This window comes from Lepidochelys kempii, chromosome 25, assembly GCF_965140285.1.
Source record: "Lepidochelys kempii isolate rLepKem1 chromosome 25, rLepKem1.hap1, whole genome shotgun sequence".
Lineage (NCBI taxonomy): Eukaryota > Metazoa > Chordata > Testudines > Cheloniidae > Lepidochelys > Lepidochelys kempii.
Genome location: NC_136404.1, coordinates 7,908,560 through 8,030,157, shown reverse-complemented (window position 1 = coordinate 8,030,157; position 121,598 = coordinate 7,908,560). Strand labels below are relative to the sequence as shown.

Sequence of the window (121,598 nt, the reverse complement as noted above, 5' to 3'; positions counted from 1 at the left end):
ACATTTCCCTGCTGAGGTGTGAAGCGGATGAGACTCCATTGTGCTCTTCTGCAGCTGCATCAGCTCCTCCGGGCTGATGGAGGAGCAAAGTCCTCAAACCTGGGCTGCTCTTCAGCCTCTCTCGTAAGACCAGGACAAGCAGGTGTCCCACGGAACTGGAAGGCAGCAGATTCAAAAACCATCAATAGTCTGGTGCACAACAGGTGTTTAACCTTTGGAACTCCCCACCCCTGGCTCTCAGTGAGACAAGGAGCCTAGCAGGATAGGTGAGAACACTGATTAAGTAGATGAACCTTCCTGCTACCAGGCACAAACTACTACCAGCTACTAACTGGTGGGGTGAGGAAGAAACTTCCCACAGGGGAGGATTATTTCATAATTGCCCATTAGGATTGCTCTGTACTGTCCTCTGTGCCATGAATTACTTGAATTACTTGGCCCCCGGGTCCGATCTGATTTAGCATCTCCCACAAGCCTGACCCTGCCTGCACTCCTGGCAGTCAACGGGAGCCGCAGCAGGCCCTGAGTTGCTAGATGCTAGGTGCCCGTTAGCACCCTTGGGAGCGAAGGGTGTAACTGTGAACCTCATGGGGCTGGGCCCTTTGTAATTGTGTTGAGCAGACTGGACTGGACTCATATGCACACCCCCCCCCCGTCCCCCATCTGTATTCATGTTCCAGCAATATGGCTGCAGTCGCTATGGGGGTGCACTCAGCCTGCACTGGACAGGACAGAGTTAACTCCTCATGGTGGGCTGAGGAAGCCACGCCCCCACATCCCTACTGGGCATGCCCCACGTGAAGTGCTAGTATAAAAGGGAGCAACCCTGGAAAATCCAGGCTGATTGCTGGAGAGGGCGGATGCATGTTGCAAGCTCCACTCTGAAAGCAACTACAGCCCCCAACTGTGGAAGCCAGAGGTGCTGAGATTCTGGCAGATGCCCAGATAGCTGCTGATGCCCCAGGGGATTCATGGCTACTGAGAACAGCACGGGCTGGTGACCGTGAAGACACCCCGACCATGACTGCAGGAGTCATGGTAGGAAGTAGCCCAGGGGAGGGATTAGCCATAGTCCTGAGTGTAGTTGGCATGTTGTGGCTGGATCCCTGCGGACTCAGTGGTGAACTTGCTGCTGTCAGGGCCCTGGTCTGGGACCAGGGAGAGCTGGGACCCCCTACCCTGGCTGCCACCCATCCCTGGATGGTGGCCTGCCACCCCGTTGCCTCTGGCCACTGGGCCTTGTGGCCCTGAGGTAGAGGGCAGCTCGAAGGATGGGGTGCACTCACCCTGCACTGGATGGGGCCCCACACCCTGTCACACTGTCCCCCCCCCCCAGAAGGGTGGGTTGACTCCTGGGTAGGAGATTCCCAGGGAGCTGGGGATCCTGCTCCTCTCCATTCCTAATATTGTGCAGAGATTTATTGTTTGTGAGGCCAGAAGGGAGCCTTTAGCTCAATCCAGTCTGACCACTGCACAATACAGGCGATTAGATTGCACCTCATCGCTCCCTGGAGGGAGGCCAGTAACTGGGGCTGGGCTAAAGCAGCTTCTAGAGAGGCAGCCGGACTGGATCTGAAGACACCAAGAACTGGCAAATCCGCCACGTTCCAGGCATTGATCACCCCCATGCTCCAAACCTGGGGCTGTATTTCTCCTTGGCAGTGGCCTGGCTGGAGCGCCCAGCCCTGGGCTCGTGTTCTGCTGTTCGGTTTGATTATCTGGGTTACTGCAGAGCGGAGGGGTCCAGCCAAGGATCGGGGCCCTTATACGAGCATGCACTGAAAAGGCTGCCCTTACCACAGAGAGCTGGCAACCCCAGTCTGAGATGAGACCGGGAAGGGAGTCCACGGTGCCAGCCGGACGGTCCCGGTCAGCGTGATGAGCAATGCTTTGTGCTCCCAAGCTGTCCTAGCCATAGGGAGTGCCTTGCAGGCCCTGAGCCCGGAAGGAGCTGGGAGGACAGGGCCGTGTCCTGTGAAGTTTACTTGGATTCTTTCTATGCACCAGGGGCAGCATGGGAGAAAGCTCCCAGGTGCTTGCGGGGTAAACTGACAGCTTGGCCAAGGGGCGCGGGGGGCGGTCAGCATCTCACACGCAGGTGATGGGGAGGCTGACCTTCGAGTGGAAAGCTGGTCCAGTGGTTAGAGCACTAGCCCCCCACTTAGGGGGCCGAGGTCCAATTCCCTGCTCTGCTACTGACTTCCAGTGTGACCTCGGATAGTCACATGGCCTCTCTGTGCCTCCGATCCCCCCTTGGTGGCACGGGGATGATAACCCGTCCCAGCTCATGGGGGAGTGTGGGGATAAATACCCTGGGGGGCCAGGTCAGCGTGGGGCACAGAACGAGGGCTGGGAAGTGTTTCACTGACGGCCCCATCTCTCACTTTTGACAGCAATTGGAAGCTCTTTGGGGCAGGGCTGGGCCTAGGGGGCTCCCGACCTGTGACGACCTTGCGGTTCGTTAAATAACAAACCAGTGACGGAGAGGAATGAAGCAAAGCGCAGAGCTTCCGTAGGGTGCTGCTGCACCCCGCCATGGGTGTTCCCACCCCCAGGGCACATCTCCAAATTCCCCCTCTCTCAACACTGTCCCATAGGAGGGAGCGTCTCCAAAGCACGATCTTTCGTAAGCGATGCTCCTGGGCGTTGGGCGAGTAACAGTCGGTTTGATGAGATGGGGAAGGGGGAGGGGACGCGTCGCAGGCTACAAGCGACTTGGGTGATCTGGGCAGCGGTGTCAGGTGTGGGTGGAAGGGAGGGTCCCAGCCCTTGGCATGAACCCCCCCTCCCCTCCCCCCGCCCCAGTCCACGAATGAAGTCGGTGGGAAGGGCTGGCGAAGGAGGCTTCTCTAGCCCTTCTCAGGGGGGGTCTCTTGCTCTGCAGGCCCTTGGTGGAGCAGCCTGGGGAAACCCCCTCCCTGGGCTCTTCCCAAGCCCCGGGAATCCAGCCACGTGGGTGCTTGTCACCGGCAACCCCCCCTGTGTCGTGCGTCTCCCCCACAGGGCCGTGTCGGGGGTGGCAGGCTCCCTCTGCGGGGGGCAGGGGGGGAATATAAAGGAGCCACTGTCAATAGTGTGAGCCCGGAGCTGGGTTCGCTGTTGCCCCCTCGTGGTGAGGATCAGCAGTGCAGCGAGTCCAGGCTAAACAACAGTTTGGACACTCACTGCGGGGCGCACAGGCCCTTATCTCCGTGACCTCCGTCTCTAACGGCGGATTAATGAAGCGGCTGATCGTGTTTTACATATGGCCACAAAGGGCTCATAGAATCATAGACTGTCGGGGTTGGAAGGGACCTCAGGAGGTCACCTAGTCCAACCCCCTGCTCAAAGCAGGCCCAATCCCCAACTAAATCATCTCAGCCAGGGCTTTGTCAAGCCGGGCCGTAAAAACCTCTAAGGAAGGAGATTCCACCACCTCCCTAGGGAATCCGCATTTGAAAATGGAAATGTGTTTTGTGTTTACCAAACAAAACGTATGTCACAGCCTGCCTAACATCACTGGCAAACTGGCTCACCGCTTTGCATGGCACTCGGTGTTTATGAGGCTCTTCGATTTTCTTTCCCCCCTCCCCCATTGTGGCCCATCCTGTCATCAATGAGGTGATGGGGAGGCTGGGCTTGGAGTGGAAGGCTGCTCCAGTGGTCAGAGCACTAGCCCTGCACTTAAGGGCCAAGGTTTAATTCCCTGCTCTGCTACTGACTTCCAGTGTGACATTGAACAGTCCCTTGGCCTCTCTGTGCCTCTAAGGGCAGCTTTTACCTAGCTGATTCCATTATGGTTCTCCCCCCCGCCAGCTAGCGCCATCCACACTAATGGGGGGGAAGCTGTGTTCTTTGTCTTGCAATTCCTGAGGTTCCACTCAAATTAAATGGAGGGTTTGATTTTACCAGTGGGCAAAAGGAGCGGAAAGGGTGTATGTGTGTGTTTCTCACACACACACAAACACCTACACAACACCCTTATCTTCAAAATCCCGCTTAGCTGGCACCCTAGAAACACCTAACATGGAAACTTTTTATTCAGGTCAGTTTACGGTACTTGTGCTCGTTCTGTAGGCAGAGCCCTGTGCATAGCTTGGTGTATAAACGGCACCCTGGGAGAAGCAACTCAGCGACCCCCCTTTTAGTGGCAACATCTTCCATGCCTCCATTTTGCACCAGGGCAGGAGGGGCTAATAATCAAGTGCTGGCTGATACCTGCAGGTAATTGACATTGTGTGCCCGGGCCAGGGAGTACAGAGCAGTGACCCCCTCCCCCTGCCCATCCTACCCCTACCTGGAGCAGTCTCTTTAACCAGTTGTGTGGACCAGCCGGTAAGGCGGGAGACAGCGACACGCTCCCCTGGGGTGGTTTCATCTACAGTCACATTAGCTTCATTTTCCAGGCAATGGCTTTTGGTTCACTGCAAACTGCTCAGCAAACGAACAGCCGGGCTCGGGCTGCCCCCAGCCAATGAGCCTTGGGCGTGGTGTTGAATAGCATTTTGGAACCTGTATGCAGGGAAACGGGCGTGCCCTTGTGTGAGACTTAAACCGTGTTCTTTGGGACACAACCAGGAACACGCAGCATGGTAGACAGGGTACATTCAACCAAAGCTTCCTTCCCATCCAACCTCATTTCATCTCTTGGCTTTGCAGAGCTGAGCTCGAAACAACAGGAGAACCTTGCCGGTCAGATTGCACCCCCAATACCCATCCTGTATCCACAATCCATATCCTGAGTCTGCTGCTTCTCGGCAGGGGTCTGATGAGGCAACAGACGTCCCCCAAGTTAAAAACAGTGGAAGGAGATAAAGTAAATCTGGCTCAGTTTGAGTGTTTGGATCTAAACCCAAGTTCCTGATTCAAACAACCCCAAACTCCGAGTTCTTCCAAACCTAGATCCTGTGGTCTAGTTGCCAGGTCACTCTGTGACTGGGGTCCAGGGACTTAGAGACACGCAGCGTATTGTGACCCTCGAAAGCCCAGGTTATGGTACTAAAACTGGGAGCTAGAAAGCACCACAGGGTCTGTGTCCAACAACCACAATAGATCCCCTTTGGATTGGCAATGCCGCTGGAAGGGTCACGGGCAGGGATTGAACCTGCAACCTCTGAATTGCCCTCTAGTACCTGAGCAAAAAGATCAAGCCTATGGGAATATGCACAGCTGCAAACTCCAAAATCTCTTTACCTGCGCTAACCACTAGAAGGGGCAAAGAGCCATCCTGGGTTAGTCTGGATTACATCCAACAGCTCCATGGGGGCAAAGGTTAAATTCTGCAGCTCCTCATTTGGGGGGAAGAGGGGAGCTGGGTGTGAGAGCTGGGCTGCAATGGGGCTGCGCCTTTGGGGGAGCGAGGTAAAAATCCAGGCAAATTTGACTCCTTGTACTTAAAGAAAGCAAAATGCCCCTGGGCTGGGGTTTAAAGTGTTATTTTTACTGCCCCTTCCATGCCAATGGGAAGGCTGTGGGATCTCACAAGGGGCAGCGAAGGCTCGGACATTTCTAAGCCGCACAGGGAGGGATAGCTCAGTGGTTTGAGCATTGGCCTGCTAAATCCAGGGCTGTGAGTTCAGCCCTTGAGGGGGCCATTTAGGGATCTGGGGCAAAAATAAGGGACGGTAGTTGGTCCTGCTGTGAAGGCAGGGGACTGGACTCGATGACCTTTCAAGGTCCCTTCCAGTTCTATGAGATAGGATAGGTATATCTCCATATTAAAGGAACTTCCAGAGGTGGAAGAAGAACTATTCAAACATAAACAAGAGCTTTGGAAGGGAGATAAACCCAGATGCTTCAGGGCCTCAGCTGCCCTCTCTTACTTGAGCCAGAAGGGATTTTCTCTCGGGAGCACGTTAGCCCACCGCTGCTTCGGCAGGGTGTCTTCCTGGACCTGGCAGCTATGGGGGAAAGGCTCCTGGACTAGATGGATTCTTATGGCCCACAGGGATTTTTTTAAGGGTGGGACATCCGTCTCCCAAATGGAAGGGACTGAAATAAATAGCCCAGGATAGGGTGAGGGAGGCTGGAATAACGCAAGATTTGCCTCTCGTTGAGATCTAAGGAATTCTGAAGCCTCAGTTGCATTTCTGAGGTCAGCGATCAGCGGGCACCAGCCAGACATCAATTGGTTTACAGGCCACAAAGGCAAATTTGTGTCCACAATAAGAGGAGCACTTACCAGAAGAGTGTGTGTGTGTGTGTATTTTAACTGCCCCAGCATTAAGCATCGCCCCCCGTCCCGGGCCACGCTTCTGTTAGATCTTCCAAACCAAGCTGCGTTGGTCCGGAATGGCGTTTGAAGGGGAGATCTGCCCGCTGGCCGAGGGGGTGGCACCTGTCCCTCTGAGTCAGCTGGAGCACAGAGGAAGGTGCCACTGTTTGTATGTCCTCGCTTGTGCTAATTAAAGACCCACCCCATCCCGGTGTTCTCTTTGACTGATGAGTAGCCCTGTCTCTTCAAACCCACTGCTGCTGCTTTCTGGTTTAGGGTGACCAGATGTCCTGATTTTATAGGGACAGTCCCGATATTTGGGTCTTTTTCTTGTATAGGCTCCTATTACCCCCACCCCCACCCCCACCCCAACCTCCTGTCCCGATTTTTCACATTTGCTGTCTGGTCCCCCTATTCTGGTTTGATTTTTTTCTCGTTTCAGCTTCTGGCTATTGGAAAGCCAAAAGCCTGAGCCCATAAATGTTCGTTTAAAACAATTGGACAAACCTGATAAAATGTTTTCACTCGCTTGTTAAATACAATTCCCTGTAAACATCCCCCTACATCTGGAAATTTGGAGCACGGACCAGATTTGCAAGATATTTAAGACCCAGTTCCTCAAAGTATTTAGGGGCATAATGTCTATTGAATCAATGAGATTTAGGTGCCTAACCTACTTCAGCACCTTTGAAAACCCCTCAAGGCGCCTAAATATCTTTGAACCTCTGGCCCCAAATCAAGGCATAAATTGCCCCCTTACTCCCCTTGTGGTTCCCCCCATGGGAAACTGACTAGAATCAAAAGTGAAATGGACTCATCTGGTTTCACCACCCAAGAGAAATGAATAATCCCCTGTTTTTCACTGCATAGGGAAGACTATTTTGAGATAGGGCTTTGTGTGTGGTGAAAAATACCTGGATTATTCCTTCCATTTGGATCCTGTGTGTGTGTGTGTGCGGGGGGAGGGCGGGGATTGTCTGGCTGAGACAAAAGGACAAGGAGTCCTTATGGCACCTTAGAGACTAACAAATTTATTTTAGCTGAGTCAGTTTCATTTCTGATTCTAGTCAGTTTCTCTTTCATCTTGGAGGGAGGGATAGCTCAGTGGTTTGAGCATTGACCTGCTAAACCCAGGGTTGTGAGTTCAATCCTTGCAGGGGCCATTTAGGGATTGGGGCAAAAAATAATAATCAGGGATTGGTCCTGCTTTGAGCAGGGGGTTGGACTAGATGACCTCCTGAGGTCCCTTCCAACCCTGATATTCTATGATTCCCATGCACATGGACCAAGACCTTCCCTTTATCACAGCATGCCATGGCAACAGGGACCAAATCAGGTCCTCCCAGTCCCAAGCATGTGACCAAAGAAAGGGGGCTCTCTGTCAGGACTACGGAATTTCGGATACACGGATTAGTGGCTCTGACTCCATCCAGCGGAGGGGGTAGTGGTGACACAGGCAGATTCTCAGGAAACCATAAAAGTCTATGGCATCTAGTCAGGTTACAGCACCTGAGGATCTGGCCCATGAGTTTTAAAAGACTCCTTTTTTAACCAGACAGAGGAAAATTAAATCGTACACAAGACCGCACAGCGCCCTCCAAAGGCCGAGTAAAGCCGTGTCGTTGTCTGACATACATGCTCCGGGGTGAATGACTAGAAAATAATTTATTGAAGAAACAGAAAGCTGCAGAAACTTACAACACAGTCATGAACAGCAGAAGATGAACAAATAGAGATTTTTTTTTTCCCTTTTAAAATCTGCTAACAGGCTGGAGTTAAGAATACCCAGTAACCTCCCTCTGCATGACTCACCCAAGGAGCCCAGCCCCGCAACTCCAGATGACACCGCACAGTTTGGATAAAGTGCCTAACACGTACGACTCTTTTTATTTTTATTTTTTTAACCTTTGTAAATAGCTTAAACAAACATAATTGCAAGACACAGAGGAGTACCAATTGCATTTCGCTGTAGAATAGACCCGATCCCATGAGATTATCAGTGACACAGTAGCAAAGTAAATCAATTCAATTAACTGAAAAAGCCATTTAAAAATGAAAGAGATGCAATCCCCCCCACCCACCCCCCAAAAAAGTTCATGCAGTACCAGGGTGAGCGTCACCTATTGCTGTAGAAAAAAGACAAGTGATTGTTTTTCAAGATGTTTGGGATAGTCCATTTTGGTTGTTCTTGGGATGATTTCTGGCTGACTTGGTCTTTTTTTGTTTTTAAATTTCAGGAAAAAAGGAACATTTAAAAAATTTTTTTTATTGATTTAAAAAACAAAACAAAACCCAAGGAAGAAAGACAGAGGTAAGAGGAATTGGATTCCACACAGGGCTGTGTGGATCCAGAACTGACCCTGGCTCTCAGAGCCTTCTTGGGGTAATTGTCCCCTGAGACAAGGGAAATGAGTCCTAGATTCATAGATCCCAAAGCCAGAAGGCATAGAAAACAGGATCTGATTCTCTTGTCACTCACTTCTACAACTAGAATGTGTAAAAACTGATTGAATTAACCAGTGTGAACCTCTGCGTGGCCAAACAGTCTGGCTGGGCCTATACATTTTCCAAAGCAAACCAAACCAAGTGTCAACCAGTTTAAGGGGGTTCACACAGCGGTTTGCATCGGTTTCACTAAACCGATTTAAAATCACTCTGGCAGCTTTGCAGGCAGATGAGACGTTACATAAGAGTAAATCTAGAGTATGTGTGGGGAGGATGATCCAAAGCCCATTAAAGCCAATGGGAATATGTCCATTGACTTCAACAGGTTTCGACCAGGCCTTCCCTGAAATCAATGGAGTTACACAGGTTTTAAACCGCGGGGGAATCAGGCCTGTAACTGCTAAACATTTTGCGTTGCTTTCCTGAGATGCAGTTGGGAGTCTGAACCTGCCCTCCTTATCCAGACTGGCTTAGGGGCATCAGGAACAGGCCTGTGATTGACGACTAGAAGTTTCTTGATCGCTGGAAATGGACAGAGCTGGAGATATTCTCCCACTGGCCCCTGCACAGAAGACACATTCAGGCCTCCTCTGCTATAGCCCGCCCCTCAGCTCTACAGACCAGGGGTGGTCACCCAAGTCGAACCACTGGAGGCGTATTAGCAGTCAAGCCATGGGGGCAGGGTACCCTGGGGAGTTCTCCTTGGCTGCTAGGTTTTCTAAGCAGTGCTCAACGGAAGCAGGACCATCTATAAGCTCATGGGGCAATGACAATTGGAACTGCCCTCCTACAGCACCTTCCACAGGAGGCTCTCAGAGGCCCAGCCCCTCGATGTGGATCTGAGCCAAAGTGCTTTAGAAACACGGATGAATTTAGCCTCACTCTCACCATAGGGCAGAGGAATGATCACTATCCCCATTTTATAGGTGGGGGAAACTGAGGCACGACATGGTGAAGCCGTGCCTGAGAATGAATTCCAAAAAGAGAGTCCATGCTCCCCCCCCGCACCCCCCTCCCCACGTCCAGTGGCAGTTCTCCCTGCTTTTGCTGGCTCTGAAGTGAAAATGATTCCTGGTTTTCATTTCCTGCCTGGGTTCCCTGCTCCGCACCCTCTGCCAAGGGCCTGAATCCCGTGGCTTGAGAAGTGCTGCTCTGGAAGTTACCCTGAGAATTAGACTCAGGGCATCTGCCATTCCAATGGGGTGCCAGCATCGGCCGGTACTGCCCAAGACCTACCGAGAGCAAACAGCTACATGGGTGAGTGTGTAGGCCAAGCCCCTCACAACAACTATCAGCCAAAAGCCAGACCCCCAACGCTTTTGAGTTGCACCCCCCTCAGCGACATGGGTGCCAGGCCCGGGAACAAGCAGCAAAGCAACAGACACGAGGGCTGGGGAGCATTGCGTCATCTGGGAAGGCACGGGGGCTTTTTTGTTGGATCGCTGGGGAGAGTCAAACATGCTCAGCAAGTGCCAGGACTCCCTGCTCTGCTGGAGGCACGCGTTTGACGCTCTGCTAGAATCAGGGGTCTTTGGAAGTGTCTTTGACTCATTCCCCCACTTCCTGCGGCCCTACAAAGGCTCAGAGCTCCTCTCTGTGGGCCAGATCCCAGTGACTAGACTGGACGCAAATGCTTTGCTGAATCAGGGCTTGGGGTGCCAGGTGCGGTCACGCTTTTTGGTCCCGCTTCAGCAAGATGCTTAACTTGAAGGACATTAGTAGTCCCATTTACTCAGGTGCTTGAAGTTAGGCACCCGGTCCAGGACCCTGCTGGCTCAAGGACCCCTCAAGTACCCCTGCCTTTCTGCTGGGGAGTTTCTTCTCATGGGGAACTGGACTGAGAACTAGCAAACTCATGGTCACAAAAGAGCTGTTCGGGCATGACCTGGGTAGAACTGAATCGGATGACCTAGGGGAACTTGCACTCTGATTTTTACAGTCGGCACAGCAGGATCCGTGCTGGCCACGTCGTTAAACGAACCTTTTCAAAAGAAAACAGGGTTTAATTTCTTTTACAGGGTTCAGTTTTTCATTTTAAACAGAGCAACATTTTTTGTTTCCTTTTAAAAAATTTCATTTCAAATTTTTGCATTCCCCTCCCCAACCTTCCATGCCTCCCACCCCCCCGTGTTACAGAGGAGAGAAGGGGGAAATAACTAAGAAAATGGGATTTTTTCCCTCACCCTTTTGAAATGAACAATTTTGAAAATTAAAAAAGAAATTGACTTTCAAAATGTTTCAGTTCATGTCACAAACGATATTCCCCCCCCACACACACACATACAAAAAGTTTCTGACAAACCCCCATTTTTCTACTAAAAACCTTTTCACTGCAGAAATTTGGCCCAAATCGAAGCAGACTAGAAACTCTTACGTGGACGCCTGTCTTGGGCAGATTGGACCAGAAAAGGACAAACCTTGCAATTTTGGAAGCTAGGGATTAGCTGATCAAAAGCAAGCCCCACTCGATTCCCGCTGTGGAAAGAGTGCTTCAGCCAGCAGCCACTGAATCAGAGAGCTGCATAGGGTAAAATCCTGTCCCCCTTCCCCATTGCAATCAGTGGCTTGAGTTTCAGCGGAGCCAGGATTTCACCCCTAGAATTCCACACTCCGCCCATCCTCCAATGGTATATGGCGAGTATGGTATATGCTAGCGTGTTGCACCAGCTGTTTGCTCTCTGAGGGTCTGGATGGGGATCCCAGACCCAGGAATGCCAACACTCGGCTCTCCCCCCGTTGAGCACTTTTCATCCCTAGATCTCAAAGCACTGCACACAGTATCATTAGCCCCAATTTACAGTGGAGAACAGGGGAGTGGAACAGGGAAATGACTTGCCCAGAGGTCAGTGGGGAGAGCCGGGAATAGACCTCACGTCTCCTGGCTCCCAACCCAGTACCAGTGGCAGGTTTAGAAATCACTAGCGCCCTTTGCTGCGTGGCACCCTCGGCTTGTAATCCTGGATACAACTAGCTTGGAAGGAGGGATGGTGTTTGATCAACAGGGAGCCACAGGTCTCTCAGCAGCAGAATTCCACCGCAAGGAACGATATAACGCTAGTCACCGCCCATTGCACTTCCCTGGGCTGCTGCTGGGCTGCCCCACAGGGTCCAGCACTTGCGCCTGCTTCCCGCAGCATGGAAATGTTCTTCAGGGACACCCCTGGTTGAGAGAATTGTCGTTAGGACACAGCTAGGATTGTCGTTACCTGTACGGAAGAGTCTTTGGTATCAGGAAAGGTTGTTCCTCAAGCCATTTTGGTGACTGTCTGGGCAGCGGGCAGCGCCAAGGGGAACCCTGTGGGAGACAGCAGGGCACTGGTGCCGGGTTTCATTAACCTTCTGTGGCTCAGCCTGGGCAAACAGGACAAGAGCCTCTCCTCCCCCAGGCAAAGCCGGGAACACCGGCTGCAATAGGGGAGAGAGTCGGCGGCTAGACTTGCCGGCGTGCTCGGCGTTGGCCTCCCCTGGCGCCCACCCGAGTCAAGCGGAATAAAGGCAGTGCTTCTGAGCACATCTGCAAAATCCCCCCTTGGGCCCGTCACTCTGCTTTGTTGGGGCCACTTGCTTGATGCCGGGCTGTGGGAACCAGCTGAGCTGTCGAATGTGGGAGGCCCATTAACCCCATGGAAGCAATGGGGGCTTGGACTAAGATGCCAAAGGGACCCCAGTTTAGGCAATGCCAGGGAGGCTCCCCTGCTCCAGGAAGGATGGATGGGCCGTGAGTGTCCCAAGCAACTCTGGACACAAGATTCCTGCCCAGCAGCTGGCATCTCAGTGACCTCGGAGACGACTCCTTGTCTGTGCTGCGGGTGAGGACGGCTTGCGGATGGAAACATGGACTGAAGTGGTAATGAGATCTTGTGGGGGAAAGTCCTATGCATGGAGAAGGTGCTTGTGGGGATGGGGAGGAATCTGGGGATATCAGGGGATGAAAGGAGGGAAGGAGGGGCAGAGCGGTGATGCCGACAATCCCATTTATTTGCAAGGTGAGGGTGGGGCTGCCGGAAGGAAAATATTTTGAGTGCCCCTCCCCTTAAAGAGCCCAAGAGCTGGGGGGGCCGGGCCAGTCTCTCCAGTAATGAGCATCAGGGCCAGCTCTCTGGGTGGTGCTAGGCAAATCGCCGGAAAGGCAAACCCAGGAGGCACCGATCCTGAATCCTCTAGGCTGCATCAAGGCCAGAGGAGCTTCGCTTGATGGGCTGGGGTTGTTAAAGGAATCCCTGTTAGAAGGAATTCAGCCAGCCTAATGAACCCCGTGTGGGCCAGTGACTGCTATCTCGGTGCAGACCATGCTATCTTGCACAGCCAGAGGGACTGGGCGGGAGATGTGTTCTGTGTGACTGGGGATAGCAAACCCCTCTCCTGCCAGAAGAGCTGCTAACAAGTAAAGAAATAAAGTGAGGCCAAGGTGCCAGGAAGGCCGCTTCTGCCACTACGGGGAGCAGTGGTAGGAATCGCTGGTGGGCTGCAAATGGAAGGCAAAGCTTTCCCCTTTGCCCTGAGAATGGTTTGCCACTCGCCCTTCTGGCCAATAGTCCCAGACCATGTGGGCACCCAGGGAAGCTTCTGATCTCCTTTGCACTGGCATAAATCCAGAGCAACCCCACCGCAGCAAACGGAGAGTTACTCCAGTGAGCGGGGCTGCTGGAAGGGAAAACAATTGGCATTGAAAAGACTGGGGAGCAAGAACGAGAATCCATTGGCAGCCACAACAGAGGCCAGCGCGACCCCTAGAAGTTGGGACTGCGGCGTTCTGCACAAGCCACTGGGCCTTGTACGGCACAGGAGACGTGACAAGGCAGCAGGGTCCCGGAGCCTGTGGGTGGCGGAGATGCTGTCTCATGCTGCCTATAGGGGGCACTGTTAAGAACTGTCTGCAAATAAGCTCCCGTCTGGGGAGAAGCTGTCCGTTGCCCGCCACAGTGGAATGCAGAGAAGCTGAGACCTAGTTCAGAAGAGCTCAGGGCAGAGGGACCGTCTTCCGGGCTGGGGGTGAAGAGGGGCCTGCAGAGGGTGGGGAATAGTCATTTAAGGCATTGTCTCTTGTAGCGTTTGAGAAGCAGAAAGAGGTAGTTTATACTCTTTCCCCCCCCTCCAGGTGTGGCTATTTCCTCATCTTTTCATGCTCCCCTGGATATTCCTACCCTCCACCCCCATCTCTGGACAGGTGGGGCTGGGTGAGCAGACCAGGATGGGGAAGGCAGGCAAAGCAGGCTGCACTGCACACATTTCGGGGACAGCGAGCTGGTTATATTTTGCCCCATGGGATAGGAAGTGAGTTCTCCCCAAGCCTTTTAAAACCTTCCCCTGGCCAGCGGGACTGTGCAAGCTGACTATTTCCCTCAGCTCCCACTGCAGTGGGTGGGGCCCCATCATGGCTCACTCCACTGTCAAGTGTTGTCAGACCCGATGCAGCGAAGCAGGTATTCAGCTGTAACTTTGATGCAATGACCCACCTGCTTAACGTCAAGCACGTGCTTACGCGCTGTGCTGAACCAGAACAGGAGTGTTTGAAAGGGTTTAAAAAATACCAGCTAAAGCAGATTAGAACATTCCCGGGGGGTGTGGTCACCCAAAGAGAACAGCAGTGGCAGGGTCTAATGCAAGGGAACACAAAGGAAATTGACTAGAAACTGACCAGGGTTATGCACTGAATTCCTCCCAGGGAGTTAAGTATTATCTGGGTCATATGCTGGCACCGGGGTGTGAATTTCACCCTGAGTTAAGGACAAAAATGAGCAATCAGTTTAAACAGTGACAATTATAATTAGATTTAACCAAAACAAAGAGACAACCACCCAGCTTTCACGGTTATAATTCCTGGTGTGAATGAGTAATGAAGAGACAGCTATGTAAGAATGATTGTACGCACACCCCAGCGTAACAGGCCTGGTATAGGAACATCAGGAGAATACAGATGGGTAGCGAGGGAGAAGTTTGTGAAACTACAGCTTAGTGGACCCAGGTTCAGGGCTTTCCTGTGTGACTTTGGGCAAGTCTCTGTGTCTTAGGTTCCCCATCTACCCCTGCCTATCACAGGGATAGCGTGAAGATAAATGCATTAAAGCTTGTGAGGTGCTCTGATAGTGTGCTACATGGGGCCACAGAAGTACTGAACCTGTTGAAATAGAATAAAACTGGCTCTTTAGTCCATCCTGGAGCATGAAAGCGGAACTGCGCATTGCAACACATCGAAATGCTTTCCAAGCCCGCTGAACTGGGAGAGCCTCTTTCTCCCTTTGTTTCTAAAGCTGCCAAGGGATTTGGAATTAATGGGATCTGAGCATCCAGATCACTTAGGTTGCTTTGAAACATCTCAGCCCAATTGTCTTCTTGGCCTGGTTAGATCCTGGCATCGGAGCCTAAGTGGCTAAAACAAAGGGGATGCCGTTGCTGCTGTGTTCATTGATTTGGGCCCAGGCTGGGCTGTTTCCCTTGTCTCAGTGAGCGCAGGGGTCTTGCTGATCAAGCTCCAGGAGTCAATGTAACTGATTGTCTCTCTCTCTCTCTTCTGCACAAAGACACTTGTGATTTGCTACTAAGTGAGCAAACCGATCTGGTTAAAACAAAACAAGGTGACTCAAGATTACAAGGAAAAAACTTTGACAATGTGGGTTTTTTTCAGAGTTGTTGGTTTGTTTGTTTTTTTTGGAGGGGTGGGGAGTCAGATGGGTTGGACTGCCATGATGGTCACTCATGGATGCTCTAGGCCTTGTGCCCCAGACACTCTTACCCTGTTTGTTGGACACTAGGATCCGCCATGTGACTCAGTCCAAACCCCATCCTCGATCAGTATTTCCCCCCGACCCCTCACTGTGGGGGAGGGGCTTCTTCTAAACTCCCTGGTGTTGTTACAACACAATTATATACAAAGGAAAGGAAGAGAAGAAGAAAACTAAAGAAATAATTGTCTCCCATGAGCGCATGATTTTGAAAAACATGATCCATGCAGAGAAGTCCTAGTCAAATAAAACCTGGTGGACAAAACGCACATTGTACCCCCCCTCCCCCCCACGAATAATTATTACATTACTTCAAGAAAGAGTATATTTTTCATGCATAAATCAAATTTTCATCTTGTCTTTTTTTTTGTCTTTTTTTCTTCTTAAATTACATTAGAACACAGAACACATATAATAAATACTCTCGTAAGACATGACTCAGAGAAAAGTAACACATCCCAACGCAAAGGTATCGTCCTCATCATTATTCATTTTTCTTTTTTTTAAAAGGACTTGTTTAAATATGAAATCTGTAAACTCCACGGGTCCTTTTTTAAAATCTTTCTCTCTCTCTCTCTCTCTCTCTCTTTTTATATCGTGAAACTAACCAGCTTTCGTTTCCTTAACATTCAATATGTCTCCCATTGAACGCATCAAAGAAATAAGAACATGCCGTCTTCTGCAAAATTATAGTTTAACAGTATAAAGCTTCAAGTCACAAATTCCAAAAACTAGCTAAGTAATTTTTTTTTATCACATAAACTATACATTAAATATTTTGAGGTATTTCAGAGAACATTGTCAAAAGCTTGTAAGGTCTGTGCTGGGCCTAAAAAGGGCTTTCCCGTGCATGGAAAAATGTCTTTGGTATCAAAAGCCATGTGGGTATTGGGCAGAAGGCTGGTGGGAAGAGGTCTGGGATGGGTAGGGCCAGGGGAAGGATTTGTAGGGAGGGGGTGGGGTTGGGGAAGTATCGGGTGTGGGTGGCTTAACAAGGCTGATCAGTCAACCTGCCTATTTTGAGGGCTTCCTATTGCATTTTCCCTTGGGAGGGTCAAGGGGAAAATTAGCTTTGGACTGTGTTTTTCCAAAGCTGCCATTACTGTCAATGGGAACAGGCATCTAAATCTGTTAGCCTGCTTTGATAATATCTCAGCCTCGGTCTTTGCCTCTCCTTCCCTGGGCTAAGAACTGAGGGTTGGAAACCCGGACCCAGCTGAACCATACAGGGTTAGCAGGACCATGTTTAAAAACCACCTTCTCGATCCCTGTTGAGGTTTCGCTTCTGATCTAGTTTGGCCTCACGCAAATTGTAACCGTGTCTTTCTAGCACCATGCTGGAACTCAGTTTAATGCTCTGGTTCAGGAGGGTGCCGCTGTTCAGGACAGGATATAAGCCCGTGATTGACTTTGACTTGAAGTCAGTGGATTTGAGCACCTGCTGCATTTTTCTCCTGAACTGAAGCCGACATTTCCACCCCGCTGGGGATGGAACTTTGGGAGTCACAGACCTGTAACATCCTAACTGTGCGTGCAACTGACCTGAGACATTCAACCAGCGAGGGCCTCGTCGCAAGTGACCTGGGATAGCATGAGCGTTTGTGCTGCAGATTTTGATAGCGCCAAGGGGGGAAATAACACATTATTTCTCACTCACTGGTCAAAGCAGAGTGAGGGGTGGGGAGTGATCCTCAGAGGCCAATGAAATTAATGGCACCAAGTCTCCAGGGGTATTTACACAATGAAAAATGTGGGTGAAAGGGGGTAATTTAATGAGGGGACCACCCTGAAAGGGACTTGCCAGGGAATATTGAACTTGTGCAAATGCTCATTGTTTGCCCTGGCAGATGCACCCTCTGGAACTGATTCTACTCCCACGTACACCAGTGTCTGCGGCAGAGTTGCGCCTGATTTCCACCGGTGTGCCTGGGAACAAAATCAGGCCCCACATGCCTTTATGCCCCATCTAGTACATGGGTAATATTAGTACATTGAGTAATACCTCAAATGAAATCTAAGAGCCGGCTTCTGATCTTGCTGACCCTGGTGTAAACCCCCTGAAGTGAGTGGAGAATTATTCTGATTTATGCTGGTGTCATTAGTTGACTCCTAGAGTAGTAGCCCAGAAGGGACCATTATCTAGTCTGATCTCTTGCATAACACACCAGGGATCAGGGTCTGGCCCTATCATCTCCCCAGAAAGTATAACGTACCCAAATGACTGACGCCCCTTTGCAAATCTGGGCTGTGATTTTTTTTTTTTTTGGGTCTGGTGGCGCTGCTGCTTTAAGAGGCAGGGGGTAAGGCCAGGATAGGGTGTTCCTGCTGTGGTTCTTTTACGGAGCTAAGAAATATTAGGGTAAAATTCTCCTCCTCGCTTAGTGCTTGCCTATAGAGTGCTCACCGTTTTGTACACTTGGAGCTTCCTGTGAGGTCACAAGTAAGTATCTCTGTCCCCCTCTAGTGGTGGCTGGGGTTGATGAACCGGGTCGTTTAGACCCGGAGGGCTTCTGTTTGAGACCAGTTGGAGACCAGCCCGGGGGCACTGTTCCCTCTAAGTTGTGCGTGTGCGCACACACAGATCCTAAACCCTGCGCACACGGCGAAACACTGCACTCAAAAAAATTTGCACAGAAGCACAACAATTTGCGGAGAAGAAATTTTTTGTGCACATGGCCTGTCAAAAATTAGAGGGAACGTTGCCCGGGGGCATGGCATTATATGAGGAACAAGGGCAGGATGGCGAGGGGGTGGAATTGCCTTGCCCAGCCCGCATGCAACGGTGGGCTCATTTTCAAATTTCCTTCCACTCCTCCCAGGTTTGGCGCCATCTTGCTTCGATTGTTAACGGTTCCTATCAGAAACGGGGAGCCATGGAAAGGAGGATACCCTGGGTGGGATCTCCTGACCCACATACTATGGTTCAGGATCTGAATTTCGTGGCTCCAGCCCATGTACTAATAGAGAGGTTCAGAGAAAGCTAAAGGCACAAGGCTAAGCATCCTGCTAGAAGGATGTTCTTGTGTCCCGTATAGCATCCTCTGCAATGGTATGGAGGCTCCCAGTGAAAACATGGATGGGATGGATCTGAGCAGAGAACTTCCCACCCCCCCATTCCTTTCTTTCTGTCTTTAACTTTGGTATTTGGGAGCCTCATCCTGCCAAGTTCTGTAACGGCTACTCCTTGGGCTCTGACCGGGGAGGGTCAAGGAATGCACCACCCTGTCCCACACAGGAGGAGGAGGAAGGGAATTTTTAACAGTGAAACACATTTATGTTTCTTTGGCATCTGCCAGGCTACTAGAGAGCCTCAAACATACCTAGCTCCCATTTCATCCCTTGACGTCACGTTAAGGCCTGCACAAGGGGTGGTGATCATGGCCTGAGATAAGTGAGGGGGAGTTGATGGCGGAGGGAGTTTGGGTTGGGCAAGGGAGAAGTTCAGGGAGAAGGGGAGGTAAGGGGGGGTTTCTGCCCATGAGGAGCAGAAACAGGGGGTGGGGTATTGTTCTGTCCCAACACCCAAAGGCTGCAAGAATTGCCAGAATCCATCTGCTTAGAGAGCTGAGGTAATAGTGAGTCTCTCGGACAAAAGCAAAGAAGCAAAAAAAAAAAAAAAAAAATGGCCACACACCTTTGGTACAAGAAAAAGGCACTCGTCTACCATGCTACCATCCAGTTCGCTCTCTCTTTCTCGCTAGGGGCTGGGAAGGGTTGCACGGGAGGGCTCAGAAAAGGAGCAGAAGGCTGTGGTGGGGATGGAGGGAAAGGGGGGGAAGGTTTTCCTCGTATACCTGTCGCAAAGATAGCAGGGAAAGTGGCATTTCCAGCGCAGACCAGACAAGGGGAACAAAATCTTTGGTATCAGACGTGATTTTCAAATCACAGAAATTGAAAACTCAAGTGAGGTAGCCTTTATTCTCGGGTTCTCACTAGAAATGTCTTTGCATCTTTGGGGCCTGCTTTACTCAATTTTTTGTCGCTTCCCAAACCAAGGCCCCTTCTTGGCTTCTCAGCCCTTGAATACTACTAGATGGGGTTCAGGAATCCATCACCATCACCGCTTCACGACAAGACAAGAAGAAACAACGTTAGGGGAGTCTCGGTGGCAGGGGAGGGAGGGAAACGACGTTGGCTTTTCCATGACTTTTGGTTGGCAGAACGTGATGTGGTGCCTGGCCTTTGCCTTCCGTCCCTCCCGCTCTCGCGCTTGCTCACTCTTTTCTCGTAGTAAATTGTTACATATGATTTGGTCATAACCATATCAATCTGAGCCTCCCCTCCCCCCCGCGTTTGGTTTGTCCCAACCTCACCTTTTCCAATGATTGCTTTGGTGTGACTGTCACAAGGCATCCCGATAGCCTATGGGGACCATTCTAATACCAATAGGTTATTTATTTATTTGTAGGTTTCTTTCTTTCTTTCTTTCTTTCTTTCTTTCTTTCTTTCTTTCTTTCTTTCTTTCTTTCTTTCTTTCTTTCTTTCTTTCTTTCTTTCTTTCTTTCTTTCTTTCTTTCTTTCTTTCTTTCTACCATTTTTGTGTCTAGAGCTGTCTCTCTAGTGATAGCTAGATATTTTCCCCATCTTTCATTCTTTCCAACAAGGTGCCTCGCTGTTGCACAACAGATCATGTTTCAAAGTAAAGTGAATAGAAGAAACCGTAACGCTAGATCAAAGATGGTACTGTTTTACCCGCATCAATTCAATATTGTCCCTTTAAAAAATTTTTTTTTCCCAGTGTGGGGAGCAGCCTCCCCTTTCTCCCCACCCCGTCTTGTTCCCTCCCACGCCTCCTCCTCTCCCCAAGGAGGCACTGGAGTTTTTCATGGAGGCATATGCGAGGGAGGGTTAGTTGCTTCATAGCAGATCTTAATCGTCTTCCCTTGTGATTGCTTTGTATATGGCACAAGTCACCATCGAGAGCTCAGAGGAAACAATAATTTTGAAGCTAGTACCATCTCTCTAGGATTTCGCTTTTAAGGCAGGTTGTTAATTGGCACACAAAAAAATCTGTCGTCTTTCGCAAGTTGCCGGGGGGTTTTTAGGTGAGCTTTTTTCTTTCTTTTTTTTTTTTTGGTTTTAATTCCTATTTGGTTTATTTTTCTTTTTTCAGTTTCTCCCCCGCTATATATAAATATATATACACACACACACACAAACATATGAAACGTGTGTGTATATATAGAGATATATTGCAAACGGATCCATATCTTTTTGGTTTTCCACTGTGCACCAGTGTCAATTCCGTGATGATTTTGATTTTCCTTCTTTGGTAACAGAGACGAGGAAAGGGGCGGGGAGGGAGGGGGCGGAGGATACAGTGCATGTGTTGGGGATGGGGAGAAGAGACACAAAGCAGTCAAAACAGTGCTTTGTTTGGGTTTGCTTATAAACCAAAACTGAACTAAAGGTGAAGATCATGGCTGAGCCAGGCTGGCCTCACCGATCCAGTCCCCAGGAAAGAGCAGATCCTTCAGGCGAAGTCTTTCCTCTTGGGTTTTTCCAAGGATTATTTTTATACCCGATTTATGTCGCTAAAATGTGCTTCTTGACCTGCTTGATCTCTAGGTGACACAGTGCAATTCAATGTAGCAGCCTCCTGTGCTGGCTCCCGAGTCCCCTGCTTTAGGAGCAAGGTGAGCAGGGGTTGGGGGAGTGTTGTGACATTAGCATCTCCACGGTTTCCGTTGGGCGTGGAATATCTTTGGAAGGAATCCTAGGAGAAAAGGATCTCCTCTTGGGAGTTTTCTTTCTTTGTGGTTTTTTTGGGGTTTTTTGGACCTCTTTTGTGCACTTGGCTTCATGACCGGTGGCCGCAACGGATGCTCTTGGACACTCCGCAGAAGATCAAATAATCTTCCCTATGTAGGGTCTCTTGGCTGCAAGGTGGGGCTGGATGGAGTGAATGGGGGTGGGAGAGGTGATCTCTTCCTCACAGCCTACAGGTCTCATCCTCATGTACCCGGCCCCCCCAGGGAGAGATACCGCTTGCGCTGGGCTAGCTCGTGTGCTACCAGTGCTTTGCTCTCCACTCACGCTGGCCATTTCGGGGTCTTGAAAGCTCTTGACACAAACATTCACCCTTAAGCCTCCTGTCCCCGAGGAAGCATTTGCACACCAGGTGTTGGAGGTGAACGGAGAGCTTGGGGACTCTCCCAAGGGCCCTACATCAAGGCAGCGGGAGAGCTGGGATTAGAACCCTGGAGTCCTATTGCCCGTTTGTCGTGCTCTCACTGCTAGGTAACACTGCCCTGCTCTCCCTGTGAGCAATAACACTTTAAAGGGAGCAGAGCACCTACCCTCTCCCCAGCCTTGGTGCTCAGTTACCTTTAATGTGTACCCTCTCTCCAGGTGCCTTGGCACCTGCCTCCTGGGGTCGAGGGGCCAGATTTTTAAATGTATGTAGGTGCCTACAGCTGCAGAGAAGTGCCTCGTGGGGTTTTGGGAAGGGCCTCGGATCCGAACTCCCGATGAAATCAGTCACTGAGATCAATGGGAATCAGGCACCTCAGTGCTACATGCCTTCGACAGGCTGGGCCTGAATGCCTTGAATCTCCCCCCCGACATGCTTAGGGATTGAATGTGGAGAGCGTGGGGCTGAAACTTGCCCCTCAAATCTTGTATCTTACAGGGGGAGGGGAAAGGCCAATAACGTGTGATGGAAAGATGAGCCTGGCAAACGCGGCAGCGCGTGGGGGGCAGGGGTGGGGCACAGTCTCCTCCGCTGCAAAAAGCAGGAGCCCCCATTCCCCCCAATGGCCTGGGGGTCACTCACTCCATTGGGGGAGATTCCTCAGAGCTCTGAAGGGAAGGAAACTGCCCTGTTCCGAATGGTTCCCCTTTGAAGCGAGCTTCTTCCAAGGCTCGTGTGTGGCAGCGAGACATGGGACTAAGCCAAGGTCCAGAGGGCAAATCACAGCATCTCCACACGATGGGTTTGGTGAGGTGGTCTCCCTGCAGCACCCAAAAGCACCCACCTGGATGGCCAATGTTGGCGTGGCTTGTCGTGGGATGTGGGCGGGGGACGGATGTGGTTGGCTTTGTCGTGAGGAGGGAGTGGTTGGGGATCGGGGAGGGACAGAAGAGGGGCGTCATGCTTTGGAGAAAGTGCTTGTAGAAGATGAGGGAACCCCAGGGTTGGCGCCTGCATCCTCCTGCCAGCGGTTCATGCACCGCCGGCGGGCATTCATGAAGAAGTTGCTGACGGTGTTGAGCTCCAGGCCCAGCTGCTGCGAGATGGTCATCTGCATCTCCTTGGAGGGACGCTTGTTTTCCTTGAAGATCGCAATCAGGGTGCGGCGCTGCAGGTCCGTGAAGACCAGCCGCTGCTTCTTGGGCTGCAGGTTCCTGTCTTTCTGCTGCTCCTGTTCTTTGCGTTTGCAGGCTAGACGTTCAAAAGAAAGAACATGGCCATTAATTGGGTGCTGGCCCATGGTGCCCAGCGCTCCTCTCTCACTACTTCCGCCCTCACTTTCGGCCCATCCCTCTCTGCCACCTCTCCACCTCTCTCTTCCTCTCTATTGCCTCTGTCTCTTGAGATGGGACCAAAGGTGTCTCCTTCTCCTTCCTCTCGATTGCCTCCATCTCTTGAGATGGGGCCACCTGCCTAAGACATGCAATGCAAGTGACCACGTGGAAGGCCCTTGGAGACTTGCAACTCATGGGTCACTCCAATATCTCCTTCTGGCAGCCAGGCTGGAACTGGAGGAAACTCATGCCTTGATTTTGCCCTCCTCACCCTCTGGCAATTTGGGACCTCCTAATTCCTAAATCCTGAGTGGGGCTAATACAGGGATGCATGCAATCCTCTGCCAAGCTTGCAGCCCTATACCAGAGGTTCCAGTAGGCCCCACTGGAAACCTTCTGTTGCTCTCCATTGGCTTTTGCTGATCTCTGCTGACCTCAGTTGGACAACCAACAAGCCCGTGAACCAGTGGATCCTCAGACCCGTGGCTCTGCCCCTAAGCCCAGATGCCAACTTAAACCAGCAGGAAACAGCTGAAATTTTCTACATGGACTTTCTGTGACGTCTGCTTACATTTCCTGGCCTGCACCAGTAGTTCTCAAGGCAAAATGAGGCAACCATCATTCAGCTCCCAGAATAGATTGTCATGGGGCTTGCCCTCATTTCCCCTCTGTCTGTGAAATGGACTGTGTGACAGTCCAGGAAATCTATGCTTCCCCAACTGCCTTCGCTACTCTCTTCGCTCCCTCTCCTGCTGGATTCAAGCCCATTCTCAACATGTCACTGGTTCATTTCAGTCCAACAGAACCAGGTTCCATAGTTAAAAATCCTCCCACAGCCCAGTCTCCGCATTGAGCAATAGGTCACGCCAGGAGGTGCGTTCCCCTGCAGGTGGCACATGGAAGTTGTGGGCAGGGGATGAGCAGATTGCGAGCTCCTTGGACAGGGACCGTCTTCTCGCTTTTTGTGTTTGTGTGGTGCCTGGCATGGGCAGGGGGTTGGGACATGACTGGAGCTCCCAGGTGGTCCCACCATAATAAAATAAATAATAATAATAAATAAAACCCCATTAAATTTTCCACACTCTGCACGGGGGCTGAGGCAGTGACTAAATATATGGATTTTAATTGGCACAAATGGCCAGATTTTGCTCTTTTGGGGAAAGCTTTCTCCAGGGCCAGCTCCAGGCACCAGCTTTCCAAGCAGGTGCTTGGGGCGGCCTTCAGAAAGGGGCGGCCGGCCGTGTCCCGCGGCGGCCATTCGGCGGCAGCTCCGTCACTGTTGCACGAGCAGCAATTCGGCGGCGACTGCTTGGGGCGGCAAAATTGGTAGAGCCGCCCCTGGCTTTTGCCATTGGTTTGTTTTTTTTAAGAGAAAAAAAAAAAAACCCTTGTTGAAGCAGAATACGTGGCTTTGGTCGCCATTTTTCTGCGGTATATGTTAACATTACCTGGGAGTTTCAAAAGCGCTTAAGTGATTTAGGAGTCTTAGGGTGCGTCTACACTTCAGACGCTACAGCGGCATAGCCAGGGCACTGCCATGTGGACACTCATTACAGCAACAGGAGGGGCTAGGGTGATCAGACAGCAAATGTGAAAAATCGGGACAGGGGGTGGGGGGTAATAGGAGCCTACATAAGAAAAAGACCCCAAAATTGGGACTGTCCCTATAAAACCGGGACATCTGGTCACCTAGGAGGGGTTCACCCATCGCTGGGGTAATGCACCTCCCCGAGAAGCAGTAGCTAGGTCGACAGATGAATTCTTCCATCACCCTAGCCCTGTCTACACTGGGGGTTAGGTCGGCAAAGCTGCATCTCTCAGGAGAGTGGATTTTTCATGTCCCTGAGAGAGGTACCTATGCTGATACTCTTTGTAGGTGCAGACCTGCCCTAAGTGCCTTTTTCTAAAATGTCCCTTTGGGTGGGATTCACAAAGGGGACTTATGGTGTGTCTACACTGCAAACGAAACCCCGTGGCAGCGAGTTGCAGAGCCTGGGACTCTGGCTCGGGCTATGGCACTGAAAATAGCCATGCAGAGGTTCCCGCTTGGGCTTTGAGATCCATCCCCTTGGCCAGGTCTCAGAGCCCGAGTGGGAACGTCTACACGGCTGGTTTCGGTGCTGTAGCATGAGCCTTGCGAGACCGAGTCTGTAGACTCAGGCTCTGAGACTCGCTGCCACGAGTCTTTTTTGGAAGTGTAGACATACCCGGAGATTCAGCATTGCAGTGTCCTGTTGCCAGCTGGGATACCCAGCCTGGAGCCAGGCACCCGGGCTCCCTGTACAATGCATGGGTAGAGCAAGGTGCCTAAAAAAGGCCTTCATGGAAGCCAGCACACGGCGCGGGGACCCTCCTTAGCTAGCTCATCGGAAATGCCGAAGACAGGGCAGGGGCTCAAAGGAGTGGGGTGAGTCGGAGCTGGCGGGGGCGCACCTCGCTCCACACGAGAGCCAGAACTTGGGTAAGACGTAAGTCAATGGCGCTGTGACCAATTCCTGCTGCTGCTGATCTGGCCCCAGGTCACTACCAAATGGCGAGCTCTCTTTCTGTAGCTGTACCAGGCCCTTTGTGGATCAGCCCTGTGAGTGCGATATCACACACACTCAACACCTTCTCAGCTGGAGGATCTCCCTGATGGGATATTTGTGCTCAGCTAATGTGCATACTCTCTGCTCATGCCTTAAGCTCCTAGGCAAACAGAGCTCAGATGCCATCAGCCCCTGTGCCAGCCTCACATCAAAAATATCTGGGTGTCGCTGGCATCATCAGGAGTGGTTTGTTCACAGACTTTGGCCAGCTGGAGCAGAAGGACAGGATACACCTGGTTCCACTTGCAAGGATCCGAGCTGGTCTGCGGGGGAGGGGGGGAAAGTTCTGTGGTCTGCAATGTGCAGGAGGTCAGACTAGATGATCAGGATGGTCTTAAAGTCTATGAGTCAAAAACTCTGTGGGAGCTGGACTGCCTAAGAGGACAGATAGGCCCATGAGAATGCACAGCCCACTGTGTCCTACGGCTGTTGTGAAATGGAAACCGCTTAAAAACCAACCCCAAATAAGGAGGAACAGAGGATACCAATTAGACTGGTGCGTTTCATTGGGTTTCATGGGTATGACTTCCCCTACAGCTCATCAAGAAGCTCCATTTTTGTGTCCAGGATTCCAAGGCCATTTCAGATTCGTTTATCATGGGTCCTGCAAGGCTGGTCTGGTACTTTCACCTCTTTGCCCTGCCCACCTGCCATTTAACACTCTTAAATAGTATCCTCTCCTTTTCCCGATGATTCACAATGAGGAGCCCAATCCGTCTTTATTTCCAATGACACAAGGTAAAGGTTAAAGCGTTCCTTGCCTGTTATTTAAGAGTTTTATGGGGTCAGTTCAGGAGCGCTATTATGTCAGCAGAATGGCACCTTCTGAGGACACTGGGAATTGGTCTCAATACTTTGGCGAGGATCTTATGTCAGGGAACGCTACTAGAGTTTGTCTACACTGGAATTTCTAGTCATGTTTTCCCACGTGCTAACTAACATGATTGTAAACTCTAGTGTGGACATGACACACATTTGTTCCTAGTTGTGTTTAGCCCTAAGTTGCACATTCTGAGCTTGATTTGCCATTCTTCTGTACCTTGAATGGTTATTTACACCCATGCATAGTGGGTGTAAAACAAACCCATTTTGATTTTAGCGCCACGTGGCACTGGTGTAAAAGACTGTACAAGGTACAGGGCAATGGAGAATCTGGTCCAAACTGTCCTGTCTACCCCTGAATTCACAATTGTGTTCTTTAACATGTGGTAAAACATGACTAAAAACATGATTAAATATTTAAGTGTAGGAGTTACTCTAGAATTACTCTAGAATTGCAGCCATGTAAATGAATGCAACATCTGATTTCTAGAGTTCCAGCGTCCTCCAGAAATGTAGTCATGATGCTATTCTAAAAACTACCCGCTAGCTTGTGGCATTTATGGAGCCATCATCCAAAATCCAGGTCAGAGGGAGTCATGAGCACCAGAACCCTGAATATATTCTGTTTTTCGGGAGCTTCTAACAAACAAGCAGGATTATCGTGTGAGAAGGGCAACACATTTCAGTACCAGCTCTCTAATTCCCAAGGTATCGCATCATAACAGACATGTGGCTCTGCATTTTGGCATCTCTACTTAATGATGCACATCACCTTTGTCCTAGCAGTGAGCTCTCTGGGAGCTGAATTCTGAGGGTCCTTACTCATGCTTTACTCATTGCAACAAAGCTACCATTAACTTCGGTAGTAGTTTGGCCCGAGCAAGTACAAAAACTGAATCAATAAAGTCCTGAGGATTTGGCTCTTTGGTAGGTGACCTGGATTTTAAAAAAAGTTGTGTGTGTGTGTGTGGGAGGGGGGACCTGTGAAGATTTTTTTTAAGTTTTGCCTGTTTTTATTTCAAAATTCATTTCCAAAAATTTCAAATAAAATTTCAAAACGGCTTTGATCACCTCTGTACTTGGTCAGAAAACAGGGGAAACATAAAAAAAAAAAAGGCCTCACAAATTTCCCCAATATATATATATATATGTATACATATATTAATGTCAAATAGAAATGTTATCAGACCTCAACAGCTTTGCTGTGCAAATGGGGAGATATTTAGTGGGAAGGAAAGGGAGGGTCTCATTTTATACGGTCAGTCCCAATGTAAAGGCATCACTCTGAAGCCATCTGCCCCCTGCCCTAATCTACCGGTCCCAAGCACTCCCTTGTGTCAGGCTTCGTGACGTAAAGGGATCCAGAGTGCAGGAAAAAGGTCAGAGGTGTGAAGCTGATATTTCACTGCAATACACCTTGTGTGTGGTCACGTACACCCATACAAAGTGAGTGTCAAATGCCACGGGATCAGTAGAGGAGTGTTCTACACCAACAAAGATCAGAGCGATAGAAAATCACAATGGGATTTTACTCTGTATTAAGGCCGACTTAAAGGTGAACTGAAATTATCTGAGACCAGGTCTACACTGCAGACTTATATCGGTATAATTGCGGTGCTCAGGGGTGTGAAAAGTCTCTCCCGTCGGCGTAGGAGTGTCTTCACTTACATGCTACAGCGGTGCTGATGCAGCGTTTTAAGAGTAGACCTGCCCTCAGATCCCAGCTCACCTTCCAAAGATTTGTAGAGGCTTAGGGACTGATTTTGGAAAAGAGCCTTTCATTTTGCAGGTGAGATCACTTGCATTTAGACATCTAACTACCTGACTGGGTAAAAATTTTAAATGTGCCTAAGGCTATGTCTCCATTGCAAAAAATAAGCTGTGTTTTCACATCAAGCCAACTAGCCACCTTGCAACGCGATCTCAATATAAAACACGCACTGTCATTTTTAACCTTGTGGTGGCTACTGGAGAACAACCCTAGGTGGGGGTATATGTAAAAATTAGAGTCATTTATAGGGGAGACCAGGTTAGGGGTTTGTTACAAGAGCGGTTGGGTGAGATTCCATGGCCTGCGTTGTGCAGGAGGTCAGACTAGACGATCGTAATGGTCCCTTCTGACCTTAAAGTCTATGATTCTATGACTCTAGTGGACAGAGCTCTGGATGGGGACTCAGGAGCCCTGAATCTATTCCAGACTCTGCCACTGGCCTGCTGGGTCACATCAGGCAAGTCCCTTCTCCTCTCTGAGCCTCAGTTTCCCCATCTGTAAAATGGGGATTGTAATACTGGCAGACCAGGTGCCAGCTCATGCCAAGGCTTTTAGGCCTCACTGAACAATGAATAGGTGGACACCCTTCTGTCTCACCTGTGCGTTAGTATCATTAAGCTAGGCATTGGACTTATATAGTGTATCCTGTTTAGACTTCACGAAATGCTTGTAAATCACTGCATGCATTAATCTCACGCATAAACTTGATTTCCCATGCTATAAGGTAATACTCACGTGCTTGTTCTGTTACTGTAAAATGTTTGTTCTGAAATTACATAACTCACCAAACAGGGAAACTCACCTAGTGCTGGATGCCTGCAGGAGGCGTTATCTCCTGCCCATCAGGAAGGACTAGTGAATGCAAAGGCGCCATTGTGGAACAGACACTTTGCTGATTGCTTCCCACCCAGCCCGGAAGAGGGTACATGCCCAAGCCATCCCATCACAGCATGAACGCTGGGGGAAGGGAATTAAAATGCCTGTCAGAGAGAACTTATTATTCCTTTGCTGCTGCTGGAACTCTGAGAGGCGGGGATGTCTAAGCACATGCAGGGAGCCCCCCACCTGTTTTGCCTGGGTTAGCCCTAAGGGATATTCAGAGTCTGCTTACTAGAGACGTTACTATTAACTTTTCACACCTGACTGCAACTCGTTTGTGTGTGTTTGCTTCCTGGCTTTAACCTTGTAAATAATGCTCATTTCTTTTTCCTAGTTAACGAATCCTTAGTTAGTTGACTATAGGCAGGGCTACAAGCATTGTCTTTGGTGTGAGATCTAAGATGTAAATGGACCTAGGGTAAGTGACTGGTCCTTTGGGACTGGAAGTAAGCTGACCTTTTTGAGATCTTTGGTGTAACGTGCCTGTCTATCACAGAATCAAGCTTGCCAGGGTGGCAAGATAGGCTGCGGACTGTCTGGGACTCCATGGCAAGGCTGTATAGTGGCGGAGGAGTTTACACTTGTTATGTGACTGGTGAAATCTAAGTATAGATCTTGCAACCAGTTTGGGGTTTGTGCCCTGCTCGCCAACAGTCCCTTAGCTGCTTTTGAAAACGTTACTGTGTGTATCAGGCATGCAGAGCTCTCCGCACTCTGCATGTAGCTTATTGAGGGAGCAAAAATCATAGATTTGAAAGCCGGAAGGGACCACTGTGATCATCTAGTCTAATCTCCTGCATAGCATAGACCAGAGAATGCCACCTAGTCATTCCTGCCTTGAGGTTGATAGTTTGTGACTGAGCTTGAGAATATTGTTTTAAAATATATCCAGGCTCAATTTAAAGATCTAGATGATGGAGAATCCATCACACCCCCGGGATAAGTTGCTCCAGTGGTTAATTACCTTTCCTGTTAAAAATGAGCTTCTTGTTTCCAGTTTAAATGAAATTGCGGGCCTCAATGCAGCTGCTTCTAACCCTGGCCTTTAACACGAGGAATAGTGAGAGTACATTTTAATTGCAAATCGGTTCCTCCTAATTACTGGCAAAACCCATTTCTTTTTCTGAATTGCTTTCTAAGTTCGCGTTCATGTACGAATCCTCTTCAGATTACAGCCACCTTGAACTAACAGTATCAAACTAACTTCTGAGGTCCTCCACTTCCAGCCAAAGTTGGGCAGGTCTTGAGTTGAGCGAATCATTTGTCACAAATCATTTGTCCAACAGATTTAGCCTCTTTGCCTACTGCCTGGAATAGACACAAGCAGGTTGTAATTTCCTCAAATTCATTCATTAATCAATTAATTTTAGGCACTTTTTAGCTCCATGGACTGCTCCCAAATGGATTCTGTATGCATTCAGTGCTTCCGTCAGAGAGATTTGATTGGTCATATAAATCCCATGGCGTGGATTCTGTCCCCTGATTGGCTGAGTGCACCATATTTGCTTAGCTCTAGTTAGGACAGATGGTTTACAGGAGACAATAGATTTGTCCAAGCAAATATATTCAGTTCAAGCCATTTTCTCTCTGGTAATAATGGTTAACAGAAATAATTTTCCTGGCCCTTGCAAATGGCCCTGAATCCAGATGCTCTTTCTTCAGTGGAAACAAACATCCTACACAACAAAGATACTTTTAACCCTTTGTGGTACCAGGTGGAGCCTGTATCCCATAAGGTACCTCAGTCAAACAACTGGCAGATGAATGTTGTAGTGGAAAAACCTACCCTATGACCATCAGATGCTTGCAAAAAAAACAAACAAAAGAAACCTTTTATAGAAAATTTGACTTTTTTTCCAGACACCAATTAAAAAAAAAAACAAACCAAAACAAAGCAAGCAAACAAAAAACCCGCAGATGTGCACAATCGGAACAGTGAGTGATATGTTTGCTACGACAATATTCCCTCCTCCACCTTCACCCCCGTCACCTCCCCATTGGCTGCAAGACACGCGTTCGTCCAATCCTCCACTCACCATCCACAATGTTACCATCACGAGCCAGAGGCAAAGGTGTGCAGCAGGTCAAACTGGTGTGTGCAAAGGACTTGGGACAGTGCAAATGCAATAACAATGTGGTATTGGAGTGTATAGGAATTGTTAATGTTGTGGAGAAAGCAAAAACATAACAGGCATGTCAAGGCTATTTACTGCCTCTTGCTACCTGTGATAGAATGGTCACCGTCTGCCAGCAGTTACTCCCCAGCAATCTCTGGGCTAATGTAACATCTTCCCTGAGCTCAGAGTAGGAATTAACTAGCATGGCAAATGTTGACTTTCTGTTAGTGACCACTGTATAAATGCAGCGGCATCGCCCTCTGTTGGTGTGTGACATAGCTCCAGCTTCTTGCTATGGGTCATATCTCCTGCTCTCCATTGTCTGGGCTATAGAGTCATACATTTTTAGGTCACGAGGGACTTGATCCTGTTCTCGTCTGACCTCCTGAGTACCATATGTCTGCAGCACCTCTTTGCTCCTTGTCCTTTACGTGGCAGAGCTGCAGAACTGCCCATATCTTTTATCTGCAAATACTTCTGTACATGGCAGGGCCTAGAATTTCAAACGAGACTGGTGGGTTTTCAGGGCCCAGCATTCAGCCCCTTCTCGGGGCCTGGTTTTCAGAAGGCAGCTGCTCCGCACCCTCTGAAAATCAGGTCTGTCTAAAGTGTGTCCAGGTGGGCAGGGCACCCAAAATGCCCAGCAGCCTTTGAAAATCTGTGCAGCCTCTTGTAGCTCGTGTCTCCTGCTGCGTGTGGTATGGCTGTAAACACCTCCAGCTTCTGGCTACATGTGATGGGTCTACAGTAGCTCGGTGGTTTGCACAGGAACTCCCAAGTGGTATGTGTGAGGTCGGTGTGCTCTCCCATAGGCAGTTAAAAGGCCGTATTAACCCTGGGTGAAGCAACTGGGATGGCCTGCAGGGATGAATTTGTGCTATTACATTTCCCATGTATTGATTATCCTCTAGACAAGCTGTATTGGCTAAGCATAGACAACATCGGTTATTCGGTATTTCAAGTTTTTAAACCCAGCATTTGTTTCCAAACACAATTATTAGGAGTAATTATTAATAATCATAGCAATATGCAATCATTAATTACTAATAGCACCGCTGGACACTAAGACCTCAGATATGGTGGTCTGATTGGTTGGCTACAAACAGGGCTGCTGTTGAAAGCAAAGTATACCCTTAGTATTGCTACTGAATATATTTGCCATACACAATATTAGAAGTGATATGCTGAGGACGGGGGGGACCATGGTCTGTTGTGATCTAGCAGGTTAGAAATAGAGTTGGGTTCTCATTCTGGTGCAGATACTTTTCTGTCTGTGTGACATTGGGCTCATCATTTCTCCTCTCTGCCAGAACATAAGAACGGCCACCCTGGGTCAGAGCAGTGGTCCATCTAGCCCAGTATTTGTCTTCCAACAGTGGCAGATGCTTCAGAGGGAATAAACAGAACAGGGCAATTCATCGAGTGATCCATCCCCTGTTGTCTAGTCCCAGCTTCTGGCAGTCAGAGGTTTAGGAACATCCAGAGCATGGGGTTGCATTGCAGACCATCTTGGCTAATAGCCACTGATGGACCAATCCTCCATCAATTTATTGAACTCTTTTTTGAACCCAGTCATACTTTTGAACTTCCCAACGTCCCCTGGCAACGAGTTCCACAGGTTGACTGTGTGTTGTGTGAAGAGGTATTTCCGCATGCTAGTTTTAAACCTGCTGCCTATTAATTTCATTGGGTGACCCCTGGTTCTTGTGTTATGTGAAGGGGTAAATAACACTTCCCTATTCACTGTCTCCACACCAGTCATGATTTTATAGACCTCTCTCATCTCCCCCCTTCGTCATCTCTTTTCTAAGATGAACAGTCCCAGCCTTATTGATCTCTTCTCAAATGGAAGCTCTTCATCCCCCTCATCGTTTTTGTTGCCCTTCTCTGAACCTTTTCCAGTTCTAATATATCCTTTTTTGAGATGGGGCGACCAGAATTGCTTGCAGCATTCAAGGATTTATGGAGTGGCATTATGACATTTTCTGTTTTATTATTTTTCCCTTTCCTAATGGTTCCTAACATTCTGTTCGCTTTTTATGACCACTGTTGCGCATTGAGGGAATATTTTCCGAGAACTAGCCACAATGACTCTGAGATCTTTCTTGAGTGATAACAGCTAATTTAGACCCCACCATTTTGTATGTACAGTTGGGATTATGTTTTCCAATGTGCATTACTTTGAACTTATCAACACTGAATTTCATGTGAACTGAATTAATTGAATTTCATCCATTGCGTTTCCCAGAGATCCAGTTTAGTGATATTCCTTTGAAACTCTTCGCAGTCAGCTTTGAACTTTACTGTCATGAGTAATTTTGCATTGTCTCTAAATTTCGTCACCCTGCTTTCCAGACCATTTGTGAATATGTTGACGAGCACAGGTTGCAGTACAGACCCTTGGGAAACCCCACTATTTGCCTCTCTCCATTGTGAAAACTCATCATTTAATCCTACCCTTTGCTTCCTATATCTTTTAAGCAGTTACTGATGAGAGGACCTTCACTCTTATCCCATGATTGCTTACGAGGCTTTGGTGAGGGAACTTGTCAAAGACTTTCTGAAAGTCCAAGTACACTATATCCACTGGATCACCCCTTCTCCATATGCTTGTTGATATTCTAATAGAATTCTAATAGATTGGCGAGGCATGAGTTTCTTTTGAAAAAGCTGCATTGTGTTTGTCTGTGCATCTGATAATTCTGTTCTTTACTATGGTTTCAACCCATTTGCCTAATACCACGGTTAGGCTTACTGGCTTGTAGTTGCCAGGATCGCTTCTGGGGCCTTTTTATTTAAAAATTGGGCCCTGAGGTGGATTTACACTCACTGGGGAAGCAGTACGGGCATCTCACCTCTTCTGCATCTTAACTGAACCTGAACTATGGGGGCAGCCCCATGGAGATACAGGTAGCCGGGCCTAGAGGGAATGGTGTCCGATGTTATTCTGCCATCTAGTGGCAAGAGTGAAGTACAGACAGTTGAATAAAGATGGCTGATTTGCCGACCTGTGGTTGGATAGGACTGGCTCAGGGATGCACAGATTCAAAACAGCCCGGAAGAACCCTTAATCCTTGAGGCCCTCTGACAATGGCAGTGTTTCCCGGGTGTGGTATTAGCCACCCCAAACATTCAAAAATCTTGAGTCTGGCCTCAGATAATCACGAGATCAGCTTAAAAATCATGAGATTCAGAAAAAAAAATTACGTTCATTAGGTTCGTAGGTTACACTGGGGTCACGTTTCCAGGCAACCAGATTTAGTTCGGGACCCTGCTTTGAGCAGGGGGTTGGACTAGATGACCTCCTGAGGTCCCTTCCAACCCTGATGTTCTATGATGCTATGAACCATTAGGGCTAGAAACGTCCTTTTATAGACAATGAAAGTCTCGGGCCTGGCTGGGCCTAAGAACCTGAGCTATAATGTCTGTGCTGCCAGCACGAGTCAGTCTAGCCAGGCTGGGAGGTGCAAGCCCAGCTGCCGTCTAGCCAGACCCTAAGAGCTCACAATCTAAATAGACAATGAAGGGCTGGTTCTCCCCATTTTACAGCTGGGCAAAAGGAGATGCTGTGACTGCCTGAAAGACAAGGGAAGTCTGTGACCCAGCTGAGATTTGAGCAAAGATCTCCAGGGTCTTAGTCCACTCCTTCAACCGGGAGACCTTCTTTCTCTCAAAAGAAGCCTACCATTTACGGGCTGAAGGTCCCTGGTTCAAATCCTGCTGCCAACCCATACAGGACTGGGAGGCTGTAATAGTGGCAACCTGAATTAAGCCAAATCCTAGCTTATGATTTGTCAAAAAAATCTCCCGCCTCTAGTCACTAAGGCTGGCATTTGATTCTTAGCGCTGATATAGCACTTTTCACCCAGAGAGCTCAAAGTGCTTTACATTATCCCCATTGTACAGCTGGGAAAACTGAGGCATGGGAAGGCATAGTGATTCACCTAAGGTCACCCAGGGAACAAGTAGCAGAGCCAGGGATAGAATCGTGCTCCCCTGACTGCCTATACTGGGCCTTGTGGAGAGGATCACGCTGCCTTCTTTGGGATTTGGACAGCTTAGGCACTTTCCAGACTTATCATGCTGAAAGGGGTGGTCACAGACAGGAGGGACGCTGCAGTGAAGCAGTTCTGTAAAGAACCTCCCTGGTTCTTTCTTTTTCTTTCTTTCTTTCTTTCTTTTCTGCTGATGCAGCTTAACATGCCTCTTCCCAGTTCAATCTAATTACAGCTCCATGCAAGAAAAATCAATAGTGACTCTAGTCAGGTCTATTTACAATGGCTATCTAAACCCCAAGCTGATGGATCTTTTTCATATTTCTCATCCCTCGCAGCTGCTTTCCCAGGCAGGCTTTGTCTGCCAGGAGCTGTCTGGGCATCCTCTGTCTAGAAGGAGTCCCTGACCTAATACCGCACCAACACGGTGGAAATGGGAGTGGGAGAGGTTTGCCACATTTGCACAACCTGTGCTGGAACAAAGCCCAGCTCTCACAAAGGTGGGGCTTCTTGGTCAGCCAATCGGTGCCTTTGGATGCTGCAGCATCCCCCAAAATGTGGCATTCTGGGAATGGTGGGGGCAGGACAGAGGTCATTGCACAAGGAAGGTAAAGCTTGTCTACAGGGGGAAATTGACCGGAACAGCTCTTGCAGAACAGCTATTCCAGAAAAGCTTCCTGAGTGGACACCCTATTCCAGAATAAAAGCCCCTTCATTCTGGAATTATTTGTGCTAACAAAGTGGGGTAAATATTTTGGAATAAAATCACTATGATTCTGGAATACAATGTCCACGGGGGGGAGCCTTTCTAGAATAGCTAGTGCTGAATAGCTTGTTCTGCCGTCGCTGTTCCGGTCCATTTCCCTGGGCAGAAGAAGGTGGCTGGGAGCACAGGCGAGGGGGGTGCAGAACACTGGGACGGGTTTGGGGCTCTAATGTTCTCGCCAGCCTTACAAATGGGGGACAATCCAAGTATGTGGCGAGAGGATGGTCTTGTGGCCTGAGCTGTGAGTACTTTGGGTTCAATTCTATCACAGGCTCCTTATAGCACATAACTGTTCCTCCTCATCTATAAAATGGGGATATTATTCCTTCTCATCTCTTTAGAATGTAAGCTCTTTGGGACAGGGAATGTAGGGTTCTACGTGTATATTTAACCCACTGGTGTGCGCGCTCTAGGTCCCCCTTGGTGCCATTCCACAGAGGATTTGAATCGTTGCACCCCATTACTCTAGCTGCTTGGCTCTTCATTTCAAGAGGTAGGAGCTAAATCTTTTAGATCTGGTTCAATGCCCGGTGTGCTGGCCAAGCGGGTGGCATCATGGTGTATTACCAACCCCAAGCATTCAAGTATCATGTGATTGGCTTAAAATAATGAGATTTGAAAAAGAAATAGATTTTGTTCCCTGTTATTCACCTTCTGCTTTTTGAACTGTTATGGGGTCATGGTTTCAGGTCCAACCATCATGAGGGCTAGAAACTTACTTTTAAAAAACTAAATGCTGGGATTTCCATCTAACTCCAGGAGCTGGAGATTTAAGAAAAAGACAAATATCATGAGATTTGCAATAAAATTGCGAGAGCTGGCAGTTTTGTCCAGTATGGCCATACTTATATTCCTACAGACAAGTTCATGGAGGATCGATCCATCAATGGCTATTAGCCAAGATGGTCAGGGACACAACCTCATGCTCCGGCTGTCCCTAAATTTCTGACTGCCAGAAGCTGAGACTGGATGACATCGCTCAAGAATTGCCCTATTCTGTTCACTCCCTCTGAAGCATCTGGTACCAGCCACTTTCAGAGGACAGGATACTGGGCTAGATGAACCCTTGGTCTGACCCACTATGGCCATTCTTGTGTCCACAGTAGAGCTGGGTGGGAACGTGATTGTCCATTTTGCAGGAAATTCTGCAGTGTCTTCGTTTTTTCTGTTCAACTTTCTCAAGACATTTTTTCCCCCCAAAATGAAATTTCATCAAACTGGATCCATTTCCATGAAACATTTGGCTTTTAATGAATCAGCCTTTTCCAACAGAAACGGTTCCATTGGAAAATCTCCAACTATCGCTTTTAGGCCCTGCCTCTCACAAGGGGGTCAGGACCTGAGCAGGGGCCACTGGATGCTACTGCAATTCTAACAATAGTGATGAACTGTTTGGATTTAGGGTCCCTTGCTACTGGCATGGGAGGTGGGGGGGGGGGGGGGGAGACAATAGCCAGCACTTTCCTGCTGATCCTGTGTTACCATATCAGCCACTTGGTGCCACTCACAGAATAGCTTGTAACGAGGAGTTCATTTGATAAAACTGCAAACTGCTCACCTAACGGAGCAAAATTCATGGAATCCATTATTTGCTGGGAATTAGTTGCTTGACTCCAGTCTCTGACACAAGCTGTGGGGAAGAGGATTGTTCCCATAAGTACTGTACAGCACTATTTTATAAGGGTGCCTTTGGGTAGACAATCAAAACTCAGGTCCGGACCACTTGTGGCCATTAAAGTTCCATTTCAAAGCTGCAAGAATATGTCAACTTGTGTATATTCACCTAGAACAATGATGTCCCATCTTGATGGAAGCTTTTGCTGGCTAATGCAATAATAAAATAATAATAATAATAATTTCTAACACTGGGGCTTTAAGCAGAGGGCTGTGGCCAAATTCCAGTCTGGGTAATAAGAAAAGGAGGATTTGTGGCACCTTACAGACTAACAAATTTATTTGAGCATAAGCTTTCGTGAGCTACAGCTCACTTCATCAAGCTTATGCTCAAATAAATTGGTTAGTCTCTAAGGTGCCACAAGTCCTCTTTTTCTTTTTGCGAATACAGACTAACACGGCTGCTCCTCTGAAACCAGTCTGGGTAATGAATTATATTTTACCAACCTGCAATTGCGGTTGAATACATTCTGCTTCTTCTTCACTTCCTGTCTCAAAGTGTTGTTATGTTTCTTAGCGTTACAGGTGCTGTTGTGGTGGGTGCTGTACATAGCAAGAGACAGTCTCTGGCCCCAAAGAGCCTAACTAGACACTGGGTGGGAGGGGAACTAGAGTGGAAGTAACTCACCCAAGGTCACATGTCAGGTTACTAGCAGCGTGAGGAACTGAACCCAGGTCTCCAGTGCTTCATTTGTGAAGCTCAAGCAATTAGGTGCCAGGGCTCAAGTAATTCTTTTACTTTCATAACTGACGCAGCAAGGCCAGAGGTGCCGGGGCTCTGAACTGCCAAGCCCAGAGGTGCCAGGACTCAGCCCTGGCACAAACTAAGCACTGCTGGTCTCATAACCTACTACACTAGCCACTAGGGTACTGAGTCTCTGCAGTCTGAGTAACAGCATGTTGGGGGTCCCTGAATTCCAGCGAACAAGATGGTTTCAGTTCAGGGACGGCGGCTTGGTGGCTCTCGAGCCTCGTGCTCTTTTTAGACCTGGACCTTTTTTATCAGGGTGTGGTCACCTGTGCAATGAGTTTGTCGGTCTCCTGTGGCTCCACCCCATGGCTGGGCATGAACGGCAGGGCTACGTCTACACAGCCCATGGCAGCGAGGCTCCCAGCCGGGCTTGACAGACATGGCTTAGTGGGGCTGGCGCTCGTGCTCTGAAAACAGCTGTGTGACGTTGAGGTGGGGCTCCGAAACCCTGCCCCCCCCACCCCCTCGAGCTTCAGAGCCCCTGCTCCAGCGTGAGCCGCAATGTCTACGCAGCTGGTTCTAGTGCAGCGGAGTGGGCCCGAGCCTGTTCGCCCGGGCTGGCTGCCGTGGGCTGCGTACACAGACCCTGCAAGATCAGAAGTGCCCTGCACTGGCAGAGCAGTGTGGGCGTCTGAGAAGGGAAGAGCGTTACACAACAGAACTGGTCTGCCAACAGGGCGGGGAGCTCCAGGTCTGGGGCTGCGGTCAGGCCCGAGGGGTACTGGGGCAGAGCTCTGTGCGTACAGCCTTTCCCCGGCACTGTCCCTGGCTCAGCCCTGCCTCTATTTCATCAGCACTGACATTTACCAAACAGCCCCTAACCCGCTCTCCAAAAGACGAGCAACGGCGCGTTCCACACCAGACGCACAGTTCTAGCCTTGGATTGATTAAGTGTGTGTCGGGGTGATTTCCCTGAGGGTTCAGGCCCCTTCTCTATGGCGCTGCTACCTGTGGGCAGACGGGGTGGCAGCCTAGGGCTGGCGGGTGGATCCACCCCTCCTGGGATCGGTTGCCTCGGTGCTGTAGCCTCAGGGGCTCTGCCCCCCCCCCCGCCACGGGCTGGCTGGAGAGGATTCCCTGCTCCCCGTCCCTTTTGCAACCTCACCCCCACCCCACCTGCGTCAGGCTCCACTGCTCAGGTTTAGGGCATGTGGATGGTATTAAACCACATGTTCCTGTGGCCATGGGGTGACATTATAGGCACGTTATTTAAGGAGCCAATTTGCATATCCTCACATAGTTTGTGTAGAGCCATAGACATCAGCTTTAAAAAGCAGTGTGGATTTAGTGGTGGCGGAAGGCAGTGGCCTGGTGAAGGACGCGCTCTCCATGTCTTCAGGGAAGGCTGCCCGCCCCTGTCAACATGCCTTATGCACAATATAGGGGGGACGGGACCTCCTGTGGGCGCCATCGGGGGCAGGTCACTCTCCATCCCCCTTGCAGTCCTCTGACTGTCTGGTGAGCCTGCCTGTTAGCGCACAGCTTGGAATGTGGGAGCTGGAACTGAGACCCACCAAACTCATCTCATGGATGCCACCACACCACCATTAGAGGGGAACAACACTCAGTCCCTATGTGGGTAGGCTGGATTCAAACCCATGACCAAATGAAACATCCAGCCAGCCCCCTAATAAATGCTAATTTAAGAGAGGATCTCACATGGAGATGCCTTTGGAAATCTAAGCTCCGGCAGCTTTTTACTGCTGTTAGCTCTGCCAGTAGCACTCTGGGAGGGGAGCTGGACTCTATGCTATGTTTTCCTACCTTCCAGTCAGCGGTACCTGTGCAGATCTGCTGCTGGCAGTGGGACACCACAGGTGTCGCTGAGGGATTAATTGGAAGACATTAAGGTTGCAGGGACTGGGGTGTCACTGAGGGCATTGGTGACCCTGCATTATGGGTGGTGAAGCATGAGAAGGAACGAGCCCAGCTTGGTTCTCAGATCCCAGGGGGAGTCTGCAGGGCTGGCAGGTAGGAAAACATCCTCTTCCTTTAAGCTGAGTGCATTTGAGACTGAGATCGTAATTAGCGAGGCAGGAGAAACATGCAGCCCTATGATTGCCTCCCCCCAATCACTTTTAGTAGCAAGCAGACCCTGGCTTTAAAGCTCAAGGGGTCTGCACTGGCCATTAGCTGTTTATGCGTCTCACTTGCTAGATTACAAGACAACGTCGAGAGGAACGGACAGGAAACCCCCTTTGCACCAAAACTGTATTCTTTAAAAGAAAAAACCAAGCAGCCCTGGAGATTAAAGTTCTCTATTCAGACACAGGGCAAGTAATAGAATACCTAGCTTTTACTGTGTCACAATGGTAGTGTTTTACAGACACAGTGCACTGGTGTAAGGGATGAGACAAGGTGCAGGGCAAGGGAGAGTCACACCCGAGAGCTACTTGTGACAAGGGGTGTCCATTCTATACGTCTTCATTTCAAGCAGCGCTGCTCTTCTACGTGAGAGAATGGTAGAATGGTTAGAGCACAAACTTGGGACCTAAGCAACCCACGGTTAATTCCCTGCTTTACCACAGGCTTATTGTATGACCTTGTGCAGGTCTTACTCTTTCTGTGCCTCAGTTCCCCATCTGTACACTGGGCATAATAGCATGGCCCTATCTCACTGGGGGTGTGGGTTGCGAAGCAAAATGCATTAAAAATTGCAAGATGCCCTGGTGCTGCAGCAATGGGGCTATGTAAGGACCATAGATAGGATACTCCAGTGTGGCGCACACAAAAATATCTGCACAAAAGATTTCCCATTGCATTTTTCTATTTACCATATGGGCAGCATCACAGCATGTGGTATACCTCATCCAGTGCACTAAATGCCCCAACAACAACTAGGGGGTGAAACAAGACAAACACTGTGCTCTTGAATGGACTCGTGCAGGAAAAAGACAAAACCTGCAGCTCATCTGGGGGCAAATCCTTTTCACAAAGCGATCACTCTAGGGCAGACCTCTCAGTCCTCATCCTCAAAGGAAACCTGCACAACACCTTCAAAAGATGAGCCTTGGAGCTTACGTTCATAACTTTGCTAGACACTAAAAAATCATGGCCTCAACAGAGACACTGGATTTATGTCTCATTACAACAGTCTGTAACCACTAACCCGCCAGCCCCTTTTTGTCCTATGACTGCAGGACTGTTCACTGGCCTCTTTTCCTTGAATGGTCTCTTGAGATGTGTGTTAACTACTTATGCTAAGCAATCTTAGTCCACCTTGTATTTCGCTGTGACACACTGAGTGAGTTTCCCAGACTTGAAGAGCTCTACATAAGCTCGATAGCTTGTCTCTTTCACCAGCAAAAGTTGGTCCAATAAGAGATACTATCTCACCCACTTGGTCTCTTTACTATGGGAAGTTTAGTCTTTCTATTCAAATAGTTTCACTCTTTCCATAGATGATTTTGGCTTGGTGCAGAGGAAAGTATTTTTTCAGAAAACAGAGAGAGAAAATACCTTATTTTTATAGTAGCACCAAGAGAATCCGTTCAAGATCAGGGCCCCATCATGTTGGGTGATGAACAGACTCATAGTAAGGGACAGTCCCGTCTACAAAGACTTTACAGTCAAAACAGACAAGACAGAAAAAGGGTGGGAGGGAAAATAAATAGAAAGAGGAAGTGATTTGTCTAAGGTCAAAGAGTAGGTCCATGGCTGAGCCATGTTTATGACCCACCAGCCTAGTTCCTAGACCCATGCTGTACCCGGGGCTGTTTGATCCCTAGTCCCACTCAGCTAGCATGTCTGCTGTTGGGTTTGGTCTTGTTTTAAAAGTCTACGGTGACCAGACTTCCTCCACTTTCCCCAGGAAACTACTTTGTAGGTGAATAATCTCACCATTGGGGCGTTTAGTCTTTGACCTGTCCTGCTCTATGCAAAGGCACATATTTATCAATGGGCTTCTCAATGCAACGGATAAAACAGTTTCATTTGTATCAAAATAAATCACTTGAACAATGGTAGTGCAGAATAAGGCGGCAGCGTGGCTAGATCACTAACTGAATCTCAGAAGACCTAGGTTCTCTTTATTCAACTCTGCCTCTGACCTGCTGGATGATCATGGCCAGCTCACGTCACCAATCTGTGCCTCAGTTTCCCCCTCAGGATACTGACCTCTTTGTGAAGCACTTTAAGATCTCTGTATGCTAAGAGCTAGGGATATTACTAGTAGTTGCCCTGACATGGATACAACCCTCCTTTGGCAATGCAGTTCAGTATGGAAATATGAGATTTGGATTTCACCTCACTTACCAATGTGGAAATTAGAAGTGATGCTGCTGAGCTACAGCTGGGTAAGTGAGAGAAGAATTGAGCACTTCAAAGGTGGTTTTCCCCTGGAAAAAGAACTCTCTAAAATGGCCTTGGGAGGCTCCATGTTTATGGTCACCTAGTGACTCCAGATCGAGTGTGCTCAGCTTACCAGTAAAATATATTTTGTCCAAATGCCACCCCTGCAAACACCCCTGGGCTCCACATGCCGAGCTAGCCTCTGTTCTTCTGCATCATTACATGTAACTAACGATCTGCTACGGGGCTAATCAGCCCCTCATGACCCCTCCGTAGCCCCTCGGCTAGGTGTCCCTGACTGGGACTTAGCAAGCCGTGCTGTTGACCACGCTCAAGCAGGAACAGGAGCCGGCTCCCACTCCCAAAGCTGAGCTGTCTCTGCAGGGTTAACAGATGTAACCCCACCCTCCAAAGTAAAAGCTAACTTCTGGCATTAAGATCTGCAGCTCTGACTGTGAAAACCACACTGGGAGCACGTCCGAAGGAGCCATTTCCATAGTCAACTTCCAGAGTAGAACTAGTGCCATGAGACGAACGGCAGAGAAACCTGCCTCCTGTTTCCCCCAGACAGGTTTCTGCTCTTGGGTGAGTGTCACAGAGACAGGGGGAGGGAGCCTTTTCCTTGATTTAACCTTGACCACTCGAAGCAAAATAGCCACCAAATCATTTCTAAAGGGACATAACAGAGACAATCCAATGGCTGCTGTTCAGAAGCACAGATTATGCCTCCCAACATGGGCACTGATAAGCATTTAACTAATACCTGGTGGCTTTCCAGGCCTCTGTTTTCTCAACCCCAGTGTTCTCTCCCTCTCCATTCATCTGTAATACAACCTGTAATTTTCTGCCCACTTTGCTTAAGTGCTGGCGATTTGTTGAAGTCACAAAAGACCGGCAGAGCTTTTCAGGGCCCACATGCTGGTTGTAAGTGAGGTTAGAAAAACACCGGGCTCTCTTTTCTCTTCCCCGTCAAATAGGCTTGAACTTGCCCAGGGGGGAAATCTCCTTGGAGCTTCGGTTTGAATGAGTGTTCGGAAGCTCAGGGGGGTTTATCGGAACATCTCTGTTGGGAAATCAGGCTGGGAATAGCTTTCCCGGTAAGGTTTCTGGCACAGCCCGCTCAGAAATACAGCGGAATCCCAAATAGCTCAACCCGCAGCTATGTGACTGGCCTTTCCGAGTTGCTGCCAGCGTGTCCCACTCTGCTATAAGGCGAGCACTCAATGCCAATGTATCTCGTGTCACCTAAGTGATTTGGAAGACCAGATTTCTTCTAGACTGTACTAGGAGACCTGCCTTCCTTATGGGTATTTTGGTGGTTTGTTCCAGCCAAAATTGGGTCCTATTGGATGCTAGAAATGAGCTAAACCAAAACCCAAGACGGGATCACCAGACTTTGGATCTGAAATCCAAGCTTTGTGTCTGCCCTGCATGAACTCTCTCCCTCCTTCTCACCCCCCCCGCCCCCCCCCCGGCCCAGATCTGATCCCTGAGCTTTGGGGGAAATTTGAGTCTTGATCTGCATTTCTACAAAAAATGTAGAGTCCAAGATTGGTTAAAGGCGCTAGTGAACAGAGAAGCTGCAAAGGAAAAACAACTTGTGCCCCTTTTTGCCTGATGATGTAGCAAGAAGGCCTGAAAAGATTTGTTAAATATGCTTTTTTTACATGTAAAATTCAGGTCCTGTCTCCCTAGAAGACTATAATGACTGGAGAGCTAGTGAAATGGTGACATCACAAGAGGCCAGGAACTGAAAGCAATTGAGAGAGGAAGGGGTTCTTAGTCAGATGGGTTGAAACACTTTATTATTTTATTTTGTTTTTTTGTTCAAACATATTTAACTGCGATAACTAATAAACATTTTTGAGAAAAGGAGTCCATGTTGAAGATGCAACACCTCCTTCCTGCTCTTTTTGAATGATGGCATGATTCAGAGCATTCACAATTCACATATTACCTCCAAGAAGTCCTCTGGCAAACCCCAGGCAGACCAGACTTCCCATCCCTACGATTTCTAGTTAAAATCCAGACAAATAAATAAACCCACTGGATTTTTCCCCCCAGTTTTCAAAAAAATGAAACAAAAAATGCAATTTGAAACTATTTCTCCCCCCCGCCTCCAATTACGTTGGTAAAACAATGCACATTTTGTTGAAATTGGCTTGTTTTTGCAAGGCTGTTCGATTTCAACAAAACTGTATTTTTTTGATGGAAAAGGATTTCAGTCAAGAAAACTGACCAGTCCCTGAGTGCACAAGAGCCATCACTAGTAATAAACCTCCCTCTGAAGAAGAGCATAGACAGTCATCCTTCACATCTGTCTAGAGACACGGTAATTGCTACATACCTGGGAGCAGATAGTACCGATGGATCAACAGCTCTAGCGTATGCTAACTAGCTTGGCTCTTCCGCCTTAGTTCGTAGTAAAGAGACCACATTGGGTTGTAATAGATTATGAATGGAGATTCCTTACTGAGGCTACGGGACACAGACACAACCTGTGGGAATTTCTGGCACACGCAGTTTCCTTAAGTCCTGGATAGGTCCCATCAGTCATGCAATGGACTAGTGATTACATTGCAATCCCATCTCTCTCTCTCACACACACACACGTATTTGATGGCAGTATTTTCAATGTCTATCCATCATAACCTGAGGGAAACCACAAGATTGTCAGCTCATTGGGGCAGGGAATATCTTTTCTCTGTGTTTGCACAGCACCTAACACAATGAATCCATGACCGGGGCATCTCTGTGCAATCATAATACTGCATAAATTATAATAAGCTAGAGAGCTTGCACTCTGGTCTCCAGTCCTGCTTCTCACTACATGGTTTAGGGCTGGGGTTTGGACAGTGTAGGTTGCGGATGGATATTTCACATATCACTATATGCAGTATATTCACATTTTTGCTCTCAGACAGTACCTTCCATCCATGCCTCCCAAAGCACGTGAATTAAGGCCGCTAAGATGTGAGTGTATCATTATACCCATTTCACGGATGGAGAAATTTAAGAGATTTCCCCTGAGCTCACACAGTAAGTCAATAGCAGATCTGGGAATAGAACCCAGGAGTCCCAGCTCCCAGTACTAATCATTCGGCTACACACTCCTACCAGGGACTACCATGCAAAAACCCAGGAGTCCTGGCTCCCTGCCCCCTCCTCTACATTCGGAGACATTCCCTCCACAGATAAGAAATGTTTATGTAAAATGTGGGGGTTTTTTTGTTTGACGAAATTTTTTTTTGTTTCTTTCCATGAAGAATCAAAAGTCACGGGGAATTTTGAAGAAAAACCCCAGTTCTTTTAAAAAATTTCCATTTAAAAAAAATTGGCAAGACTCTGTCTTTGAATCCAGGGCAGGGGGAAATCTTGCTTGCTGATGCCCCACTGTACTGCTCTCCGGTGCTGGCAAAGTCCTCCTCTGCCACAGAAAAGCCAGTGGTTACATCAGGGCAGCCAAAAAGCCACACAGCTCTGCAGAGATTTGCAGAACCCGGCTCAACTGACTCAAGCTTGGGCTATGGAGGTAAAAGAGCCATGTAGACGGGTTGGGCTTGGCCTGGATCCTGAAACCCAGCGAAGGGATGGGCCTTCAGCTAGTGAGAACGTCTACACTGCTATCTCAGCCTTGTAGTCTGAGCGCTTCCAGTTGACCCAGGCTCCGAGACTCGCTGCCCCAGGGTGTCTCTGGCAGTGGAGATGTACCCAGTGAAAGCACCCACACAAATGTGTGTTCAGTGTAACACACTGGGGCCCCCGGGGTAGCCTGCAGTGAATTTGATTCTCTCTGTGACTAATAGGAAGGCAGGCCTGGATCGGTCCGCTGGGTTTCCGAAACACTGGGCAGCCTCTATTCCATTTGAACTCAACCTCTGCTTCTTATATGCTTTGGGGCTAAACGTTTTCAACCCTCCTGACAGCACTGCTATTCTCTCCATTTTACAGGTGGGGAACAGAGACACAGAAAGGTTAAGTGACTGGGCCAAGGCCACATAAGAAGAGTGTGTTAGAGCAAAGACTCAAACCCAGGCTAGCTTTAAGTTTAAGGCTAGCACTCTAACCACTGGGCCAGCTTGCCTCTCTCGTGGAGGTACTTCCTATAGCTGGCTGGGAAAAAAACAACCCAGTAAAATTGTTTTGAAAATGGTTTCAAAGTTGTATGAATATTTTCAGAACCTGAAATATTGCCACCAGCTCCATAGCTGGGGAGGGGGAAACCCAGAAAAAAAATTAATGATTTTTTCCCCAACTTTTTCCTGCTTTTTTATTTTTGAAAAATTTTAAATAGTGACAGTGTTGTTTGAAAGATGAAGAATTCTGATCAGTTCAACCTATGGCCATTGGGTCCCCAAGGGTCCGTGCTTCTGCATAACTCTGCAAAACACCCATTGCCTTCAACAGAGCCAGGCGTCTACCCCCCTCACTTTCTTCTCAGACTCTGTGGGCTGCCAGATACCTGGGATTTGGGAAACATAGTTCAACTCTTGCCTTCTTACAAGATTTCCCTCATGGCAGCGCAGCTGAAGTAGCCCAGGAAAATACCAAGTTGGGGGCTTGGAAAAAAACTTGGAGAAATCTGGGATTTTGTAACTATTTATGTCTAGAATGAATACGTGCTTTCCCCCCCACGCACACGTGCAGTGGAATGGAATGTACCAAACATTTCCAAACTCCAGAATCCATAACATTCGAAAAGATCCCAAACTCTAGAACCTCTGCGCTTCCAAACTTCAGTCAATGAAGTTCTAAAAAGTTTCCGAATTCTAGAACGCTTCCATTCAAAAATGCCCCAAAACTCATGCTGTTCCTAAAAAGGTACCAAACTCCAGATGCCATGATGTTCCTAAAGCTTCTAAACAATGGAGTTTGGCTTCTTCTATCTGGAAGATTAACCCTGGCAAATGTTCTGCACCTAATTCAACACATACACACACACCCATTAATCTGACACACACATCATTAATCTGACAGTAAAAAATAAATATCTTAAAGGAGCAGGCAAGGTGTGATAACTTCTGGGGCAGTACAAGCTACAAACATCAAGAGGTGAAATGACTCAAAGGTTCACCTTACAGGGGAATGGCTGAATCTTGAAGCCCAGTCTAGTGCCCTGTAACTGCACTGCACTTGCTTAATAGCTTGAGATCGTCAGATGCAAAACTCTAGAGAAGGGCAAGGAATTTTGATTATTCAACCATCTGACCCTGTCTCATGACGCTAAAACCAGATCATTGCATATTTCAAATGGAACGTAGCGTCTCAGATGTGAAGGCTGTAAAGGGGGTCACTTTTGCAGTTCAAATGCATGACCTCACAAGTCCTCAGGGTGGCAGCACTGCCCAGCTTTGCGGTGTCTAAGTCCTAGAGACACATCTTTCATCTGGTTAGTGTATTTCACTCTGAAGCCCTTTGCACACTAGGTAAGCGCAAAGGAATCGCTTAACTCATCACTGGGATGTGGCCCCATCAGGGTGGATCAAGACAGCTGTTTAACTGGATGTAGCAAGGTTGTACAAGACCTTACATTGGGATAGGTGGAAGAATCCTATATCCAGTTAAAGAGAGGGAGGAGTTTTGGGGGAGGCAGAACGCAGTTGCATGCACCTTTTCAGAAAACAGGGACGCTTGCAAAAAACTCCCGGGGCCGGGGGGGGGGAGGGCAGTTAATGGCCCTTGGTCGCACCATCAGTACAAAGCAGATGAGGATCAGGGCAGGGCCGGTTCTAGGTTTTTTGCCACCCCAATCAAAGAATTTGCCACCCCAAGCTCCGAGAGTGCAACTGCCCAAGCAAAAAAATAAATAATAATAATAATTTTAAAAAAGGGTGGCCAGAACGCCGCCCCTGGAATTGTGCCACCCCAAGCACGTGCTTGCTTTGCTGGTGCCTAGAGCCAGTCCTGGATCAGGGTGAAAGGATCTGGTCCCATGAGTCTCTCCAGTTGTGGGGATCTTTGGTGTGAGACAGTTGCCCGAGCATTGATCCACCACAACTTCTTTGCAAGCTGAGGGAAACCCAAATTAGGAAGCCAAACGTTTAGGAGGCCTGAGCTTGTGTCTCTAACTGTGCAGCCTGCATGTGAGGGCCCGGGATTTTCCCTTCACTTCCCGGGAGTGGTGGAAGTTTGGGCCCCAATTCTTGCAGGGGCCCGTTGGTCACTGGTGTGCAGCCTGCATGCTCTGGGCAATTTGCTCTCCCCAGCAGACCATTGGCAGCATTTAAATCTCCCGCTGAACTCCGCAAATTAGGGTGTAAGGTGATACACAAAGCTCCTGTGTGCATCGCCGTGGGTATTGTCTCTTCCTTAAGATGAACTTAGTCTTTGGGGAAAGGCACTGAATTGAAGACGCTGGAAAGGGAAGGCCTCCATTTGTCCATGCAGCCTAGACAGGGCAAGATTCCCCAACATCATGCTGCCCTGCCAAGGTGCCTCATCTGTGGTCTCACCTTAGGGCTAGAGGGGACTTTGGTCTGCATGGCCCATTTTGTCCTTAGCCTCTTGCTGAGCTGGGCACAAAGCATGCCAGACAGTGCCAGCTCCCCTGAGTTTTTAGGATGTGGAGGAGTGACACAGAGACCCGCAAGCTCGTTAAAAGCAGCTGGCCAAAGAGCTGTGAGATGGTAACATCTTTCGATTGCTGCTGATGTGGTGTTTCATGGTTTCACAGAGTTCAAGGCCAGAGGGGGCCATTAGCTTCTCTAGTCTGGCCCCCTGTAACAGACCAGAAGGCCTCATATCCAAACAAGTGCTCTTCCAGTCTAGTCATGTCAGAGATGCTTTGTCTCCCCAAGGAATAACTTCGCTGCTTTGAATGCATGCTTCTGCTGGGAGAGTTTCATGAAGGATGCTCTTCTTAGGGTCGAAGGAATTGCTGTACTGGGTTACTTTTAAAGATCGGGGCATTAAAGGCCCAGATAGATCTCAAAACACAATGGGCCAAGTTGTGGCATTGGGCTCCAGCACCTCACAGGAACATCAGGGTGGACTGTGCATCAGGATGGAGGTACAGTCCCCTCCCCTGACCCCTCTGTGTGCAGGGGGGAGTCTGACACCTGCCCACCCCTGTGGAAAGTGCAGCTTGCTCTCCAGGCTGTTGCAGAGGGGAAAGGGAAGGCCAGGAGCCTGCCCCCTCTGCAGCCCCTTTGGGGTGGGATGCACCTCCCCGGGGCACTGGGAGGGAGAAATTCCTAGCTTTGCTATTGTCTCTGGACTTTGGATAGGGAGTGTGATGGAGAGGTGACAGCATAGGTGTGGGAGTGAGGACCAAAGTTATGCAAGGGATCTCCTTGTCCATCTGCACCCCCCAAAGGGCCAGGCAGGCCTCAGGTTATCTCCCTGCCTTACCAATGACACTGTCTGACAAAAAGGAATGTGCCAATCCAGGGTGCTGATTTTTAACCAGTTACGGAGCTTGGTTACTTCTCTGGACATCACTCAACTCAGCAGCGGGTCGAGGTCGGTTGCTTTCCCATTCTCTTTATTTAGTCCCGTTCACGGAGCGGTTCAGCACCAGTGCTGTTGTGTTTGGGTCTCCAGGGCTGCAGGGGAATGTGTAAACTGTGGCAGAAGAAAATGTTTGCAAATGAAATAGCAAGTCCTCTCTGATCTGCATGGACAGTGAGCAACCGGCAGCCCCAAGATCAGAGGCCGAGTCACCTCTACTCAGGAGGGCGCCGGACTGGGACCAGAGCTGGCTTGCAGGAACTTCGGTGGAACTGCATCCTGGCGGAATATGCAGTTCTGTCAAGATCACATGGGGTCAATTTCATCGGAATTTCATTTAGGAAGGAAACGGGGTGTGGGGGGAGAGGAGGTTCCTGTCCCATTTCTACACTGTGGGAATGAACCGCTTCAATTTTTCCTTTGGAAATGATTTTTCATGTCAATTTTTTTTAACGGTTGGCGCTGTATTATAAACCCAAACATTTAAAGAGTCAAAATTGAAACAAACCTTTTTGACGGCCCTGAAATAAAAATAAAAATGCTAGCCCTTCCCCGCACAGTGCCTCAGTTTCCTGTCCCACCCTTTGTCTGTCTTGTCTAGACAGACTGTGAGCTCTTCAGGGCAGTGACAGTCTCTCATTCTGTCTCTGTCCAGCACCTAGCACAATGGTGCCCTGCTCTCAGGTGGGGAGGCTAGTGTAATCATTCATTGACTAATCCTCATTGTGACCCCCATTGTGGAGTGATCCCCCGGCACTGGGGAAGGGAGCTGCATCGAGGTTCCCATTGTATCCATTGCTGGCTGAACTCTTCCTCTTTATCGTCTTCCCAGTCAGTGCTAGTTAACGTCAGAAGAGCAAATTGGTGCTAATAAAGTGCTGGAGTAAGTTGACTTGGCAGGCTGAGTCCATCGGTGCCAGAAAGATACCTGCCAGGACCTGGGATGGCTAAACACATGTCGGAATCTACAGGGGAAAATCAGCCCCTGCTGTGAGCCCAGGTAAGTCCTGGGAAATGGATTATTGGGGATGGATGTAAAGTATCATATTGGGACGAAGGTCACTATAGACACAGTGTGTGGATTTTGACCTTCCTGGGAGATTGGGACCACCCTCCTTTTCTTTATGTCTGGACTGGGAGAGGGAGCCTGAAGCTTTCTTCTGTTGTAACATGGGGTCACGGTATGGGAAAGGTTGAGAATGGAGCTGTCCAAAGGACAGAAATTCTGTTTCGCGAAGGATTCTGAGATTTCAAAATTTGTTCTCAGTCCCTGTCAGACCAGAGCCCCAACATTGCAAAACTGCCTGCCAAAGAGAATTCTGGGGGAAACATTTGTTTAAGATTGATCAAAATGTTTCAGGTTGACAAACATTGAAATGTTTTGTTTTGATTTTGACCTTTACTTAATTTTCCATTACAATATATATTACAGAAAAACCATTTCAAAACAAAAAATCAAAACAGTTTATTCTGAAAATGTCAAAATGGGATCTTCGCCCCCACCCCTCACCACCGGCCCCCGAGCCTTTTCTCCTAAAGGAAATTTCAGCAAAATCAACACAATTTTGTGATGCATTTCCATTTCAAGAGAACTGTATATTCTGACAGAAAATGGCTCCATCAAAGTTTTTCCAACCACCTTAAGAACTGCTGGCCTAATAGTTCAAGCACAGGACTGGGGGGTCAAGAAACATGACTCTATCCTGTATCCTCAATCGAGAATCCCCTTTCTATTTCACAATAGCTACCATAATGTAACGTTAAACCATATTATACTATTCAGCCACTAGGTGGCACTGGTTTTAAAATACCTTATTTAAATAAACCTCCCCATACCCTGCAGAGCATTAAAAGATCTGATGATGAGCACATCTGGTGTGTATAAGCAATCTCGGTAGCCAGCCCACCTCTGGTATAGGAACATGACATGGTGTCAGGAGTAAACTAAGAACAGAAACAGAAGGAAAATAGCAATCAAGGTTGCAGACAAAAGGAACAAAGCTACAAAGGTTGCAGGATCTCATCAACATGCGACTCTGCAATATGCCTTTGCAATATGCCTCTGACAAACCTTTACAATGGACAGACTGAAAGCAGTGTTTTGCAATATTTCAAATTGCAAACAAGCTCCACAAGGGCACTGGAGATATACAGGTATCTTCTTCAAGTTATGGTATGTGGAAGAAGGTAGAGCATATCTTTAAATCCTTAGACTTTACTGAAGACAGTCACAAAGATGACTATGAAAGGGTTCTGGCTATGTTTGATGCATACTTTATACCCCAGAGAAATTAGGTTTATGAAAGACTATGTTTTCACCAGAGAATTCAAGAACCAGGGGAAAATGTTGCATGTTTTGTAAGAGCTCTGCATCCATTGGTTGAAAACTGATTTTGAGAATGCAAAACATGAAAATATCGGCAACTGGCTGCTTATTGGGTTAAGAGATAAAAACCTTTCACAGCAGCTACAATTGAAGAGAGATTCACCCTTATCCATAGCTATACAGATAACAAAGAAGTCAGAATTAGACAAACAACAGAACAAACTTGAAAAACTTGAAAAACCTGAAACTAGCTTAGAAGCTGTAAACAGACACTTGTGTATTAAAAGTCATTATCAGAAAATCCCTGAAGCAAGGAGAGAGAATTCCCAGTCTAAGAGGGCCAAATTCCAGCCTAAATGCACGAGGTGTAGAGAAAGTCATATCCCAAGAGATGATGCATGTCCAGCCAGAGGCACAAGGTGTAAAAAATGTATGAAATATGAACATTTTGCTGTTGCTCCCTCACCAAAGTAGTCAGGGAAGTTAACTCATATTACAGAATCAAGAGCCATTATTTCTGGGAACTATCACTTGTGAAGATACAGAACTTACCTGGAGATTGAAACTGAATATTCATGGCAAGACTAATGACTTTAAAACTGACTCAGGAAGTGACATCACAGTCATTTCAGAAGGGACTTACAGTCACCTTCAACCCTTCTCAGAGGTGAAGTCACTGACTAGCCTTAGAGGTATTCTGAACTGCATGGGCCAGTTCACCACAGAAACAACTTACTGCCAGGTTCCCAACAAGGGCAGTCAGGGCCAAGGGTCAGAGCAGGGCAAACCTGAGGCTGGGAGTAGCAGAGGAGTTCATACTCAGGTCGAGGCCAGGGTTGATACAAAAGGTCAGAGCCTGAATCAGGAGGCAAAGTCCAAATCAAGCCAAGGTCAAGCCAGGAATTCAAGAGCAAGGACCAATCATGATAGCTACAGAAGATCCACACTGTTACCTGGACGCTTCCTGGAACGCCTCTTGGGGTTATATAGGGCAGGGAGCCAATCAGAGCCATGGGGCTGCTGTCTGTCATCCCCTTAAGGTGGAACTTCTCAGGGTCTGTGTCCACAGCAGGTCATGGGAAGTGGAGCCCAAGTAGGCTACGGCTACTGCTGGGTGGTAGCTTGGAGATGTTCCTTGGCTGGTAGCTCTACATTCCTGGGTTCTGCACCTGTGGGGCCATACATTTACAAAGACAAAAGCTTTGCATTCAGACTGCGTGTGATCAAAGGACCACAGAGCAGTAGGCTTCTCAGCATGGCTGCCACAATGGGCCTAGTGAGAAAGGTGGAAGAACTTGATGGAATACTTGGTGATACTGGATTTTTGAAAGGAGATCCAGTACAAATAACTTTAAGAGACAATGTGAACCATACAGTGTACAAACACGTGTCAGAATTCCTATCCCATAACTTCATAAAGTGTAAACTGAGTTAAAGGGAATGGAGCAGATTGGCATAATCAAGAAAATCTCTGAGCCAACAGCCTGGTGTGCCCCCATGGCACCAGTTATAAAGAAAAATGGAAAAATACCAATCTGTGTAGATCTTAAAAGACTTAATGAAGCAGGAGTGAGAGAAAAATATATTCTCCCAACACTGGATGATTTCCTCCCCAAAGTGAAAGAAGTTATAGGATTCCCCAATCTGGATTCTGCCAAATTTCTTTAACCAAAGAAAGTGCTAAACTGACTACATTTATCACACCGTTTGGGAGATTTTGCTTTCAAAGATTACCTTTTGGGATTACCTGGGCTCTTGACATTTTCCAAAGAAAGATGGCAGAACTGTTAACGAACACAAATGGAGTTGTAGTTTTCAGGGATGATATTCTAATATATGGATCTTCGATGCAGAGACACTCCAACAAAACTCTCAATGAAGTCCTAAGCCTAATCAATCAGCCTGGACTGAAGCTAAACAAGGAAAAACACATTTTCTGCCCACCCCAAATTGGGATTTTGGGACAGATGATAAACAAAGATGGAATCAGTTCTAGCCCTCAGAAAATAAAAGCAATTCAGAATTGAATGCATCAGCTAATGTACCAGAACTGAAACGTATACTGGGGATGGTAAATTACCTTGGTGAATATCTATAAGAACTTCCTACAGTGACAAACCATGGAATGAATTGCTAAAATCCAACACATCTTGGTTATGGGGGCTAAATCAAAATTGGGCCTTTAAAAAGGTAGAAGAAATTATCTCAGCCAATCCAGTTCTCCAATACTACGATGTGCATGAACCCACAGTGGTAAGTGTGGACACAAGCAGCAATGGCCTAGGTTTTGTATTGTTGCAACAACATGGCTCTGAGTGGAAGCCAGCCACATCTTACTCTCCCACACTTACAGAAGCTAAAAAAATGCCCTGCACAGATTGAAAAGGAGTGCCTGGCAAGCACATGGGCATGTGAGAACTTTTACAGTTATCCGTGTGGACTGGATTCGTTTATACTAATAACAGATCATAAACCACTTGTAACCTTCAACGGAGGAAAAGACCTGCATGAAGCAGTGCTAAGATGCCAATGTCTATTACTAAGGTTAATGTGATTTAACCCAATTGCTAAATATGTTCCTGGAAAAACATCTGGTAGTAGCAGACACTCTGTCATGGACTCCAGCATCGCACTCAACTACCTGTGAGCTCAAAGATGACATAAAAGATGCTGTGGACAAAGACAGGCCAGTGTCAGAAATGAGACTATTCCGGCTACAAAAAGCAACCTCTACAGACGTGCAACTTCAAGAAGTTCTAAGTTACATTGGGGTGGTTGGCCCAAGTATCTAAAGGACACTAAGGAAGTGGCAAGAGATGACTTTGCAGCGTGTGGACAATTAAGCAAGTCAAATGCACTCATGATAAATTGCATCGTAATTCGAAATGAAATGAGAGGAGAAATCCTAAACCTCCTCCATGAAGGACATCGGGGATTAACTAAATGCTGTGAATGGACCAACCAGTCAGTTTGGTGGCCGGTCATCAGCAAGGACATAAAGAATAGAGTATCGGCATGTGAACATTGCAGAACTAAAAGAACAACACAACACAAGGAGTCTTTAATAACAACACCCCTCCCAGACGGACCTTGGAAGAGACAGGTGCAGATTGATGCGAATTCAGAGGACACCAATGCCTGGTTGTTGTGAACTATTTTTCCAGATATAAAGAAATAATGTACTTGGAAGACATCACATGTTGCCGTGTTATCGAGAAACCGAAGAGCACTTTTGCTCCCTTTGATATTCCAGAACAACTAGTGAGAGACAACTGACCACAGTTCACGGCAGTAGAATTTAACTCATTCTGAACAAAATATGATTTTGATCATATTACTAGCAGCCCACATTACCCACAAGCAAACGGAGAGGCTGAGAGAGCTGTACAAACAGCCAAGAAAATCCTACAGCTGGAAGATCCATTTCTTGCTCTTCTGATTGACACCAATAGCAGCTACGGGATATAGTCCAGCACAACTCCTGAAGGGAAGGCAACTCAGAACTACTGTTCCAACTTTGGAAAAGAATCTATCTCCAACATGGCCAGACGTCACTCAGTTAAAGAACTGCTGGGTCTAGAACCTGGTGACTGTCTTCATGTCAAATGGGATGGAGAAAAGGGGTTGAAAACTCTCATAAAGAAAAAGAATTCAGTGCCCAGATCATATGTGATTGAGACCAACAGTGGAGAGTTCAGCAGCAAACCATGGACATCTACAGTTTGTTCCTCAGAAAGAACAAGCAACAGAACAAACTCTGGCAGATGCAGAACAAGAAAACTACAGTTCAGGGCTTGTCTACATTACCCTCAGGATTGATGGGCAGCAATCGATCCAGCGGGGGTCGATTTATAGATGCGATAAATTGACCGCCAAGCACTTTCCCGTTGACTCCGGCACTCCACCGGAGCGAGAGGTGCAGGCGGAGTCGACGGGGGATTGTCAGCAGTCGACTCACCGCAGTGAAGACACCGCGGTGGGTAGATCTAAGTACGTCAACTTCAGCTGTGCTATTCACGTAGCTGAAGTTGCGTCACTTAGATCGATCCCCCCCAGGGTAGACCAGGCCTAAGGGATTCCAAACCGACCAACACTAGCTGTTGCATCTAATGGACAGCCAGATGACCAAGTTGTTATACGTTCAGGTCATGTAATTAGAAACCAGGATGATTCAGAGAGACTTACCAGACAGATATGTACTAACTTCAAAGACAGGGTGATAGTGTAAATATTGTAAATGTAGAACTTAAAGGGGGAGATGTAATGGAATGCTAAACTGTATTATACTGCTCAGTCACTAGGTGGAGCTGCATGAAAAAATAGCTTCTAAAAACTAACCTTGGCCATACCTGGCAGTGCTTTAAAGGATATTATGATGAACTCAGCCAGTGTGTATAAGCAAGCTCTGACCTTGGGTCTTTCCTCTGACACATTCAGGTAAGCTCTTTGGGGCAGGGATCACCCTTTCATTAAGTGCGTGTACAGCAGTGGGGCCCTGATCTCTGATTCGCATCCCTACTTAGACTCCAAGCTCCTTCAGGCAGGGCCCGTTTTATTCTGTGTTTGTACAGTGCAGGACTGGGGTTCCTCACTGCTAGAGCAGTCATAACATTAACTATCCTGCTCTCATTGAAGCCAGTGGCAAAAGTCTGGCTGACTTTAACAGCACCAAGATTTGTTTCTTACTGACCCGATAGGAGTTGAGAGCCATAGCAACTTGAGAAATAAAATAATCATATTTCATTCTAATATTGCTACAGCATATTGAGTCCTTCTGAACTGATCTCTGGGGAGAACTGGCAGCCAGGGTTGGCACCTTTCAATTATCAATCAAGGAAACATTTGTGTCTTTTTTTTTTTTTTAGGGTAGGAGGGTGGTGGGAGAAATTGACGATAACCCTCATTTCCTGATTAATATCTAATCTTTCCAGGCCGACTTATCAGGAGTGAATCTGAAAAGGCAACAGCTGAGCTACCCTGTAGGTTTTGTCTGATGCATTTCTCTAATGGATGTATTCCTGTCACTGGGCTCATTTGTATAACGGCCTAATCCTGCTCTCACCGAACTCAGTGGCTCCCATGCAGCGGAATCAGACCCATAGCCAGTTTACAGGCTTCTGTAAAAGACTTGGCGGGTGCGGTAGCTCTCTGTGAACACAGGAGGTCACACACAACATCCCTGTGTCCAGAAGGGGTCCAAGGTTCACAGCTGGCTTTCCACTTTGGCCTTATGCTATTTAAAACACGTCTGTCGGTGATGCAGACTTAAGGGCAGCAAGGTAACGGCGGCAGGGATGTTGTCCTGGGGCAGCGGGATCCCCAGACACCTCATCCTCTGTGATGCCTTTTGGCCCCAATGGGGATGAGGGAGCTGTGGGTTTGGATTCAGCAGCTTCCTAAAGCTGTATTACACCAAGAGCCTGATTCAAAGCCTACAGGAGTCAAGAAGAAAGACGCCCATTGACTGCAATGGGCTTTGGGTCAGGCCCTGCGTGGATGCATGCAAACAGCTGATAACCCTTACAAAACTTCCTCTTTCTCAGGCTTCCTCCTTCATACTGCATCTGCCTCCTCTTCACCGGCAAGGCCCTCTATAAATCTCAACCCACCTATAGTTCTGTCCCGATTCAAGCTACCCCTTTCCTTCTCTTTGTGATTTCCCCTAGGGTACTGGACCCCCGCTGTGCCCCAGGCCCTGCCCCCACTCCACACCTTCCCCCAAGCCCTCACCCCCACTCTGCCTCTTCCTGCCCCACTCCACCCTGCCCCACCTCTTCCAGCCCTGTTCTGCCCCTCCCCCGCCTCTTCCTGCTCCCGCTTCTCTCCCTCCCCACCCAGTGCCTACTGCATGCCGCTGAACAGCTGATCAAGGTGGGTGAGAGGTGTTGGGGGGAGGGGAAGGCGCTGATGCACAGGGCTGCCAATGGGTGCTGAGCATCCTTTTTATTTTTCTGTGGGTGCTCCAGCCCCAGAGCACCCACAGAGTCAGCACCTATGCTTTACCCCACATTTCAAGAGCAGGTGCTTTCCCCCACTTTCCCTTCTGCTCACGATTTCACCAGTGCAGTGTCATGCACAAAAATGGCTTTTCACATTTGTACCCAGTTCACTGTTCATTCCCCCCATTTCCCCTAAAGAAAATGAAAAGTTCAGGGGCATAAAAATCACCCAGAATGAAAGGGAGACTTTGTGCGTGTGCAAAATTGTCATTTTGCCTTATGGGAGTTGTAGTTCAGGGGCCTCATGTCCTTTATGGGCCAGGCTCCCTTGCTTGACTACATCTTCCATGATGCATTCTGGAGGTGTCACAGCAGAGAATCATGGGAGGTGTAGTCCGACCAAGGAGGCTGGCCCAATGGGAGAATGGAGGCATGAGGCACTTGAACTACAACTCCCATGAGACACTGCAGCAACTAGAATGAAGCCAACCTGACTTGAATGAAACATTTTGACATTTCGGAATGGACATTTTCTGGGAAAATTTAATTCTGCGAAAACATCTGAAATTTCAACTTTTCGTCTCAGTTTTGGACAAGGACAAGTGTTGACAAGCAGCATTCTCCCTCAGGATGGGAATTGCGATTTCAGATCAGCTCCATTTGATTTATACCCCTGAAGGCGAGGTCAGGAGCACCTCATGTTCCATTCATTGCACTGATAAGATCGCCGGCGAGTTTGTCCCTGAGACTTCTTTCATGGGAGCCAGACCTGCTTACAAGTGGCATGAGTCTGGCCCCAGGGGCTTATAATCAAGTTTCCATTCCATTGGGAGCCAAGACCTCAAAGGCTTAAACAACCCATATAAGCTCATAATGAAATTCCACTTTGTTATTTATATATGACAAATAGCAATGTCACATTGTGAGGAAGCAGCCGCCAGCACAGGAGAAACATACCCCAGTGGGTCATCACAAGTAAATGCTGTCGTGGCATGTGTGGCAGGGGAGGGGCTGTTTCCAGTTGTATCCTTTCTTATTTTTTCAAAGGACAGCGTGATCAGAGGAGGCTGTCTGGGGTTTTGCTGACTCCCCCCGCCCCGAAAGAGTCCCGCTGCAGATTTGGCTGGTCATAACCACAAGTTCCTGGGGACTAGGTGTTTATCAGGGGGATGACTGGAAGCCGGGAGAGTTCGCTACAAGAATTAACAACCTTAACAGGAAGCTGTACAAAGAAAGCAGAAGCCTCAGTGGGTGTGGAGGGGATGAGCTGGGGAGTGGAGTTGGTCAGAAAATAGTAAAGGCTGGCATGGATTAATCCTTGCCCTGGAGCAAAGGGGGAACCCAGGGTGAGATTATGCATGTCTGTGCCTCTGTAGCTGGGGCAGTGCACCTGTGCACTTCTCCGTCCTCAGGCTTGGGGCAAAGCAGCTATTCAGTCCTGAAAGAGTAAAACTGGTGAAGCAAACCTAATGCATTAACATGAAATAACCATAACGCTGACCCTAATATTGTGCCCTCCATCCTGAAGGATCTCAAAACATTTCACTCACTGTAGAACACATCCCTATTAAGCCTTATTCGGTTCTTATTTTGGTCAAACTCCGATTCATTTCAATGTCATAAGACTGAGTGATAACTTGAGGAGTTGGACCTACAAACAGAAGGATCACGTCCCTTTACCAATCAAGTGCAACCACCTCTGGGGTTGTTTAACAGCTGCAAAGCCACACAAGAATTTAGGAAGGAAGTGAAGATGAATCCTGATTTCAAACTGACTTCAAACAGAAAGAGGTTTGGTGGCAAAACTCTTCCTACTTCATTTGTAAATGTATGTAACTATGAGGCCTTTGACATCAGTCATTGGGGTTGCCTGATCTGAGCCAATAGATGTTAAGAGCGGGATGTTGGAAGCTATTCTGTGGGTCATAAGAACAATTTTCCCAACCCACTAATGTGTGAATAATTTATGTAGTACTCCTGTAACAACAGATGACCAATGATCAATTTCAGGTAGCATTAGATGCTCTGCTCCCTCCTAGTAAGGTTCTTATTGATATAACGCTCCCAACTCCAGTGAATCCCATTCAAATCCATCTCTGTGAAGAGAACAGATGTTGCTCCCACTCGGCAAAATTACTATGCTTGAATGCACTAAATTAATTAATGTTAGAAATCACTATATTTGGCTTTTTCTTGTCTCTTAATTTTATTTTGGTAAAGGGAACACCCCTGTGCAATGCAAGGGAATGGAGCATTCCAACTGATACCCCTACATGACACAAAGGCATGGAACATTCCAGCTGACATCCCTATGCAACAAAAAGGAATGGAGCATTCCAATTGATACCCCTACACAACTCAAAGGCATGAAACATTCCAGCCAATACACCTATGCAACAAAAGGGAATGGAGCATTCCCGTTGACACCCATACACGATACAAAGTAATGAGAAGTTCTATGAACTGTGTTATAGAGAAGGTCAGACTAGGTGATCACAATGGTCCCTTCTGGCCTTGGAATCTAGGAAATCTATGGAACATTCCAGCCAACACCTCTACACGACGCATGGGGATGGAGCATGCCAACTGACACCCCTACATGTTGTCAAGAGATGGAGCATTCCAGCCAACACCCCAACGCGATTCAAGAAAATGGAACAGTCTAGTTAACACCCCTACATGATGCAAGGGATTACAGCGTTCCAGCTGACCCCCCTACACTACACCAGGGAATGGAGTATTCCAGCCAACATGGCCTACACAATGCAATGGAATGGAATATTACTGCTGACATCCCCCACACGATGCAAGGGAATGAACCATTCTAACCAAGACCCCTACATGACACACTAGAATGGAATGGTCCATTTCGCATACATTTTTGAGGGGCTTGTGGGGTGATGCCTGGGTTTGGCCCCCAGCCTTAACCAATCAGCAGCCTCTATTCCAGTGGATGTAAACGTCCCATGCAAGATATCCCCTATTCCAACACAGATGATAGAATCTTGGGACAGCACCGTGGAATGGAGAGCACTGGTTGGCTGGTCGCCCAGCCTGCATTCACGGCGCAACATGAAAACAAGTGTTAATGTGGTTGGCAGCCCTGGACTGCTCTGGGTGCCAGGAATAATAAACTGGCCTTTGATGTGTGTCTATAAAACAAATGTGGGTCATTTACACCCATAACGGTAAAAGGATTAGCAGCTGGCTATCTGGGCGTCTGGCTGGGACGCTACTAACAAGATTAATGGGAATATTTACTCCTGGCATAAGGGAAACGATCTACTCAAACACTCGGGCTTCCCAGTAAATCTGCACATGGGATGGATATCAAACTGGAAATACTCAGAGCCAAAGCGATTCATCTACATGGGAAATCAATGCTTTTTTATTATTTACCAACAGAGACCATCCCAAGGCCAAACAATGCGGGCAAGTCAGAGCAATTAGAGTTGCTAAGCTTCGTCTGCATGGAAAGGAGCTAATTGAGATGAAGGCTGCTGACCCTTGCGATGCTAAATTTGATTTGATATGTAAATATATACATGTGAAATAATTACTTGTAATTAACGGAACATAATGAAAAATTAATGTTCCCTGTTCTGAGCAGCTTCTCTGTGGAATATGGTCTTGGATGAAATTGTGGTATGTAACCTATTGCATAAATCAGCTTCTTTCCAGATGACTGGAGAATAGCTAACGTAATGCCATTTTTTTAAAAAAAAGGCTCCGGAGGTGATCCTGGGAATTACAAGCCAGTAAGCATAACTTCAGTACCAGACAAACTGATTGAAAGTAAAATAAAGAACAGAACTATGAGACACACAGATGAACTCAATATATTGGGGAAGAGTCAACATGGTTTTTGTAAAGGGAAATCATGCCTCACAAATCTATTGGAATTCTTTGAGCGAGTCAACAACCCTGTCAACAAGGGTGATCCAGTGGATATAGTGTATTTGGACTTTCAGAAAGCCTTTGACAAGGTCCCTCACCAAAGGCTCTCAAGCAAAGTAAGCAGCCATGGGATAAGAGGGAAGGTCCTCTCATGGGTCAGTAACTGATTTAAAGATAGGAAACAAAAGATAGGAATAAGTGGTCAGTTTTCATAATGGAGAAAGTACTTAGTGGGGTCCTCCAAGGATCTGTGCTGTTCAACATATTCATAAATAAAGCTACTTTTATGTCATGGAGGTCATGGACATCACAGAATCTGAGACTTCCAGAGACCTCCGTGACATTCTCTGCTTCAGCCCAGGGGCCGAGGGACTGGAGCTGGCAGGCAGCAGGGCCCTAGGAGGGTTCCAGCGATAGGTGACAGCCTCCTCATGGGGCCCCCTGCAAGGTTCCAGCAACATGAGAAAGCCTCCTGAAGGGGCTCTCCTCAGGGTTCCAGCAATGGGCGACAGCCTCGTGTGTGGGAGGTGGGTGGGGAGGGGGTGCCTTGGGCAAGCGGCTGGGAGTATCCTGTTTTCTCTTTGGGAAATATGGTCACCCTGCAGTTCCCAGTCACTGTGGGTGAAGGGGGATGTTGTGAAGGCCAAAAGTATAACTGGGTTAAAAAAAGAATTAGATCAGTTCATGGAGGATAGGTCCATCAACGGCTGTTAGCTAAAATGGTCAGGGATACAACCCCATACTCAGGGTGTCTCTGAACCTCCAACTGCCAGGGACTGGGCAACAGGGCATGATGGATCACTCAATAATTGCCATCTGGAACTGGCCACTGTTGGAAGACAGCTTATTGGGCTAGAGCAGGGGTGGGAAAACTACGGCCTGGGGGCCACATCTGGCTCTTCAGACGTTTTAACCCAGCCCTTGCGCTCCAGCTGAGGAGTGGGGTCTGGGGCTTGCCCCACTCCATGCATGCCATGGCCGGGAACCACGGCCAATGGGAGCTGCAGGGGCGGCGCCTGCGGACGGGACAGCGATCTTCAGTCACACCTCTGCGTAGAAGCAGGAGGGGGGACATGCCGCTGTTTCTGGGAGATGCTTGAGGTAAGCACCGCCTGAAGCCTGCACCCATGACCCCCTCCCACGCCGCAACCCCCTGCCCCAGCCCTGATCCCCCTCCTGCCCTCCAAACCCCTTGGTCCCAGCCCAGAGCATCCTCCTGCACCCCCAACCCCTCATCCCCAGCCCTACCCCTGAGCCAGCATCCCTCGCCGGAGCCCTCACGCCCCCCCGGCACTACAACCTCCTGCCCCAGCCCAGAGCCCCTCCTACACCCTGAACTCCTTATTTCTGGCCCCACCCCAGAGCCCGCACCCCCAGCTGGAGCCCTCACGCCCTCTCACACGCCAACCCCCAATTTTGTGAGCATTCGTGGCCCGCCATATAATTTCCATACCCAGATGTGGCCCTCAGGCCAAAAAGTTTGCCCAACCCGGGCTAGAGGGACTATTGGTCTGACCCAGTATGGCCGTTCTTGTGTTCTTATGTTTGTCTGAAGCTAATCCCCTCTGAGAAAGCAATGGCAGTTCCCAAAGGTCCTCTTGACCATTCACCCTCGTGAAGTGGATGTAATAGTCCTGGACTAGTCACATATACACACTACCTGAGAGATCTCAGCAGTGGCAGCTGGTAGATTATGGTGATTTGGGCTTAGAATCTAATCACATACGTTACTGAGCTTCTCCATCAAATTTACATCAACCCAGGGGCTGCCTCGGCCTTTTGCATTCCCCATTTCTTAGGGAAAACTGACTGGACAAAAAAAATTTTGACCAGCTCTGTTCAGAAGCTCGGATGCCAGTAGAACATGTGGACTGAACTGTGACGGGGTATGGGAGTGGGGGCTAATTAGAGCTGAAATGTGAGTGGGGGAGATTCAGGAAAGCACGAGACAACAGGCACCCCGATCAAACAAAAAGTGCTGGCAATAGAATAGGACGTGTTTGAACAATATACCCATTTCTCTGGGCTGGGCCTGGTGGAAGATGGCCCATTGGTTCAACAGTGCTGTAGCAGGTTACCTGGACAGAGGCGTAGACTGGAGTGGGGTGGATGGCTAGAGGGGAGTCAAAAGAAAAAAATAACTAACAAGCTACAATCCTGTGAGACTTTGTACGGTGTCTGTCTGTCACTGTCTGCCTGTCCGGTCTAGTGAGATTGCAAGATCCTCGGGGCAGGCACCAGGCCTTATTGTTGTGTTTGAACAGCTCCGAGTACAGTGCAGCCCTGCTCCTGACCGGAGCCTTTGGCCACGACTGCCATTTATAACACCAGTAACCATCATACCGGCTCACTTGTGGGAGTGGAACTGAAAAGCCAAATAAAGGTCCAAGTTTTAGAGCGGATCAAAAAATGCCAATTATTTTTTCAGGAAATCTTTTTAAAAAAATCTCCTTTTTTTCATTTTGGCTCCTTTTTTTTTCAATTTAAAAAACTAAAATGGAAAAAATTGTTTTGAGAAACCTGATTTTGGTAAAAATCGTCCATTTTCATTAAAAATTTGGGGGTTTTGCTTTCTGATTTTTCATCCCAAGCCTGGCAATTGTTGAATTTTTCAAATTTTTCCCGTGAACAGTTTTGGGTTTTGCTCAAAATTACTTTTTAATTAATTTTTTTTTGACCCGCACTAATGGATATGCATTTATCTCCATGATTTCCTTAAAGCCAGAAAATGCGACCATTGTCTGATAAACCTGTTGAGGGACTGAAAGCTGAACTCTCAAGAGCAAAATTATTCTAGGTGTGAGGTGTGGGACATACACGCTGGCCAGTCAAGTGAGTCAAGCTCTAAGCTAGGGACTTTTAATATACTGTTTTGACATTATTGGTTCTACTCCCAAGGTATTTCAAAGAGTAATTGCACAGATCTGTGAAGGATTTACAAAATGCTGAAGTTATAATGGATGATGTTTTAGTTTGGGCTATGGACCTTAAAGAACACAATGGAAGACACAGGCAATTTTTTACAGCGAGCAAGACACCTTAAGCTGAAATTTAAAAAGTCCTCAGCTGATTTACCAGCAGTTACCTCTATAAGTTACCTCTTAAGCATAAAGAAAAGGAGTACTTGTGGCACCTTAGAGACTAACCAATTTATTAGAGCATAAGCTTTCGTGAGCTACAGCTCACTTCATCAGATGCATATCGTGGAAACTGCAGCAGACGTCTGCTGCAGTTTCCACGATATGCATCTGATGAAGTGAGCTGTAGCTCACGAAAGCTTATGCTCTAATAAATTGGTTAGTCTCTAAGGTGCCACAAGTACTCCTTTTCTTTTTGCGAATACAGACTAACACAGCTGTTACTCTGAAACCTCTTAAGCACAGACAGTGAAAGGCTGGCCCCATTGAAGTCAATGGCAAAACTGCTAAAGACTAAAACGGGGTCAGGACTTCACCCTGATGGTTTGATTGCTGATTCAGGTAAAACAAAAACAATACTTGAAATGCCCGCTTTACAATTCATAGATTCCCTGGCCCGAAGGGACCATTGTGATCATCTAGTCTGACTTCCTGTGTAACACAGGCCAGAGAACTTCCCCAAAATAATTCCTAGTGCAGATCTTCTCCAAAAACATCCCATCTTGATTTTAAAATGTCAGGGATGGAGAATCCACTATGGCCCTTGGTAAATTGTTCCAATAGTTAATTAGCGTCACTGTTAAAAATCTACACATTTTTTTACAGTCTGAATTTCTCTGGCTTTAATTTTCAGGCATTGGATCGTGCTGTACCTTTCTCAGCTAGACTGAAGAGCCTATTAATAAATATTTGTTCCCCAAGTAGATATAGATTGCAATCAAATCACCCCTTAACCTTGTCTTTGTTAAACTAAATAGATTGAGCTCCTTGAGTCTATCACAGGCTTTTTAATACTTTAACTGTTTTTGTGGCTCCTCTCTGAACCTTCTCCAAATGAGCAACATCCTTCTTGAATTTTGGACATCAACACTGGACAGAGTATTCCAGCCGCGGTCACACCAGTACCAAATACAGAGGTAAAGTAACTTCTCTACTCCTGTTCGAGATACCTTTGTTTATGCATCCCAGGATTGCTTTAGCCCTTTTGGCTGACTGCTTGTAATGGGTTCTTCAGAGATTTATGCTGATGATAAACTATTTGACAAAATTAACTCCAAATCCATCCATGGTCAGTAAGCCTGTAAGGGGACTGCAAACTGACATTGCCTGGCATTGAGAATTCAGGCATTGGAGCAGTTAGATACATTGATCACCATTTCACCAGTTTGAAATTATTATGATCTGACTAAGTCAGTTGAATTATCTGTAGGTGCATTTTCTGAAGATCTAAGTACATGCTTCATACAGGAAGAACAGACAGCTGTATTGGCATTAAGGTCCCCCCACAAGGCAGAAAGAAACTACATCCTTTGCCCCTGATGTACTGGGATACCACTGAGCCCACCTGTTCCACCAGCCTGGGCCCCCTTTACCCTGTCTTGCTGAGCCAGGCTCTTAAGCCTCCTCTAGCACACAAACAAGCAGGGCCACACCCAGCTGCAGAAAGGCACAGACACTGAGAGCAGCTCTGGGAAGACTCATCTTAAGGGATTTGCCCCAGTACTTAGGTGCCCACCTCCCTTGGAGTGCAGACCAAAAGGTATATTGTCTTGCACTGTATAGAAAGGTCATAAAAGCAAGCTCATAAAAATCCGCACTCTCCCTCAATGTGAAGAGAGATACGCACAGCTTCTTGCACCCCCAGATATGGCTTGCACAAACTGGGTTTAATACTAAACAAAAACAAGTTTATTAACTGTAAAAGGTAGATTTTAAGTGATTATAGGGGATAGCAAACAGAACAAAGCAGATTTCCAAGCAAATAAAACAAAACACTCATACTGAACTAAAGATCTTAAAGAAACTGGTTTTAAGAAATAATTTCTCACCTGAAATGTTATTTTAGGCAAGTTGCAGAGTTTCTGTAGCTTAGACCTCCAGTTATTTCTTCTTACAGACTGGACCCCTGTCTCAGTCTGGACTCACCCCTGCCTTTTCCCTCAAGTTAGTTCCTTTGTCCCTTCCTGTACTTTCAGCAGTCTTTCTTCTTGGGTAGGCAATGGAGGAGAGCCTAGATTAACCCCCTCCCAAGCCTTAAAAAGGATTTTCCTAAGGCGGGAAACTTTTGTCTGATCCCCATCCCCCTACAGAGGAAAAGTACCAGCGGTGTCCAAGGTGGTATTTTGCATCAGGTGACATTATCACCTGACCTTGTAGTGTCACAGCTATGTCCCAGGGTGCCTCTCAGGAAGGAGAATCATAGAATCATAGAATCTCAGGGTTGGAAGGGACCTCAGGAGGTCATCTAGTCCAACCCCCTGCTCAAAAGCAGGACCCATCCCCAATTAAATCATCCCAGCTAGGGCTTTGTCAAGCCTGACCTTAAAAACTTCTAAGGAAGGAGATTCCACCACCTCCCTAGGCAACGCATTCCAGTGTTTCACCACCCTCCTAGTGAAAAAGTTTTTCCTAATATCCAACCTAAACCTCCCCCACTGCAACTTGAGACCATTACTCCTTGTCCTGTCCTCTTCCACCACTGAGAATAGTCTAGAACCATCCTCTCTGGAACCACCTCTCAGGTAGTTGAAAGCAGCTATCAAATCCCCCCTCATTCTTCTCTTCTGCAGACTAAACAATCCCAGTTCCCTCAGCCTCTCCTCATAACTCATGTGTTCCAGACCCCTAATCATTTTTGTTGCCCTTCGCTGGACTCTTTCCAATTTATCCACATCCTTCTTGTAGTGTGGGGCCCAAAACTGGACACAGTACTCCAGATGAGGCCTCACCAATGTCGAATAGAGGGGGATGATCACGTCCCTCGATCTGCTTGCTGTGCCCCTACTTATACATCCCAAAATGCCATTGGCCTTCTTGGCAACAAGGGCACACTGCTGACTCATATCCAGCTTCTCGTCCACTGTCACCCCTAGGTCCTTTTCCGCAGAACTGCTGCCCAGCCATTCAGTCCCTAGTCTGTAGCTGTGCATTGGGTTCTTCCGTCCTAAGTGCAGGACCCTGCACTTATCCTTATTGAACCTCATGAGATTTCTTTTGGCCCAATCCTCCAATTTGTCTAGGTCCCTCTGTATCCTATCCCTCCCCTCCAGCGTATCTACCACTCCTCCCAGTTTAGTATCATCCGCAAATTTGCTGAGAGTGCAATCCATGCCATCCTCCAGATCATTTATGAAGATATTGAACAAAACCGGCCCCAGGACCGACCCCTGGGGCACTCCACTTGACACCGGCTGCCAACTAGACATGGAGCCATTGATCACTACCCGTTGAGCCCGACAATCTAGCCAACTTTCTACCCACCTTATAGTGCATTCATCCAGCCCATACTTCTTTAACTTGCTGACAAGAATACTGTGGGAGACCGTGTCAAAAGCTTTGCTAAAATCAAGATGCAATACATCCACTGCTTTCCCTTCATTCACAGAACCAGTAATCTCATCATAGAAGGCGATTAGATTAGTCAGGCATGACCTTCCCTTGGTGAATCCATGCTGGCTGTTCCTGATCACTTTCCTCTCATGCAAGTGCTTCAGGATTGATTCTTTGAGGACCTGCTCCATGATTTTTCCGGGGACTGAAGTGAGGCTGACTGGCCTGTAGTTCCCAGGATCCTCCTTCTTCCCTTTTTTAAAGATTGGCACTACATTAGCCTTTTTCCAGTCATTCGGGACTTCCCCCGTTCGCCACGAGTTTTCAAAGATAATGGCCAATGGCTCTGCAATCACAGCCACCAGTTCCTTTAGCACTCTCGGATGCAACTCGTCCGGCCCCATGGACTTGTGCACGTCCAGCTTTTCTAAATAGTCCCTAACCACCTCTTTTTCCACAGAGGGCTGGCCATCTATTCCCCATGTTGTGATGCCCAGCGCAGCAGTCTGGGAGCTGACCTTGTTCGTGAAGACAGAGGCAAAAAAAGCATTGAGTACATTAGCTTTTCCCACACCTCTGTCACTAGGTTGCCTCCCTCATTCAGTAAGGGGCCCACACTTTCCTTGGCTTTCTTCTTGTTGCCAACATACCTGAAGAAACCCTTCTTGTTACTCTTAACATCTCTCGCTAGCTGCAGCTCCAGGTGCGATTTGGCCCTCCTAATTTCATTCCTACATGCCCGAGCAATATTTTTATACTCTTCCCTGGTCATATGTCCAACCTTCCACTTCTTGTAAGCTTCTTTTTTATGCTTAAGATCCTCTAGGATTTCACCGTTAAGCCAAGCTGGTCGCCTGCCATATTTACTATTCTTTCGACACATCAGGATGGTTTGTCCCTGTAACCTCAACAGGGATTCCTTGAAATACAGCCATCTCTCCTGGTCTCTGGTCTCTCCTGAGAGTTTAGTATCTTCACAGTCTTATTGTTTCTTCCTAATGGCACATCAAGGCTGTGATGGCTGGTTGTCTGGTGCGTGTCTCCCAAATACACACACCGTTGTAATGTTACATAGTCAATATTCCTAACTTTAGATACAGAAATGATACATGCCTACAAATTGGATAATCACATTCAGTAAATCACAACCTTTCCAATGATACCTTACATGAGCCATCTTGCATTAAATGACAGGTTTCAGAGTAACAGCCGTGTTAGTCTGTATTCGCAAAAAGAAAAGGAGTATTTGTGGCACCTTAGAGACTAACCAATTTATTTGAGCATGAGCTTTCGTGAGCTACAGCTCACTTCACGAAAGCTCATGCTCAAATAAATTGGTTAGTCTCTAAGGTGCCACAAGTACTCCTTTTCTTCTTGCATTAAATATATCTTAGTTATGCCATATGCATATCATAACCATATTTCTATGAAGAATATGGGGTGTAATGCCACAGCCGGTAATTAGACTTGGTTGCCTGTCATATATGGAAGAGAGGAATGTTATATGTAGAAACTGATAGCAAGCCCCCTGAAAATTTCTTTAAACACTAGGCCAAATTATGCCCTGGCTTACACTTCGTGCAATTCCATTGGGATGTAAGTAAGCACAGAAATGATCATCTCTTTATCTTTAGCATCAACTAGAATGCAATTTATGATTCCAAAACTGCAGCTTAGAGTTGGATGAACTGTTTTGCCTACACGTTTTTTAACCAAACGTTAAGGGGAGGGTTAAGAGGATGAATTTTTTTTGCAAAAAGTTTGCATTTCTTTCAAAATGTTTAACATTTCATTTCTTTTAGGTTTGAATTGAATTCTTTTGGTTCAGCTGAATTCAAAGTGAATTTGTTTCAATATTTTATACTCCTACCTCTTTTTTATTTCCAATGTGGGGGAGAGATTGGAAGGGGGGGGAAGGCACAGAACACCAAAACAACTTTTCATGTGCACTGAAAGAAAAATTTTCTTCTGATTCATTTTGTTGAAAAATTCCATGTAACATGTTGCAGGAATTCCTTTTGTGCATGAAATACTTGGCATTTTCCAATCAGACTTGCTGGAGATATAAACTGATATTTTCAAAGCTGTCTAAGAGATTTGCATACCCAGTTTCCATTAAAAAAAATGGTAACTGGATGTCCAAATGGCCTCTGCTGCTTTGAAAATCGTATCCAATGTGTATTCCACATAGAGATAATGGCTAAGTATAGAGGGCAAGAGCACATAAAATCCATCTGTGGTTCTTATCTGGCCACCGTTATCATCATATCTGAGCACTTCACAACCTTTTTAATGTATTTATCCTCACAACAGCCCTGTGCGGTAGGTGACAGATGCACAGAGAGATGAAGGGTATGTCTACACTGCATTATAAACCTGGGTCTGTGGGACCTCAGCTTGTGAACTTGGTGTTTTTCCAGGCCCATGTGTGAACATTCACACTGGATTCACACTGGGGGAGGTTTAGATTGGATATTAGGAAAAACTTTTTCACTAAGAGGGTGGTGAAACACTGGAATGCGTTACCTAGGGAGGTGGTAGAATCTCCTTCCTTAGAGGTTTTTAAGGTCAGGCTTGACAAAGCCCTGGCTGGGATGATTTAACTGGGAATTGGTCCTGCTTTGAGCAGGGGGTTGGACTAGATGACCTTCTGGGGTCCCTTCCAACCCTGATATTCTATGATTCTATGATTCTATGATTGTAAACCTGGGCTTACAATTGCAGAACCTGGGTCTTGCAGCTGTACTAATTCATCCTTACTGCACACGGACCGTCTGCGTCCACGCTGCAGAATGACCAGGCTTGGACCCAAGTCACAGCAGGACTCAGGCTTGAACCCTCCCCCAGAAGGATCCTAGGACCCTAAACAATTTGAGGGTGTTCCAGCTGAATTTTGCCACTCAAGCCCAGCTCTAGTTCAACACTTTCTGACTTTCAGGACTTGTCTCTGGAACCCACACAAATGGATGCTAGCAAGTGCCGGATAGGAAACTATCCTGGAAAAAATTTTCCTATCCTGGGAAAATTTGCAAGCTTTCAAGAAATTTTCCCATTCTTCCCTGGAATGAAAACAAGACCTCTCAGCATTTCTTGTGAAAAATAAAAGAGCAGGAAGCCCACCCTAGAGGAGTCAATAGTCAGGTGTCTAGGGCACTCACCTAGTCTGTGAAAGACCGGGGTTCAAGTCCCTGCTCTGAATCAGGCCTGGTGTACACTAAAAAATTAGGTTGACCCAGATACGTCACTCGGGGGTGTGAAAAATCCACACCCCTGAGCAGTGCAGTTAAGCTGACCTAAGCCCTGGTGTAGACAGCATTAGACAGACAGAAGAATTCTTCTGGCAACCCGGCTGCTGCTTCTCGGGATGCTGGATTGCCTATGCCAACAAGAGACCCCCTCCTGCCAGCATAGGCAGTGTCTACACTGAAGTACTGTCGTATTTCAAGTGTAGAGAAGCGCTCGGGCTTGAAAGTTCTTCAGAAGCCACACAAATGAGGGTCATTCTTGTCAGTTGCCAGATTGTGCAGATCAAGGAGTGACTGATTCACATTCTTTTCCAGGTGCAAGGCACACTCCATTGCTGTCAGAGTTCTTCAGGCCAGAGAATGTCTTTCCCTGTGTGTTTGTACAGCACCTTGCACAACTGGACTCTGATTTTGGCTCCTCCAGCTGCTCCCTTGGATTTTGGTGTCATGACTACCCCGATTGCCATGGGACCCCTTGATATGCACACGGAACTTTAGGGCTTCCTAGGCTTGCTCTGCACTTGAAAGTTTTCCTGCTCTCGCTATGCCAGTGAGGGACACGACTATTTGCGCTGACATAGCTCTGTCCATCCATAAAAGCTCTAGTGTGAATACATCTGTATCAGTGCTTATACTGGCCAGGTTATTCCACTTCCTGAACTGAAATAAACGACATGGGTAGAACCGACCTTTCTGACAATATAACTGTGTCTACCCGAGCAGGGTTTTGATGGCGTATTATTAGGGTGACCAGATAGCAACTGTAAAAAAACGGGACGGGGGTGGGTGGTAGTAGGTACCTATATAAGAAAAAGTCCCAAAAAACAGGACTGTCCCTCTAAAAATGGGACGTATGGTCACCTTACGTATTATTCCTGCGTAGTTAAATCAGCAAAACTCTCTGGAGTGGACCTGCCATTAGAGTTATCTCGGTATTCCGCAGTTGCTCGCCTTCTCCGACTTTATTTACACAGGCATATATCCAGAATAATTCCGAGTTACAGTGGTCTCAGAACCACTCTCCTTCTCTTTTGTTTTTCCATGCAGCCTCTCATTTCCCCTCCCTCTCTGTTTGGTTGGCTCTCTCTCTGTCTCACCTGCGGGTGATATATGTTTTATTGAATCAGGGTCGTAAATGCAGCTTGGAAAGAAACTTCCAGCCCGGCACTACCTTTAAAAAATGACCCCCGTGCACACTGCTTTTTCTGGTAAAGAAGCAATTAATCATGGGAAGTTTGTGATAGATTTGTAATCAGATCTCTAGCCTGCCTCCCTTCCCATGGCATGCATTTCACAGGCCTGGCTGTATTTTTCCCGCTCCCCTCTGCCTCATGCTCTGTGTGTATTGGGGGCAGGGAGAAGCTGGGGCGGCTCATTGATCCCTGAGCCTGTTGAATTTGTTGAACACCTCCTTGAGTAGCTTTAACTACGTGTTGGACGTTGCTGGCACACTGGTTTGATAGTTACGTGACTGGCTGTAAAGCGGGCAGCAAGGTTTGTAACGAGGCAGGCAGAGAAAAGTGGCTTCTAGGGATGGGTATTTCTGTCTGAACGATGGAGTCGGATGGGATGCATGTAGCATGCGTAGGGGGTGGGGGGCAGCTGAGGCCAGGAGTGAAAGGGGAGCGGTTCGATTATGATTGCGTATAAAGATCCTGTTGGCTCTGCCCTGGGGGCTCCCCACTCTCCTCACAGCTCCCCCAAAGGGTGGAGAAAGTAGTGCACCAAAATCTACCACTGGTTGGAAGGTTTTCCCTGGAAACATTTTTTGAAGAAAAGAAAAGAAAAGAAAAGAAAAGAAAAGAAAAGAAAAGAAAAGAAAAGAAAAGAAAAGAAAAGAAAAGAAAAGAGGGTTTTCAACCAAAATGAAATGTTTTCATTTTGGTAGAAATTTTCAGGGTTTTGTGGGTTTTTTTACTAAAAAATGTAAGAAATTTTGGCTCTTGGTTTTCAATGTTCTGGGGTTATTTCCTCCTTGCTTTCTCTCCTTTTCTTACCCCATCTCTTTTTGTCCTCCTCCCACTTTTTTTTACAGGAAAAGGGAAAAGGAAAGTAAAACAGAAGGGGAAAAAAACACAAACCCAAAATCTATTTTTCCAGAGAAACTGAGGCACACTGAAGTGAAATGATTCCAAGGCCTTGCAGAGGGTTAGCAGCAGGGCCAGAAATGTAACCCAGGTGTCCTGACTCTCAGACCCTTCCCTCACTAAGCAAGTAACATTACAGTTGACTGGTATATTCCCTATTATCTCTAAATCTCCCCATTCCTCTGCACTGAGGTGCTAGGAGAAGACACACAAACGAGACTAACCTGAAAGAATTAGAACATCATCAAATTATCATCACGATCATGGCAAATCCCAACAGGATGTAGCCTCTTGTAGATCGAGCGCCACCCAGACCAATCTCAAAGAGATCATATAAAAGACAAATAAAGTGCTCTCAAAAAGATCCCCAAGCAGAACATTCCGAGGGGAAAATCTGAGGCACCAGACTGGGAAAATGTTCCTCCAGACATCACTTTTCCAAGAGAAATCACACTGCTTGGAATGCAGAACACATGATTAAAGATCAATTCCCTGACTCTATCGATTAGCAGCCACTTCTAGTGTGAAAAAAGGGAGAGATACCGCTCCTTCCTGCAGTTTCAGAATGATAGACTCAGGGCACTGACATATCAGGGGCCAGAACCAGCCATGGTGTCACTGCGTTGAAGTCACCTGTTACTCCAGGCAATAGTTTGACCCATGGCATTTCTTTCTTTCTTTCTTTCTTTCTTTCTTTCTTTCTTTCTTTCTTTCTTTCTGTCACAGATTTCATTGACAATTTTTAGAAAAATAACAAAGTGGGCGGTATTCTGTGATGTTATAAATGGCCCCAGCTGAGTCACCTTGAGCAGCCCACGTCCCCTTGTGTAAGAAACCGGACCCCGAGTCTCGCCCACACATGCCGACACGTGACACATGCAGAAAGACACATGCTGATGCACACATGCAAACCCAGTTCCCACCCTCTCAATACGCATGCGTGCAGGCATGCTCACGCACAAGCGTGTACACACAGACCAGCGGGCAGAAACCCGAATGGAGGAAGACGTCCACATTCATATGCCGACATGCGTTCAGATACTACTCCCACCCTTCCCATACAAAGACCCGTGCAGCTACACATGCACGTGACCCACATGCCAACATGCTGGGCATTCAAGCACACATGCAGATACTCTCACAAACATGATGCCCACACACACACACACACACGAAACAAGGCAAGCCCTAACTCAAAGAAAACTCCTACCTCCATAACATACTACAGGCTTAGTCCCATCCAGCCTTATCCCTCCCTTCCAATTGAGATCACAGTTCTTTTCTCATGAATGGACATGGATGGAGAAAGCAGCATTTGGAGTGGGAACAGGCAGACACTGGGGGTCAGGTCTGAGGCTGCACCAGGGCTGGGGAGCGGAGCGTAACCCGGCTGAAACTTCATGAGCTGCTGTCATGAGATTTCCAACCTCCAGGGCAGCTCAGACACCACGGTGCTGAGTGAGAGGCTAGACAGACAGACAGATGTGTACGGGGATAGAGAGAGATGTGTATGGAAAAAGAGAGGGTAACAGCAGCTGAACCATCTCTGCAAAACAGATCCTCTCTGGGTTTGTGTCTGACCCAGACCTGAACTAGTAGATGTGGGCTGGGATCTGGAGTTTTGCCAGCTTCCTTCCCCATGCCTCAGTTTCCTCAACTGTAAGGTGTGGGGGATGTTACTTCCCTGCCTCACAAGCTGCATTGACTGCCTTACGGTAGCCCCTTCAAGATCCGGGCCCATTGTGGTAGGCGCTGCAAAGACACATGGTGAGAGAGAGCTTCCGCTGTGAAGAGCTCACAGACTGAAATAGGGACAGGCGGGAAATCAGAGGCACAGAGAGAAGTGGTTGGCCAAGGTCACAGGGTCAGAGTGCTCTAATCTCTTGAATCCCAGCCCAGTGCCTTTCTAATGGACCAAGCTGCCTCATCAGCACCCATGAGGCTCTCAGTTACTGTAGCGACAGCAGCCCTACGGACAGGGGAGCATCGGATACCCCTGTATGCTCTGCCTTCCCCACTGGAACGTCTCAGAGCATGGCTGCTGGCTCTGATGCACTGGAATCTGCTGCTCTCCGAGCTACAGAAGCTCCTGCAAGCAGCTGGTGGCTTCTTGAAGTGGGATAACAACAGGAAGCAGATTCTCTCCCCTTGTCTCTCTCCCTGGCACATGCAGGAGAGAGGAAATGCGGGGCAAAGTAATCTACCAGTGATAAGAATGCAACATCGACTGATTCAGGAACTGAGGCAGGCCAGGAGGGAGGTGGTAATTCCTCTGTTTGTCTCTCTCCAACCAGCGCCCACCCATCCTTATGCTTGGTGAGCTCTCCGGGGCAGGGACTGTCTCTTTGTTCTGTGTTTGTAGAGCACCCAGCACTATGAAATCCAGGTCCATGATGGGGCTCCTGGAAGCTACCGCAATCCAAATAAATAACGGAACCATCAGCATCATCCCCTTCAAATGTCTGTCTCTATAAATGTTACCATGGACTCAGAATATCCCCCCCCCACACCCCGGCGTTGCCTGAATACAAGAGAACAGCAACATCTGTGCAGCAGACACAGTCAGTGCACATCTGGACTTTGTGCCATTCCAGATGCCCTGGGACACAGCCACACCCAGGGAGCTCACCCCTGGCATGTCTCTGGCTCATTCAGCTTAGGACCCTTTACAGCCTTGCGGTTGAATGAAAGGTGCTCATGGCGGGGGAGAGATCTGCAATAGCAAAGCATTCCCTAACAGTCTCACAAATATCTAGGAGTTACGCATGAGACACCAGCTCATGCCTGACCACCACTCAGAACATCACGTCACAAAGGGTAAGCCTAGACGCCCATTTCCAGGAGCACAGGGCCCTGCCACTTGAGCTAAAGGGAGAGCGTCCTTGAATTGGAACCCGGCTCCCTGCCCTCGGGTGAACACCTGAACAAGAGAGGGAAACCACTGGGGTGGTGGGTCCTGGCATTGTGCCTGGCATGGAAGCTGAAGTCAGGGATGGGAAACAAGAGCTAAGGTGCAGGCCAGGGCGGAGCAGCGCATGGCCTTGAAGGTGAGGATGAAAAGCTTAAAGGCAAATCTAGAAGCAGCATGGTCTTACATAAAAACATCAGAACGGCCAGATTGGGTCAGACCAAAGGTCCATCTAGCCCAGTATCGTCCGACAGTGGCCAATGCCAGGTGCCCCAGAGGGAATGAACGGAACAGGGAATCACCAAGTGATCCATCCTGTTGCCCATTCCCAGCTTCTGGCAAACAGAGGCTAGGGACACCATCCCTGCCCATCCTGGCTAATAGCCATTGAAGGACCTAGCCTCCATTAACTTATCTAGTTCTTTTTTTGAACCCTGTTATAGTCTTGGCCTTCACAACATCCCCTGGCAAAGAGTTCCACAGGTTGACTGTGCATTGTGTGAAGAAATACTTCCTTTTGTTTTAAACCTGCTGCCTGTTACTTTCATTTGGTGGCCCCTAGTTCTTGTGTTATGAGAAGGAGAAAATAACACTTCCTTATTTACTTTCTCCACACCAGTCATGATTTCTTAGACCTCGATCATATCCCCCCTTAGTCGTCTCTTTACCAAGCTGAAAAGTCCCAGTCTTATTAACCTCTCCTCATACAGAAGCTGTTCCATCCCCCTAATCATTTTTGTTGCCCTTTTCTGAACCTTTTCCAATTCCAATGTATCTTTTTTGAGATGGGGCGACCACATCTGCACACAGTATTCAAGGTGTGGGCGTACCATGGATTTATATACAGGCAATATGATATTTTCTGTCTTATTATCTATCCCTTTCTTAATGATTCCCAACATCCTCTTGTCGGGGGGAGAAGCCAGCGGCATAGTACTTAGGAAAGCTGGGATCTGGTCCCAGGTCTACCATCGGTAATCCTGGGCAATTGGCTTCTTCTCCCCTCCTTTGTCTGCCTTGTCCATTTAGAGTGTAAGGCCCTTGGGGCACAATGGGGGCTCAGTCTCTGTTGGAGCCTCTAGGTGCTACTGTGATATAAATACTGCTGATGCTGTGGGGCAGGGGGTGGCAAAGGAAAGATCGCACGTGGGAACAGGTGTCCTGGGACAGGTCCGCAAGGAAGGAACTGTCAGAGGATGGGTGGGTCTCATCTCTCAGAACAGTTCTTGCCGTTGGTTTTGATTGGTGCTGGTGGTCACGACTCAAAGGAAACCCAGGGTCAGAATATAATGGAGCGTCACAAGGGAGGCCTCGTGCACATTGTCAGCTCTTTGGGGCTTCCAGGACTGCCAGGAAGGAGCCCTGCAGTTCAGGATTGAGGGTCTCAGCCATCAGAGGGGGGTGCATGTGTGTGCATGCCTGTCTGAGCCCAGGACTGGCAGAGCAAAGGGGCTGCAGGTTGGGATTGAGGGGCATTGGCAGAACTGTATGTGGGAGGGGGCCCAGGACTGGGAGAGTGAGGGGGAGGGGAGAAGGCTATAGCTTAGGACTGGGGTGCATCAGCACCCACCTTCATTAGACTAGGTGCGGAGTGGGGGCCATTATTTTCTCACGTTCATGTGCTTATCCCCCCCCCCGCCCCCAAACCTGTACAGCAGAGGGCATGTTGTGAGCCCACACCACACAAGTTCAAAGCCCCCTTGCTGCAATGGGAATAGGCAGGTACAAGGCGTGGCTCCTCTGGCCATTCCGGCATAAGCCCCAGTGACTTCCTGGAACCGGCACCATGAATCCATTGCACCCTCTAGCCAGGAAAGGGGGCCCAATTGAAAATAGCCGTCACCCTGCAGTGGGCTATGGACATCGTGAAGAGTCATTGCCAGGGTCCCATTACAATCAGTGGGATTGGTGGGTACTCAGGGCCTTTTTAAAATGAGCCATTTCCTTGGAAGTGTCACTATGGATTTGGGGGACTCACTTTTCACACCCCAGTTTGAAAATTTCCACTCCCTTATCGTGCATCGCCTTGGGGCTCAGACAGCCCCCATCCCTCACAGCATCCCTGTGGGGAAGGAAGGTCCCCATTTTACAGATGGGCAACTGAGACACAGAGAGATGAAGTGATCTGCTCAAGGGCATGGCAGGAAGTTTGTTGAGAGCAGGGAATTGAACCCAGGCTCCCCAACTGTTCATGATGCAGAGACAGTAGATAAAAAACGTCAAATACTCTTGCTGGGAGGTTACATCATAACCATTTTATTTCTTAGCACTGAGAGCAGTAACACATATGAACCCCAAACCAGAGACAGACAAAGCAGGCTGCTCCCTCAAACAGCTGCACAACCCACCCCAACTGTAAGCTGGCTGGCTGCAGAACTGACTGCAGCCACTGCTGGGCTCATATCACATGCCTCTCCACAGAGCCCCTTGCCTGCGAGCAGGCCGAGGAAAACCCTGAGAATTTAAAGTGATAGATCACAATATTTTTCAGTACTCCACACCAAGCCACAGGCTAGCATCTAACCACTGGGATGTCCTTCCTTTCAAAGACAATGTGAATTACACGGGAGTGTTCCTCAAACACCACTGTCATCTCCAATCCATCCTTTCATCAGATTTCACTCACAATGGTAACTGCCAACTGAATGGCAACATTGGTTTGGTGATGCTAACAAACTCAACTGGGGGATTCTTCCTAGTCAAACCCCACATGCTACCCACTCACCATGGGGCTAATACTACTGTATATACAGTAAATCTCTTTACTGTGACTTGTAGGCGTGGGGTCTTGTACTTAATACATATGGCTGCCTTTCAAGTTTACCCTAAAATGGGCTCACCCCATTCCACACCCTGGGAAGCACCCCCAAACCCCCCCCACACATGCTCAGTCTCAGGGCACTCTGAGGCCTCTTGGATGCCCACAGCGAACCAATGACTCTCATGTGCTTTTCCCCCCCAACCATAATTATTCAGTGAGAACTGTGGTTAGGTCACTTGTGAAGACTAAACCCCAGCCCTCCGGCTTTAACAGCTCGGACCACTGCTGCTCGAGCTGAATGGCGAAGGTCCACCGCTACGGAGGTAGTAGCGTGCTTAAATATTGATATGTGCTTGAGCCACTAGAGGGGGACAAAGAGCCACAATTGGTGGCCACGGGGCAATGTCCCCTTGGAGGGTTCAGGCCTTCTTTGCAGAAGGAGACCTCACTGCAGCCAGCTGGATGCACTGGTGATCTGCACCTAGTCAGGGACCACCTTTGACCGCACTCAGCAGCTGCCTCTGGAGCAGAAGATGGCAGCCCCGCTGCTCAGCAGAACTAGGCAGTCTGGGCATGTCAGACCTGTGCTTCATGAAACCCAGTGGCACCCCCATCTGCTTCCCAGGTGTTTAGATTAATTTACCCACCGCTATGGTGCTCTGGCACCTGGCTATGAAGAGACCACTTCTCCCCCTCCCCCATTCCACCTAGACTGTACGCTCTCAACACAGGGACTGTCTCTTATTATGTGTTTGTACAGCACCTGGCACAGAGAGACCCAGACCTGATGGGGCCTCAAGGTGCTGCTATAATACAAGTAATAAATAAATAATAACCATGAATAGTCATTCCTGCCCTTGGCAGACTTTTATACATTGACGTTTGTGTGTGATGCATCCTGATGCCACCGTGGCTATACTATGAATGATTAAAATAAAAGAATCGAGCAGGATAGCTAAGTCTATAGCATATCTCACACACATGCACTCCTGGGCACCTGCATATTGCTATTCACTCCCCTGCTTTCAGGACCCACAACAGACAATCTGTTTGGTGTTGGGCTGCCTCACACAAAGGTGAATTGACCAAGGAGGGAATCCAGGGCTAGGAACTTTGAGCCTGGTTCAAAGTACACTGAAGTCAATTGTCTTCCAATAATCATCCTTTTTGTCGGTGGTTTTAGCAATTCATTTTACAAAGGAGGTTAGTGTCATGATCCCCAATTTGCAGATGGGAAACTGAGGCATGGGGCAGGGAAGTGACTTGCCCACAGTTACCCAGCCAGCCAGGAACAGAGCTGGGAACAGAACACAGATCTCCAGGGCTTTCTCCACTAGGCCATATTGTTCTATGGGCTCTGGCTCAGGCCCTTTATGCAGTTCTTTTGTGAGGGCGGGGGGAGAAGTTTCAGGAGAGGCATGAAGAAAGGGGAGCCTTGCCCTTTAAATTTTTCTCTTGGGATCTATTACTGTGATTGCCATTGATGAGCCGAGCAGCCAGAAGCCACGTTCTCCTGGGACTGGAAGCCCCACGGTTGTAAAGAGAGACACCCCTTCCTGCTGCTGCCAAAATAGCCATTCCCAGCCAGAGGAACTGAGTGAGGGAGGGTACTTCGTGTCTCTACATGGGAAGTGGATATTAGATACCTCTCCAGGGATAGATGTACTAGATACCGCTGCAGTGGTGTTTGGTAGGGAGATGGTGCTGAGATGGTCTTGTGCCTCAGGCTAAGAGCTAAGAGATCTAGCTTCAGTTCTTGGCTCTGCCACAGACTCTCTGTGTCAGCCCGGGGAAATCACTTAATTCTGTCATGCCTGTTTCCCCAAATGGGGATAATACTTCCCTACCTCCTGTGAGGATAAATTCATTTATGCTGGTGAAGTGCTTGGATGCTACACATAAATTAGACCTGGGCAGGAATTTTTTGACAGAATGTTTTTTGTTGAAAAAATGCTGATTTGTCAAAACCAAAACTCCATGGGGGAAAGGGTTGGTTTTGACAAATTTCTCCACTTGAAAACATTTTGAAATTAAAAAAAAAAAGAAAAATTGTTGAAATGCCCCATTTTGACAGTTTTGAAACACAAAAAATTGCAGTTTTCTGGTTCAAAAGAACTTTGTGTTTCTAAAGATAAGCTAATCACAGTACAATTTTTTTAAATAATATTTTATAATGGTCAAAATCAAACCAAGCGATATCAAAATTATCGACTGAACCAGAAAATATTCAGTTTTCTCAATTTTTCTAATTTCTGTTGCAATTTGGAGGAAGAATTTCCAAAGTCTCAAAAATATTCTCAGGATGGAAAAACCTATGTCTTCATAGATGAGCCCTTTGTAGCGATATTGTACGTGTTCCTTTGGTCAACTGCTGTCTTCCCCTTTTCTTGCATGATCTGTTTCTTCTTCTGCTATTTCTCATTTATAACCCCTGTACTATGAGGCTATTCTAGGACAATCATATTAGATTAGGAGATAAGGCACCCAGGATACAATTCCCATCTCTGCCACTGTCCTGCTGCATGACTTCTGGCAAGTCACTCCTCTTCTGTTCCTGCTCTTTGTCCTTCTTGTTTATTTAGACTGTAAGCTCTTTAGGGGTTTGCATGTACAGCACCTGACACAATGGGGCCTTGATCTTGGCTAGGGCCTCTATAAACACAATTACTGCATAAATAACAATCCCTGCTTGAAAAATTCACCCTGTTTTATTTTTGATGAAGCATCTATTAAATTTGTCTTCAGTACTTTGAAACTCAGAAATAATCAAGCAGCTCTAGTAAATAATAATAGTCTAGCACCACTAATAATAAACTTATCTATCCTTTAACAGTGAGCGTGATTAACCATTGGAACAATTTACCAAGCGTCATAGTGGATTCTCAATTTTTTAACCAAAATTGGCTGTTTTTCTAAAAGATCTGCTCTAGGAATTATCTGGACATTCTCTGTCCTGTGTTATACAGATGATCACCATGGTCCTTTCTGGCCTTGGCATCTATGAATCCATGGCAATCTCCAGAATTTTTCTTGTGGTTGCTGGCAGACTCACTGGATTATAATTTCCTGGCTCACATCTTTCCCCCTGTTTAAAATGGGGAGTAACATGAACATTCCCCAAACCGCTGGTGCTCTCCCTGCTACCAGGGGAAGGTATCTGCTGATATGGTTAATTGCTCCTCAAAGTGTACAGTATCTTAGGATGCTAGCTATTGGGGCCTGGTGATTTATGTGTGTTTTGAAGTTCTGAGTTAGTTTTGTGAGCACAAAGCAATGAGGAGCCGTAGTCATGGACCGAGTCCCCACTGGGCTAGGTGCTGTGCAAACACAGAACAAAAAGACAGTCACTGCCCCACGGAGCTTACAATCTGAGTACAAAATCCCCAGCTGAGATCGGAGCCCTCTTGTGCCAGGTGCTGCATAGCTACATAGTGAGCAGGAGTCCCTGCCCTGCAGAGTTTACAGTCTAAACAGACAACACAGATAAGGATGGGAGAAAGCAGGGGTAATTGACCGAAGTTTCAAAAAGCAACTATTGATTTTGGGTGCCCATTTTGAGATCTGATTTTCAGAAAGTGCTGAGCACCCTCCCTTGTGATTAGCACTGCATGGGGATTAAGCAGACCTGGGTCCTACTTCTGGCTGTATCACATCACACGCTTTGAGATCAAAGAGCTATGTCTTCTTCTCAGAAACACCCAGACATAAGTGCTTTGGCCTTTCAGCAAACCTAAGACCCCCTCTGCACTTCGGATCCATTTGGTAGCTCTCCCTGGATCTTCTCCCCAATTTGTACACCTTCTCAGATGTGCAGTGCCCCAAACTGGACACAGTCCAGTAGGCCAGGCTATGGCTGGCTTTGGGCAAAGGCAGAACAATATTCCTTGCCATGTTCTTCGGATGTCCTCAAGGGCCCTCCCCTGTTGCAGCTGACAATGAATTCCTTCTGTTGTTACTGCACTCCACCTCGCAATGCACCTCTCTAGGGTCTAGGAATTGGGTAACACCCCTTTAAATAATTTGGGAGCCCTCTAGTGGGCAACCCTGTCTTCTATTGTGCAAGCCCCCAGAACCTATCAGAGCAGCCATGTCTATTTGTAGCGATGAGTCAGCGTGGTTTCTTCCTACCTTTAATATTGTTTCTTCCTCCGGGGTCCCCTGTCTATTTAAAGGGGCACTACCCAATTCCTAGACATGACAACATCCCACTTTATCTTCTTTCTTTTTTAAAAAAGACCCAACATGTGTTAAAAAATCCATCATCTGTTGTGCAGGCCATTGCCTGGCTGGGTTTAAATCTTTCCGGAGATGAGCTATATCACTTGAGGTATTAACAAGATTTCCAATTTCCATTTCATCAGCAAATCCTGCCCCTCTGTTGGGACAGCCCTGCATGAAGTCATTAACGAATGCGCTGAAAAGCAGTGGCCATTAAAATACCCTTCTAGTGACTCCTTCTCACTGCAGCCCATTGCCATATACAAGTTTTTTTCAGTTGTTGCTTGTTTTGGCTTAGCCAGTCTGCTAACAAACGTATAGACTTGTGTCCCAAACTGCCCAGCCTCAGAACCAAGTGATTAGGTGGTACTTTGCTGGAAAGAGCTTTACTGATGTCTAGCTGCAAAATATCCCCTGAATTGCCTTTGGGATTAATCCTGCTTCCTGGAAGGAGCTGAAAACCCAATATTTTCAAGGTGGGCAAGAGCCTCTGGCATGATCTATTTCACACAAATCCCAGCTGGTTCCCTGTCATTACTCCTGTGTACACCTTCACACCATTCAATAGATCTATTCATGATGGTGGCCTAGAATTTTACCTGCGACTGCAGACAGATCAACTTGCTCATCATTTCCTTTCTCGCACCTTCCCCCACACCCCACTGTGTAAAGACAGAGGTTAACATGAGCTACTCCACAGTCTTCTGGTGTTGTGACTAATCTCAGGGGGAAAAAAGAATATAGAGTGCTATGGAAGCTACCGAAGCTAGTTCTTATTGGCCTGATCCAAAGCCCACTGAAGTTACTGGCAAGACTCGGGGGCACCCGCCACATTACACAAGATGTGTACCACTGGCAAGTCGAGGAGGAGCAGTGCTGGCCGCCCCACTGCTCACTCAGCCTGGGCCCCGGGTCACGACAGAGGGGCCGCAGGGCCAGACCTGCGAGGTGCTGGGACCCCCGTGCACCAGTTTGCAATGCCACTCACTCAGTTTTGGCCCCACCGACCCATCACAAGGGAGGGGCTGGGCCAAATCTGAGTGGCCAGTGCAGAGGCCAGCACTGCTCCTCCTTGCTGTTGCCATGGGGCCAGCTCCTGCATCGAGGCTCCCCCGCCCCAAGGGCCTGCCTGGCCTTGTCCCGCTTCTGCCAGCCCATGTCTCCTCTGCTGTGCTCACGGAACGGGAGGGGAGCTGCGGTGAGCACCCGCGTGGGGGAACCAGCCTGGGCAGGCACAAGGGGGTTTATACCATGTGAAAAATTTCTGGGGGCTCCCTGGGTAGATGCCTACTGACATCAGGGGGTGTTGGATCAGGCCATATAACATTGTCCTTATATTGTTATTTATTATGTGCATTAAGGAACCACCTGTGCGCACGGGTCATGGGCCAGATTCCTCTCTGGTAAGTGCTGTACACAGGACAAGAAAATGGCCCTTGTCCCCATGCAACAAGCAGTGTGTCCATCCGGGCCGGTTCACTGGCTCCTGGACCCGCGAGAAACCTGTGCGCGGCTCAGTAGACCGCCCCCTCCTAGTTCTAGTCTATTCTGTCAGTTCTTATACCACACTCATCACACATAGGTTTCAGAGTAACAGCCGTGTTAGTCTGTATTCGCAAAAAGAAAAGGAGGACTTGTGGCACCTTAGGGACTAACCAATTTATTAGAGCACATAGTATCTGAGCCATAACAAAAAGCAATGTGCCTAAGATCTGTCACATGTTTGTTCTCTCCTCCTCTCCCCAGGGGGACAAGGGTTTGCCGGGCAGTGTTTTGGTTTGGATTATATATATCTATAGGTAGGTGGATAGGTGTGTACATACACATTGCTATATATTTATGTTAGAAAAGGCAAGATCAAACAAAGGTCTGGCCTGTGGAGCAGAAGGTGCTGAGGTTTGTGATGATCCTTAGTTCCTGGGGGAGTTCATTGCACAATCTTGGGCCTGTCCTGAGAAAGCTTCATCTCCTGGTCCTCTCCTGTTGTCTCAAGTCCTTATCTCCCTCCCAGCTCACTACTGTAGTGGGTGTTTCGAAATCAACAAGGACCAAAACTCCTTCTTGCAGTCCCGTCCATAGCACTGCCCCGCCATATCACTTCTCCTGCCAGACCAAAACTAAAAGGGCATTTTAACTGGGATTTAACTGGGAATTGGTCCTGCTTCGAGCAGGGGGTTGGACTAGATGACCTTCAGGGGTCCCTTCCAACCCTGATATTCTATGATTCTATGATTCTATTTTGACCAGCAAACCACCCACAGGCCAGAATCAAAGGGCTGGTCTTGGCAAAAGTCCTGCATTTTCCTCTTGCAGCAGATAGATGCCATCCCGCAACCTTTATCCCTATGTGTTATTTGGATGACAGTGGATTGCAGTCAGGATCAGGGGCCCATTATGCCAAGTGCCGCACAGACACAGTGTGAGAGTCCCTGGTCCTAAGAGTTAACAACCGACCTGAATTTGACAATTGCTGTTAAAGTCCAGGAGGCTGCTCGCATGAGTAAAACCTGTTTGCCCAGTCAGGGCTGGCACCATGCAGGAAACATAACGACGACATAACCCTGTTTTGTCCGTTATCCCCGGCTGCTCGGGTAGCCACGTTTCCCAACCAAACCCGGATCATGCGAGATAAAGCCATATGAAAATAACGAAAAGCTCCAACCCAGAGCCCCCACCTCTTCTTCAGGCCACTGCTTCCCATACTGAGAACCTCAGACTCTCCTGCCTCGCTGTTTGAACTGAACAAAACGAGAAAATATTGGACTTGTTTTCAAGAGAAAAATCCAATATTCTGTCTGCGATTCCAGCCTCTGTCGCTTTTGATTCGATGGTTATGCTAGGGAAATGCTCCTCGCCCTGCAAATCTACCTCCCTTTCCATGATAGCTGGGGTGGGGGGAGGGAGGGACTGTTCTTTTTAAGCCTCATAATTTGTCATGCCATGAAGCAATTTCTTTGTTGACCATTGCTTAAAGCTGTTCACAGATATCCCCAGACCCCAGGAAGTCTGCCTTGCAACTCTTCCACACCAGTATTTAGGCACCAGCAATGGGGTTTTAATAGACGTATTTTCAAATTAGTTCTGGGGCTTTCAAGACTTATCAGTTAAATGAGCTTTTTCAAATTGATTCAAAGGTCACTCAGAGAGTTTTCTCTTCTCTGTTATCTCTCCCTTAAGGTTTCAGTGGCAATCGGTGAAAATAAAATAAAATAAACCTCACAACCACACAAAGCCAAACAACCTGTAAAAATCTGCACCCCAAAATGACGCAGCACAAAACAATCTGCATTGACTTTAATACAATGTGGAGAATTCGGATCCACTTTTCTGGCACATTTTGGGAATGTGTTTCCTTTTTGAGACAAGCAGTAAATGAAAGGGCTGCTTCAAATAAATGTGACCAACGAGATGAAAGTTTTGGGTGGAATATTTGGGTTTTCAGATTAATACCAAAGCAGGGGAATACCACCAGTCTTCTCAGGAAACAATGACATTTGAAAAAGCATAGCGTGGATTCTAATTTAAACCAACACACATCAGGCTGAGGGGAAGAAAAGGCTTGAGATCAGATTATTTTTAGGGGGATTGAGCCGATTTCCTTGTAGGGGGGGGGGGAAATTTAATATTTAACTCACAGTAGCTTTTATTGGGCTCCTTCTGGCCACTGTGATCAGCAAACAGAAAATACTTTGGCCCTGGAAGACGGGAGTTTGAAACTAACAAGATAAAATGTACAGAAAAACCTGGGGGCAGATTCGCGGCTCTGGATCCGACCTACGGTGTGTTTACTTGAAGGGAAATGTAGGGCGAATCCTCCGGCGAGACTGACCCAGTCTAAATAAAGAGGTTTCGCTCTTAATTATTTATCAGTTATGGTGAATTATGTTCCAACATTTCTACGGGTCTGATCGGTCTATTTCCACAGCAGTGGGCAGGAAAAGGAGCAGATTTCAGTATTTTATTCTTCCGAGACCGGCATCGGGGCGAAATGGATCCATATCCGCTTGAAAATCGTTTTAAAAAAACACCAGCGAATATTGCTCGTTATTATTTCCCTGAAGAAATCAGCCACCACAGCTGCAAGGGGAGTGGGTGAAAGAAAGAAAGAAAATAGAAAAGTGCGATGTGGGTGAATTGGTTTTTTCAGGCTCGGGGACTCTCGGGTTTGCAATCGGCAGATTTAAAATCTTGGGGCTTATTCCGGCATCTTGTAAATGGCACGAGCGAGGAAACAGGAGCGAAACGTTTCCCACCGTGCGCGCTTGCTGCGGCTCAGCAGCAGATCCCCGCGCCCCGGTTACCTCCGCTTCGCTTTGGCAAATCTCGCCTTCCTTTCTTTTTTGGAAAGTGGATTAAATATTTCACGCCGCCCAGCGACCTTTTCCCTCCAGAGCCGCCAAATTAAAACGTCCAGAAAGCCGGGGGAAATCCCGCCATCAGCCCAGGACCCGGGCTTGCGTTTATTAGGGGCGCATAAAACCTTGGGCTCTCCAGTGCAGCGTCAGCTAATGAAGAAAAGGCCTAATGAAGCGATTCCCGAAGAGCCCGGTTCCTTTTTGGCTGAGCTTATTTCGATCAAAAGTTCAGCGGCGGGGTGGAATGATACAGAGTCGGAACACAGTTCTGGGGCTACCGGGGTACACTGCGACGTAGCTCGGGGGGGTGTGGGGGGGGGCGTGTGATGCATAAAGAATTGCACCGGGAAATAGGAAAATGGCATGAATTATATTAATTAGAATTATATTACAGAATACCTTAATCCGCTTACATATAGCGATCACATTTTTACACACCTGTGCGATGAAGCCCATATTTCAATATAGAATTATAATAAAAAATCTATAAAAGGACAAGAATATATTTCTGGGGTAATGGACCTGTTACGATAAAAAAAAAAAGTGTGTGTCTAGATCTATATAAATGCCATATATATAATGGGTTGCAAATATATAATATATATCTCACATATACACACACACGTTTACATATATATATTAAAACGTGTGTGTGTATATGTGATATATATAAAATTATATATATATAATTTATGTATATATGTAATTTATATATATCTCACATATACACACAATACACACACGTTTAAATATATATATATATATATATATAAACGTGTGTGTATATGTGAGAAATATATTTTCAACCCACTGAATGGTCTGTGGTGTGTGTTTTACATATATACACGCCCCATCTCAAACTAAAATGTCTAACATACAGAAGCGCTTGGTATTTGAAAATCTGTTGCAACCCCACCGTTTACGTTTTGCTTGGCCAGCCGGTAGCAATCCGAGATTCCATACACACGAATTGGGTAACTGCGCCCTCGCTATCCGGATGATACTGGGAGACTCGTTTACACCGGCATTCGATCAAAACAGGTGTTTTTCTCCGTTTTCAATGAGTCAAATATCTTTTCAAAAACACCCCCCTCCGCCTGCGCGGACGGCTCCTTCGCGCGCAGCGGGAAGGGGCTCCGGGGTAGGAAATGTAAGAGCGGCTTTCTGGGGCTCGGCTGGTGAAATCCCAAACCCAAAAGGGACTGGATTAGAGAAAATAGGAGTGAACATTACCCTCCTAGAGCACAGGAAGTGGTGTAGGGGGGGGGGCCTCTTTAGGGCCATCGACTCCAATATTTCAGGAGTAGTTGGGTTCACACGGTAATCGGAGTAGCTGCTTATTCCTTTCTTACTCTGTGTGCTGGTTTGTTGGTGTGTAAGCCGGAGGACACACGCCAACAGGGTGTGCTGGGGGTTTTTCAGCTGCAGGGTCAGTCTTTTTTGCCAGTCTTCCCGGTGGGAAAGTGCAGGCAACCCCCCTGGTCTGTCAAAGCGGGCAGAGCCCCTCGGGGCCCCCCCTCCTCTCCCAGCTGGCGGAGCCTGTAGGATACAGCACAGAAATTGACGCCCTTTTGGAAATATTGATCGGAGGCCACCGTTAATTAAAAGCGAAATTCGAAATATGTATCGCTCTGCGTGCATTAGCTCGTCCCCCTCACACACACACACGCACTCTCGTGTGTGCAATAACTGGTCATGTGGAATATTTGATCTAAATCTATGTATCACACACACAGATCACACGCACAATTCCTTTCAATTCCCGTGCAAACGCCCCCCGCGTCACCAGCCCTTACACACACGTGTAGCCAACCGTGCCACAACTTTCAACTGCGGACACACAAGTGTTTCCCGTGGGAAGCCCGCTGGGGTCGAGAGCCTCGCTCGTGTTTCCTGGGGGAGCCCGGTCGTGTGCTGGGTCGAGGTGGCGGCGGTCTGTCTGTGCGCACACGCGTGCCCACATGGCGCGTGTGAGTGTGCGCGCAATAGGCTCGTGTTAACGTTACTCAGTTTCCCCAAGTACCGGCTTTTCCTGGCTGGGAGTTGGTGGTTTTTTTTCCCCGCGCTGTGCGTGTGTGTTGCTTTGTGGTGCTGACAATCGCCCACCCACGACGTTGCTGCGGCAAGCCCAGAGGTGAACGGAGCATTTTGAAAAGGGGGTTATTATGTCGTATTATATATCATTCGTGAGCTCGGGTAAAGATCCCGCTGGGCTAAAGTGAAGCAGGAAGTAGACATGCATCAGAGTGTTACCAGAGGGAGGTCCGTGAATATTGCTTGCTTTTCTTTCTTTCTTTCTTTCTTTCTTTCTTTCTTTCTTTCTTTCTTTCTTTCTTTCTTTCTTTCTTTCTTTCTTTCTTTCTTTCTTTCTTAACTCACGTTTTCCACGTTCTTTCTTTGAAATATGCTAAGTAAAGTATTTCCTTTAATAGAAGCAGGCTTCTCTCCCTTGACAGACTAACCGCTTCCCCTGGCTATGTCTATTTTATGGTAAACGCGCATGAATGTACCGTAGGCTACTGAAGGAATATGTATACATAAACAAAATCAATGCCATTCCCGAGAGTATAAAACACAGAGAGAGAGAGAGCGAGTATATACGTGTATGGGTATATACATGATTTAATGGCATGTGCCATATATAATTATATATACTTCACAATATATGAGTTTAATAGATAGTTACCTAGATATAATTACATAGTTTGCACACACACCGTTTTAATATGTACACAGTACTTCGCTTTCATAGAGGCCTACACCATATCATGTGATCCAATTCACATGCATATATGAGAAGGAACTATGCTGCATGTAAGTAGGAGATCTAAGTTTTGTATAAACGCACACCGCCAGTGTATATTTCTGTAATACGCACATTTCGATGGCTCGCTAATGATTTGCGAATATGACCTGTCAATATATCGAATTTAATTTTTTTCAAGTATTATTCAGTATCATCAACTTCAAAACCACCCTCTTAAAAAGAAACCGGGACAATAAAGAGAACCCAATAAAAAGCCCGGACTATCTCTTTCCAGCACTGGCATTTTAACAAAAAACCCTATTGACTTGCTCATAAATCCGATCTGCAGATCAGATGGTTTAGAAAGCCTTTTTTGATTTCTTGCGTGCAAGTGCATCTCATAGGAGCGGGAGAGAAAACGCCCGATGATTTATTAGCTGAGCGCTAATTCAAGTTAAGGACAAATAAATAAGGAGACGGTGGACTGATTGTGTAGCTCAACGGAAACAACCGTGTTATTGACTTTCCCCCCCCCCCCCCGCAATAATAATCGCAAGTGAATTTTCTATTTCTGGGTCTATTAATAAATCTTTAGCCAGAATGGCTTTGATGCTTTTCTGGTAAATCACCCATAGGTGCTGGAACTCGGGGTCCCGGGGGTGCTGCCGCACCTCCTGGCTTGAAATGGTTTCTATCACATCCAGGGTTCAATGGCTCTCAGCACCCCCACTCTACAAATTGTTCCAGCCCCCCTGAAACTCCCTATCGCAGAGAAGCAAAGGGCCGCCGTGACATGACCGATACCTGCCTGTAACCACCAAACCTGCCCACAGAAAAACAAACCAAACTGGAAATGATAGGAACTGTGATGGCATCGGAAATGCATTGTATTGACCTATTGTATTTCAAAACTATCCTTCCACATCAAATTGCAGAGACAGTAACATCGGCATGACTCTACCTAGATATGAATGGGTATTTGTGAACAGGCATACAGACAGAATACGGAGCAAATTCTAGTTTTACGAGGAAGCCCAAAAGTAAAATATAACGCAGACGTAAAATACATTTCCAATTCTCTCGCTCCATAGATGCATATGGAGAGAGGGGGGAGCTGACGGAGAGATATTGAATTGGAAATGTATTTGATTTATGAGTTTGCTTTAAAATTGTGCCCCCCCCCGGTAAAATGGTAGACACCCTGAAGTATAATCTCTTTCTGCCTCGCTCCTTATTCCCCCCTTTTCAGCTACGGATTTACTTGCCCTGTTAAACCAGCGTTTTCTTTCCTCCACTCCCAGATGTGTGGGGGGTCGAACGGGTGTCTGTCCATATCTGCTCCTGCTGCTTGATGCCCAACTCGGAGTCCGGCCAGCGTTTAGGTTCCGTCACTCGTGGTTTCATTTCGCGTGGCTTACAAACAAACCCACCGCAGAGAGGCTTTTGCTCTTTGCTAGAGAGCAGTGCCGGGGAAACATCCCTACCTGGAGAGAGAAATCGCTTCTGCTTTTAGACTTGTGACACTTTGGCTTCTGAGCAATAGGGGGAGGGAGAGGGGAGATCAGAGACCTGTCGTTTGATATGAAACTATCCTTCACACATGCCTAGATCTTTCGTTATACGATGCTTACAAGCGAATAACACCTTACTACATACAATCCATATCTATATGTAATGATACATATACATGGTGGTCTATCAACCGTCACCAATACAGATCAGCTAGCTAGCTAAATTTTAGCAGAGACATAAATGTAAATCTCTCTCTCTGTGTTACTGACCTCTGTTATTTTCCCCCTCCCAAGGCAAAGGAATCCCACATTCCTTAATGAGTCCACTGCAGGAGTCTATAAATTTCCCTGGCCTGTCTGTATTTTGATGTCTGGCACATCCCGGGCTAGCTGTGTAATAAGCAGTGGTTTGGGACTTCAGGCCTTTTGATGCCAGTTGAGGCTGTGGCTGGGGTGGTTTGGGGCAGGGAGTGGAGAGGGGGCGGGAGGAGCTGCCTTACCAACAGAAAGGCAAAGCCCGGGCTGGGGATCGATACAGCGTCAGTTCAAACCAGCTCTGTGATCCGCTCCCCCACAACGCACAGTGCGGCCAGGGCTGGGTCGGCCAATGGAAGCCACCAGCACCCAGCGCCAGCCGAACCGGAGACCAGCCCCGGGGACAACAAGCTCGGGGGTGCCTTTCTCCGCTGCCCCCCAGCCCAGCCCAGCCCAGCCCACGCCCTGAGCGTGCTTGTAACTGGGCCTGGGGGAGTTGGTGTGACCACGGACTGCTACATTAGTACTTCTGCGGACACACAATGAGATAGATCCCAGAGGGGGAGAGAAAGAGATGAAGGCGAATGATTAGATTTGGGGTTTTCAACAGGGTCCAGCTAAGACCACTGAGGCGTTGAGCGAGTTAACTAAATGAGTAAGTAACTGATAGATAGATAGATAGATAGATAGATAGATAGATAGATAGATAGATAGATAGATAGATAGATAGATAGATAGAAGGGGTGGATGGGGATAGATAGATGAAAGCTTATGCTCAAATAAATTGGTTAGTCTCTAAGGTGCCCCAAGTTCTCCTTTTCTTTTTGCGAATACAGACTAACACGGCTGTTACTCTGAAACCTGTCATAGATAGATAGATAGATAGATAGATAGATAGATAGATAGATAGATAGATAGATAGATAGATAGATAGATAGATGTGTATGGGGCTAGAGAGATCGATTGATCCATGTGTAAGTGGACAGACAGATGATACATAAAGTGTGTATGGGGGGGGAAGATATTTTTTTTCGGAAATGTTAAATATGCTGCATGGAAAACACCCCAGTGTGGATTAGGCCGCTCCTCCACACTGCTTATGGCTATTTACAGGCTTCGGCCCTGCCTAGCTCTCTACTGGGCACTGAAACAGGCAAGTGGGAAGGCATCTGTGGCTGAGATCAAAGGCAGAAGCTTCCTTGCTCTTTAAGGAACCACTGGTGGTTCTTATGGGCCGGGGGCTGCTTCTGGCCTTCCTGCTGAGCACCCTGCCCCCCACCCCCTGCCCCCAGAGGGGCATCCTGGGGGGAGGTGTGTGACTGGGAAATGCAGCTGTAGCGAAGAACTACAGGACAAAAGACGAGCAGCTAAGGGCCTGACTCTGTGTGCCTGTGAGGGGCGGAGGGGAGCAGAGGCCCCGGTTATTGGAGACACACTGCCCGACCTACACAGTCATCTGTGGACACAGACGTCCATCCACACGGAGGTTAACACTGGCCACTGCCCTCTGTGCGGATGTCCTGACAGAACCCCGGTTACTTCCATGGGCTTCGGCTTCGGCACTAGGGGTGCTTTCAACTGCGAGACCTTTCCCCCCCCCCACCCTTGGGTTGTTGGAAAGCCCCCTCCCCTGGCACCTTAGCTGGGCGACCTGCCCGCCACTGCTAATCTCCAGCGCACAGGGGCCCCAGTTCTCCAGTTCGCCTTTGGAGGCTCGGTTACAGGAGCGAGGGCCCTGCCTCCTGCCGTGGGCCCCGTGCAGAGCTGCGCCCCTAAGGCGATCCCCGGCGAAGGGGGTTCAGACAGACTGTGGGAGGTGAGCACGTGTGAACATCTCCTCTCATTCTGGTTCGTCGCAGCATCAGAGCCCCCACCCTCTGCTCACCCATCCGTCTCCTGGGACTTATCTCCAGACCCGGAACCTCTGAGCGGCTTCAAAGCAAATTAATCCATCGGCCAGGGTCCAGGTTTTCTTCCTTTCCATCCCAATGCAGAAGGGCCCCTCCCAAGGAATCTATTGCCAAGGGCATGCTGGGTTCGAGTCCCTCTCGGTGTAAGATCGGATCCCTTCAGAGGGGGGGTCTTGATACAATAGCCAGGGGGAGATTCCCCATTGGCCACAACACACAGTGCCCACGTTTAGTCTCGGGAAGCCCCCGGATGTTGGACATCGGTATCATCCGTGGGTCCAGACAGATGGGGTGGGGCCCTTTTGAGAGGGGACGTAGCTATTTCCTGCCAGAGCCTCAGGCCGTGTAAACCAGAATAAGTCTGTTAACTCACACCAGGTGCGGATCTAGCCCAATAACTACTTGTACTTGTTTCCCTCCTGCCACGCCCATACAGTCCAACTGACCATCCCTAAAACAACCGGCTCCGTGGGGCAGAGGGGTATAAGGCCTGACCTCGGTATAAAGTAATCTCCGCTCTCAAATATATTTTCCTGTAACATGTGTGACAAATAGAACATACATGACAGGATAGCATTCGAGGAGCGGACGGGATGAGGAGGGTTGTTAATTTCATAGGGGTGGTGTAATGCAGGGATGGGGTGGGAGTGAATTATGATCACACCGGGAGCCAGCTGTGGATTTTGGTGGTTCCGCCTAACTTGATTTTCGGATTGTTTTAAACATTAGAAGGCGCCCCCAGAGCTTGACATTTGGGTTCTAAAGATCGAAACAAATGCACAGAGAAAATGCCATGTCGTCTGGACGTTCATTAAGGATGACCTGGAAAATTCACTTGAGGTTTTCCCACAGAATACATTTCCAAATGTACCCTGATGAAACCATCCTACAATTGCCATGCTGCACAACTCGGATTCACACCTGCAAGTGCACACACAAAGGCACGCGCGCACACACGTGTTCTCTGTGCGTAACATTCTTCTCCGTGTCTGTTCCGTGCTGGCCTGCACGAATGTTCACATTTCGTTTACACTTACGGAAATGTTTCTTCTTACCGTCTCGACTCACGTTGTTCGCAGTGTTGGTCCCAGGATCTGAGAGAGACAAGGCGGGGGATGGCATGTCTTTATTGGACCAACTTCTGTTGGCGACAGAGATTACATCTTCCTCAAGCCTTGCAGCTTGTCTCTTTCACCAGCAGAAGCTGGTCCAATATAAGGGTATTACCACCCCCACCTTTTCTCTCTTACACACGCACACATGCGCACATATTCACATACACATCCATATGTGCACACTCAGAAAGTACACACGTATGCCCAACAGAGAGAACTTCCACACTGCTCAGCCTCTGTGTGTGTCTGTATCCTTGGGTCTTAGGCTCCGCGTCTTTGTGGGTCTGTTGCAAGTGAATCTGCTTCTGGAGGAGGGGGGTGGACTTGTGTCTCTGTGGAACTGCGCTATACCTGTGTGTGAGCGCTTGGGCGGTTGTATCTGGGAGCCCTGCTCTTTGTGCATGTGTGTTTCTCTCTGTGTGCCCCGAGGCAGGTGAGTGCCAGGGTGGCTGTGTGGGGGTACACCCAAGGCATCCATGCCCAGAACACATGCACCTACCCCCAGGACTACCCAGGGTCCCACTCTCCCCTTATCCCCCACCCCTCTCTTCCTAAGCAGAGTCTGAATCTGACCGAGGCAGGGAAGTGCGGAGAGGTAGAGAAGACAGAAGTTTGAAAGGGGTCTTTCGGGGGGAAGATTTCCACGAGACAGGCAGAGGTAGAGATGGATGGGCAGGCGAGCGAAGTGTCCATCGGGCTAAAAGAAACCGACCACCCATGGGGCGGGGGGGAACAGCCGCAGCTAGACACACACACCCCGAGCCACCTCTCCTCCAGTCGCTCTGGCCAGGAGTCCAACCTGCTTTGGCAGTGGAGACGAACCTGGCAAGCTGGCTCCCCCGCAAGCCAAACAAACCCCCCGGCTGGCGCTGGGAGCCGCGGCTGGGACCAGGGATGTGTTCGAGCCCGGCTGGATAATTAATGCTTCCACATTGGCCAGGCGCTGCGGCCTGAAGGGGGAACTGGAGTGGAAAGAAGAGAAAGGCACCAACAGACATTTTATAGGCGGCCCAGCTTGTTTATTGATCTTCTATTTACTGACTCTAACTCATACACCAGGATGGACTCCTGAACCCGGCCCAGGGCCTGCCCCGCTCGCTGCAAAGCTCCCGCTCCCCCCAAATGGCAGAGCCCCCTTCCCTTCCCGGGGACTGGTCCCCCGGCGGCGGGCGCGGGGCAGGTCTGGAGGGAGAGGCCTGGTAGATGGAAACCCCCGGCGCAGCTTCCTTCTGCTGGGGAGGCGTTAAAGGGGCCGGTTTCACGCACTTCCCCGGGGCTGGGTGACTCCCAGGGTCTGTGTCCGGCTCGCCCGTCCTTCCCCTTCGTTCACTATTTGTATTGGGTAAATTGTCTCCTCCCATCTCTCTCTCTCTCTCTCTCTCTCTCTCTCTCTCTCTCTCTCTCTCTCTCCCTATCTATCTATCCCCATCCACCCCATCTATCAACACCAACACACCCCAGACCCCACTGTGTCTCTCTCCATCACGACCAATAAACACCCCACTCTGCCTCCCCCTGTCACGACCAAAACACCCCACTCTGCCTCCCTCTGTCACGACCAAAACACCCCACTCTGCCTCCCTCTGTCACGACCAAAACACCCCACTCTGCCTCCCTCTGTCACGACCAATAAACACCCCACTCTGCCTCCCCCTGCCACGTCCAATAAACACCCCACTCTGCCTCCCTCTGTCACGACCAAAACACCCCACTCTGCCTCCCCCTGCCACGTCCAATAAACACCCCACTCTGCCTCCCTCTGTCACGACCAAAACACCCCACTCTGCCTCCCTCTGTCACGACCAAAACACCCCACTCTGCCTCCCTCTGTCACGACCAATAAACACCCCACTCTGCCTCCCCCTGCCACGTCCAATAAACACCCCACTCTGCCTCCCCCTGTCACGACCAAAACACCCCACTCTGCCTCCCTCTGTCACGACCAATAAACACCCCACTCTGCCTCCCTCTGTCACCAATACACACCCCACTGTGGCTCCTTTTGTTACCACCAACATACATCCCACTGTGCCTCCCTCCGTCACAACCAGTAAACATCTCATTGTGACTGCATCTGTCACCACCAATACACATCCCATTGTGCCTCAGGGTGTCACCACCAATACGCATCCTACTGTGCCTCTGTCAGTCATCACCAACACACACCCCACTACACCTGTCTCTGTCACCACCATCACACCCTCAACTGCGCCTCCCCCTGTCACCACCAGTACACACCCCGCTTTGCCTCCCTGTCAGCACCAAGACACAACCCACTGTGCTTCCCTCTGTCACCACCAAAATACACACCACTTTGCACCTGTCTGTCACCATCAGTAGACAACCCCCTGCATGTGCCTGTCACAACCAATAGACAACCCACTCTGCCTCCCTCTGTCACCACCAATACACACCCCACTCTGCCTCCCTCCGTCACCACCACCAAAACACACCCTTCTAGGCGCCCCTCTGTGACCACCACTAACATATACCCCACTAAGCCTCCCTCTGTCACCGCCACCAACACACCCCACTCTGCCTCCCTCTGTCACCACCAAGACACCCCCTGTGCCACCCTCTGTCACCAGCAGAACACACCCCACTGTGTCTTTCTCACACCACGAATACACCCCCTGTGCCACCCTCTGCCACCGCCAATGCACACCCCACCCTGCATCTGTCTGTCACCACCAATGCACACCATCTGTGCCTCCCTCTGTCACCACCAAGACACACCCCACTGTGCCTCCCTCTGTCACCACCAATGCACACCCCACCCTGCATCTGTCTGTCACCGCCAATGCACACCATCTGTGCCTCCCTCTGTCACCACCAAGACACACCCCACTGTGCCTCCCTCTGTCACCACCAATGCACACCCCACCCTGCATCTGTCTGTCACCGCCAATGCACACCATCTGTGCCTCCCTCTGTCACCACCAAGACACACCCCACTGTGCCTCCCTCTGTCACCACCAATGCACACCCCACCCTGCATCTGTCTGTCACCGCCAATGCACACCATCTGTGCCTCCCTCTGTCACCACCAAGGCACACCCCAACTCTCCATCTACCCTTCTTTCCTTCTGCCTCCCACTCTCCGCCCACATCTAACTCCCTCCTTTCTCCTTGGGTTGCTGTGCTCAGTTGGGTCTTTCTTCCCTTTAGCTACAAGTGGCAGGCGACAGATCGGTGCCTGAACCCCGCCACATTCGTTCCTTGCTGCCTTCCCGCCCTGCCCCGATTGCGGGTCTCGCCCCAAGCACCCGGCTCGCCCCTCGGCCCGGGGTCCGCGGCCACCCCGGGGGGCGAGGGGGAGGCTGTCGGGTCGCGCTGAGCTCTGGCCCGGGGCAGAGGGGAAATAGAGATTCCCAAGCGCCTCGTGTGTCCCGGCTCGAAGGGGCCTCGCTGCCTACCCCCCGGGATCTGGAATATCTCGATCCCCTGTTTGCAATTTCCCCAGCCCGGTGCAATGTCTGTTGCTTTGTACTTTGGCTCCGCTGTTGATTTTCTATACCCTGTAGCTCGCAGCTCTCAGCCACGTGTGATTCAATGTCACAGCCCCCCCCCCCCCCCAATGTAGGTGTGCTCTGGAGCGGCGATTTAAACAATATTTGAAGGCCGTTAAACAAACGCAATGGGGCGGGGGTGCCGGTGATGAACTGGGGACAGTAACTCGAAGGCATCGATTGGCGTGCCGCCCCCTCCCCCCGACCAAGTCCTCTTGCCATATAATGGCGCTTTTTAGAGGCAATCAGGGTAATGTGTGCCAGGCGCATGCAGACGATATGCAGATCAGCCTCGGGGGAAGCAAAGCCAGGAGGGACAAAAGTCACTACTGCTGAACAAAAGAATAAAACAACCTCACGGCCAACCGACCGACCGACCAGAAAACACGGGGGAAATCCGTAGAAACGGAAACAACCCCTGGGGGCGGGGGGACGTGCTTCTCCACCGCAGGTCGATCTCCCGCTCAGCGGGCACGATCCCTGCTCCTGCCTTTGCACACTCATGTGCCCGTAACATACACGCATAGGTAGTCACGCTAAGCCCCACTGGCCTCCATGGGAACTTTGGCAGTACTAGGAATGCAGAATGAAGCTCTAGATGGGTGTGTTCTTTTATACCCCCCCCCCCCCCCAATACCTGGTGCACGGTCTAATCTGTCTAGCCAGCGTTTGACATATAGGAACTTGGGTTCTCTTTCCCCCCCACCCAAACAAGTACCAAATCAGTAACTCTCTTTCAGCCCTTCCTTTCTTGAGCCCGACAATTATTCCAACATCGTTTTGAAATCACGCGCAGGGGAAAGGTGCCCTTTGAAATTACACCCTCGCCCTCTAAGTACACAATGCCTCTGCCGCGCGCTGGCTGCCATTTTCAGCGACTCCGTGTCTCACCCTTTTTAGAACTGGTTAATAAGCTCTCCCCAGATCCCTTGCACATCCCCAAATCCGCTGGCAGAGTGTCCCCAAACGCAGACAAAGACAATCCCTTCCCTAGCTGATCGACAAATGCCATTTGCAAGAGAGCCATTCCATTTCGCCTTTGGGTTGCGATTTTCATATTCTAGTTTCCAGAAACACCCAGTGAGTTTTACTTGTTTGCTTAAACGACATGGCACTTTCCTGCTAATTTGGAAACAAACCAAAACCTTCACGAAAAAAACAAACAAACAAAAAAAACCCTTTCTTAGAATTGTCGTGTATATTTACAACTCATGGCATTTACTATGATGCAGGATTTTCAAAGAATATCAGGGTTGGAAGGGACCTCAGGAGGTCACCTAGTCCAGCCCCCTGCTCAAAGCAAAGCATTTTGGTTGTAATCCCCCTTCTTTCGTGTGTTTTATTTTAGGTATGTAACATACCTGATATTTAAATGTTTGATATTTCTGAGTCATGCAATACAGACGTGCTCATTTCCTCTCGCTGTATTATATATGTAACATACCTGGTATTTTAAAATCCAGTGCAACATTTTGCATATCTTGCACCACATCTTTTCCTTTGAGCAGGACTATATTCTAATATATGCAACAGAGACGGTCGTTAAACGTGTATCCAACAGATTTTGATTTAAATCAATTAAAATCACCCAGGGCAAATGACCTCCTAGTTCCCCCCCAAAGTTTATAGAGGAACTCGAAACCTCATTTCAACTCAAAATTCAGAAAAGGGTTTCAGAACACAACGCTAAAGAGTGACCATGTCCCAACAATATTGTGAGTTCATTTAGTGGAGGGTTTTTGTTGAGTCTTTTAGGTAAAATCCACGGCCATATGTCTACTCACAGACTCCCCCTTGAATCGTCCAGCTTTGAATTTGTTTTTTTTTTTTTATTTTGGTGAGTCAGAAATAAAACAACCAACTGCTCAATTAGACTGAACAACGGGGGTACTTAAAAAGCCAATTGTGGCACTGTTTAAATCTTTATTTACCAGAACCTTGTAAAGGCAGGAACAATTTGCATTCTATTAACTGCTTTTCAATAGGGCATCGACTGGAACTAAAGGATGCCACTATCTTGCCCTAATTAAAGAGCAACTGAATTACACTAAATACATATGAATACTACTATCCCCCCATAAATAACCCCAGACATCTTGCTATAGGTGGGGAGTGCTTCATCCCATTCGCCCAGGCTCTGTTAGGATCTGCTTGGAGCTCAGATACACTGACACTAGATGGCCCACAGGTCATGCGGAATTTTGTTTCAATAACCCAATCCACCCCCTTTGAGCCCACCAGACACAAAATATCCATAAGAACGGCCCTACTGGGTCAGACCCATGATCCATCTAGCCCAGTCTCCTGTCTGGCCGTGGCCGGTGCCAGGTGCTTCAGAGGGAACTAACAGAACCGGGCAGTTTCCAATGATTTATCCCCCCTGTAGTCCAGTCCCAGCGTCTGGCGGTTCTGAAGTCCAGACCAGAGGACTTGCTTGTTATCTAGTCTATGAAGCAACCCTGTTCCCTTAGCAGCAAGGCAGGTGGGTTACAGGACACGGGGAAATAAAATGGTCAGAAGCAATATTGAGTATACAGAACGGGGGGAGGGGGTTGCGGAGGGGGGGTGAGTGCAGGTGTGTATAGCATCCCCATGGCTGCCACAGCCGAGGGCATCTTATTTCAGCATGTCTAGAAATACTCCTGAGACTGCAGAGAACCCCGAGCCCCTGTGGAAAATGTTCTCTCCACACAACGAAGAGAGAAAGCGAAAGTCGATGATACACAGGGAGGTTTTCATCTTACTTGTGGATATATGAAAGAGATCACTGTGTTTCCATATGTAGGAAATCGATCTGGGTAAATATATTTCACCTTGTATTCCATGCGAACAACAGGAGAATTGCATCTGTGCTTAGGTGGCATTATAAATGATCATACAGCATAAAACCCACGGTTCTGTTATGCAGACACACAAGCAGAAGAGAAAGAAACTGTCTCTGTTTGTCTTGACATATCTAAGGAGACATATATGTGTATGCAGAACAGAGAGGAATACTTAGCCACACTTTGCCTTCATACTGTATCATTTATAAACACACAACGACTATGAGTGTGAGTGTGAGTGTGTATACAGAATGTGTGTGTATAATGTACATAACACATGATGCATATAAATATGCATATACAGTTATAATACACGTTTCATGGGACTGTATGTTTAGCTGTATGCATCATGTATGATCTATATTATACAGAACGTGTGTAGGTATTTTTCTAGACAGCCATATTTATAATCATGAAATTCACACCGGGCTTTAGACTGGACTCCTGAGTTTCACTCTCGCGGGGGTGGTGGTGGGGAGGGGAATGCGGAGAAATGCTATCAGCGTAATGTTTAACCTAAATCTTAACCCAGAGAACCAGACCCCACCTCTCCCAGGGTATACAGACATGCTTCAGAGTTTACAGTTCGGTCTCTGGGGTCTCTCTGTTCAGTATTATAGTGCCCTGGAGCGCAAGAGGCAAAGTGTCCTGTCCCCCCGTCCTAAAACCAGGCCTTTCCTCCCGCTTCCGTGTGGGTGCATTTATTTTTCGGTGACTGTCCATTCATTTAAAATACAGTCAGGACTGAGTCAGCATCTGAGCCGTGATGGTTTGGGTACCCTCGGTTTCAGAGCCAGACAGCAGCATCTCCCTGCTAGCAAAGCCCCCTTTGCTTGCAAAAGAAAACCAGACTGGGAGAGGACCGCGTCAGATAGATCCCAAATGCAAATCATTGCCCGGGCGATAGAGAATTGATTGGCGGTGCCATTTGTAAAATGAAGGAGCTATCATATTGATCCATTGGGAAGGAGAGGGAGGAGGGGAACAGCTGAGTTTTGACTCATTCAGCAGCATGAAGAAGCAGGCCTTGGGGGTTTCTGTGCATACAGACCTTTTAGACCTGGCTGGGGTAACTGATTTACCGCTATGTATTTAGGGTGGCGAATCCAGCTCAGTATTAAGCCCTTCCAATGGAGCAAAAAAAGCTGAGAAAAGCAGGTAGGTAGCTAAATAGCTGGGTAGAGATAGATAGACAGACAGAGAGACAGAGAGAGAGGGTGTCTGAGGATAGATAGGTAGATAGATAGAAGGGGTGTATGAGGATAGATAGATAGATAGAAGGGGTGTATGTGAATAGATAGATAGATAGATAGATAGATAGATAGATAGATAGATAGATAGATAGATAGGGTGTATGTGAATAGATAGATAGATAGATAGATAGATAGATAGATAGATAGATAGATAGATAGATAGATAGATAGATAGATAGATAGATAGATAGATAGAGAGGAGTCTAAGTAACCTATAGGATCTGCACCCCTGATCCCTTTGACCTAGGATCTTTATATTTCAGACTGGTCGGAGGGAGGGATTTTGAGGAGGGGGAAAGGATGAGGTTTATGATAAATATGATTTCCTTTTCATGCGATCTGTTAAAGACTTGAAACAACCGATAACACACACACAAAGAGAGGGAGAGAGAGGAAAAATAAAGGATACAGCTACCCAGTGCAGAGCCTTGAAAGGAGAGCACACCGTGTGTGTGTGTGTGTGTCCAAAGAGAAGCACGGATTGGATTTTTGCAATGTGTGTACCGATGTGTCACACCTCTGCTGCGCGTGCAGAGGGTGCCCGTGCAGACCCGCACCGGTCCTTCGGGGTTTCTAGTGCCGCCAGCAATCCCCCCTGCACAGACCCATGCCTCTAACACCCCCGCCCCCTCTGCCCCCCTACCTGCGAGCCTCAGCGCCGACATCCTCTGAAATTCAGGCTCCTGCAGCCACTTCCACATCCTCCGGAAGGTCTCCCGGCCGGACTTGAGCTTACTCCAGGGTTTGGGGTTCCTCAGGAGGTCGGACAGGGTGCCCTGAGACCTGCACAAGATCCTCTGGGCAAAGATGGCCTGGGGGATGCTGTACCGCTTCAGCTCCGCCGTGATCCTCTGCGCCACCTCCTTGGTGTTGATCTCCTCCACCTGCCCGGAGCTGCCGGCCTGCGAGCCCGAGGCGGACGCCTGCCTCTCCCGCTCGCCCAGCAGGGAGCCGTTGGGCTGGCCGTGGTGGTGCCCGTGAGGGTGCATGCCGTTCAGAGGGGGCATCATGCCGGCGCCCCCAGCCCCCAGCCCCCGGGCTAGGTGCTCCTCGCTCCGGGAGAGCATGGCCGCGTGGGAGTCGAAGCCGCTGGGGGAGAGCATCTTCTCGCTGGCCAGGTGCCCCCCGGGGCCGTAGGGGGCCAGCGGCTGCTGCGCGTTGTGCAAGGGGCCCAGGCCGTTGGGCAGCGGGGAGAGGGGCTGCCCCATGGCCGGCATGTCCTTGGGGTAGTGGCCGTAGAGGTTGCCCATGGAGGAGAGGCTCCTCTCGTCCCGCATGAGGGTGAAGCTGCCGCTGACGCTGGCGGGCAGGCGTTGGTGCGGGTGATGATGCGGGTGGTGGAACTTGTCCGAGACGGTGGAGATGGGGGGCAGGTGCTGCAGCGGGGTCAGGGTGGTGTAGGTGCTGCTCAGGCTCATGCCCGAGGGGGACTCGCACGCCATGCTCATGGCCGGGTGCAGGGGGCCCCCCAGGCTGTGCTCCGGCCGGTAGTCCCCGGCGCCTTCCAGGATCGAGGCCATGCTGGGCACCACGGCCGGCCGCCCGTGGGGGACCAGGTTCCGGTGGGCGGCCGGCCGGCCGTGGGCAGGGCTCATCAGCTCCCCGGCCTGCGAGTGGGGCACCCCGTGCAGGCTGCCCAGGCTCTCCATGGTAAGTTCCATGCTGGCCCCCCCCCCGCCGCCGCCGCCGCCGCCCGCGCTGCCCGGCTTAATTCAGAGCCATCGACCCGCCCCCCGCTCGCAGTCAATCCAGCATGGTTTGCTGGGGCGCCTGGCCTCCCTCCCGCGCGCCGGGCTGCCCCCCCTCCCGCCCCCACCCCCTCGCCATACAACGCCCGGCCTCAGTGGGTGCGCGCCGCTCGCCCGGGCTCTCCCCCGGCCGCTGGCAGTGGCAGCCCGGGCTCTCCGCGCTCTGCGGCCGGCGCCGGGAAAGCTGCGGATCGCATTGAATCCCCGAGCCCCAGCCAGCCTCAATCTCACAGCCAGCCGGGCCTGACGTCAGCAGCTCCTGGCTCGCCACACAGCCCCCCCCTTCTCCTCCTCCCCCCCCCCCAGCCCCCCTCTCTCCCTCCCAGCTCATCCGGTGAAACTATAACTTGGTGGCAACGTGCAATTGGAAAATAAATGAACTTCTGCTTTCCTGGACACCTAGCGCTCTACCCTTCCTCCCCCCAGCCATGCACACTTCATGCCTCGCCTCCCGCCCCGCCGCCGTGTGCAACAAAGCCCAGGCCTGTCTGAGTGCAAACCCGGAGCCGTGTGTCAAAGAGGAGACCGGATCGGCTTTGAAACGTATAGAAAAATGTAGATCGCCAAGAGACCGTTTGCACACGTGCTGCATTGGTGTAACACACACACACACACGATGAATCGATGGTTAATGCCCGGAAGCAAAGGGGGGAGGAGGGAAAAATAATTCTAAAGGGAGGTGCAGGGGAGAAAACCAGTTAACAATTGTGGGCACCGTTTTAGTTAGCGTCGTTCCCTGTTTGTTATAGATCATACAGACTCAACTGGATATCATATATATAGCTTTTACGTTAGCTAATTTCTAAATCGATCGATCGATCGATAGATGCTATGCAGGCAATTACATAGAGATGTGTGTGTGCGTTTGTGTGTGTGTTTGTCAGTGTGTGGGTCTGTGTCTACATGCATTCATGGTCTCTTTCCCTGCGTGTGTTTCGGGGGCGGCGGGCGGGGCTCTGGTGCGGAAGGGGAGGCGTTGAAAAACACGCACCGTGGTGCCCTCTGACAACCCCAGGCTAAGAGGATTGTCCCACCTGGGCTTTTCTGCAGAGAGATTCACCCCCTTAAAGCTCGCCCTCTGGGGATTGCAGGCTCGCGGGCAGTCTCGGCTCTGTCCCCATAACCGGTCTGATCCCTAAAGGTATCGATCGCTACACATGAAGAGGGGAGGAGAAATACCTCCTGGCTCTCTGAGTCGTTAGCTCAAAAGGCTTCCTGGGGAAAGCCAGGGGGAAAGGAGCGGGTCACCTCCTGTTCTCTGGGCACCTGTGGGCACCGGATTCTTCTTCGGGCTGGCCTGCCAATTAGCGCCACTCCGCTTCGCTCCGAGGCAGAAAGGGGTGTTCACACTCTCAGGGCACCGGCTAGGGAACGTGGTGACCCGCACTGGGATGTGACTGTCAGGAAATCCCTGGTGACTGCCATGGCATAGGCTCACCTGGAAGCGCCCGGCGACTGCACAGGGGTGTGTGTCTGTGTGTGAGATTGCAACGCACGCACATGTATAGACAGACACGCACATGTATAATGTGCATGCATATCACACATACCATCAGGCGACCTGCAAACAGCAGTGATTTTACTCAGGTGAGTATTCCTACGGACTTCCTCAAGACTACTTACAGACAGAGTTCCTGACGCCTTTGCGCCACAGAATCCAAGGGGTAATCGGGTTTTTGGCCTTGTACGAAAGAAAGAGAAGATAGATAGATAGATAGATAGATAGATAGATAGATAGATAGATAGATAGATAGATAGATGGTGTGTGGAAGGATAGATAGATAGATAGATAGATAGATAGATAGATAGATAGATAGATAGATAGATAGATAGATAGATAGATAGATAGATAGATAGATAGATAGATAGATGGTGTGTGGAAGGATAGATAGATAGATAGATAGATAGATAGATAGATAGATAGATAGATAGATAGATAGATAGATAGAGTGGGTGTGTGGGGAAAGAAAGAAAGAAAGAAAGAAAGAAAGAAAGAAAGAAAGAAAGAAAGAAAGAAAGAAAGAAAGAAAGAAAGAAAGAAAGAAAGAAAGAAAGAAAGAAAGAAAGGCAGGAAGGCAGGAAGGCAGGAAGGCAGGCTGGCAATTGGTTTTCCGGATCCAATCAGTGTTTTGATCATCTTTAAAACTTACTTGCAAAATATTACAGACTCTTATGTGTGACCCCCACCAACAGCACGATAGCTGGCAAAATTAAAAATACAATATTTCCGCCGCAGAACTAGACTGCTCTCTGGAAATCAAAGACTGGAAGGAACCAACGGACTGTACAGACATTGCAACAACTCCCACACCTCTCTCCCTTTAAAAACTCCTGATCTTTACATTCAGATCAGACACATGCATTCAATAGAATCTTAGAGAGAGGGAGACAGTGGGTGAGAGACAATAAAACACAGACATTTAGCTCTAGCCAGACGGGCAGACAACAACATATCATCTCTCGCCTTTCTAGGGAAAAAGCAATATTGAAATCTGAGAACATTCTTTGGCTAAAAAGAGAGAAAGAGCAGATAAAAAAAAAAGAACAGAGAATTTAGCTTCCATGGAGCCTCTGGTTAATATTTAAATTGATATTGAGACAGTTCCAGTGTTTTCAGTCTGTTCTGAGTCCTCTCGGGTCAATATATGCTGGTTTCCAAAGCTTCATTGGAAGAGGTAAAAAAAATCTCTGGCTTACCATTTTTAAAGCATTACTAACTCTTCTGAAGCTTTGGATTTAATAAGCGCCATCAATAAAGAACACGCCTATTCCTTTGGAAATCATCCTCCAACCCTCTAAATCTATTACCGTAGCCTGCATGAGACCAAATCATTGTAATGAGTTGGGGGGAGGGGAAATAGAGGTCTCCATTTAGCTGCTATTGACCCAGATGCAGTGCACCAACTGCCCTCCCAAACCAACACCACAAATGCAATTTATGTAGGAGAAAAGTCATTTTGACAGGCAGTATTTTATTTTCATCATTGCCAGTTTCTCTCATTTGATCCAGTCCTTTTCCTTGGAATCCCTGGTCAGTTTCTCTCTGAGAAGTGAAAAGAAGATAAGCAAGCACCCAGAGATTAGGGGTTACATTGTGTCGATTGCATGTTTCATGAGCTTTAGAATCCCCCAGACATGTCCACTGAAAGCACCTATGTGACTGTGAGCCCCCAGATATCCTTGCGTTCATCTAAGGTGCATATCCCTGCAGCGATTTTGGTAATACGCTGGCCAGGTCACCACAATACCTTGACAAAAAGCTCCCAACGGCACGTTTCCTGCCTGCACCTGCTGCGGGTCCTGCATCCTTCCCTTTCGACTTCGGGATTCCAGAGATCTCCAGACACATCTGAGCTGCAGGGACATTTCATCTTCCACAGCAGGAAATGACTGAATTCATGCAAGAGCTGATCTATGGCATGCAAGTGTTGATCAGAAATGGCAAAGGGAGTCTTCATCTTATTAATAATAATAATAATAATAATAATAAAATTAACCTCTGCTTCAGTGCAGCCACTCCCGAAGCTTCATGAATATTCAATTACCACTTTATACCAAACTTTGTAGGCAAAATATTCAAAACTGAAAGTATGAATAGACTCTGGCTTTATTTTTTTCCCTGTATAGAGAAAAGGGAAAAGCCTTCTTGCTATAAATTGTCATCTGGAAATACTTTTGCTTTCACTATAGAACCTGTGAGATTGAATACAACTCTTTCTTTTCTTTTTCTTTGAGATTGCAATATAAAATCAATCCCAGAGCCAGCCATTTTCTTAGTCCTTGGTAGGCCACTTACTTGCAAAACAGCAGCAGCAACCTGGAGGGAAGTGGTAGGGAGGCTCATTGTTTTCCAGAGCTCATTGAGAAGGAAGAAACCTGAGATGGATTGTACCATCAATCTCTACTCTTCAGCTGGGCAGGAGATGCCCTCAAAGGGCAAAGGAGATACTGGTTCATGCACTCCTCCCACCCCCGCCCCCCATTACTGAAGTGGTAACTTCTTGTCCTGTAGAATGAACATAAGAACAGTCATGCTGGGTCAGAGCAAAGGTCCATCTAGCCCAGTGTCCTGTCTTCCAACAGTGGCCAATGCCAGGTGCCCCAGAGGGAATGAACAGAACAGGGAATCATCAAGTGATCCATCCCCTGTCGCCCATTCCCAGCTTCTGGCAAACAAGAGACTAGTCATTTCAGAGCATGATTTTGCATCCCTTTCCCCACCCCCATTGTAGGTGTCCCTAAAGCATTTGAAATGTCCTTGAGACCAGGCATCAAGGAAGGATGGTTTCCCTACAACCCACCGACTGCCAAGACCCCTCCCACTCCACTGGTGTGAGCCTAATAGGTGGCCGAACCCCGCTGTGCCCTAGAACTGGTTGTGGACAAGGGAAGGGTGTGTGGAACAACTCTTGCATCCTTTCTCCATCCAGAGCAAGGGTGTCAGTGGTGGCCCAGAGAGACATCATGAAACAGGGACTCAAGGATTTGGACTTTCTTCTCCCCCCACCAAGAAGTGGGAGTGTTGAAGTCTTGGAGAACATGTCAGGGTCATGACACTGAAGCACCAGGTGTGTGAGCAGAAGGGCATTTGGAAAGTCCCCAAGATCTAGCAGGGAGGTCTACAGTCCTGGAAGCGCATGCCACCTCTCCCCACAATTCTCCAGCCTGCAAGGCAAGGCATGTAGGCCCCACCTAGAGCCACAGGCCTCCCAAGGCCCTTGTCTGGGTGGTCACAAGCAGGTGGTCACTGGTGTCTGGGCTTGCTCTCCCCACGTTATAACTCTAGGACAGGGGTTCTCAAACCTTTTTTTGCTGGAACACCCTTTGTAAATATTTCAGGCACACACCCCCCCCCATACCATGCCCCCTTACTTCAGCGCTGCCTTCAGACCTGGACACCCAGCCAGCTGCTCCCGCTCTCGCAACCCCCCCCCTCCCAACAGTCTTGTGGCCCCCTTTTGGGTCAGGACCCCAGCTGGAGACAGGCTGCTCTAGGGAAAGCTCCGATCCTCCCTCCGAAGACTGGGGGAGGAGCAGAAGAAGCAGGAGAGCTGCCCTCCTATTGAAGGAGCCTGTGTGGGAAAGTCCAGGGCCCCTTAATGCCCGTGAGACCCAGAACCACCCTCCGCACGCTGCAAAGCCAGCCGCCAGCATGCGCCCCGCCGCGCAAAGTGCCCCGCGCCTACCTGCTGGGGACAGAGAACGGATCATTCCGCCCCGGATCTTTATTCAGGCTTTCACGTGGTCTCGGGGTAGCCGCTTAAGCCTTTCGGCGAGCCGGTCTGGGCGTTTCTTCCCCGTTTCGGAGCCAAAGGGAAATGAACGGCGGTGAGACATCTTGGCGGTTGGAGACCTGAGGAGGGACTACTTTCTAATGAGTGTGTCTCGCAAAAGGAGCACTCCGCGCACAGCTCTGTGGGGCTGAGAGGGCTCTGGACCGAATTCTGGTCCGTTACTGGTCTAAATGCGGATTGACACCAGTGTGCTCCGAATCAGAACAGCGCGCTGTCCCTGTTGTTCTCTGAAGCTCCTTTCTGGTGGAGCAGAGCCAACCAGCAAACGCAGTAAGGTCAAACCAACCCCGTCTTTTCTGAACGCGGACAGAGGGCTCGTTGGACAGTTGCTTTGGTGTTTCCTCCTCTCGCCAATAAAGCGTCGTTTAAAAGAGAAGAGGAAAGAAAGAAAACACTTGCGAAGCTTGCCTTAGGTTGGCAAGTCCAGGGCTAGCTGGAGACCATGCAGAGTGCAAGATTGTCACGTTTGTGCATGAGATAAAACTACTACTAATAATCAATGAATAACTCTCATTGCCTCCCATCACCATGTTGCAAGGCCACCGATCTCTTTCCCCTTTTCATGCCACCTGCAAGCTTTACTTTTAGTCTGTAAATTTCATTTGAAAACCCCCAGTCACTTTCCTCAGCCTTGTTCCAACTTGTTCCCAGTCACCTGTAATTCTTAGTCTTCTGGTTTCTTAACTTGGGTGTGAGGCTGGTCAATTTCCATTTGTTTATCATCAATTTCACTTTCCTTTTTATTTATTTATCTCATCAATCTATTATTTACTTTTTTATTAATGCAAGGAGAGTCCTGTGGGAATCCTTGTTAGCAAGGGGGTAGGAGCTGGATACAAAAGGTTCTGACTCTTGTAGGAACAACGGAAGCATCTCAGATGCGTTTGAAGGTTGCCCTGTAGAAGAGGTGTGCGGTTGTTGTTATCAAAGGGAGTACCAGGTCCTCAGGGAAATGCCGCTTGTATCCCGTGGATCCGGCATGAAATGGTGTTTGCTTTAAGGAGACAACACAGAGGATTTGTAGCATAAAGAAATACAATCCCCCCCCACACACACACACATACTGAGATCACGTTTTGATCTTGAAATGGATTTCAGACAGAAAGATTTTCCAAACGGCCAGCTTGTGATTCAGAGACGGGAAGGGAGAAGGGTAGATCTGGGGAGTTGGGGGTATCCTCACCCCAACGAGAAGGAATATGGGACAAAACCCAGTACTGAGTCTCTGGCCATTGTGTGAATATGGGGGTGGGGGGAGGAGAGTGGCCCGCGAGACTGAGAGTTGTTACAGGTTCTCTATTTATTATGCAAATATTTTGACAGCCTCCCCCCTTTTCATTCAGGGCTAGTTACAGAGATTTTTCCCGTGAAAGAAAAACCTTTCCCAGGCAGCGTAATTACACCCCTTAGCCAGGGAGATGGCAAACTTTGATTGGAAGCCTAATGAATTCCTAGCAAGCATGCAAAAGAGCTAGAGACAGGAGTGAGAAACGAGGAGGGAGGGAAAGGGAAATCGGAATAAACGCAAGACACATAAAGATCCAAAACCTAATTCAAGAGCAGCTCCGGAAGGAGGGTTTTATTAAACTTTACAAAAACCAAAACATATCAGTGTTTTGAAAACATGGAGTATCATACAACAGCAATAACAAATCTATGTCTCTGTCTAGCACGGGTTCAAACCTGCAGTCTTACTCCTGCAAAATTTCCATGGACTTCAATGGGAGTTTTGTTTGAGTAACCACAGGAGGATCTGGCCCTAAACATCTCGTGTGTGTGTTTTATACGTCCGGACGTGTGTGGCTAGGCATGGTGGTACACAACGGGACAAACGGCTTGTTTAATTAATCGCCTGGAGAGTCTCCCTGGAATGCTGCAAACAGACTCCTGCAAATTCCTGGTATCTTGGGAAGCCAGAAATTGGGATCTTCTCTTCTGCACAACAAACCTCTTCATTTTACTCCGGGACTGCTCGTCAAGGATCTGTCCCCTGCTGGAGCTTCACAAGAGGACTTTTAGTAATTAGTAAAATATAATTGAGAAATACTAGCGCGTCTCTCCACTCTGCAAGACACCCCATCGCGCCTTCACAATCAATACAATCTCATTAGGCGAAAGGCTGGCAAATGTTCTCAGACGTATGGGGAGGAGAGAGAGGGGAACTTTAGGAAGAAGCAGGATTTCTGCAACACCGTGAAATCCTGCCCCCGAAAGGCAACCCAGGAGAGGCGGAACGCGGGCTGGGGTGTGTGTCACAGGGGGTGCCCGAGTCTGGGGGAGTTCTACTTTGGTAACCTGGGGCGGGGGCGGGGTTGGAGTCATTAAAACGATCACCAGAAGTTGTCCAGGGCGCTGGAAAGTCTGGGGTGATCAGCCGGTGGGGTTTTGGTCAAAGGGAAATTTTTTCATAACAGAAATCCAGAAATCCGCCCCGACTGCCCTTCCCTCCCTCCTCTGCGGGGCACAGGCCGGTTCCCCGGCCGTTCACAGCCTGGCTCCAAGGCAGTGTGAGGGGGGAAAGTCCCCCCACTTCCGCCTTTCTGGGAACAGCTAATTCATCCGGCGCTGCTCTCCTTTGGGTTGGGGGGGGGGGGGGGGTTTGAATGTGCCTCGGAAAACTCTGTCAGTTTCTGAAACACGTCCGCGGTCACACACGACTCCCCCCTCTCCTCCCTCCCAGACAGCGGGGTCTTGTCCTGTACCTGGGACGGCCAGGGATGTTCAAACAGCACGGCACGGCGGGAGGCGATCGCCTGGTGAACCACAGGGGGCTGAGCCCAGAGACCCCTTCCTGGAGCCGGATCCTCTGGAAGAGAAGGATGCGGCTGGGCTGGCGGGGCCGAGAGCTCAGGGCCGTGTTTCGTGGGACAGAGACGTCGTGCTCCGGAGACCCTTGGGCTGAGAGTAGCTGTTCAAAGGCTGCAGGGTGGGCCAGACTGTGGCTGCTCTCCGTAGCCAGACTCCCCCAGGATCAGGCCCCCTGTAAGGGATCTCTTTGAACGGTGTATTCCAGCCAGTGACCCGGACAATCTAACCCTCCGGCCCTCCCAGCTCCAATGGATTCCAGCTAATTCGATTTCCCTGCTGCAAACAGGTTTCATTGGAAACCCTTTCCAGTCTGCAACGCCCAGGCATCTGTGCTCCCATGTACAGCTCTGAGCCAGAGATTCTTTAAATAGTTATATTTCAAAAACCCAGTTAACACACGGAAGGAAACCCTGCAGCCGGCATCAAATAATGTAACGTGGATACTGCCCAACACCTGGGGGGAAAAGTGCAACAGTATTGTGGTGTTTTTTTACGAGAGAGAGAGAGAGAGAGAGGATGGGGATAGATAGATAGATAGATAGATAGATAGATAGATAGATAGATAGATAGATAGATAGATAGATAGATAGATAGATAGATAGAAGGGGTGGATGGGGATAGATAGATAGATAGATAGATAGATAGATAGATAGATAGATAGATAGATAGATAGATAGATAGATAGATAGATAGAAGGGATGGATAGCGATAGACAGATAAAGGGGGTGGATGGGGATAGATAGATAAAGGGGGTGGATGGGGATAGACGATAGATCGGCGGCATCTGACACACAATCTTTTCCTGTTTCTCCTGATGGGCATTCAAATGTCACCTCTGGGAAGTCACTAGCCTGGCCCTGCACGCCCGGCTGTTTGGGGAACGGGCTCCGAGTGCAGCCCGGTCTCTCCGATGGTCACTCGGAGCCTTCCAACAATTAGTTGAGCTGCCGTGGTGGAAGGCGGGTTTGATTTCCTTTCTCTCTCTCCATTCGACAGCTGTATCCTATTGATCCCCTTCCCTCTCTCTGTCTCTTTTTTCCCTGAGCTCCCTCTCTCCATTTAATCCTCATCTCTCTGCTCCTCCGAAGCCACCCGGTCAGCTTCACCCAGGGCCAGCAGGAGCGAGGGGGGCTGGGGGGTTCACTGCGCCAGTGCTAAAAGCCTGCGGAGGAGAGAGAGAGAGAGGTTGGGGCGGGGGACACAAAACGGCAAGTTGGGGGTTCAGGGACAGAAAGGATGTCATGAATGGGATCAGGCTCTCTCGGACCGTCATTGGGGTAGGGAACCTGTAGACTCACTAAGCCTTGTTACCGTCTGAAGTTTGTTCCCTGGGTTCCAACTTGCCTTTGAAAGAATAAGCAGGAAACAGCCCTACTGCGAAGGGCTGAGTAAAGGGGGTCGCTGATCAAACTGCAGGTCACTGTATCTTAGGGACCCTGAGTCCTGGCGTTTTTCCCATCAGCCCTGTATTTAAACTTGTTTGTCAACTTCCTCTCTGACTTCGAAGCTGTTCAGGCGTGAAGAAGATTTATGGGGATGGCAAATTTGCAGCCATCTAATAAAACGTCCTTTGAAATGTGGCTCTGGAAGGGTTAGCTGAGTTTGCGACCTATTTTATTATGTTCACCTGTACCCAACCCAGGCAGAAATAATTCTGTAATACACAGATGGCGCTTAGATCTGTCTATACACACGTACAGTTCAGAGAGACTGTTTATGTCTGCAGCTCTAATTACTATGATCTCCTTTGAAAGACTGCTGGATACTGAGGTGCTTTGATGTATTCCTAAGAATGTTATGTTTGCTTCATAGCTTTTTCTATCTAATCTAATCTATCTATCTATCTATCTATCTATCTATCTATCTATCTATCTATCTATCTATCTATCTATCTATCTATCCCCATCCACCCCTTTTATCTATCTATCTATCTATCTGTCTGTCTGTCTGTCTGTCTTACATTTCTTAGAATTTGGGAATAGATAAGCCAGCGAGTATTGAAAAATATTTTAATTTTAAGAGAAAAAACACGAAGGACACATTATCAACGCATTTCCCCGTTTATAACTCTCACTCCCTTGTAAGTAAGGAGCGGTTCAATGCTGCTATTTTGTTGCGATTTTCTTCTGCGTTTTTGTACGTTTCTTCTCATTTAGGAATAGCTGCAAAGCAAAAGTTATATGGCTAAAAATACAGCTCAGGGACTCACTGGCCACCTTTGTAGGGGATATGTCAATCTTATGTCAATCATCTAATCTTACACGCACAAATATCAAATCTCTTTTGCAAGGTCGAAAGAGAGAGAGAGGGAGGGAATATTTCCTTTATGCAGATAGGAAGCCATAGCGTTTATGGTATGTCTCCTACAGAAAATCAAGTTACTTAAAGTTCCTTAAAGCTTCAGAATAACTACAGAATCGCCGTGCAGGTGAATTATTTAGTGGCTATTGAAAGATCCCTTTGCAGACCCTTTCATTTCGGTTCCAAATATTTTATAACCCAGCCCGCGCGTGTAGATGTCTCGATTTTACAACAATTAACTGTAAGGCAAACACCGTGGCAATTTCTGCTAATCGATTTTCCATACAATGGGCCCCAGATGATGTTTTAAAATGTGAGAAACTAAAATGTGTTGGTTTAAATAAGACTTTTACAATCAATAGCTTTAAAAGAAAGGAGACTTTGATAGTCGTTCTTGAAGGGATTTCAAAAGCTTTCCCCTCCAAACCAAACCGAAACAAAAAATCTAAGCTGAGAAAGTTACTTTAGAACTTGGGTTCATTTATCTTGAATCTTTGGAATTGTGCTAAAGGTCTCAAACTTACTTAGTAAATAAAAATACCCTTCTCTCTACATATTGTATGTATACCCTCATATATCTGACTAGCATGTATATACAGATAGTCATGCAGATATATGTACACACCTATCCATGTAGACACACACACATATTCACAGCAATTATAGATGGGCATATACAAACACAACCAGATATATATGAATAAAGATATAGATACATATGTAAATGTGTAAACACCTATTTATATCTATTGTGTCTATCAATGTACCTATCCCTGTGATTATCTATTCCTGATATATTATAGATTGTTCTTTGTCTCAAGATTTTCCGAAAAAAAGAATTTCGAACATTATACACAGAGCCACGTCCCCTAGCACACCCGTCTTTCCTTTTGTTACTAAATTCTCACACACGACACTCGTGACACACAAGCATAACTTTCCATTAACCGCTTGCAACTTCTGGGTTTTTCTTTTCAGCATTTCTATTCCTAGCTTCCCCTTCCACGTGGTAAATCAACTGCGTTGCGATCCTGCATTATTGTGATTGAAGTATTCAGCATTTAGAGGTGGGAAATATTTTTCTCTCAGAGGAATTGCAGGGTGAAAGGGGATTTTTAAAAAATGAGTCCGTAGCAGGACTTAAGCTGAATTTGTACCGTTTTCTATTTTCGGAGTTTATATAGCCCGTTTGGTTCTTATTTTCAAATCTACTGCAGAGAGACAAAAAACTTCTTGCCTGCTCCTCCGGTTCGAATCCGAACCGAGTTTTCAAATCCATGAAAATAATCTGTTTACTTTCAAATTAAAAATTAAAAAACCCAAATAGTCTAGTAGGACGATACTCTGTTAAAGCTCAGTTATGAATCCACTGGGGAGGTGGTTCCATAAGAAGATATTTTAAACCGGAAAGGGATGAGGTTTAAGGAAAAGTACAGTAATTACAGGAATAAACATTTTGCAACATGCATTCTATTTTTATACGCTGATCACTCCGATTTCAAAGCTGGATACGTCTCCAGTTCTGAGCTTCAAAAAGCAGTCCCATGTAGAACTTATGTCTGCGAGATATTTTCTCATTTCATACCAACTGCCTCGCAACTTTCTATTTTCACGACATTTTGACAAGGACGGATGGCATAAGAACAGAGCGACCAGAGGAAAGTCTTTTAAAAATAATCTGTTTACCAGGTGTCTACGACTGCCTTGTTTTGAAAGAAAGAAAGAAAGAAAGAAAGAAAGAAAGAAAGAAAGAAAGAAAGAAAGAAAGAAAGAAAGAAAGAAAGAAAGAAAGAAAGAAAGAAAGAAAGAAAGAAAGAAAGAAAGAATATGAACACGTGGAAGAAAACAATGTATTTAAATGTAAGGGAATTATATGATATTTTCGATATGATCATATGATGTTTTCTTAGATATATAATTTATTCCATTAGGGGCTATAGATTATTCTTATTATTAGCCTATGTTTATAATTTACATAGCGTCTCTCTATACACACAGAGAGAGAGAGAAATAACGTTTTTAAAAAGAGTATCTAATCTAAACGCCTTTTCACAGCCCTCCGAACTGCAAACCTTTGTTACATTTCCAGGGGTGACGTCCAGCCCAGATGTTGGTGTCTCCATTCCCTCTGCGACTTGGAAATCCAGCAAAATCCACTTTTGTGCTTGTGTAATATCACAGAATCATAGTCGAGGGCGCATCCCATTCCACCAATTGAAACAAATGCATTTGCCCAGTAAGACGGAGGGGGAAAACCCAGTGGCAGACTTTGAGAGCCTTTTTAATTCGCAATTTATTTTGAAAAGTTAAATGGGGCCCAACCCTTGAACTTTAAACTCTTCCATGAGCAAACCGCGGATTTCACAGGGTGCAGGCTTTTGCTCGTGAAAGCAAGAAACCATTTGCTTAGGGACACAGGAAAACATTTTGTCGTCATAAAACGGGGAACACGTTTTCTTTGTAAAAATATCCCTTCGCCCTTCCTTCTTCTTCCTCCATCTGTCCACTTTTTTCTTCTCTTTTCTCGTCTTTCTCGTCTCACATGCAAGGCACATTCCCTGCCAGAGGTACAGACATGAACTTCCGAGCAGACGATTTGAATGGGCGACCCATGGAAAGCTCTTTAGATGGGGGACTGTAGCATTGACCCGATCGGCTTCAGCTGTTTATGTAACTAAAACATTTCAACTCAGAAGAGAGGGTTTCGTTTGTCAGAAACCTGGAGTATTTATCATCTGTAGCTCACAGTTAAAAGCAGAAATGAATCTGGATGATATGGGGTATATTGAGAGGTATATCTCTCTCTGTGTGTGTATATATATCTATACATATCTATATATCTATATCTATATCTATATATGTGATATGCGTCTATATAGGAATTAAATATAATATAATATAAACCCTGTAACAACAGGAATGGTTTATAAAAACGATTACTGAGGTTTATTTCTTAACACACATCCTCCCTCCCCCTTCTGCGATTCGGTTTGACCTTCCAGTGTGTGTAAGATCTGGGAGTATTAGGATACATTGTGAGTGTGTGTTTTAGGTTTCCGAGTCGAGCTACTGCTTCTTTTTACTATTTGTGTAGTTTGGCAATTGTACGAGGGGTGTGTGTGTGTGAAATCTGAAAACAAAAAAGTTTTCCTGTTCAGTGGCGCACCAAACCCAATGGGAAGCAAATAATTTGTTTCAGAGGAGCAGCCGTTAGTCTGTCTTTGCAAAAAGAAAAGGAGGACTTGGGGCACCTTAGAGACTAACCAATTTATTTGAGCATGAGCTTTCCTGAGCTACAGCTCCCTTCATCGGATGCATACTGTGGAAACTGCAGCAGACATTATATACACAGAGACCATGAAACAATACCTCCTCCCACCCCACTGTCCTGCTGGTAATAGCTTATCTAAAGTGATCATCAAGTTGGGCCATTTCCAGCACAAATCCAGGTTTTCTCACCCTCGCCCCCCCCCCCAACTCACTCTCCTGCTGGTAATAGCCCATCCAAAGTGACCACTCTCTTCACAATGTGTATGATAATCAAGGTGGGTCATTTCCAGCACAAATCCAGGTTCTCTCACCCCCTCACCCCCCTCCAAAAAACCACACACACAAACTCACTCTCCTGCTGGTAATAGCTTATCCAAAGTGACCACTCTCCCTACAATGTGCATGGTAATCAAGGTGGGCCATTTCCCCCCCCCCCCCCCCCCCCAGGTGCTGTGATCACACACCTGATATTGACAAAGGGAGGCTGCCTCCCTAGCATACGAAAGTTACAGATGCTCCGGCAAATGGCAAGAGCTCATTAGAAGGTGTTTAGTCACTAAACCACCAACCATTCTAAGCAAGGTCTGGGGGGGGGGGGGGAGATTTATGTGCCGCCGCGAGGAGTATTTACACAGTACACAGGTATTCCACGTCTGCGAATACGTTAAAGTCTATCGATTGCCCATTGCTCCAAACCCCTTCTCGACCACAGTAAGGAGCTTCCTGGGCAGTTCTCTTGTTTTCATGGTTTTGTAACCAATCAGGTGGCAAAGAAGGCGGGCGATTCTGTCCTTTAACCCCCCCCCCCCCCCAAACCAGGCAAGATTAGACAGGATATTTTCCCGGCGATTTCTCCTTTTGCTATTAAAGGGTTAATGGCTCCTGCGGGGCGGGGGCGGCGGGGTGGGTGGGGGGTGTTTGTGGATAAAAGCAAAAGAAAAGATTCTCGTCTCGGCCCTACAAGCGAGGCTGACTTAAGTTTTCACCTGTTAGCGCCCCCCCCCCTTCCCCCGAGTTTATCTGGTGCCTTCGACTGAGGGCCCGATCCTGCTACCACTGGTGCATTGGAATTGGGAGTTTGGTTGATCGGACCCCAAATAGCTGCCTATTGACCATGCCCCTGTCCTAAGGGAGCAGTGGCGGGTCACGGTTAGGAGGATCAGTGCGCGGGTCCCGATCCTGCAGCCTTTGAGAGACAGTGTTACCCCCCCCCCCCCCAGACTTCGATATGGTCCCTGGGCGTTATTTACTGTCTGCTTCATGTCAGGATATAGACTCCAACAGAGGCTTTAGCCACAGATGTATTTTAAAAAGCTTCTCATAGGAACAGGGTCGAGGTTCTAGAAACTAGCTTTGAAAATACCGTTACCATAAATTATATATAAACAGTAAATGTGTTTGTATATCACACACACTTACTACTGCCCAAGCAATTCAGATCTGAGGTTGCCCCGGGGGACAAATCATAGCTATATTATGATAATACAAAATATTTTATTTCCCCCCCTGGGCAAGCTAGACGGAGCAATAGACAAGCACGGTAGGGACGTGGGCACCTCTACGCTCCTCTCTCTCTCTCTACTGGAAAATCTAAAGCTTGTTATTATGCCACTTGCTCCTAAACCAGAAAAGCTGCTCTCTAGCTAGGGAACCCCTCTGCACCAACTTCCTTGCCTAAAGCCGTGAGCAGAGAGGGGCTGGGAAGGAAATCTGCAGGGGGTTGCCGTGCCTCCCTGCAAAGTGGGCTAGAAAGAGGAGACCGTCTTTCCACCCCAGCAAGAGCAACGTCGGTTCGCGCTTCTTTCCCCTTTATCGCAGCCCCCGGAACCCATTTTGCTTGTGCTCAGAATCACGGAGCTTTTCAAACCAGGGGTTTGGAAGGGCCCCGTGCTCTTCCAAGGGACACAACGCTGGGGACTTTCCTAGATCGTGGGCACAAAGGCGCTGTCACGGCAGTTAAAATGGTGCGATGTTCGTTGCATGCAAAAGGATGCGGCCGTTCATCGCGACAACCCGAGGGTGTGTGTCTAAAGCAGCCCCCAAAAAGCAACACCGCGCCCAGGTGTTTCATGACAGCGAAGAGCCGCCCAGCTTCTGCAGGGTCAACTGAAGGTAGCTTTTTGGGGGGTGCTGGGGAAAGGGAAGTCATGTATTTCCTCCTTCCAAACGAGGGATCCTGGGGGTGGTGCTTCCCCCCCCCCCAGGCTTGAAGCGGTTTCCATCATACCCAGGGTTTGCAGTTTGGTTCAATGGCCCTCTGCACCCCCAGTATGCCAATGGCGGCTGTGTTTGTTTTCACACACCCGCACTGATTAGAATAAACCACCGCGCGAAGCTCAGAGATGTACGCGGGAGCCCTGCAAAACCCATGTGCCCTAAAAAGCAGAAGGCGGAATCCTGGGCCCTATGAGGAGGGGGGGGTCTGCTTATTATTCCACCTGTGATCCAGAAAACAAACCCCCCGTGCGATTTGCTTTCCCTCTGGTGTCACTTCGAGCCTTAAACTCGATGATTTTTTATTCCATTTATCCCAACTGGGGGGCGGGGAGGGGGGGGCAGAGAAAGACTTCTTCGAAGAGTAATTTTCCGGGAATTCTCCTCGATGTAATTGTCTTGATAAGAAACCCAGACGCTGAGCCGGCGTAGGCATTGCTTTTTACCATTTTCATTTATTATTGAACACAGTGGGGAGAAGAAGGGGGGAAAAGTAAGCAGGGGTCGTTTCTGCGCTTGTGAAAGGGAGCAGGGAGATTTCTTCCCGGGACTGTCTCTGCAGAGCCGGAAACCGGCTTCTTGGGGATCACTGGGTTTGGTTTGTTTTTGAAATAAATCACTCGGGTCTCTTTACTTTTAAATATTGAAAACTCATTACGTAATCCGCTAGCTAACCCCTTAAATTAAGATCCACTCTTGGATTAATG

General features: G+C 48.1%; 1 protein-coding gene across 1 annotated transcript; it reads right to left on the bottom strand.

Moving 5' to 3' along the window:
- Window positions 1-22,451: 22,451 nt before the first annotated feature.
- ONECUT3 (one cut homeobox 3) lies at window positions 22,452-104,917 on the bottom strand. The gene is made up of 2 exons (XM_073324147.1): window positions 103,900-104,917; window positions 22,452-22,744 (listed from the first exon to the last, which is right to left on the bottom strand). The coding sequence occupies exons 1-2, from the start codon at window positions 104,915-104,917 to the stop codon at window positions 22,452-22,454; spliced, it is 1,311 nt and encodes a 436-aa protein (XP_073180248.1).
- Between the last annotated feature and the right edge of the window lie 16,681 nt (window positions 104,918-121,598).

Bases quoted from the DNA above. Each gene is read 5' to 3' on its own strand.
- ONECUT3 (XM_073324147.1), bottom strand. From the start codon at position 104,917: ATGGAACTTACCATGGAGAGCCTGGGCAGCCTGCACGGGGTGCCCCAC. The intron at 22,745-103,899 runs GTAGGGGGGCAG...TTGAACGTCTAG, and splicing joins GTCGGCGCTGAGGCTCGCAG to CCTGCAAACGCAAAGAACAG.